Source organism: Argopecten irradians, chromosome 10 (genome assembly GCF_041381155.1).
Source record: "Argopecten irradians isolate NY chromosome 10, Ai_NY, whole genome shotgun sequence".
Lineage (NCBI taxonomy): Eukaryota > Metazoa > Mollusca > Bivalvia > Pectinida > Pectinidae > Argopecten > Argopecten irradians.
Genome location: NC_091143.1, coordinates 31,645,886 through 31,777,331, shown reverse-complemented (window position 1 = coordinate 31,777,331; position 131,446 = coordinate 31,645,886). Strand labels below are relative to the sequence as shown.

The following is a 131,446-nucleotide window of genomic DNA, read 5'->3' as shown; positions in this document are numbered from 1 at the left end:
TTATAGAAAACTTTTGTACAAATTTCTTTGAAAATACAGAGATTTCTGCAAATTTGTTGTGTTTTCCGCAAAAATGACTATCGTAAGCATACAAACAAAAATATCACAATTTTAAGTTTACAATAACACCTTTACATTTTTGGCATACAAATGTTCCTCAAATCATTCACAAAGCATAGCAAATAAAAGCGGCGACAGGGTTTATCGTTGTTGTATTACACCCGGTTGACAAACAATTCTGTGATTCTTGCAAGAAGGCTTTTCCAATGTGTTAGACCATTGGAATTAAGAGAACTTTTGAACTTGCTTGTTTTTTTCAGTTATTCATAAGTTTATAAATCAAAACACACTCATTGTATTCCACCCTATGGGTAAATTGCAACCATTTCAATTTGACAAATAGCTGTTGGTAATTTGCAACACTAAAATCTACATCTAAAATAGTTCTGGAATCGTTATTTGACGTATATTACTGTGAACAGTGTTCCCAAATGTTTGAACAATTATCAATAATCTGACCGGGTGGGGTGTGTGGCCTGGTGTCTTCGGCAGCATGCGTCAGGGATATAGCACTATAAAAAGGCCACGAGTTCCACTATACAAGTACCGCAGTCTCTAAGAACACGCACCTTGCACTTCACACGCGCAAGACACCACATACATGGGAGGCCATTTCTACATGACCCAGGCTGTTAACGGGGCGATAATTAATCAAACAAACAAACGAAGTTTGTCTAACTTGATATAATCGGTTTGAATTTATCTCAGCTATTTCTGTACATCATGAACTCCTGGAGGCATCCCATGCTTGCTTTTTCGGCCCTCAAGGACAGAGTTGCAACCTTTGCCTATGTTGTCACGGAATTAGAAAAAGACTCGGTGCCATGCCAAAATACTTCCATTTCCTGTGGAAGGAGAAAACAATATTGGAGTTCACAAACCTTAATCTCATGATAATGCATGTCATGAAAAAGACACAAAACACGAATATACAACAGTCTCTCAAAACACGAACCATGCCCTCCATACACGCAATACACAACATACATGGGAGGCTGTCCTTACATGACCCTGACGTAAATCAATCAAACAAACAAACGTTCTCTGTGCAAGTATTGCTTTGGCATTATAACGTCAGACACAACTATGGAACACAAAAGCGCTATCAAGTATGTGAATACGATATCCTTAGCAAACAAGGTTTGGATTGGTTGCTGAGAGCAGAAATCGTAAAATCGTTTGCCTGTGGAGGACGTATTTTCACGGTGACAATGACGGATATAAATCATCTCATCATATGTCCCAAACAATATGTTGCCCTTTTTATACTGCTATATCACTGAGGCATGCCACTGAAGACACCAAGCAACACACCCCACCCGGTCACATTATACTGACAATGGGCGAGCCAGTTGTCCCAAATCCCTGTTTGCTTAGCGCTAAGCAGGAGCAGAAACTAACACTTTTATAGACTTTGGTGTGTCTCGGCCAGGGGACAGAACCCAGAGCCTTCCTCAAAGGAACGAACGCTCAAATCATGGCCAAAAGTGAGGCGGTGCCAAGGGAGGCATTAGGAAACATAAAGTCAGTAAGGAAGAAGAGAAGAGATAAGATCCTAAATATAGTCACCATTTACGATCATGCAATAGTGGCAGCAGGTACAGTTCTAACGCCCTACCTGCAGGGCCACCTTGTTGTGCTATTATTGGCGAGATGACTACATACACAAAAATAATTCTGACAGCTTTTTCAAACTATTTTGTTCCCTGAACTTCACATTCAAGATCCTGATGGCAGCAATTTGATTAGCCATTTCCAAAGGTCACCTTGACATGACCCCTAATGAGATGTTGTCAGATGCTCTATTGAACGGAGTGGTTATAAGGATATTAATCTGATTAAAATACAGATCCGTATTATCACTACGTTTGATATGAGGAGTGGTTTTAAGAATCTGTATTTTATTCAGATTGTAAGGATATTTATTTTAATCACTTTGGGTTTCTTTGGTAAACCAGCTGTCTACATCAAACGATGTTAATTCATCCCCACATGTATATGTGTTTGCGCACTAGGAAAACTAACCATTCTCTATATAGCACAGATTACATCATCGATGTTCACGCGTGTTTTATGTGTTTTTACTGGCTGATCATTTGAATTTCACACGAAAAAGACACATTGTTTTACCGGATTTCAATCTGATTAAAATACAGATCCTTATTATCACTACGTTTGATAAGAGGATCTGACAACATCTCATAAGGGGTCATGTCAAGATGACCTTTGGGAATGGCTAATCAAATTGGCACTGCCAGAATCTGAACAGGGGACGAAATAGTTTGAAAAAGCTGTCCGAAATATTTTCGTGTATGTGGTCATCTCGCCCAAAGTGCACAACAAAGCTAAATGTTTATGGATATTGGGACGAAATGGCGTTACAATTGACGTAGCAATGTGTAGAAAATGTTTTTGATAAAAAATATACGTGGTAAAAGGTCATCCGAACATGTACCCTTATGGGATGTTGTCTGATCCTCTATTGAACGGAGTTGTTTTAAGGATCTGTATTTTAAAGATGATCCGCCGCTGTCAAAAGGTATTTTTTCAGTATCAAAAACGGAAGCAGAGGATTTAGTATTTTCTTCAGTTACACAAGTTAATTACTTTACACCATAACCACCACTGAAAAGTTTGAGCTTCTAATTTTACTTCAAGTTACAAATATAAAAAAAAATAATTAATTGCATCCCGAAAAAAAATTCTTGGCACTCTATCCTATATGGAATGAAGTACTGATTGTGCATGCACCAAAGGCAAAATAAACTATCTTGTACCTTTTTTTTTGTGTTAATTAGATATATATACACGATTAAACACCAATTATTGTTCAAGTGATGAATTTAATTTGTGCTCTGTCGGCGGTGCCTCATCTTTGATCAGATTGACCGGATTTAAAAATCATACACATTTTATGATTTTATGCAAATGACGGTTGTAGATTATATTTTCTCCCAAAATACACACTTCACAACTCATACATCGGAGGCCGTCCTTACATGGCCCAAACTGTTGACAGGATATCAATAAATCAAACAAATATCATGCAAATATGATGTGGTAAAAACAATTGTTCATTGTGCATGCTATTGACACCGGTAAATATAGAGGCATGTATGGTTCTTTGGTGACAGAAATATAATACTGAACCCTTTAGACATTCAACTGAAACGTACATTTTCTTTGCAAATTGTGCCAAGATTTACAAGCAACACAACAATTTACGACTCATCAGTAATACATAAGGTTAGGCTGATGCATACACACGTTTAAACAACTTTGTTATGTTCAGTATAATGTTGGCCTACGACCGTTACGAAAAACATTAAAACTAAAATGTATATCAAAATTATCTGGTTTTTGTCCTATATACCGATTATATCATATTAGCAGCGGAGGCACATTTTCTTGCACCTGGTTAACAAGCGGAATATTTTGATGCATGGCAATAATGATTAATACACGATTACAGATGTTGTTACATTTAAAAGACACCTTCAAGTTTTATCCCCATCATTAAGAGAGATCAAGTACAAGCAATAAAGATAAGATGTACAGTGAAATTTCAGATTGTAAAACCGAGCGAATCGGGAACAATAATTAAGAGTCAATAACATATAAAAAGGCATCGCATAATGCGCACAATATATCCTCATACAGATTAAGATAGAATATTTCTGTCATTGGGAGGTAGACATACCACACATGTCAGTTTAGTCTTGAAGATAGGTTTTAACCTTAGCCATAGACAATATTCACACGTCGTATTAATAGCGTAAATAATAATCAAACCTACAGCTTTTGTTTTGATAATACAAGCAAGCCTGCCGTAGCAGCGTAAACATTTCTGCTCATGATCTTTACGAAACAAACACATTAAACCTAGGGATAAGATATATCAAAATATATATTGATAATATATCGTAATCATCTATTTTAGTTTCACCATAACCGATCATATATGTCGACAAAAGTCTTGACATTTTTAAAGATTTGAGGCCACAAAGGTTGATATATCCACAAGACAGTTCATTTTATCTACAATAATTAGGTAGTCTCCAGCGATCTTATTCTGCTTTCTTATCACACACACACTTTAACCCTCACGCACATCACACATACATACTCATTTTTGTTCACTTTTATTTATCCTACCCACTTGTAATATACACTCACAAACATAAACACTCACCATCAATTATATACACACTTACAAAATATACTAATATACATACATGTACAGAAGGGGAGAAAGATGAGCATACTGCGAGATATATCGCTGGAGGTTGCAGTTATGCATATTTTTTATTTGTTAAGATTTTAATAGTCTAATATATATATTATTACAACTTATTTCAAATCAAGTTGTTACGTATTGAGGGAGTGTTATATATCGAGAAGTTGTTCCTTGAGTTCCTTATTTTTGAAAGTCACTTCAAACTATGGCCCTGCAGGTAGGGCGTTAGAATCGTACCTGCTGCCCCTATTGCATGATCGTAAAAGGCGACTAAATTTAGGATCTTATCTTTTCTCTTCTTCCTAACTGACTTTATCTTTCCTAATGCCTCCCTTGGCACCGCCTCACTTTTGGCCTTGAGTTGAGCGTTCGCCCCTGTGAGGAAGGCTCTGGGTTCTGTCCCCTGGCCGAGACACACCAAAGTCTATAAAAGTGGTAGTTTCTGCTCCTGCTTAGCGTTCAGCATACAGGGATTGAGACGACTGGTTCGCCCGTTGTCAGTATAATGTGACCGGGTGGGGCGTGTTGCTTGGTGTCTTCGACGGCATGCTTCAGTGATATAGCACTATAAAAAGGGCAACAGTTCCACTATACAAGAAGACACAACACGAACATACCGCAGTCTCCCAGTACACTCACCTCGCACAACATACACGCAACACACCGTAACATGGGAGGCCGTCCTTACATGACCATAGCTGTTAATAGGACGTTAATAAATCAAACAAACAAACAAACTTCAAACTAAATAATGTTATTCTTTTACTTGGTGTTTCATATCTTTAAGTTACATGTATGTTTTTGTTTGCACTTTCTTTAAGTCATCATATTTCTTGCTATCGAAGTCATCTACAGCATTCACTATTTCGTAACTTTTGTTAATGCTGATGATGATTTCCTTGACTGGTTTTACAATGTTATCCAATTTATCAATTTTTTTTTAAACTAAACATCCCTTATCTCTGTAAGTTCTCTATGTTCATGTTGTGTCTTCTTGTATAGTGGAACTGTTGCCCTTTTTATAGTGGAATACAGGACAGACCACACTCCACAACTATGGCAGATTGACCTAGATCTCCTGTACGCGTTTACCGTTACGGCTACAATTAATATCCAGCAGACGCGTTACGATGAAGTAGTGTGAACATTTTACCGAAAACAGTCATTTTGTTGAAGTTGTGACGACACGAGGTTGTGTTGTTGTGTTGACATTAAATACAACCAAAGTACTAGAGCGTTCGCTCTAAGCACGAATCCGAATCCGTATCTGTATCGGGTAGAGAGAAACGATTAACTTCATTTTTTTACAATAATAATTCTATTTACATTCCCTCGTGGTTTTACAAGTTATGAATACTGATTTACAATTTACATGTTACATAATAAAAACGTTTCTCTCCTGCCAAATATTTACCTTGATATCGTACAGCTACATATAATGTATATTATATTTAGCAGCACACATAGCCGTTCGCGTTAGTACACGGATCGGTGAACACATCCACCCACCCGATGGTTGGTTAAAGTAACAAAAACTGATAAATGCTGTCCGCTAGCTACATGCTTTTTTGAACTGTTGTAATTGTCTCATTTACTATAACATTTGTACATTACGTTAAATGGACGTACATCGGGATGATAGGTATTTCTCTTCAATAACCAGGATTTATCAACTAAAACCCACATTATCGACGATAAACTCAGTTTATTGATCAATATTGCCAGCGTTTCTTTGATTAACTACTTTATCGTTCGATAAACCAACTTTATCGTTTAATAATTGACGATAATCCAGGTTTGTCGATCGATTATACAAGTTCCGTTCGATAAACCTACATCGTCGTCGATAATACCGGTTTATCGACGATAAATTATGTTTGTCGAATGAAACTTACAATATCGATCGATAAACACGGTTTATCATCGATGATAAAGTAGGTTTATCGTTCGATATCGATTGGTTAACCTAGTTTATCGACGATAAATCTGGATTATCGACTTTTGATACACAATGTTTTCCATATACATATAGAAGAACCTTAAATCATTAACAAGAATCCGCAAAAGTCTATTTCAAATATGTTTACAAAAATGCAATTTGATATTATAATTATAAACTCGAATATCCCGAAAATACACGATTCTTATACATGCATTGAAAATGTCATATACAGGCGTCCGTACATTTTTATGTGCCTGTTTACCAGGGAACTGATACGAATAAATGAAAAAAAGGTAATATGAAAAAAAAAGAAAAACAATTAATGCAGAATCATTATCCAGCGATTCCGAATAAAATTTAAATTTCGAACAAACAATTGCCTTTTTTAATTTTATTTGATTATCATTAATATTCCAGTTATTCTTTAGTGTAGTAATCAATGACATGTAGGGTATTTGAAATTTTACATTAAGTATACGACAGGTTTATTCCTTATTCATACTTTTTTAGTTTCTGATTAATTTAGATTAACACGATGATTTTAAAATGTTAGATGTAAAATAAATATTATCTTTGGAGACTGGAGTTCTTCATTTTCAACAAGTGTCAGCTGCCTGTCGGGAATTTTAGCACATGAGATGAGACCGTAATGCACACAAAGGTAGTGGCATGTATCCGGTTTATATGACATTATCGCGTCTTTATGTAATTTAAACATACTGTTTGCAAGTCGTATGAATGACTGATCCCTCTCCGATACGGATACAGATCCGCACACGGATTCGGACTCGTGCTTAATGCGAACACTCTATTATATCCGTAGGTATGAGATAATTTTTACTTGTATATCAGCTTTATGACTGTCTCCATCAGCAGACCAATGGCGTAGGATGCCAGCAGCCTCCCTTTCTCATATACGAATGACTATACACCAGCCGCAGAGATCCAATCACATCTTCTTGCGCAGTCTGGACAATTGCTTGATTAAGACGCATTCTAAATTAGTCAACAGAAAACGTTGAATCAAAACATGGCTAACATTTCTATCTCTTTATGCACAAATCTGACTGAAGCACGCCAAAACGATGGGTTGTTTGATTTCTGTATCATTATGTTATCAGAAGTTTTTCTGTTGGGCCCAGAAGTTTTAAACTTCATATTGAGAAGTGTTATACATTTGGCAGACGTCTGTGAAATTGTGAACACGGATCAAGGTGGTATCAATTATTGGAATTGTGTTCAAGAATATGGAAAGGCCTATGGATACTGTGTGACGGTATCTAATAACTCGAATCTACAAACTTCTGGGGGTGTTTCCAAATGGTGAATCGTTTTGAAAATGCAAACTCTGGTGTAACCATAACAAAATGGCAGTTTTTTTTTTAACTTTTTTGTAATGAAAGTGGACTTTTCAGATTCTCTGAAGAATACTTTTACACTCAAAACTACGTTTTCAGTATGAAAGGACGTTTTCTAACTAATCATCTAAATGACCTTTACTATCGGTACATTCTACCTACTATTGGCACATTGACTTTCATAACAAATTGTATGATTTTGTTTATTCTTTCGATCCATATGCCCACAAATAGTAACATTATTTTACTGCGAACAAAGGCGATATTCGACGCACTTGTAGTTGTTTTTCAAACGCCACTTTTACTATACTTTGTTACATTCCAGAAAAACACTGATTTTATACCTTATCACATGTGTCTTTTACTTATATTTTCAATTGATGTTCTACCAAGTACATTTCACGGCATTTCAGTTCTAATTTCGTTAGGAATAGCTTTCCAGAAGTATTTTATCATCACGTTCCCTTTGAAGGTAGACGAGTGGTTGAAACCCTAATACACCATTTTGTTCAGTGTTTTTTGTTTCTTCATTCCTGTTTCAGTTAATTCACTCGCTGTCTGGCTCCTTTTTAATCCAAAATTTGTGGAAGTCCAGTCTAAAATACGAGTATTATATTACACCAATGATCACGGTTAAACCCCATGAAAATGAAATTCTTATGATGGTACCTCGCTTGCAATTTTGGAAAACAATCCTTCTTCAGTGTTTACCTTGTTTTTCCTTATTCTTTTTTAATTAATTGGTATTCGTAAAAGCTTTATCTAAATGCAAACATCTCGATCAAAAGCACTGGCCCAAGTTGTGCAAATGTCCATGGCTAATGTGTGTATCTATGTAACCGCTGAATTACCCAATACAATTGCCATACTTTATTATTCCGTTTCTGAAATTGGGCTCTCGAAAAATTTATTAGAACAACGTGATATGGATTTGATAGGTGTAGTGCTAAATTGTCTTACTTGGCTTTCATCTTGCTTTGCTTTCATTAGTATGTGTCATATTTTGTAAAAAAAAATAGACTTGCATGCTTAGAATTAATACGATGTTCAAACTGTAGGTAGCCAATATTATGAAAAGGTTTTTGATTTGTTGTAACAATATCCATATTGTAAATACATGTTGTGATCATATAGAGGTAATGCTTCATTTACCTAATGACATACCTGCAAAATAAATTTTAGAATTATGCCGAATTTTTTAAAACTCACAAACAAAGGAGAGCATTTAATAGGTTATTCACCACAAAAAGGTATCCACATTTGAGGAATAACAATACTAACAATGCCTTAGAAATGTGTGAAATGATGTTGGAATGTAATTCGTCTCATTGCATCAACGATATCCTCATTATATTAGCATATTTGGTTTATATGACTTCTAGTAATTATCTGAATATTATTTCTTTTTATTTTTGTAATAATTGGTAATTGGTAAAATGCAGTAATTAACTTAAAATATGTTCATATGTATAAAGAAATAGTTAACTTATTGAATATGTAATTTGTTTATTTTTTCAGTACAACTTTTATAACTAAAGAACGCCTTTTGAACTCTAACTGACCTATACATCTGGATTTAGCGACGGACATTTATGTAACAATTTGACGTAAGTACTTCTACTACTAATTGGTAATGACCAACTTCAACAAATTGAAGATAATGTCACGAGAGAGATAGATATGGGATTTGAATTGATTCCGGTAAAGTCAGTAGATAATGATATGTTTATTTTAATATTGGGTATATACTGACAGGAGAGCAGACTTGAATTGTTCAGGAGTGGAGCAGGACGATATGATATGTGCTGGGATCTTATTCCATTCAGATATTGTTTTCTGACCTGGGTTTTACAGTGTGCAAGTTGGAATGATCGTTGGTGAGCTTGCCTGGATTGCCTGTTTGCTGGAATGAGTCTATTTTGTTTACAGATGGCGATTTGATTATTAGCTATTTTGTACATCATGATGAGCCTGGACTCTCTGCGTCTTTCAGCAAGAGGACGCCATTTAAGATCTTTCAGCATATCAGTTACGCTAGATGTTCTATGTATGTAGATGTTCTTGTTTAATACATAACGTGCAGCCCTATGTTGTACTATTTCAATTTTTTCTGTGTTTTCCTGGGTGTAAGGGTCCCATACTATACAGGCATATTCTAGGGATGGACGGACTAGTGATTTGAATGCCTGGGACTTAACTGATGCTGAACCTATTTCGATGTTTCTTCGTAAGAAGCCCAGTGTGGAATTGGCTTTTGTAGTGATGTTTTTAGCCCACCGTCATCAGATGGTGGGCTATTCAAATCGCCTTTCGTCCGTGGTCCGTGGTCCGTCCGTCCTTCCGTCCGTCCGTCCGTCCGTCCGTTAACAATTCTTGTTACCGCTATTTCTCTAAAAGTACTGAAGGGATCTTTCTCAAATTTCATATGTAGGTTCCCCTAGGACCCTAGTTGTGCATATTGCATTTTGGGACTGATCGGTCAACAAGATGGCCGACCAGCCGCCATCTTGGATTTTGATAGTTAAAGTTTGTTACGGCTAATTCTCAGAAAGTACTGAAGGGATCTTTCTCAAATTTCATATGTAGGTTCCCCTAGGACGCTAGTAGTGCATATTGCATTTTGGGACTGATCGGTCAACAAGATGGCCGCCAGGTAGCCATCTTGGATTTTGATAGTTAAAGTTTGTTACCGCTATTTCTCAGAAAGCACTGAAGGGATCTTTCTCAAATTCCATATGTAGGTTCCCCTAGGACCCTAGTACTGCATATTGCATTTTGGGACTGATCGGTCAACAAGATGGCCGCCAGGCAGCCATCTTGGATTTTGATAGTTAAAGTTTGTTACCGCTATTTCTCATAAAGTATTGAAGGAATCTTTCTCAAATTTCATATGTAGGTTCCCGTTCGTCCGTGGTCCGTCGTCCGTCCGTCCTTCCGTCCGTCCGTCCTTCCGTCCGTCCGTCCGTCCGTCCGTCCGTCCGTCCGTTAACAATTCTTGTTACGGCTAATTCTCAGAAAGTACTGAAGGGATCTTTCTCAAATTTCATATGTAGGTTCCCCTAGGACCCTAGTAGTGCATATTGCATTTTGGGACTGATCGGTCAACAAGATAGCCAACCAGCCGCCATCTTGGATTTTGATAGTTAAAGTTTGTTACCGCTATTTCTCAGAAAGCACTGAAGGGATCTTTCTCAAATTTCATATGTAGGTTCCCCTAGGACCCTAGTTGTGTATATTGTATTTTGGGACTGATCGGTCAACAAGATGGCCGCCAGGCAGCCATCTTGGATTTTGATAGTTAAAGTTTGTTACCGCTATTTCTCATAAAGTACTGAAGGGATCTTTCTCAAATTTCATATGTAGGTTCCCGTAGGACCCTAGTTGTGCATATTGCATTTTGGGACTGATCGGTCAACAAAATGGCCGACCAGCCGCCATCTTGGATTTTGATAGTTAAAGTTTGTTACCGCTAATTCTCAGAAAGTAATGAAGGGATCTTTCTCAAATTTCATATGTAGATTCCCCTAGGACCCCAGTTGTGCATATTGCATATTTGGACTGATCGGTCAACAAGATGGCCGACCAACAGCCATCTTGGATTTTGATAGTTAAAGTTTGTTACCGCTATTTCTCAGAAAGTATTGAAGGGATTGTTCTCAAATTTCATATGTAGGTTCCTAGTTCTGCATATTACATTTTGGGACTGATTGGTCAACAAGATGGCCGATCAACAGCCATCTTGGATTTTGATAGTTAAAGTTTGTTACCGCTATTTCTCAGAAAGTATTGAAGGGATTGTTCTCAAATTTCATATGTAGGTTCCCCTAGGACCCTAGTAGTGCATATTGCATTTTGGGATTGATCAGTCAACAAGATGGCCGCCAGGTAGCCATCTTGGATTTTGATAGTTAAAGTTTGTTACCGCTATTTCTCAGAAAGCACTGAAGGGATCTTTCTCAAATTTCATATGTAGGTTCCCCTAGGACCCTAGTAGTGCATATTGCATTTTGGGACTGATCGGTCAACAAAATGGCCGACCGGTAGCCATCTTGGATTTTGATAGTTAAAGTTTGTTACCGCTATTTCTCAGAAAGTATTGAAGGGATTGTTCTCAAATATCATATGTAGGTTCCTCTAGGACCCTAGTTCTGCCTATTGCATTTTTCGACCACCATCTTGGATTTTGATAGTTTAAAGTTAGAAAAGCAGAAAAAAGAAGTGTAAGTTTGAAAAGCAGAGAAAAGATCCCTCTTTCATTTGTCAGACATAGATCAATTTTTGGTGGGCGCCAAGATCCCTCTGGGATCTCTTGTTTATGTGTGAGTCCCATTTAAAGTTTGATTGTATTGTTATGCCCAGGTACTTGGCTTGATCTACGTGTTCTAATGTGTGTCCATGGAGAATGTAATTATGTTTGATTGGAGATTTCCCTCTGTGTACAGACAAAACGTTGCACTTGCTAGGATGGAAGGACATCTTCCGATGGAAGGACATCTTCCCAAAGCGAGAATTTGTCCAAGTCTTGCTGTAAAGTTTCAGCATCACTGTCAGACTTGACAACTAAGTAGGCAATAGTATCGTCTGCAAACAGACGGATGGTGGAGTTTAGGCCGACAGGGATGTCGTTTATGTAGTAAAGAAATAAACTAGGTCCGAGGACCGATCCCTGGGGCACACCGGAGTGGACTTTGACATAATCAGACACCTCCCCCTCAACCATAACCAGCTGCTTTCTACCAAGAATGAATTCTCTATCCAGGTGACAACGTTTCCTCTTATCCCATAGTGATTTAATTAATGGATGAGGAGGGAGTGAGTGACCTTGTCAAAAGCCTTGGCGAAGTCCATAATGAGGATATCAGTCTGATTTCCCTCATCACGGTTTCTTGATATATCATCGATAAATTCTATCAACTGACTTTCGCATGAACGAGATTTGCGAAAGCCATGTTGAAGCGGGTAAAGGATATTATTTGTGTCAGCATGTGTCATGATGTTAGAGACTACAATGTGTTCCATTATTTTACTACAGATGCAGGTACGTGATATGGGCCGATAATTTTCAGGGTTGGATTTCTGTCCTTTTTTGTAGATTGGTGATATGTTAGCCAGTTTCCAATCATTGGGGACTAGGCCTGTTTTAATGGATTTGTTGAAAATCAAGGATAGTATTTGGGCTACTTCATCTGCAAGTTCTTTCAATACCCTAGGTCTTAGGTCATCGGGCCCTGCAGCTTTCTGGGGGTCTAGTCCTTTTAGTAGTTTTAAAATGCCATTTTCATGTATGACTATATCAGGCATAGGTGGAAAAGGGTGGTCAAGAGGCATAGCACATCTAGTATTAAACTGTTGGGCTGTGAATGTTTCAGGTGTTGTAAATACGGATTGGAACTGTGTGTTAAGTACTAATTAGTCTGTCCCTACAGCTTTGCATTATATTAAAGAATATTGACCGTGTATATTATGTCAATGATGTTGAAGATATATATGAATAACATTCTGCAGAGCTATGTTGTCATCCAATATCTGTGATATCATCGCATGCGTTCAAAGGTTCACGGATATATTTGTCTATGAATACCTTAATGTGATATTTTTTTAAATATCTAAAAGGTACAACTGATCTTTTACACCATATCATGTTGAAATGTAGATATCTGATATTATTATCGAAGTTTATTGTGAGTTAGCATAAGATTGGTGACAGAACTAGAATGAATACTGTATTATGTACGTTTTTATATATGATTATATAATACTGAGTATTATAATGATTGACACTTCCTTAATCTCATAACTAACCTTTAATTCAAATGTATTTTATAGGGACCACATCAAAGGTCACCGGAACGTGACCTCATATGAGATGCTGTCAGATCTTGTTAAGAATTGGAGTGATAATATGGATATTAATCAGATTAATCAGATTGTTAAAACAGAGGTTACACAAACTAGTTGGATTATGTTGGATATGGAATGTATTCCATACTATTATTTTTAAAGGTTCGAAATGACATGGTCTTTAAAAGATAAATTACGAGTGTGAAATTCATTCCAAATATTACACCAACGAGTTGTGTGACCTGCTCCTTCCACAATTAAATCATCTGCAAAAATGAACGATACTTTCCGCAAATAATCACCAAACCCTTGTAACCAAGTCTGGCCTAGGTGCGTTAATTCTACCGAATTCACCCCAGGGTCGTCGTACGGTAAGATATACCACTAAACAAAAGCCAATTTTGAATATTGAGCCGCCAGTTTATGGTACGAATTGGAGAACATGAAACATTTGACGCCGTCACACATCCGGATTCAAGAGCAGTTTGTTCTTCAGGCAGCGATCGGAGTACAGCAACATAACGTCATTCGACTATTGATGACTTTCACAATTTATGCCGTGACAATGAACAAAAAAGTAGTTCTGGACAAAGTTTGAAATCTCAAAAGAATGACAGGTGTTATTCCACTTATGTAAAATTAAATTTATTTATCCGTCTCTCAGCATTTTATACAAAAGCATGACAGTGGAATTTACACGATGTGTTGTGGTATAATTACATATAAAGCATTTGGACAATTTCGTCTTATTTCTATTTAAATCCATTTGTACTAAATGTCTCATTAAATCTTCACAAGTGTATGATTTTTTTGTGTGTTGCAAATAGTAGTTGTAGATTTTAATACGAAATGATTGTCTGTTTTGATATATATGCTAACCATTGACGTCAGATCAAGATGGATGTTTATTTTAAAAAAAAGTTTTATGGCGTTAATTCACTCTTTATAATGAAACAGACACTTTGACGGTGATGAGTTGACGTCATAATAGTCACGCTCTGGAGTTATTCCGATATCAATCAAGTCGGCTTGATAAATTCAGTCTCAGTAAAACTAGAAAGTTAATTTAAAAATGTAAATAATCCGCATAATCTCCGCATATTCTTTTATCATATAAACGCCTTCAAGAAGTCACATTTTATATTGCAAATGTCAAGAATTTAATTATATAACAAGGACATAGTCATTCAGATCCCCCACCAATGAAGATATCAAAGCTGAAGTAAGTTTGATTGTGGAGACTTATGTGTATGAAAAAAAACCAGGAAAAAGTTGAGCTACAGAAAGATGGAGTATAATTCAAGTAGAGCGGGGCTGCAATTGTTGAATCAGGTATACAGCCTTGACATTTATTTTAGACTATATACACAGAGATGGGTGGAGTTTTGCAAAGTAACATTTACCATTTACCATGATATTTTCACCAATGTTTCCATGGTAACGGAAAAAGTGCAAAAAAGAATGTGTCTATGAAGTTTCATGGAAATATCTCTGCTGGTTTTAGAGTTGTGCTCCGGAAACGATTCTTACACAAAAATCTGCCATTTTCAGCAATGTTTCCATGGTTACAGAAAAAAGTACAAAAAGTGAAAACGTAAAAATAGCAAAAGGCACTACTAGACCATAAGACCAATGTGTCTATGAAGTTTCATGGAAATATCTCCGCTGGTTTTAGAGTTGTGCTCCGAAAACGATTCTTACCAAAAATCTGCATTTCAGCAATGTTTCCATGGTTACAGAAAAAAGTACAAACAGTGAAACCTTAAAATAGCAAAAGGCACTACTAGACTATGTGTCTATGAAGTTTCGTGGAAATATCTCTTCTGTTTAGAGTTATGCTCCGGAAAACTGGTACAAAAATATGATATTTTCAGCAAACCATGGTTACAGAAAAAATGCAAAAAATGTAAACCTAAAAATAGCAAAAGGCACTACTAGACCATAAGACCAATGTGTATATGAAGTTTCGTGGAAATATCTCTACTGGTTTTAGAATTATGCTCCGGAAACCATTCGTACGGATGGACGGACAGACGAAGTTGGGCGGGGGATAAAACTTATCTATTGATTTTATTTGCTTTTTTTTCTTTATATGCATATTCCATGGTTGGGGACATTTTCACGGGGTTTTTATATATGTATAATTGTCATTCAAGCTTGTGTTTTATCACAAATAATTAAAAAAATCTTAACAAAAATGAGTACAAAAATATTTTATTGTTATTCTAAAATGTAAAAGAAACGCACTGTTTCTTCAACGTATATTTACAGTATATAGAAATAAAGATTTCTCCCAAATCAACTTTCAATCTCTGTCATACAAAGCAAAGTTTCTGGTAACACGACGTAACGATTGTTGTGCCAAAGTATCGAAAACAAATCAACATTAAAGATATGTACCGCCATTCTGGAGGCAGAGTTGGTGACAAACACATAGAAAAAACAATTTACAAAATTGTGGATTGAGTGATATACTCTATATGTCTTAATTATTATGCCATGACATATTTAAGATAAATAAAACCTAGTACAACTGGTTAAAGACAAAGAAATTAATGTATATGTAAAGTGGTATCATTTTAGTCAGGCGCCAAAACTACGCTGCGAGTCCAATGTTTTTTGCAAATATATTCCTGCAATATGGAACAAATTATCTAGAAACTATCAACTGTTATGTTATTTCCGATATAACCTGATCGCCTGCAAGTGACCTAATTTAAACCTGCTGCAGATATCTTCTAAAATCTTTTGTTTTTGTCATATCAAAATTCAACATTTCTACGTCTCATATTGTTCGCATATGAATCTTGCAATGTTTTATAATTCCTAATGCAATTACATTATGTTTTAATTCATTCCTGCATTAATTTTAAACCCGTCTATTCCATCTTTGCAGAATGGTATCGATTGTGTCGTCATGTGTTTGCGAATATAACGTCATATGAATATAACGTCATATTTAAAAGAGAAATGACGTTAATTTCGCTAAAAAGATATAAATAATGACAGAAGAATCGATACCATCCCATCGATGACTCTTAATACGCAAAAAAATGAATAAATAGGATTAACATTCATGCAGACGGAATAGCAAACCAAATATCTTTCTGGCATTCCATGATTCAGTTATTTACTCTGGATAATTGATTTGTCTAAAATTATCTTCGTGACCAGGTATTGAGATCATAGGCTTTAGTGTTTATTTATCAAACAACCATAAGAGTAAATCGGTAATAAACTAAAAAGGAATTAGGGATTAATTCAATGTCATGAAAAAACACATGAAAAGTAATCATCACGCGAAATAAAGTAAAAGCTATCATCAAAAATAGGAAAGAAACTAAAAACAGATGTTGCTTACATTATCTTCTCTACCAAGTTTACATCACTATCTAGAAACGTTTTGCATTACAATTGAAGGTAACGTAACGCTCTCACTAACGTACCATTGAGTCACATACCCTGAACAAATAAACTTATTGATACAATTTCACTCGACACATGTAATATTCAATGCATTTTCTTATATCAAACATGTAGCATAGCAAAAGCTGATTCTGATATTGGCATTTGTGAATAACAACAGTACTCCCATAGTCAAGATCTACTATAACTCGCCTATTCGCTTTTAAATAGACTGATCGTAACCCTTGGCTATCATATAAGAACCATATTCCGACATAATTCCTAAACGGATTATAAGTATACATTTGTTTATGTTAATGTAAATATAAGCTTTCATCGAAGACTCAAACTAATGTGAATTTGCGTATTACATAGTTACCTCGCTTGCAAGTAGATTTTGATTGTGACATCATATGTTTGCGGGTGTTACGTCATACTTTTCACTCACAAAATAATGGCGTCGTAATTGAAACCTTACGACATGGGAGGTAACTCTAATATGTAACGACAGAATGAGCAACAAACCAAAATCGCTTTGTAAATCATATAATGTAAACCAGTTTATTATCGTGGATACTTCTTTAAGACGTTTGAATTTTTGCGATTTAGGAATACTGCAAATTTTATTAAAACTATGCCTGCTGTTAACTTTCGCGAGTTTCTATTGCCACTATATTCGGGGAAACTTACAAACATGCGAAAACATTGTGGTTTACATGTTTTGTTAACATAAGATATAGTTTCACAATCATTCCATTCATCGATAAAAAGTACCCACTAAAAAGTATATTATACCTGTAATAATTGTATGTTGACAACGGCATTTTTATTCGCTTACACATGTAAAACAGTAATAATACCTGACTTACTTGCGTAGGTAAATTATAAAGCATTTTCACAAGAAATTAAAGATTAATTTTCTAATATATTTTGTAGTCTTTAACAAAATACCATGAGTTTACAAAGTGACGTTATCTGATGGACTAATTTACCTATGCAGATCGATTACCCTACATCCATACTCGCGCAAATATCATATGACAATCCACACAAACACATCTCTTGATACCCTCGTAAGTCGTATCCGTCATTCACACCAGAAGGTTAGCTACACCGTGCCTTGTTTCAGATTTTTACCAGTTGTATTAGATTGGTACTGAACCATAGCGCGTCTCTACGACGGTGGCACCCGCCTCAGTTACCTCACTTACGAAGCGGGGTGCAGCCTTGAGAAGAGTAGTGAAAGAAGAGAAGGGAGGTGTTTATTCTTACAACTGATTTGTCTCTTAACATCTGGTATGAACCCGATACCGTACGCACGGAGCATGTGAATCATGTAAATAGAAACCCAGATGAAAAGTGGTATTTCAGTAAGAAAAAAGCGAAGTGATGCGCATTTGCTTTTGACAATTTCTTTGACGATATCTATATAACATACACATAATAAAATTTCATTATCAGTTATCGAGAATATAATATATCAAATATATTCTCTAGGTTTTGAAATAAAAATCACGTGTCTCCTCTTTCACGCTTTATCCGTAGTGGACCATTCGCTATCAATGTTTGGTTGACGGTGATGAATGCATCCATCCAATAATTATTGATTAATATACAACGATAAATAACGATAATATAGAATGATATATTTGCATGCAACTCAAATTAGTTTACCAGGTAAATAGTTAGATATATTATTATCATTTTCACAACAAATGTATTTTCTTTTCTGATTATTGATTTCATACTATTTAATAGTTTGCTGATAGCTGATTAATATTAGGACATGTGGTATCACAATGTTTAAATTCCGCAAACCTGATATTTTATATTTGAGTGGATAGCAATTTGATACATTTCATGTTATTTACATCGATATAAAACGATTTAGTTATTTCATTTCAAATAAGAACCTTTTAAAAGAATGACTTTTAAAAATAAAAATAAAAAATAAAAAAAAAATCAACATATTCATTTCCATTCAATAATGTTAAAATGTACAAATGTACATAAATATGGGTATTCAATATCTATAGGATTATGATAGAAGATGGCACGTTAGATTAACAATTTTGAACAAAGCAAAAATATACCTCTTCGACAGACTGAAAGCATATTGAGCGACCGCTGTCGAAGTATATTCTATTTCTAAACATTATTCATTCTTATATCTGATTGACATAACAATCAAATAGAAAGAAAAAAAGTGAAATACAATATAATATGAATAAGTCGGCCACTATCATTTGCATTTTTAAAATACATACATTTTGCAAAAAACAGCTCAGAAATATTTGGTTCCCAATAAAATAACAAATTAAAAATCATGCACTCCGTTCAGAATATTTGGGATATATGGCGCGGTTTAAAGAATAGAAACAAGATTGTGTTGTATAATGTACATAGCCAAGAAATACTTCTTAGCGGACATAGAAATCCGTTCGAGGTTTCCTATCCCTTTTCTCGCTAGACAAATAGAATCTGAAAAGATAATTGTCTTCCGTTATCCCAACTGTTGATCCTACTGTCCGTAGGGTGACTCAAGTTTGGCACATATGACACCATGCTATTCGCACGAAAAGGGTTTCGAAATATAATGTCATTTATAAGAGGTAAAGCCTCATCTTTATACAGATCATAAGCAAAGTCGATACGTGTTTGAACGTTAAACGTATCCCGGACCAGATACAGAACTCCACAAGCGATGATACCATTTCCGTAAACTCCAGGACGAATATTGATTGTCCATGTCCTAATTTCCTCCATCGTGTTTGGATTTAACTTGACAACATAGATGTTCTTTTCGTCAGCAGTTTTACGATATATTACCCAAAGTCCATTCTCGTCATACTCGATATCAAAGTAAGAACTTCCGTTTTTGTACAGGTATTTGCTGTCATTGTATGAAGCGCCATCTATTTCCAATGCGCTAGATACAATCGCATCCTTTAGGTCGTATTTCACTACGATACTCTTACCAGCCCATTGGTAGTAAAATGATCCATTTCTGACAACGTGATCGTATCCATAGTAATGGAAATAGGAAAGATCATATGTGTTGCTTACTCGATCCAGCTTAAATGTACCTCCAGATCGGTACTCGTACAGTATTTTAGCATACTCGTTATTCGTCACCCAACGTTTAGACGAACCATCCGGGTCAGTCATCCAGGCCCCGGATGCAGGTCCCATACGACGCAGGAGTAGGGGGATCCCGACCATCTTTATTCTGCATTCTAGAAAGATAAATACGAAAAGTAAAATTATTTGAATAAATGATTTAAAAACAAGTTAGTGATATATTATTGCAAGTCTAATGAAGAAAAATGAATATGTTTGATCCAGGTACCATTTTCTTTTGTTAACACGCAATTTATGATATTGAAAATAATTGTCAAAATTACAGACATCGTTTTTATCAATTATATTTTACTCAATAATACAACGTTATCGACATGGTAATGAAAGGTACTAAATTGTAGATAACCTATACACGGAATACCTAATATGTGTTGAAATATTAATATTAAAACAAACAAAAAACACTGCATGTTATGGAACTTGTAACTTGTCAAATATTCAGTTTTTTTCAATAAGCAAGAATACAAATGTAGTTTACATGGTGTTAGTTTCTAATTTATAACTAATTTATCGGTTAACGTTTTTGGAGTTGATCTTTATTTCATTCTGGAAATATTTACACAAAATTGTTTCTTATTTGCTAATAGTGTTTGCATTAGTTGACAATAGCATCTGTATCGTGATGTGAATGGATGAATTAAATAATAAAAAGCTATGTAGCTAAAAATATTTTCGTATTAAAACATATCGTTTTGATTGCTCATCCTATGCCAGTTATACCGTTTAAAAAAATCATAATATATTTTAAAGGACATCCTGAAAACGAAAGGTATGTATGCATACATTCGTTAAACATGCAATTAGTATAAGATATAACAGCGGTAGATGCGAGCAGCTAATGTCTTTACATAGACAACTTAAACAAGGTGCTTATTAGTTAACTAATTAACCAATGTTTCCTGTAAAAGAATAGAATCAATGTTTGGAACAATGAAAAAATGAAAAATGAAGCAAATCGAAAGAGACTATTTCGTCTATAGTAGTAATATACTTCATTGTTTTCGTCTTAAAGACGTGCCACCGTTAACCTCCAGAAAACAATAGCGTGAAATAGCCCTCTTATGATACCAATAATACCTGCGTTGTTACTGGGATACTGAAAATTAGAACTGACGTTATGGCGAAACAGAAAGGTTGTTAAATGATTATATGCGCACGAAACTCAAGGACACCGCGACGGTAGTTAACCAAGAAACTAAGTCAATGTAATAAAATGCAGATTGTTTCGATTTTCGCTGAGATGACTCTCTGTGCCTGTTCATGACAAGCATATTTTGGAGGCGGATGACTACTAAACATGGATCATACTCCAGTTACATGATTGATCTGGTTCAACTAACAAAACAGAAAATTGATTTTTCATTTGCTTCTTGATTAAACTAAACAGATTGCATGCTTAGATAGCCATGAATAGATTTCAATTACTCTTCCGATTGAGATGTTCTCCATGCATACATAACTTCAATGACGAATACAACTTCCTTATAAATACATGGACAACACTTGGTAGAGTAAAATTGCTAAGAAAGCTAATGAGCAAAATTAAAACAAAAACCATGTTATTTTAAGAGAAATGAAGTAAAACTTCAAATACATTTCGTAGTTTTCTTACATGCACAAGCTACTTTTTTATGTTGACAACATTGTATATATTACAAGAGAAATAATAAGTTGACAATGCTGTACTGCAGACCAACGTATGTGTCTATTGCAATATGCACGTATAGGTTGTAGTTATACAAGTTCTAAAGTGTAACTGTGCCTGAAACACTTTAACTAAATTCCAATTGAAAAAGTTAAATGTTCTCTATGATTTATTTTAATAATTCTATTCGATAACAAGTTGGTTTACAGTACAAACTGTTCTATTGTATGTGACGAATTAAGCGCTGTAGAGTTATTTTCCCAAAAGCATGCAACTACATAATAAATAAAAAGTCTACACAGTCAAGTGCAAATACATTACATGCATACAGGTAAATAAGCTATGTAATAATATTATGATTACAGTAAAACATGGTTATAACAAACTTCTGAGGGCCGACGAAATCATTTTGTTATAAAAATATCTTATAGGATTTTTCACAGGGTAATGAAAATTACTACGTTTTAATCATGAATTCGTTTTAAACGTGCTCGTTATAAGTGTTTTGCTGTATTTACCTATACACACAACAAAAAGAACAAAAGCTCGATAAACGTATTAACAAAACGAATGTGCCCGAACTTGGAAAATGGACAAAAAGAAAACAGATATATTGATTCACGACATAGATACTTGTTAAGATACTTTAACATACAATGGCTGACTAGCTGGCTGACTGTAAATATCACCCAGGACAGGAAGGTAACTCCCTGTGATGACGTCATATGGAAGGCAGACGAGTGGGCACCGGTTTGACTCCATGGGGAGCCTGAAATGGTTAGGACGCAATGGAACGGTTAATGTGTTAGCATTCATATGTTTTATACGTAGATGTAGTTATTTTATATATCTCTAGACGTAATGATAACGTAGCATTCTTAAAACGCCAAAACATAAATCATGTAATGTTAATAATTGTGTACAAAGACGTTTCAAGCTGGTTCAAAATCTAGAGATGTGCATTTTTATCTATTTATCGATGACAACGCACTCTATAAAACAAAACCAATTCAGCGCAGTTCAGAAGTCTAGCAGATAATGTTTCGAAATTGCGTAATATTATATTTAAGGCATATATCGTATAGCGATATATGTAATTGTCAATTTCAAAAAAGGTATTCGTCTGGTGTTTCTGTTTTGGCAAGTAAGAATGCTTCGTTATATACTCTACAGATGATCTGGCATTGATAATTCTGTTCCACATGCATTTGGAGGGGACTACAATGCATGTTTATTATACAACCTCGCCGTCTTGGCGCCAGGGTGGGCGGTGCCGTTGTTGTCGTTGTAGGGGGCGTGGTCGTTGTGGGCGTGGTCACGGTACTGGTTGTTATTGTTGTTAATTCTACCATATGTAATAAGATAACAATAATGGAGGCATTACATCACTACCACAGACCGACATGCCGCCATATCATCACAATTCGTGACAATGGTCATGACGTTAAATATATATACGAAAACTGAGGAACAAATCTGATAATGTTAAGAATTTGATGAAGATTAGTTTTCACGTCAATTGTTTTATATCAATTTATATGTCTGTTACAAAAGCAACATACGACTATGGAAATAATGGGCGTTTCCTATTGCATCGATGAAAAATCTTGTCGAAGCTAAGGTTGACGTTTTCGTGCATTATTTTTCTTATATATAAAGCAATGTGTGGAATTCCAAAGTTATTGTGTCTAGAAAGATCCCTTGTGAACCAGAAACTGTTATATAACAATTTCTTTTGTTTTTGTCTAATAATTTTACATACGCCTCAAGTCTATTAAAAATTTCTGCGGCAATATTGGAACGTAAAAACACATACAGCAGCGAAGTGATAATTTGGGACTCGATATATTATTCCAATTAGTGAAAAGAAAAGCTATAAGGAATAACTTATTTACCATATTTATTTCTTAACTTTAATTTTTTTCAAATTTATTTGCAAAAATACCCTAAATTCTCGATAATAAGCCTGAATCGAAAATAAGCCGGTCTTGAAAGTAAGCCTTGCATTACAGACAAATGTATCTTGAAAATATGCCGGCGTTAAAAATAATAAGTCACACTTGAAATTAAGCCATATAATTCCTTTCCTAACATTCTGTGTTGTTGTTGTTTCATCATGTACAAACATGTATATGTACGAATAAAATCCTGATTCCTAATCAAAGTAGTATTACATCCACCTATAAAGAGTCATGTTCTGGTTACCTTTCGACTTGGTCAATCAAATTGCTGCTTCCAGAATCTTGGAATTGAATTTCAGAGGACGATGTAGTTTGCAAGGGCTGTCAGAATTATTTTCGTTTATGTAGTCATCTCGCACAAATAATACAACAATGCTAAATGTATATGCATATTAGGACGAAATGACGTTTTCAAACGAATGTTGCTAGGTGTAGAAAATGCATTTTATCTGAAGTACATGTAGTATAAAATTCACCAGCACATGACCCCTCAAGGGATGATGTCAGATCCGCTATAGAATGGAATAATAGTGAAGATCTGTACTTTAATCAAATTGATTTTGCTATCAACACACTATTAGTAATTTCACATTAACCTATAACTATAAAGACCCATATTGAATTAGGAAGCGTCAAACTGATCACAATCAAACACATGACAATTTATTACCTCTATATGGGCAGAGAGAAGGCTCGTAAATCTTCCGAAAGTCTACATATTTGTTGAATTAAGTGATATTTATATATACACACTAATTACGATTACTCATAAATAGATTGGTATATATATATATCACCAGAATTCAGTTTCTCATACTAAATCTACGGCAAACAACCGATGGCATAACAAAATGGCACCTCCGCTTAAACATAAGCAATAAAAGAAGCATTTCATATCATCAATCTTTAAATGGAGATCGACAAAAATGAGTATTTTTCCCTGTGATGAAGCATTTCAATACTTGGTCCTGTTTTACCAGGAAAATCGTAATGCAATGATGGACATGCTATTGTACATGTATCACACCTCGATATGTATATGGTAGAAGCGTTGAAAACGCGACATCTGTACAGAGTTCATCAGCACTCTGTGCGCCCCGGATAACAAAAAGCGTGACAAGAGTGCTCTATTATGCTTCAGAAATAGATGACTTCCTACCATAATTCGTTATATTTAAGACGACGCTAATTTGGCAACATAAAGTGATTAAGAGATCTGGCGTTAAAGTCTGTCTTTACAAAAAGAATAGCAGTCATTAATAACAGTAGTATATGTGATGAGTTCCAGTAGATTCGTGTTTGAAAAACGAAACAGTGATTAGCTGAAATATATGTACTTTTATCGTGTTGATTTCGCGCATTAGTTACCCCACATGTAGAAGGTGTACTTTGTAGACAATCCTTATTGCATGTAGTTAAATGACGTTCTTAAAGTTAACTCAAGATCAAAGAGGTTTCTCATCTCGTGATAATTTTTAGAATTATTTATCCCTCATTTTGAATATGCCATTTATAGAAAATCCTATTAAATTCTTTTTATAACGATATCATCAGATCAAAGAATTTTCATTTTTCATTTCTTTGAATCACCCCTGGCCCAGATGTCTTGAAATAAATGTAATAAGTAAACTATAAGTTACAATAAGAAGAAAAACTGCATTTTTGTTTCGAGAAATCGGAGCCAGGTGTTTTGCATTCAAATAATACAGGAATAACATTATGTACATGGAAATTGCTGAATGGGCCAAGTTAACCTTGTTAACCTATAATATGAAATATGTTGTTTTATTTGCAGTATGTTGTTATTTGTTTAGTTTGATGTTATATGCCAATGCAAAAAAAATTCTTTTTCATTACTACTACTGACGTTGTGAATGTGTATAGTGCATGAAATCTCTAAGGTTCTTGATATATTGAAATAAAACATCGCCTCCTCAACTTTACCTTTAGTTGATGACGGAGTTCTCTCTGAAAAGAAAGAAAAATGAATAGTATTACTGTATGATAGTATTGATAGAAGGTTAGTTCCTCAGTAATTCGATGATAAAAACTCACAGATTCTGTTCAATACATATTACAGATTATACATGGTAATAGCTTAACGTTGAGTTGAATTTTACATCAGTATACACAGACCTAAGTGGGAAAGAATCTGAAAAATACCCTGGCCATGTGATCTTTGACAGAAAAGTGGAAGTACATTTTCATCACATGTAAGCTTTAAAAGGGCTATTTGAAATTATTTAACAAAATGCTCCACACTAATATATCATTTTCGGAAATATTTTACCAAAAACCACCATATACAATGTCAAGCACGTGATACATGGCTTCAAGCTTAGACACAAACATCACATCTCAGTTAATTGACTTTGAACGAAACATTGCTTACCTCCCCTATAAGTCACAGAGGGCACTGAGGTAGCCATCCGCCAGTTGTCCATGGCTACGGAAGAGAATACTGCAAAAAGTTTGAGATGTGAAAAACTAGTGTTGCTCTTTATGCATAGGCTATACTTTAGAACATATTATAAGTAAAGTATGTAATTTAACAAGAGGAACATTTGAATATATATAAAAAAACGCAAAAGGGCCTTGGTCCATCTATAGGCATTTATATCAATAGATTGAAAGATGACCCTTATTAAATTAAGTTATTTTACGGACACCATCTAATAACAGTGATTTTAATATGTATAATTTTAAAATATTGAAAAGTTAAGAATGAAGAGGCATACCGATTCAAATCTTTTTAATTGAATTATTCCTTAATATACAATCAGCCATCCCATATAACGATTTTTTCTTCTTCTAAAATTAGCATTATTGGATGTCAGAAATTTAATTCCGCCGTTGCATTTTGTATGCGTTATTTATTTTTCATTGTAAATATTTATCATTACATTATTAGTTTGCGCACACAAAAAATCCCCGAAAAAATATGAAGTTACGTTACATTATATGACGTCTCGGCTAGTACCTTCAGTCAAAGGTAGATAACTATGTAATATGCACAGAAGTGATCGTAGTATGTTAAAAAGCAAAACCACTTACCATCTCCTTTGTCTCCTTTGTCACCTCTGCTTCCCTTAGGACCCGGGATACCTTGAAACCCTGGAAACCCCCTCTCCCCATAACCTAAAACACGACGTAACAAAAATATGTGAGAGGTATCGCTTCGTTTATCAGCGGAATATCGATTATAATTTCTTATAATCTATATTAAAGATGAAAAATCCAAACGATTGTGTGATCTAGTTAACAGACCAACTTATGGCTTGTAATTGACAACCTGAAGATAAAAAGTAACTTTAAACTTTGCATGGGGACGCGAAATATTGTCATAGCAAAACAATAATAGCTGGTTTCTTGTCAAATTAAAGTTGGGATTTACATTATAATCAATATTCCAATATGTATTTTTTATGTTGTTGAAGATGAGAAAAACACTTAATGTGATTCATTAAAATAACTAAAGTACAAAAGTTTCTAATTCGCTAAAAGGTCAGTTTCGCAAAAGTTGATTTGTGATCAGTTTGACGCTTTCATTGCATCCTTCAGCAGCAATAGGACCAAATGTATCGCAAGAATATGCAAATAAACGTGCTTAAAAAGTCAAGCAAGTGCTAGCGCCTTTATGATAGAAGCTTGTTTAAAGTTGAAATGTTTATTTCCTATACAATGTCCGCTTCGTCAAGGCGTTGAGTTTAATAAAGCTACAATCGTGACATGAGTGACAGACTGAAAATTTGATAGAACCGACAACTTGACTAATTAAGATAATGCAATAAATGTCACCAAGACTGACGGCAGGAAGAGACAAGATTCTACGTATCAGTGGTATTTTAAGACGTTATCGATGTTCAATTACAATCTACATACAAAGTATCTAAACATACAGGTCATAATGATGTAAATTATGTAGATGTATTAGTAGGGACTACATTACTCCACGGGTAGTATATATTTTTCTTGTGGACGACATATTACTTATTACAATGGTTTGTTTATTTTATTTTTTAAAAATGTTCAAAACGTTATTAAATATAATACAAATATAAATATAAATACAAATGTATCAGATATGAAGTACAGTAGAATACGTATCGTTAAGTATATGTAAAAGACACACAGGTACTACAATATATGGAGTCACAGTTGTAGTTACAGCTTGATAAAAATAACGTAAACACCTTTAAGGAATCTTCTAGGCCCGCACGATCATGTAGGTGCCAACAATGCAGGTAACGAGCAATGAACGCAACAAGAAAGGACAGATGATATAAAAGTACTCGGTACTGATGTAACTGAGTACGATTACACGTATACAAGTGTCAGACGACAAGCTTTACAATACCCTGGGGACATACAGCAGTGTCACCAAACCCAGCTTATTCGTTACTACAAACCAAATTTTTTTTGCGTGCGATATACTTTTGCGAGCGAAATAAATTCACGGAAATGTATCTCCGCTATTGATATCTACATCATGTATATTGAAACGAAAATTAATTCAAATTTTAAACCTATGATTGTTAGTTTTCGCGTGCTTGGTTTGAATCGCGAACTTCAGTATCAGCGTAAGAAAGCTGGTTTACACTATAAATCTTATTGCTTTCTGGCTTCTGTGCACTTGATTCGATCTGCGTTGGTCGCTTGGAGTAGGTCAGAAACGATTATGTGGCAGTCAACGTCCCTACGCATGTTCTTATAGAAACCATTGAAAAGCAAAGCCAACTTTAGTCGCAGTTCAATTTATTGCATTATATAATTGTTGTGTATGATAAAGGAAGGATTGCTTCTTGTATCCTGATGATGAAATTAACATATTCTGGTTCCATGTAATTACCAACAGAACATAACCCTCCAAATATGTATGTATGACAATTCAATTTCAGTCGTAAGCTTTCAGAGAAGATATACAAATGTATTTTGTATCTTCGGGGTCACATTATAATTTGATATGAGTATGAATATTTTTGATATGCATTTTTGTCAAAACTGTACGTACTTAAACAAAACAAAGTAAAGATAAATTCATAGGGATCATCGATGTTTAGTTTGTAAAGCATTCATAAAAACAAATTGGGACTTTAAAGTATTTCTTAGGAAATAAGTTGTACATGTATATGCAACTTATATTTCAAGATGTGTAACTAGCCATTGTAAAATCTTATGAACAACAAAACGCCAAGGTAAATTTCGATATATCAAAGTTTTCAAAATATGTTTACTTCAATATGTAATAAAGTTTATCAGCAATACCAACACATTACATTGTATTAAACAGTGTCTTCTAGTTGTGAAGGTTAATGGGGTTCCACTGGATGTAAAAGAATTACAAAAGCAAACATACAATACAATCTTATTCAAATGATAGAGGATCTGACAACATCCCGTTAAAGGTCACGTTCTGATTACCTTTATACTCCCTGCACTTCAGTTCAACTGCATTTTCGACATTTGGCTAAATCAATTGATCTTTGTTGTGATTTATGGTCGTAATGACTAAAAATTATTCTGACAGTTTGCAAACACCTTCGCCCCGTCAAGAATATGGAGGCGGTAATTTGATTGGATAATCGAAAATGTCGTCAGAAAATGATTCCTACAAGCGATGTTTTTAGATCCTCTATGGAAATGAGTGAAAGCAATGAACTGTGTTGTAATCCGATTGGCATACAGTATAGACACAAAACCTTAAAATAATCATTTGTTTTGTCATTTAAGGTATCTTTTGACTGTATATAATTTTATACAGATTTTGAATTTTCATCAAAATTTGTTTAATGCAAGTTCAACGATAACGTATTTCCGATAGATTTCGCGGGATGGTATTTTCGCACAGCCAAATAACTGTTGGGACTGTTTCAGTCCCTCTTCTAATATTGATGATAACTACACATAATATAGAGCTGAAAACACAGTGTAGAACTGGTTTATTTGTAAAAGAGAATGTTCCGATAACTAAATTTTAACATAATAATAGCAGTAAATAATATGTACTTTTACGCCAAATCGCAGATTTTAATTCGGGAAGAAACATGTTTGTTCCCGAATTCTATCACAATAAACACAGCAGTATAACTAACTATATGGTGTAACCATTATATGTGCCTCAGTATAGTCTAGTTTTTACGCCCGCTATTTAGAGGAATGTTAAAGCCAAACAACATACCTTTTTCTCCCTTTTCTCCATTGTTACCTGAGAAGAAGGTAAAACAATTAATCCACACAAAGGAAGATGACAAGTTTAGGTGTACATAATATGATTTTCACTTGTTTAAAATTTGTCCAATACGATTGTGAATGAGAGAGAATGAGTAGTCCATAACAATACGATTACAAAATTCATAATGATATACGAGTTAAGCTTTGTGATTGATCATCAACAGTTATGAGTATAATCAACTGTCTGAGAAATGATACTCTTTCTAGACTTTTTGTATATTATAATTCCTGCAAAAAGTATCACTATCTTACATATCGCTGTAATATTATCGTATTGTCACTAAGTACAAACACCTTCTAACTTCGTAAGTATCCGTAACAGATTTTTGCCGAGAGTACAAATTCACCAACCTTTGTCCCCCTTGTAACCAGTGAAGCCAATGAGTCCCCTCACACCTTTGTCGCCTTTGTCTCCCTTTGGACCTGGAATAGGTAATAGTTGTCATCATTACAATTGTCATTAAGTTTAAGTAAGGATAAAATCAAATAATTTGATAAGGTAATAGATTAATATTAAGTATTTTATTTTGTATTTTTTTCTGGATCCTTTCTTTATAATATAGTGTTCTTTATTTCAAAAAAAATATAGTTTAAACTAAATATATTTTTGACGAGAGTGGAATATTTTTGTGTTATTCATAATATTTCCATTTCCATAACATATAGTCAAAACTCTTTGAATCGAACTCCGATAAATCCAAATTCTTGCTGTATCGAACTTTTTGCTTGGACCCGAATTTCGTCACTATATAACATTACTAACAAACCCATGTATGAATCGAAGTTTTATATATCGAAGTTTCATGGGCCATTTGCTATAGAATCATTGGTAACTGACACTCGATGATTCGAATCAAAAATGTACGCCCTTCGCTGGACAATATGGATTATTACAGCTATAGAGTATATATATAGAGTGTAATTAAACTGACCATTATTATTCAATCTACTATCGATAATTTCTTTGCCATTTTAAATTCATTGAAGGACTTTTAATGTGAAAGCAATACGCCGTTGTTTCAGCCAATCCAAAGTAACAATAGAAACGATAACGCTTCTCTCCTTTGTGATTGAATTATAATTAATTAATTTTGTATTATTATCAATTAATTTTGTATTATTATCAATTAATTTTGTATTATTATCAATTAATTTTGTATTATTATCAATCAATTTTGTATTATTATCAATTAATTTTGTATTATTATTTGTATTATGAAATGATAAACTGTACACGTGGATATTTCCGCACGTACTTAATTTTGTGATTTGCATGCATTTAATTTTTGAGATGTTGTTATTTCCGCGATAGATACAATTTAAGACTTTCAACAACAAAGTTCATATCCGCACATAATATAACACACGGGGAAATGTTCACTTAATTAGCGTAAATTTTTCCCTCGTGTAAATTTCCGCCATTACAGTATGTGCACATTTCAGATAATACATATATCTTTCTAGCAATTAAAAAAAGAATCCTGGGATATAAGTATAAATCAGTTTCGGTCCATTCTGATAGTAAAATAATTGTTTGTATTATTATAATTATTGTTCTGTTTCTATTATCAGTGATATGAACAATGCTAACTCTACAGAAAGATATATACAAAATTTTCCATCTTATGAAGATGTATCTTTGATTTATATACGGTTACATTACATTGATCAATGACTTTATTTTATTATAAGTGGTGGTAAAATAGAATAAAAACATATAAGATAGGAGAAAGACAAATATTTCATAAAAATCTGATCCCAAAGCAAATGTTTCAATACATCATACAAATCACATTTAAAAAAAAATAATTTGAAATTTTAGAATGTATGTCTAAGTTGTAATCATCTATTGTTAGCATTTTATATGTAGAGGTGGACAGATTATTTCGTTGTGTTGAATGATGTTTGCTTCAGTGAAACGGAATAATCAAGACAATTTTCCTGTAAACAATGAAATTCAAACAATATCAGCATCTTGCAAGTCATACATTTTCCTTTGTGTATGATAATAATTTATATGTTTTATTTCAATAGTCACACGTACATGTTTTCGAAATTTATTCCCCAATATATCAGATACAAACATTACACCTCGACATGTGCTAAGGCGTGTTCTTATTATTCTTTGTTTACATACATAAACAGTTGTTCCCGCTGCTTTGGATACCCCTATCTCCTCTTTCTCCTTTCTGTCCATTCTTTCCTGGTAATCCAGGGCTTCCATGTCTCCCTTGTGGTCCAGCTTTGCCATTTACTCCCCTTGCTCCCTTTCGTCCCCTTCGCCCCTCCTCGCCTTTGCTACCTGTGAATCCTTGGAAGGTTTTTAGATGTAAAATAATTGTATATGTCTGTACCATTTGAACATGAAAATTGTTGTAATAATATGTTAAGGATGAAAAAATTATTGCAATTGCATATGTTTTTTTTTTTAAATATCAAATATTAATTGATGACTCAGATTAAAACTGAACCAGTTCACCTTGGAGCAGGGATGATTCTGAAATGTCATATAGACAAAATTAAGTGATTTTTAGCATTTATGATACCATTGTGAAAGAAGATTTTTTTATGTCTGTTGAAATTGGATAATCTTGTTGGTTCTATATCATTTCAAATTATTTTTCATACCTCTTGGCCCCGGAGGTCCCATCGGACCTAAATGACCTTTAGGACCTAATTCTCCCTTTTCTCCTTTCATTCCAGCATCACCTGAAAGTCAACAAAAGAAACATAATATGATTTATATCAAAAACCATCGAAATTTTCCAAAACTGGACATTTTCAAAATAGGATTAATAATTTGTAAAAAACCCGTACAACGAATGGAAATCTCATTAACTTTTGGTAATTTTGATTAAGCATGTTGCCTTGATAGCAAAATCAGCTTTAAATGCGTCAAACAAAATCCGTCGCCCACAGAGGTTGGAAGAAATCATAACGAAATTAATAGAAGCTATTACAAATAGCTTGATGATATTTCATTTTTATCGCATTATTGACACTTTATTTTCACCCCGCCTGAAAACAATGCATGCAAATTCTATTTAGAATACTGCTTAAATGACAGAAGTCGTGCTAAAACATTAGATTTTTAATCACAAATCCAGTCATATAAATTTAACAACAGCAACACAAGCAACAATAATCGTGCAATACTATCGTATATCCGGTTAACGTTATTTACGCGGGTAAGCGTTTTCATGATTTAAACTGAAAACGAAAAAAAAAAATACGGTTAAATTTTTTCCCGATCTGACCCCGATTTCTTGAGAGAAAAAAAGATCAAAAGTTTTCTCATAAGTTTTACATAAACAGAACACTTTGAGGTTTGACTGAAGTCTACAATTTTGTATCGAGAAGCCTGCCTTTCAAGGTCTAAATGACTAATTTTTCAATATTCCGTGGATGAGATATTTGAGATAATAGCGAAGTCCCGTGAAGTCTCAGCATTACTGTATCATTTACGAGAAAATAACCAGTAAACAGCTTGGTATCTTCTTTGTGAGTAGTAATTCTCATAAGAGATGTCTTTATAATTGGTATATCAGAAAATAATTTTTAATTGATATATCAGAAAAAGATTTTGCTTGAATGTTTTGTTTTGAACATCGCCGAATACTTTCAATATAAGAAGTCTTGATTTGGATGATAACAGCTACAACAACGATAAGCAAACAAACAAGGACAAAAACAACAACATGAAACCAGTGACAGTAGTAATCGGTAATTGTTTTATAGCATTGAATATATATAATACCTCGACCGAAACAACAAAACCATACGACGTCAAAAATACATAAACACAAATCAAACCTTATACCTTAAACGCATATATATACTTTTATATTATTTAATATTTGTAATTTTTGTCTTCATAACACAACACTATCAAATATGAATATAAATAGCGCATAATTCATGAATTTGATTTTTGGTGATTGCGATATAGCCATGATTGTTATACAGTAGCTCGAAATTCTATACAATGTGATCTCACTGAAGCGAACATATAATGTAATGACTTGTATAAAGATATTTTCACATTTATATTATGTGTCATGAAATATTTAAAAAAAGAAAGAAAAAAGCAACAATCACCTTAAACATTTAAACATACACAAACCAATCATACAAAATCATACAAAGATATAAACATGTACACAACATCGACTATTACCCCTGTCACCCTTAAGCCCAGGAAAACCAAGAAGACCCCTTTCCCCTTCATCCCCTTCGTTTCCCTTCTCTCCTCGAGGTCCTGTAAAAGCATAGATTAATTGTCGATGTTATATCTTCTTATCTACTTATCATTAACTTTACATTTTAAAGCACACGGTAAAATACATGTATATCTATATTTTTTGTGTCAAGTGCAAAACATTTTATTTCCTAGACATGATATACCATATGACTTTATTGACTTTAAATGTGTAATAAGCATTCGGAATTAAGAAAAGAAAATTAAACACTATCCAACTATTGATAGGCAATAATGTAATACAGTGTCTTATTTGCGTCAATTACGATCTCTTTGAAGTATACGACTGGAAACGTTAATCGCTCCTGACGTAATATATATCAATATTAGTTTTGGGAGGATATGGCACTGTCACTGTAAATTTTGTCAATAATGCATCTCTAAATTAAACGGAGCCTTGCGTTCTCCGCTAGTGACACATCCGATAGATAAATCACAAGATTGATGCTATATGTTAGGTTCAATGAAAGAATGGAAATAACAGTCGACTCAGAATACCTTAATCATAATAAATATATCAAATTGACATTGCAATTGCATTTGCAATTTAATAAACGTTTCAAATAGATATGATCATTTCGTTTCTAGAGCAGCACGTTGCACGTGAAGGAAGCGTAAGGAGTGGTTCTCGCATAACACAAGTTATGTATGTTATTTTCAATTTAACATACTTTTTTTTATAAAAATGGAAGTACGAAGGTGATATACTAACACCTTAACCACTGTCTATCTCATGAATTTCAAACCGTAAAAGATATATTGGATATATATGGATATATATGGTGTCACCTCAAGCTATCTATACATGTACAGGTACTAAAAAAAGACATGATAAACTTCTAAATTAGTACTTCGTGTAACGGTCTAACCAAAAGGATAATGATATACTAGCCTTCAATTCATTCCTAGTAGCTATTAATTATTGTAAATAATCTCATTTGTATACACATGCATATTTGATAATATAATACATACAGAATGTACGTGTATATACAGTTTGTTGATAACTCAATTGGAAAGGACGTTTATAGGCATAGCATGATGTCCAATTTGAGTTATATAATATCAAAAACAATCGTGTTGAAATTAAAATCGACTAACCTTCTCTGCCTGGTGGTCCAGGTTTACCAGGCGGCCCTCTGTGACCGGAAATACCCATTTCTCCTCTTGGCCCCATAGGCCCCATAGGTCCCATATGCCCTAAGTCCCCTTAAATAAAACCAACCGGCACATTAATCAGCGTTTGCTGCATTTCAAGGACAAACTTTTTTCCCATATCTCAGTTTGATTAAATACTGCGTCTGTATCCAATGAGTTGGATCTGAATTCAATATTGTAGAACCCACTGTGCAATTTTGTATGTTTTAATCAAAAGATACAAAAGTGTCAGTAAAACATCAAATTTAATGTCTTTTTGTTTTTATATGTGTCTCTGTGACATTATTTTTATTTTTCTGTTACAGGTATCGTATCGTGGGTCTTGAATTTTCGTAGCACATATGAAGGTTTCCATCACAATTTACGCTGCATGTATTAATAAAAGGCTTTTCAAAAGAGCTGAGAGTATAGTTAATGCCAAACGCTTCGTACATATTAAGTTAGATATTCCTATTTTATCAAATGATGTACGAAATGAAAGACTTGTTATCTGATATTTTATTTTAACTATTTTACCTTAATTGACAAAAACATAGACCCTTTGGACTTTCAAGATGGGTTTTAATTATATACTGTTAAGCCAGTCTTTATGCGTGTCCAAATGTTCGCTAATTATATCGAGCATTTTTTGCATTTTCGCAATCTGGCTTTTATGGTCTATATGACGAGACATTTTTCAATATTTCACGCATCTATTTTGATCATCATAGCTCTTATCCCCGCAAAAATAGCCAGCTATACGTTTTTCTATACTTAGTGGCAATTTTTGGCAAGCACTGAAATGACTCTTTGAGCACTAGATAAAGAAACGATTCTCAAAAATTGCATCTGCCTCGGCAGTTTTTTTATAAACAGCTACACATATCATTAAGGTGTATTTTTTCTAAGCTTTGGTAAGAAGTGTTTGGTTTCCATTAGGAGTCACCTGGGGATATATTAGAAGTGACGGGCGCATGGAGGATACTGTTTCTCTATAACATCGCACCTCTCTACGATTGCTGTGCAACGGAGTACATAAACAAGAAAATTGCAGATTTATGTACCGGCCGTCGTACTTTATTTGTCAATCATAGCTTGGCGGATGTAAAATACACCAAATGCACGGCATAATAATATTATGTACCCGCACATGGCACGAAGACAATCCAGGAAATCGTGACAGATGCGTGTTACTCCGCACGAGACTCTCCCCTGCAGTCTATATTACAGTCACTTCATCAGCTTGATATACAATTTACCCACATTTCACAAGTAAACATTTGCAAAACAAAAAGAAAAACAAAGACATTTCAGATTCAAATCATGAATATTTTGAATTCTGAAATGTTCTGGATGCAGCTGATGGAAACTCATGATAGTACATATCAATATCTTAATAAGTCGGTTATATATAAACCGCTTGTATTGCTGTCTTTGTGCTTGACGTGACTGTAGTATGGGGTATGTTATTAGATAATGGAGCTCGGTTTACGTTGTCAAACACAACGATCTCTTCCATATATGAACGACAGTGATCTGAGCATGGATATCAATTTTCTTGAGAACCTACTGGAATTTACATCACAATAAATTGTAATGGTAACAATCATTTCGGAGTCATTACAAAAAGTAAAATCGAACTAAACGTCAAGGTTATACGCATTGCACGATTATTATTTTTTTAGGATTTGGCACACGTTTGAACAATCGCACGCTAAAACATGTGAATGTAGTGTCTGGCCTCAGATGGAGGAAACCGAGTAATACTATGGTTTATTCCACATAAATATTAGAAAGTGTCCATTTGCCGACGATGTCATGGAAATATTTTTACTCAATAATCTTCCGACTTGTCCATAAAAACGACTACGACCAAATGATTTCGTATTCTGACAACAGTAACATAGGTTTGTCTGGCTTCAATTGCTATTGAATTTTACAGTTTGTATAAGCAATGAAGCATGTACCTTAACGTATTTGTGAAAGAACGGTGACACCATTCTCTCTCCATCTTTATCAGGTCATCTTCATGTTTTATTGAAATATGCTCTATCATCCAGCACCCAGTTCCAAAATACTGCTGTGTTACATATGCGGTAAAATGCGGTGATTCTCTCTCTCTCTTTTTATTTCATATTCAATAATTTCTAGAAATTATCAAAATCAACAAACTTTTTGTTCCTCTTTATTTTTCGTTCCATACTATTATATTCTTAGTTTTCGTCAATATGAATTTCGGATTTAGTTGCACACTGCTACTGAAATTTACGGATTGTATAATTAGAACGGAAATATAAAAGGTAAAATGACTGAGATAAAAGTGTTAGGTCGTATCGCCAGCACAGCTAATTGACGAATGTTTTACGGATTAAGAACACAGGCGGATAACAAGTGCACACAATTAAGTCACGTCTGTGATTTGACACGGATTAGTTCACATTGTACACGGCACAGTCCTTAGTTACACCGAATCGTCACGTTAACCTGGTGCAATCTATTACAACACGTACAGGTCGTGTAAGATTGATACTCTGGTGATTACATTCCCTGACTAACAACATTCATCTTACAATAATCTGTGTATGTACCATTGACATAAATATCTGTCAAAGTAAACAGTGTACAACTAATTACGAAACACCACTTTATATCAATCCTGGTTCTCCTTTTAGTTAAATCTGATCTGCTTACAGTGATATTAATTAACATGCAACGTTCTTAACGTCTTAAATAATAGAGTACAGACATGCTACAAAACAGAAAAGCCGTAGCTTTAATTAGTCACTGATTTGGTTTGATTTTAACAAATCAATTACGTCTTCTTAGAATAACTTCGTTAATATGTTTCCCAATTGCCACTTGTTCAAGGTAACAGCCATCATGCGTTCCAAATGCGCACTCCTCTCACAAACTACTTAACACTACTTAATCTTAATAACTGCGTTGCCTGTAACGCAACTTTATGGATCGATGCAAAATTTCCCTTTCCGATCATGGTAATTGTTTCCAACATTTGGACAAAAATCTTTTAAATGTATGACTATTCTTGCCTGATAATATGATAACACTGTGTGTGGTATTTGCACTATTCAGTAATAATGTTATTATATATCATTGAATTCGGGTAAACTTTCTACCGGGTTTTTTTTCATATCCCTTGTTTGCAAGGAAAAAACCTCTATCTTACGTAAATGGTTTTAAAAGATCATAAGCGTTAGATAATTACTTGATGTCATTAATACTTGCGGCTTAATCGCGCTGTATATTGTCGATGACGTTTTCGCAAAATGACGGGTTATTAATAATGGCGAGATAAAAATGCTGAAATTCCTTAATTGCTTTTAATCATAGGAACAATAATCACACATGGATGTGTTTTTAGCCTCGTTGAAGATTTCTGTTGTCAACACTCGATAAGCCTCGTCCTAAATAGTCAAAGTCTTATGATCGGGTTAAGATATTGCTGTCTACTTGACCTAGCCATGTGATATCAAGCCTTGCGTTAATTTTCCTGACATTAACAAAACTACTTCATTCATAACAAGATAAAAAATAGATAAAGTACCATGGTATTTAATGGGTTTATTCCGGAGAGTCTATATCAAGAAGACTGTGTTGAAATGATGTTAAACAGTTCTTCAGATAAAATCCCTAGTGAGGTTTTGTACATGCAATTGGACGCTGATCTCTTCAGTGATTACTTAACCGACTCTATGTAATGTGAATTCTGCCGGGAAATTTGATATTTGAAAACAAACAATGGCTTGTTGTATCGTTGTAGACAGAACATTTACAACCTATCAGCAAGTCCTGACAACACATATCTCTTGAGACAACATTGTATATCAATTAGGTGAACTAGTACAAGATCGATTCCTAGTTGTTAGTCAATGTTGGAATGAAGTGACAACTGAGTATTCTGACTTATTTAATTATTTTAAGGCTACTACACATTTTATTCTCCTTTCAGACTTTTAATTCTGTATTTGCATATTACAAAGTTATCTGCCCTTGCGGGTAGATATTGATTGTGACGTCATGTGTTTGTGAGCGTTTAAGTCATACTGTCCTGAGAAAACGACAAGAAACGAGAAAAATCGTACTCACAAAATAATGACGTTACAATCGATTCCTACTTGCAAGGGAGCTAAATATGTAATATGCAAAGCCGGAATTTCGTCGACACAATCTTTTTTTACTTTTAAAGAAAACGTTCTACTTAATGTATTTTCAAAGCCATAGGAGTACAGTGTTTGATTTAAGACATTAGTGAAACAAGCTCCGTAGTCTTTTTTCAAGATTACATTATTGGAGAAGATTTGCTAGTGAAGTATCATGAAAGAAAATTGAAAAATAAAATTCGTGGAATATACTATAATAGTAAATTGTTACATTTCTCAACATTTTGTGTCTATCTAGTGGATATTTAATGGAAATTCACCTGATCAATCATTGTTGACTAAGTCACTTTATGAGATGTGTATTTTATGCACCAAAATCGAATCCCGTCTGGTCTTGCAGGGCCGAACAAAAACAAAAGGAAACGGTGGAGGAGGTGGCGTGGACGTCTATGTCTGGGTCGATTATAAAAGAGCAGATTAGTCGTTTAGTAGAACCTGTTTAGATATCAGACGATCCTTGGTTCGAATCCTAGTCTGATGGTTGTATGTTCTCCTCATCTGTTGCATTTACAGTACCCTACTTAAGTCTACAAGAGTCAATTTAACATTTTTTTTCTTCGTATTTTAAAGTAATTTTGTGTTTACTTTTAAAAACTGGTCCTTCCAGGCTTTAGAAATACGTAATGAACTTGTGATAGAACACGCCGAAGTCTCTTAACGAGATGTACGGAAAGAAAAAGGAAAAATCAATTGAATGTGCCAACATTTTTGTGTTGTTCAAGAAAGAACCATCTTTTTTCCTTTATAGATTTTATGTTTACAAGCATAAGTAATGCATTTTACGTGTATCTTGTTTTGTATAATAAAAACGCAAACAAATGTATTTCCAAATAGTGTCACACAAATTAGAAAAAAATAACCTTACAGTGAAAATTAAATTACGAGTTAAACGCACTAAAATACACACTACAGTCAAGAATTCCTTTAATAATATATCCGGATTGAGTCGGTCCGTTCACGACTCCAACATCTGCCTAATTAAACAATACTTCCGACATCACCATAGTGAGGCTTATCAATACAGCACTAAATTGTCTACTGTGCTGTCTACTAAACCCCGAATAAATATTTCAGTGAGCTTTTCTTTTATTACGTGCTGACGATCGTTATAGTACAGAGATCTACAGAAACTAAGACATTTAGGGGTCTAAGAAGGGTATTAGTTGCATTGCCCTACATGATGAGGATAGTGTCAGGCACTTTAAACATCTTTTTATTCAAAACAATTTCAGAAGTCAGAACTCAAACGTCACTGAAGAAATATAATTTATAACATTAGGCGATAGTTGTGTTTTTTCTGTTTTGGGTCCGCGTGCTGGTAGGTTTTAGGTCTCTTGAGTGAAAAAAAACAAACACAAAACATTTTTTTCCGAACTGGCAGGCAATAAAAGAGGTGTATAACAGGGTAAGTTATGTTTCCTACAATTTCCATAGATATAAAATCTATAAAAAGAAAACTTTTTTCTAAACTTGATCAGTTGAAATGAAATAACTTATTTTTGTAGAAAAATGCACAAAATCAGTATCAATTTGAACCTCCAAAAAACTTCACTTTCTGGTTTCCTTGGCAAAACATTGTGTTTATTTTTGTGTGATTGTTTTTTTCCCTGCTGGCTGGTAGGTTTAACAAAATCGAAATAACGCAATACAGAAATAAACACATTGGCCTCAGTTCGCTGAACAAAACAAGTCACATTAACCGGTGTATAACATGATGATCTGTTGAGGCGTAAAATTCCAATGAATCAGCGAGAATCTGATTCGTATTTGTAGGTTGTGCGCACAAACTTGCGAACGCAACAGTCAACCCCCATTCCTTTCCCAACTGGATCAGTCACAATGTGATATATAACATTAAGTTAATTAAGTTCGAGTTAAATGTACTTATATATGATTTGATTTGAAAGAGAATTTTGAGGTAGAAATACAGTTAACATGCGATAATTCGGACGTTCATAGTCAAGAAAACTCACAATCCATACAGAAATATCAGGGAACATATTTGAATATTGTAAACGGAATCAAGCAGTCCGGAAAACTAACTGTTTAGGCTGTGGACAGGAGTGTCCGGATTTTCAAGGGTTCACTGTAGTCAACGCGTGAAAACTTTGAACAGAGAGCGTATCAAAGTAAACTACTTTCCTCTAGAATATTATTGTCACACCTTAAAATAATATCACACAAAATAGATTATTTAAAAGCCGTTACCTTTCAATCCCGGTATTCCATTTCTACCCGGAATTCCGTTAGTACCCGGACGTCCGTCTTCGCCTCTGTCTCCCTTAGGACCTGTCGATCCCAGCAGTCCTGGTGACCCTGAAATACATTTAACATGCAAAGTATTTCACATGATATTATGTTTTTTAATGTGGTAATCAGTTTTATATCAAATAACCTATAGAGTAGCTCAGTTTGATTGCTAGAATGTCAGTGGCCGCTGTGTGTCAAGAATATTGGCGTTTTAAGAGACAAGACATTCATGGACCTATAAATGATATGTCAAAGTGTCAAAAGGTGCTAGACACCATTGGGACACATTTCTGACTCGTTATAGTATCACAAGGCAAGTCACAGTTTGAAATATGAAGTCTCACAGTCACAAGTGAAAGTACATAAATAACGAAACGGAATAAGAATATACCCCATGACCTCATTGCCTCAAGAAAAGATAACTCCAATTACAAATCTAATTACAAGTTGTATCATCAGTGGTCCCTTTGACAAACGAATGATTTGTAGTTGGTAAAGGAAGAAATCTACTTGAACATGTTACACTAATGTTTTTTTTTTATTTGAGATAGGTATGCATGCCGTAATATACATTCGCAAAATACTCCCCTATCCTCTATCCACTCATAAACAGTGGATCGATCACATTACGATGGAATACCAATACCATTCTGGTCAATCTGGATCAAATGTATTTGACTGCATTAAAAATATGCTTTCCTTGGCAAAATATATTTCTTTTCGGTTCGTAACGTGCATCTTGGAGACTTAAGTCCCTTAGATTTAACGAGTACAACATTGATGAAAAAGAATCTTGGACTCTGGAATAAATGTCCTGGGAATGAAAATCTCAATTACAGTGAACGTTAATCCTTTGAAAAAATGTGAAATGGAAGAATTGAAATGAGAGCGTCTATTCCTAACTTTTATGATGATGCGGGAAAAGAAGAAAAAAAATAGTAGAAGTGGAAATAAAAGTGAAGCTGAGATGCTACACGAATGATGTGATTGTTCCTCAGGGATCGCCTAGCAGCGAACAGTAGCTGGCTGTGAGTTGGTGTGACATAAAAACGTACTGAAATGTTCGTGAAATGTTGCAATGACAGCCAGGTTACCAACTCTTAAAGACACGAGTTTACGGTTGAGCGTTTTTTATTGCTTGTTAATGCGTCACTTAACTGTGTTTGTATTTTAATGAATTACTTGGTTTTGCTCATTTTATTGTTCCACTATCGAGAGACTGTATACAATGTGCAGGTTGAATATTCACATTTTAAACGTAAAGCGGAACTACTGTAAATGTGGATATTTTTATTGGTGCATAAATTCGCGATCTTTGTGCATAAGACTTTAATGGTGTTGTTATTTCCGCGATAGATATATACCTGACAACCCTCCCGGATTCTCCAGAAGTCTCCCGGAATTTCAAAACACCCCACGGAATATCACGCACTTTCTAAATTCCCCGGAATCTCCCGTTTTTCCCCCATAAAATTAAAAAAATCCAATATCCCGTTAAATAATTCCTCTTTCAGAGCCCTAGGTAATGCTATCTAAGATAATATTACATACTTCTAACAACAAAGTTTATACATGTACAAACTATTTACCCCGAACAATCGACCTTTGCGTAATTGGTGAAAAATTCCGTATACGCGATGTATTAAAACTCTTACCTGTCTTTGAATATGTTGTATTGAAATCTCAATTTTTAAGCATAAATTGAGCTTTATAAGTGACTTTTTTCAGATTTCGCATCGTTCACTCCTAGAAATCAACATACATGTACTTCAATTATATGTATAGCTGGTACAATAACTAGTCGACGCTTTACACAAATGCTTCTATATTGTATCGACTACAGAAATGTACAATCCTGATTGAATAGGTTCCTACGTATCTAAATACATCATGCATTTTATATGATGGTTGGTCACTGGCTAGAACAGGACTAGATAAAAAAGACATATGTACACTATATATTTTCAACTTTAACGTTTATGTAGACAATCAGTTCAATGAATTAAGGCGTAAAGAGTAAAGTCAACTAAATATTTCTATTGAAACTGGACTTAGTCAATCCAAACCAAAACGTTTTTATCGCTATTAGCAAAATCCTTTCTCTGTACCACCAAACTATCCACATAGAGACTAGAACAACGCTCTCCTACCACGACCGAATTATCGATACATCTAATATCAATTAAACCAGACAGATCTGCCGGCGGCCAAGTAACGATTTGCTCGCCTGGACAGTAATTAGCAATCAATGAAGCACTGCTTGTACACATGACGTGTAGGTAGGTGGTGCCTTAACAGTACATAGTGGAACTACTTTAGAAACAAAAATACGGTAGACAATGTGATTAATCCTGGTCGGTGTATACCAGTATAGATACAAAACAGCGGGGTAGCGTCAGGATAGCATGTAATAATGTAATATCCAATACCAAAGCGACTTTAGAGCATGTATGCCTATGTCTATATCTTGATAAATGCGGTACAGACAAGGTGTTTTTTATGTAACTCTACTTTTTTTCCAATTAAAGTACATTTTAATGACCACGAGGAGCAAACAATAACTTGTCGAAACGGGATCATTAATGATAAGTCATAAAAACATCCATACTACCTATATTATATAAGCAAGATGTGTTTTGATATGTAATATCAAGTAAAATGTAATGAGAAAGCAGTTTAAATTAGATAATGGCACAGTCCAATTCATATTTGAGTTTGACGTTTTGAATTTTCAACTTGATTATTTAAATATACCTAACACTACTTAATTGATCTTAGTGGCGATATCGAATTTACATAGGAAATGATTATCCTACCAACATGCTATTACCAGCTAAGGCTATGTACAATAGCAAACAGTCATACATATTGATGACGCGATAAGTCAGAACCTCTTACAAGTTTCATAGTGTTGTCTCAATGAAGCAGACTGCTACAAACAAGCAGCCACCACAGACTCTGTCAAATTATTTTGGCAATGGACAAAGGAAGTTATTCCGCTTCCTGCATTATCAGTGTTAATTAGAATGCCTGATAATTTAAAAGACTGGTGCAGGAAACATAATTTAGATTTAAAGTCACATTGGAATCCAATACATGAAAATATGTTAAAGTAGACATACGGAAGGGGAAAGCCACTAAGGAATAATACAGAAAATATGACCTTCCATAGGGCAATAGCAACACCTCTCCTGCCCTGCATGCAGGAGTAATGATTGCAGGAAGGTTTTGATGTTATTGTGCCGTATTATCAGCTACTTTTGCGGGATTGATAGTTTCTTTGGACAGTGGTATGATCACGAAATTTTGATGCGAACAAAATTAATAAACAGTTTAATTATATATACTCTTATAGCCAAAATAGCGAAATTTAAAAACCGCTAAAAATGTTCGCTTTTAAGCCAAATTATGAAAATATTGATCCGCGACGAAAACCGGCAATACGGTTCTTTGTTTGACATGAACCTTCTTCATCAAAGGAATGCACACTGTACATGCTGATAAGATGTAAAACAGCATAAACGCAAAACATTACCAATTAAGTAATAGCCTGTGTTCAATGATAGCACGGGTTCAAAAACTTGTATTGTCGACAGATTTCCTTCTTGATATCCTATCTGAATCGAAGCCATTACATTTAAGATTTACGAATGAATAGTTATGAATTTTAGGCAATTTGATACAATACAAACAAGGCAACGCAATAACGTTTGTTATTATACCGTTGTTATCACACATGGGGATATTGTTATAATGCTACATTGACGTTTCGAGCGAACTATCGGTGTTAATGAAAGGATGCAGTTATATGCATTCCACAATTCATGATTCTTTCATAACCGATAAACGTAGTTCTCTTTTGTTCTGAAGTTAATACAGCGTTAAGATAGCAAATTATTTTTTCGCGGTAGGTGTTTCATAAATCAAGCACCATTTAAACCACGACAGCTTGTTTGTTTGTGTTAATCTTTACCTTGTTTGCTTTCCTTTTATCGAAAATAACTTTAATGGGTAGCATTATAGGGCTATCAAAACATGTCGACCTTCATCGCTGAACATTTGATGTACATGTAAATAACGTTGCGAAAGTCTAAGATTCGCCTGCCCTGTTCCATTGATGATGGTAAGGATATGACAAAACGGATTAGAATCATCGCAAAGTTTGACTTCAAGTCGGATAAGTATTTTATGTTATTTTGAATATTTATTTTACTTTGCTTTACGAATTAATAACAGCTAGGGTCATTTAAGGACGTTTAGTAGTTTGGACTGAGGCTGATAGCCGTTGATAACAATCGACCAATTGTTCAATACAAACAAACAATTATTCTTTAGCTACCTTTTTGTGCCCCATTGTGTCACTTGAAAGAATTGTCTCAGCTTCTTATGCGCGAAGTATACTACCTTGTTTGTATTATAGCACGGACAAAAGCATAAATTTAGTCGCCTTTTGCCAACGCCTAACCTGTAGGGCATGGCCATTACAGAAGTCCCGAAACCGCCAAACAGTTATGATTATAACCCACTATTTTGTTACTATAGCAACAAATCGAAATTACTACCAATGTCCTCGACATTTCTCAAAACATCTACATATCAGGTTTCGTTTAAATAGGACAACGGTCCAATCATAATTCAGAGAATTGCGTCAATATTGATTGACGGATCGAAAAATTAATCAAGGAAATATGTTGGACAAAATTATGTGAAAAGGAAAAGAAAATAAAAAAAACGAATAAAAGCAATAAGCAATAACTCCAACTTCGCTCGAGGGACTTTATTATGAAATTGAAAAAAAATTTAAATGAATACAGTGGCAGTACTTACCTCGATGACCTTTCTCTCCAGGTGGCCCCGGCTCCCCTGTTAAACATGGATACTTATAATTAATACTATTATTTAACATTGCTTTAAACGTGTATCATGGAGAAAATATGAAAAAAAAAATATTGGGAATCTGAACCACTTTGTAGAGATGTGATATTGAAAATAAAATGTTTGCCCTTTTATATCATAAACATACTTCCAAAGACGATTGTTTTGAGTGGTGTAGTGGTTACGTTTCTCGACTTTCACCTAGCCGGCCGGGGATCGATACCCAGCACGGACATGAAAAGATCAGGGGTCAGCTACCCGATCACGTAGGGTTTCTCCGGACACTCCGATTTTTCTGCCCCTCCCCCCATTCTACGATCCCTCGCGAGCTTTCATCTTGGCCATCGAAAGTGATTTGCATAAGTTGTATAACTTGTGTCTCAATCTATCGATGTAAACTAAATACAGTTGATATCTAGTCTTCCAAAGACGCATTACCTGGTCATATAAACGTCAACAGACAAAGTACGAATCAATCATGATGTCCTATTCTACAAATTAGTTTCATATAGTTTCAATTTTCTTTAATATTTCATATCATTGAAATGAGATTTTGTAAGGCAGTTATATCAGTAAATGTGGTTCAGTTTAATATAGAATTCATCACTGTAAAAGTTGATATCGTTATGGGGTGCATTTCTAACTATCTATTGATTGACGAAAACTTATGGGAATAGGAATTCATCTCTATAAAAATATTCTAGTTAATTAAAAGAAACTTGAGATTTTATTTGGGATATTAGTTAATTAGATTTAATTAATTAATAAAAAAGTTTAATTAGATTGAGAGCTTTAAAGCTATTATTTGAGAAACCTCTTTTTTGCGAAGTGGAATTAGATAATTAACAGCAATCTTCTAGGGAAATGTTATGAGTTGATTTTGATAGTTTATGAACACTTTAAAAAAATGGAAACAGTTCCAAGTTCATGTATTGTTTAAACTGAATCATTTAAAAGGTTGGTTTTGTCAAAGGAATATCAACTTTATGTATCAATGATTGCATGTTAGAAACCAACTGATGCAAAATGCGATACACTTGATATTTTACATACATGTAATGACTTATTAAAGCCGAATAATTTCTTATTTAACTTTCTATGTTTTATATCACAAAAACCAAATTAACTACCGTGTTTTTTTTATCTGATATTGATTGTGTAATTGTCTTGTAAAAGCATATAGATAGATCATAACAGCAAACAGAAAATATTTCAGCAGTATAGACTGATTTGTTGAAAAAAAGTATGAAATAAACGTATCAAGAACTTTTATATTAAGACATTACTTGATAAAAGGGCCTAGACAATGTATTTTGTGTTTACTGTAAATATTGCTTCCTTGTCCTTTAAATAACTTTCCTATCAAAATAAAACGTTACCGTTAATCTAGTTGATGTTACCCAGTGCTAAACCATATCATGTATAATTTCAATAACACTTTTATTTTCAAAATAGTAATAAAAAAGATAAAAATAAAATAACAAGAGGCCCATGGGCCTTAGCGGTCACCTGAGTTCGGATACTGAATGAAACAAAGACACAAAAACACTATATATTGGCCCATCAGGCCCTTGAAACCAGTCAGTAATTTTATAACTGACTTTTCAATCTATGAAGAGTATCTGGTTCCATCAAATCTGTGAATTCAGAAGATTTTTTTTTCCTTATTTTAGTCATTTTGACCCCTTTTGGCCCCGCCCATCTACCCCTGGAGGTTGGCCAGGACCAATATGGATATGATGCTAAAATGCTATCACAGGGTAATAATTTTAACAAAGTTTGACTCATTTCCTATTACACATGACCAAATAATGCTCAAAAATGTGTTTTCCCTATATAAACTATAGTAAACTTGACCCCCCCCCCTCCCCAGGGGGAAACGTGAGACGTGAGACCCCAGGGTCATATAATTCACAATCAATCTATGAAGAGTATTTGATTCTGCCATTTCTGGAATTTCAGAAGAAGATTTTTGAAATTTTAGCCTATTTGACCCCTTTTGGCCCCACCCCTCAGGCCCCTGGGGGTCAGTCGTGGAAAAATTGTTAATAGGATTCAATGGCCATCTCATACTGATAATTCTGACAACATTTGACTTATTTCCCATTACAAATGACCAAATTATGCTCAAAAATGTCTTTTCCATATAAAAACTATAGCAAACTTGACTCCCTCCCTAGGGGGGAACGTGAGACACCCGGGTTATTTAATTCACAATTTTTGTGAAGGACCTCAAGACCTTTTAATTTATGAAGAGTATTTGATTCTACCATTTCTGGAATATCTGAAGAAGATTTTTGATGATTTTGTCTATTTGATCCCTTTTGGCCCCACCCCTCAGGCCCCTGGGGGTCAGTCGTGGAAAAATGATTAATATGATTCAATGGCTTTCTCATACTGATAATTATGACACCAGTTGACTTATTTCCTATGACAAATGACCAAATATTGCTCAAAAATGTCTTTTCCCTATATATACTATAGTAAATTTGACTCTCTTTTGGTCCCACCCTTCAGGGACCTGGGGGGCTGGGACCATATAATTCACAATTTTGTTTGACCTTATGGAAGGTTTCTGCAAAATGTCAACAAATTTGGTTCAGTAGTTTTGGAGAAGAAGTCGAAAAAGTAAATTGTTTATCGCCATACGACGCACGACGCACGACGACGGACAAAAGGCGATTAGAATAGGTCACTTGAGACTTCGTCTCAGGTGACCTAAAAAGGAGTTCGCATTTGTAATACTTACCTTTATTTCTGACGTTGCAATGATCATACAATGCCGTGCAGTATTCGACGAATTCGGAACTCTGCAAAACAAAATTAAAACGAGGATAATGTCAGTTAAAATAAATCCATTGACATATCCAATAAAGAACAATGTATTACTAAATACTAAAGTATTAGACTAAATGCATTATCATACTAAGGTTTCACGTCTATACATTTTGGCGCTTGAGACTCTGTCCAAATAAATCCCTCTTTTGAAAATATTGAAGATGTAGGTAAAATTAAATCAATATCAGTTTTGAATACGTAACCTTTATTGAATTGACTTGGGGGCATAGCAACATAGGGTCAAATGTCAATATCCTTTTGATGACCAATTAAAATTTCAAGTTTAATTATAATAAGTCATCGTAATCAATTTCGTCATTTTATAAAAGGAAGAAATCAATCAAATGCTGAAAAGTGGGGGAATAAATTCTGGAAAATTGCGTAGGCGATAAACTAACCCTTGGTTCCGACATTAGAAATTCGTGGTTCTTAAGCATCAGGGGCCAGGTTTATGTCAAATGCATTTAGATGTGATTATAAATGATTTGTGACAATAAACGGAAATCATTCCAATCCAGGAAATGCTGGTTTATGACTCTACGGCATATAATAACTACAACTTTAATGAGAAATCAACGGGACAGCATTTTCTTGAAGACCGCATTTTCATAAAATGGTGCATGGGAATCTTAACTATGATTACTGAAAATTCCATTGCCGTTTTAAAAAAATGAAGCAGACGAAGTAAAAAGGCAATATTTGAATTTATCAATGAGACATGGTTTCTACTAGGAAGATAACTTCAAACCGATTCTGTTTGTTATTCATGTCTTGTCGTGACTTGCATCTGATATTAACTTAGACATTTAAATGTCATTACTCCGTGAAGCCCATTTAAAATCATGTTTTAAAATCCCATTCAAACTTTAAAGGACAGAGAAGTAAACCAATCTACAAAAGACTATGATTCGAATCTGACACCATCAGACACCTAGATGAATTTGTTGGTCATAAATAACATCCCGCTGTATCGCCCCTCATTATTTTTCCCAGCCTCTGTGAGACACATTTGTTCACAAATGAATGTGGCTCATCCTCCATGCGATGTGTACCCAATGAAACTAACAATGAGTAAATAAAGTTGTGCAACGGGACAAATAAATAGAGATGTCCGCACATTCCTTGCAGCACCACTGTCAGGAGAGTGATTCTTCAACGCTGTCATTCATACGTCAACCTCAATTGATTCAGTTGTTGATGAAGAATGAAATTCAAAATACTTGATGACTATTTATTCTAGGAAATTAGGAAAAATTCATTTGTGTTGCTCGGGATGATCAACAAAATTATTCATAGCTCCACTTATCACTAAGGTAAACTATTATGAAGTATATTTTAGAGAAGCTAACGTCAATATTTTCAAAGTTTATCCATATAAATCAAGATTATGCTCAACCCGTTTTTTTCGCACTGGCTATATATCAAAGTGATTCATTTCTTTACTAGTATTTGCGGTGATATGTCTAGAGTTAAAATGAAGATGTATGCGCCTGGCGAGTAATACATAAATCATTGAAAAATATTGCTGTGACTACTGCTTTTTAGTGCTGTACTCTTGTAATATCTTTATGCTGTATTGACCGTTATTTCTGTGAAAATGTTATTTTCGCGGGACGATACTACGATCGCAAAATTTGCTCCTAAAAATGTTGAGAAATAATTGTGTCATTTATACCCTGAAAGTCAGATCACGGAAATTAGAATTTAAATGAAACGTATACTTCTCCTTGTTACTGTATACAGTAACATAATTACAACGTTCACGGAACGAAACAAAATAATAGCGCAATGTTACACAATTGGTATGCCTGTAAGGACAGTGAACTTTAACGGATGGTGAACTCTTACTATTGTTAGAGTTTTCCTTATGTATCAGGAGAATCGTTAAGTAGTGTTGGATGTGTTCCGATAGAATAAATCTTTGTTTTTTTTTTAGTTATACGATTGATGTAACAGCCGATAAATTGATGAAATCTCGGAACAGCGGTCTTCGATGTGGCAGAAAATGTTGTCCAGATCTGAGAGTAAACAAAATATACCTAGTTCCACAATAATTCTTATATCATCTTTATTTCATTTTTACAATATTTCTTAAACACTTTATTTTCTAAGATATCAATTTAAGATTCACTTTACATTCAAACTCATGTCCGGGTGTGTACGCTCTTGCATGGCAACCAATGCGTTTACGCAAGTGTAGAATCTTTCCTGGCTTCTAAGGTTTTATAGTAAAGAAAACGAAAATATATGGTACAGCTATGAAACGACGTATTATTTCCAAGTCACATTTCCCTCAGAACATTATTTTCTAAATTACGCAATTTACGCATTAATCTTATAGCATTTTTGAAATGTGAAAATACATTCCATTTGCATAGTCATTACATGTGTATCATATGCGACAGAGTCTTTTTTGTCATTCTTAGACTCGTCAGTTATTTTTAGGGGCGCAGGTTTCATCACTGCAGAACAATATTCCCATTTTCCAACATACATGTATATATCATGGTGGTTTAACAGAGTATATTTATTGATTTAATAGTGGTGTAGTAAAATATTAATGATATGTGTTGCCCTCTCTCGCCTTAAATCCTTTTAGAATATTTGATGAAAGAATCCATTTGATTACCTAGACAATTATTATGATTTAATATTGTAAGATGAAATAGTGCCAGCTCAGGCCTCGGGTCTCGTCTGGTTTAGATGTCCTCATTATAAGATTAATCTCGAATACACATGCTTTTCAATTATATTTCAATGCCAAAGACGGAATGATATCGATTGTGGAACAAATATGTCACATTCACTACAACCGATCCATTCAAAATCGTTCGCGGCATCACACCGGATGTTCCCTGACTAGTTCATATAGAGACAAATCATATCGGCTAACCGTAAAGCAAAGAAAAGATATGTAAAATTAACTTAACAATCTTAGAATTGTCCTTATATTTCCCATTCACTGATGCTGCATTTAACATCAATCATACAGCCCCTTCAACAATAAACTTAAGGTGAACCTATTCGCGTTACGAGTGACTTTTATATGCATAATATTAATCGGGACGGTTACAGTAGTTCATCGAAATAGCTATGCCAAAATGCATTTCAATTGACTTAGATGCCAGAATCTCAAAAGCCTATTTTTTCTTGAATGAAATGTCGTAAGAATACCAAAGAAGCTAAACACTTTATGTATGTTCCTATACTAGATAACAACGGCCCACGCTATTCCTGTTAAATCTATATTTGGATTTAGTTTTCAAAGTATAAATGAAAAAATAAGAAGTCATACTTAATCGAAATAGAAATTGATTGAACAATATCAAACTGAAGAAACAATGTTGGAACCATTTTTATTCGGTATGATTACGTCATATCTCTATCCGCAATAATGCTTAATTTTGGCTATCAGTTTGTGTAACGGTCTATGTCACGTGATCAAACTCCGTGCTGTAATCCGTTAGATCTGGCGGAAGTGATAGACATATCAACATCCGCCGCAAGTAGGTCTGGATTTGACGCTACAGATAAGGTAGGGCGCAGAAATGGCAAGGTCATAGGATGTCTAGATACACCTTCACGGTAACTGGTTATTAGATCGTAAATCTGCAGATAGAAAACGAAGGTCGATTGGGAACCTTGTGGTAGGAAAAATCTATTCGTTTCGTTTTTACCCTAAATCTAATGAATACTTTATATCTGAAGCTTTATATTAGATATGATTTGAAAGTAGAAATCGATACCTGTGTGACGATTGGTTAAAAGAGAGTTCAATATGATTTTTCACATTATAAAGATATTGGAAATCTTCAATACGTTTTTTAGCTTTTAACAGAAATATCATCCAATCGAAATTACAACTTTCTAACTTGATTATGTCGTAATTCCATTGTTTTTTACTCTTCATCGCGTATTTTTGTCGATATGTTTGCGTCATTCAACACAATATTAATAACTTTGTCCATACCTGTTTCCAAGTTATTCAATGCCATATCGGACAATTATTGCCATTGCCTTGCTTTCAATAGAGATAATTAAAAGATCTCACTCACTCGGGAAGACAATTAAAACACCGTGTAGCAAATGTACTGTTGAAGATGGTTATAAATAACACAAACCTGTGATCACGCCAGTTAATCTAGATAGGCCTAACGTTTCATTACAAAATGCATTATAAAATACCCCACGGCAAAACAAACAAACCGAACAGGCCGTTTTAGCACTATAGGATATTGGCCATATCCATGACTTGTTTCATGGGGATTTTTTCTTGGAAGGATAAAATGAAATGTGAATTGAAATACCAGTCAACAAGAAGTAACTTTACTACTGGTTTAATGGAAACAAAGCCTGCAGCCAAAAACTATCGATTTTGTCGGAGGAAAAATCTCATTTTGTAACCAAGGAAGAAATAAAGTGAGATTTCAAATCCTTTCTATCAGGAGTAGATTTCATCAGTAAAGTACAACCTTACTTACATTCTAAACGTAGGTATGCTGCTTCCAAACATTGCTCAAAAGCAGGAACGAAACAGTGCTTACGTAACGTAACCCAGATTGTTTATTTCTATCTTAAAGCATATTTTTGTCATATTGCAATATAATTCCAGTTATGCATTAATCACAAAAAGCTATCTGAGCAATTTTCAATTTCGTGTTTCAATTTTTGTATTTTTCAAGATTGTCTCCATTGAAAAACATTATATGCAAATGCGTTAATAACACTTTGGAAATATGGGGAAAATAGATTTTTTGAGGAAAACGCATTAAAACAATAACTTTATTGTTTTTCAAATTTAAGAATATATGAAAGATAAACTATTTCAGCTCGAGCAGCTACTCGTAAATTTTTTACTAATAAAGATACAGTTACTCTTGAAAATCAATTATATTGCATATGTTATAAAAAAACGATACAACATTATAACTGTTTTGACGGTCATAAGCTGGAAGCAGGACGCTACAGGCGAATTGAAGGTAATCATGACAACTCATAATGGCTATTAATAAATGTTTCGCCGGATTTATATCCATTCCTGTTATGAATTAATGTCCCTTCAGGGGCATGCAAATGTTCTATTACGAACGTAAGCCTTCACTTAATACGCTAATGATAAGCGATGGAGCGTTTTGTGTTGGACACGTTTCTGTGAACAATCCTTGCAATAGGTATTATATAGATATTTAACATCCTTAGTAGAAACGTGATTATAATTTTCAGGCGCGGGCCGAGGGACATTAAATATTGGTGGCATTAGCCGTATAACGACAAGACAAGGCCATAAGACCAGTAGCGCCCCCTGGAGGATAAGAATAGAAGATGCAATAGAGAGATGTCCAGTAGCGTTATAAAATTTCGCTGATGTCTTAAGCTGTCAGATGTATCGATAATTGGCAAAACTTCACGTTACTGGTCAGCATGGACGAAGACAGTGAATTATTATAATGCTACAAAACATATGGATTCTGAAGTTGTCATGACAACCGACGTTACAAGCGTTTAATAAATCCAGAGCTGGCCACGATTTATTTAGTTATCGGGCGAACCTCCAGGAAAAACGATGATAGCTGTCTCCCCGGATAGCTACGATAGGTATTCAATAGCGTGCAGGTTCAATTTCCAGTAAAATAGATGAATGTCCCCCGACAATATACAGAAGATATTCCGCTTGGAATTCATCATGTATGTGCCATATTACATACGGTTTACAGCGGACGTAGAATGGGAATTCCAGCCGCTATAACTCATATATAAAAAGGAGGAAAGAAAACTTTAAGACATAGTCTAGGTTAAATCTATAATTTCTTTTATCAGATTTTATTATTGAAATATAGGCGAATTCATAGATTCACAACAAACATCTCGAATATTGAAACGTCAAAACCTTGCTTTAATATTTAAAAACTAAAAATATCGGAAATAAACCGGAAAAGTGTTATTTAATAGTTTCGACTTTTACATATGCGTAATAGAATACAAGCACGGTAAGAAACCTTATTTAATGTGAACCTAATATGAACACTGAGCTTCAGTGGTTTATTTGTTCTTTGTATGTCTATATAGAAACAAGAGGCCCAGTGGGCCTGTATAGCTCACCTGGTTTGTAATGTCACGTAATGTTCTGAATACAAGTTCATTATTTCTTTTCTGAAGAAATTTGTTTATTTACCTCTAATTCCCCTATTTGGCCCCACTCTTTCTGCTCCAGGGGGTCAAAATTTATACGAATTCTGTTAACCTCAAGGATGTTTCTGGCCAAATTTGGTTGCAATCCATGCAGAATTCTAGGACAAGTAGCGATTTATAGGATTTACCTCTATTACCCCTATTGAGCCCCGCCCCTCCTGCCCCAGGGGGGCCAGGGTCACCATTTATGCAAAATCTGATCCCCTTCCCCTAAGGAAGTTTCTGGCCAAATTTGGTTGCATTCCATGCAAACTCTAGGACAAGTATCAATTTATAGGATTACCTCTATTACCCTATTGGGCCGCCCCTTGGGCCCCGCCCTCCTGCCCCAGGGGGTCAGGGTCACCATTTATGCAAAATCTGATCCCCATTCCCCTAAGGAAGTTTCTGGCCAAATTTGGTTGCAATCCATGCAGAACTCTAGGACAAGTAGCGATTTATAGGATTTACCTCTATTACCCCTATTGGGCCCCGCCCCTCCTGCCCCAGGGGGGGTCAGGGTCACCATTTATGCAAAATCTGATCCCCTTCCCCTAAGGAAGTTTCTGGCCAAATTTGGTTGCAATCCATGCAGAACTCTAGGACAAGTAGCGATTTATAGGATTTACCTCTATTACCCCTATTGGGCCCCGCCCCTCCTGCCCCAGGGGGGTCAGGGTCACCATTTATGCAAAATCTGATCCCCTTCCCCTAAGGAAGTTTCTGGCCAAATTTGGTTGCAATCCATGCAGAACTCTAGGACAAGTAGCGATTTATAGGATTTACTTATATTTCCCCTATTGGGCCTCGCCCCTCCTGCCCCCGGGGGGTCAGAGCCAAAATAAATGCAATTGACCCTTCCCCTAAGGAAGTTTCTGGCCAAATTTGGTTGCAATCATGCAGACTCTAGGACAAGTAGCGATTTATAGATTTACCTCTATTACCCTATTGGGCCCCGCCCCTCCTGCCCCAGGGGTCAGGGTCACCATTTATGCAAAATCTGATCCCCTTCCCCTAAGGAAGTTTCTGGCCAAATTTGGTTGCAATCCATGCAGAACTCTAGGACAAGTAGCGATTTATAGGATTTACCTCTATTACCCTATTGGGCCCCCCCTCCTGCCCCTGGGGGTCAGGGTCACCATTTATGCAAAATCTGATCCCCTTCCCTAAGGAAGTTCTGACCAAATTTTGTTAAAATCGGACGACGGACGGACGGACGACGGAACCCGCGCCATGGCAAAAGCTCACCGGCCCTTCGGGCCAGGAGAGCTAAAAAGGGAAAGAAGCCTCAAGTCTACCTCACTATATTCAATGTATCAGGACGTTGTTTTAATAATAAAATCTGGTAAAAACATAGAAAGCGTGAAGAACAAACGTTCAATGTTGAAACGGACAGTGCTGCCAACGTAATTACGTTACTTACACATTTTATTTTAGTGTAATGATCTATTATTTTGAATCATTTTTAAAAATCTTTTGGAAAGCATGATATCTGATTTCTATTTGATTGCCTCGGTGTGTTGGTATTGCTTGAAGATGTAATAAAAGAAAACACAAAGTAATTCTTTGGTTGTATTTTAGTTTATTTTTTCATTATACTATGGCTAGAAAAATACTTGCAGTTTTAAAGTACTAAGTTAGCGATGCAAAAATACGAAAGCTATAAATATGTAACAAAGATTCCAGATGCAATGGCAAAGTAATTATCATATGTCAAAATAGATAATTCGGACAAGTTATTCATGAAAACAAAGGTATATCGTAAATCACTACCCTGCAAAATCAGTACAAAATCACCTAGCTCGTATATAATCGTAAATCTAAAAATATTTTTTTTTTGTTTAAGCCAATCATAAGTAACGTTATAAGAATGAGTTAGTTTTGAATAGCTAAAAATAAGTCTTTAGTAATTTCATTATCTTTTAGTTATAGCTAAAAGACTTATCATTTAATAAGATATTATAGTTCTTCATATATATCAGTATAAATTTTAGATACATTTTTCAAAATGTACGTAATATTGAAAATTTAATTAAACTAATGTTATTAATAACATATTTTGCTTTAGTTTATAATATATCAGATAAACAATGTTTGGATCAGTTGGTCGTTTTATTCGTTCAATTTATATAATGTATCGTGAATCTGTTAGAACTTCAACCAACACTATGTGTCTTCAACTTCAAATTCTCCTCTCCTGATAGTTCGTCCAACTGAGTCGAGAATCTAACTGTAAAACCATTTGTGAATTAGAGATGAAATATCCTCAGAAACGAAGATGTCTATCTTAAAAAAAAAATGCTGTAATGATACCTTTGTTAAAGTTATAGATATGACCTCTTATTTTATTTTTTTTTAAAAGATAGAAGTAGAACAAAGTTTATCATATTTTGATATGATTGATTGTCAATGAACGGTGTTCGTGAGAATCATTAACCGCAATCGTACAAGGCACCATGGGAATACTTCATACAATTCCGGATTGAGCCTATGTCGCTATCAAATCAAAAATGAAGGGTTTCTTGTTACAAGTCAATTTCGATTCTTTGACTCAATTATATCCAATGCAGATGATTAAACTTTGTCCTTCTGGTATTTTTTTATGATATATTACCTCCTCTGAAAATTACAATTGTTGGGCATTATTGGATTTCGGTGATTTTCGCCAGGTATTTCTAAGTTTCTAATTATATTGCCATATATGTTAAAGGAACAGTAAAACAATTAATTATTTGGGTATAAGTAGTAATTGAAGGTTGTTATTTATAAAAAAAATATCAACATTGCAACATACAAAGGCAAAAACATGTCACTAATACATTATATAAAGATGGAATAAAATGTTGATATTATTCAAAATTTGGACCAATACATTACTCTATTATATGTGTTTTCAAAGGATATCGAGAAAATCTACGAGAATGCTTTTCAGTCAGATCCTGCTTTCTTTGGATATCTGTCAGTGAAATATGTACAGTAGTGTAGTTTTTGGTAACGTGATTTGTATTACGTCATCAGTCTCAAATGGAGTCTAGGTTTTAGAAAGAATATACCCATGCCGAAGATTTATTCTATGTTTTCTAATAAGTATCCTTAAAAAACCTGTTTTGTTAAATAACGTCCTTGTAACACCTTATGTCATCTCTTTTGTATGTGACGCTGCCTTTGGTAATTGAATGTGTTTGGAGTGAGAGACTGTGGTATATTGGTTTAGATTTTTAAGTTATTAAGATTTACATGTATTTGGTATTTTGATAGTACTAACTCACTGAAGAATAAAGGCAAAATTTCCCAATAGCACATCCCGCCCGCTCAAACTATACTAACTCCGTACAAAGCTTCGTCTGTTCCATTTAATTCTGAACATTTAAACGGGAGGTTTAAAGTGAATAGTCGGGCAAAGAAAACCAGTCTACATGCGTTCATTGGCCTTCCAAAAGTTCTCACATATTAATATGACGGCCAAGTTCTGCTTACGTTTCCCAGTTCTGACCATTAAAGTAAAGGAAAGTTGAAAGCATTGAAAGCGAGGCTGCGTGTAAATGTAACCATGGACATAGTCAGCCGGGAGGACGTTTTAGGATTCCTATACTTTAAATTAATTTCTTCGTACGCACACAGATTTTGGCGAGAGATTTAATTTTTCCATTTCATAAGAAACTATACTGGATACATTCACACCATTTTTAGCGACTTTGGCCATCCTAGCTCGACTGTTCACTTTAACTTAAATTTTGATAGATTTGATTCGGCCAACGGACAAAACCCAGAGCCTTGGTAAAGTCAACGAAATATGTAACCTCGTAAAGTACTCGGTGCACGGAGGTAATGGCGATGGGATCGTGTGACATACGAATACCCTCGATTCCTTCTGGTAATTGTAACTGTCAGTGTTATACTCTGTTTCATGGACCGGTCTGATATATCAACATGGCCATTTGTGAATGTCAGTCACTTCATTAAATCATTTTTTTAATAGGTTGATCTTTTTATGTAGTTTACATAGCGATACGAAAGTTGAATAATTCTTAAATACTTAACGGAAAAATAATATTTGCAATTAAGTTGTTTTCATCTAAAGGGATTTCAAAATAAACCATACGGTAAGGATTGTACAGCATTCACAATCCCAGTATTCATACCGTTATAAAAATGGAAGAGTTTAAAGTGACTAGGAGTGCCCAATATCACACTACATCTACATGGCAGACTCGGGAAGCATTGAGGAGAAATATCGGCGGGTATTATATACTAAGAGCGAATAAACCCAAATGCAATAGCAAAATTTAATCGGCGTTATCATGTTCAAAACGATATCGTTCGATTTAATATTCCTAAAAGTTGCATTGCAGGTTTAAAAAATAACAAAGAGAAGAAAAAAAACACACATGACACATGCAGATGTATTTGGTTTTATACAGCGGTTAGAGATGGTATCGACATTGAAGGGCCAGTCTACGGCTAATTCTATTACCGGCTCAAAAATGCGTTAACCTGCCTTGATGGAGAGAGACAAAGGAATATCCGAAAATGGCTGCAGTGGCCTTGGGTCTGTCGTCGGTCTGGTAAACTCGGACCGTCGGTGATAAGAATAACAGAACTGGTACATGTGCCGTCATCATATTTTGTCTTTCTATCGCCGCCATTATAATGATAACTCGGCTTGCCTAATCTGCAATTAACTCGCTCCTGTCATTATCTCCTATATAGCCGTTCAGCATGACTTTTCATCGCCCCTTGTGCACGATTTACACTGGTGTTGTCAAGAGCTCGACCTTGAGCTTATCGTACTGAAATCTCCAGATATGCTTTACAATGTCTCGCACAAGTAAATACTTTCAACACATAGCACGCGGCCTTGGGTATGATCATATGTCACCGGCAATCAAACCATCTTCAATGTGTATCGTAACTACAACATATCGACAATATGATATCGATTCAGCATATTCAACATTTCACTTTTTGTTGTTTTCAACAGATTACGCATCCACAATGTTTTCGACATTTTGGCACAAAACAAACCATTCTAGTTCCAACATCTATTTCAAGTTATTTTGTTTTTTCAAGCTGTTTAACCGATAATTTGAATCCCATTTAGGCAGTTGCCAGGTACAAACTTTTTACAATTTTTTTCTCCTCCGAGTAATCCAGCTTTCCTCCTCTGACAATTCCGATATGTCTTTAAATGACTATCTGTTAAGAGGACGTTAAAGCCAACACAAAAGTTTCTGAAAAAAACCTGGCCAATCACAGGCCTATACAGAGACATATTCCTTCGAAGACTAGAGACAGCGACGCCCATTTTCAAAACCAAACAGTCAAACCCAATGTGTCTTATTCAAGTCTTTTGATGTACATCAAAGGACCAAACGACTTTCTCATCTATGATCGCACACATATATTTCAGTTTAGCTATCAACTAATTACGTTGTAGATAAACGACAGTGATAGTAACCCCTGGAACAATGAGTGAAGGCGAGGGTACTTCAATCATCTATTCAAAATTACTTGACAATGGTTTGCAGAATAAAAAAACATTAGAAAGGAGAAAATATTTAATTGTAATACATCTCATTCACTTTTTATCTAAAAAGTGATAATAAATGTTACTATCCTGGGAATATCAAAAACCTTCCTTTCAAATTTAAATTATTCGATTGACGTTTCATATTTCACAACAGTCTTGAAATAGTATTATCATATTCCATCATTTTGATCAAATAGTTTGGATGTAAACGATGGCGTTTCACTTAAGTCTGACGAAGCCAATTCTTTCCTTGCCGACATAGTAGCAGTTGAAGTCGGGACTGATATCAGCCAAAAGGTAAATAAATCACATACAACACCTCCTTTTATTCATGGCCGTAGAAATGATCGGAAGCCTGGATAGTGATTGTTGAAGAGTTATTTCCCTTTGCATTCCGTTTACATTACAGTTCAAGTAAATGTACTATAAATGTATTATGTTTGAAGAAGATGGACTATTAGAAATAGAACTCAGAAAAAAACCTAAGGAGCTGATCTTGAAATGTTGCTTTTAAATTTCAATGGTTTTTTAAATGAGAAATTAAACTTTAGCAGAGGTATTTTGTTATTTATGCCGTTGTATGTGCTCTAACGTTGGAGATAACATACACACAGCGTGTTAAAAGCTTAAACTACCAGTCATGTCCCACTAAAATGACAACTTAATAGAAAGGATAAAAGGTTTAAGATCACAATAACGTACAAAGATCGATTTCCCAAACAGAATATCAATTTTAAGTTGTTTACTTCCCACTTTACTAGAATTGAATTTTTCTAAAATTTGTATGGATCTGTATTTTGATGGTTTGTGATTATATAAATCAACACTAAGGTATTGTGGAATGTATTTTTGCTTCGTCATACTTCCGTCCGATAATCAGACGTGCTGAAATCCTTCGAGTAATTAGACTCTGGCGTCGATATGCTCTGGAACTTTGTTGAGATAAGGAGAAAAATAAAGTATTTTCCGCTCGAATCAGCTTCCGTGTCGAGATAAAATTTACAATTTAATGCAATCTCATTAGAATTCACGCTCCCATTCTTGTTTTTGACGATATTGTCCCAAGGTCACATTGTCAGTGATAACAAGTCATTTTGCAACCCGTAGTTATATTTCGTAAGAAGCAATTTCATGCAGGAGAAGCAAAACTACTCTATAGTAACGTTTATCAGGTGACTTCTGCCAATTTGCAAAAGAATATCGCGATCGATAATGTTCAACATTAATCTTGCGTGTAGCAAGTTGTTGAAGTCTGTTGAATTTTTACCGTGAAAATCGTTGCATTAAAAGAGAATGATATCTTTATTTCAGGTAATCAATATATTCCTAATTTATCTAGACCTTATCATAACGTATTGCGATGTATCTCGCTATCTGTGTGCTATTGCAGGTACATGTTGAACTTGCACCTGCTGCAGGTGATACATTATCTAAGAGATGTCATAGAACATATGACATCACCTCTTTACGAACTTCTTCTCGCCTTGCATTAATCTATTAGGCTGTCAATCCTCCTTAATTTTGACATTGTTGAGGTTCCTACTATCTAGGCAGTATACCACCATTAAAGAAAGGTCAAATAAACGATATGTTCATCAACAATACTAAATCAATTATCTTTCTAAGCATTACGCACAAATATATGTATTTATGAATTAATAGTGTTTTGTATACTAAAATATACCCATAATGGACAAAATTGTTCATTGAAAATTCAACCAAACTCACAATTGTATATCTTAGGCTAGTCAAGCTTGTATGTCTCCTGAAATATTTGCTTTCTTTTTAAGACATCGATCTGCCTTCTATCCCGTAGAAGTTTTGTACCTTTACTTCCGTTTCAGCTAGTTCGCAGAGATAAGCTGCACTTGCTTAAACGGAAACGGAAGCCGTAACAATAGTGATGCTATATATTAGCACGGGACTAGGAGTACGGGATTACATAAAATGTATTCTCATTCTATATAGCCATACTAGTGCATCCATGACATCAAATGCGAAGTCGCTTGGATCTGTTTGTTTAATATCTCCTTCGTTAGCATTCTCAGCCGTGTTTCTCAGGTGTTAGGTTTCTGTCAGGGCAATAAAATAGTTCTGCCTACCAGTCATTTTTTTACCTTTTTTATTAGGCAAAGAGTCTGTAAATGAAAAATCATACCTTTCTTTAAAGTTGCCGGGAAAAAACCTCATAATTTTATCACATAATCCTCCTGATATCCTACATAATATTCATCAGCTTTGCCGGCTAGGGAATTCAATGTGATGTAATAGCAAAATAATGAAGTGACGTCACCTAATAATAAGGTGACGTCAGTGCTTGAAGACGGCGGGTCAAAATTGCTGACTGGATTTTTGCAGCACATTTTGACGATGAAATATTCCAAAATGTGCTGCAAAAATCCGGTCAGCACATTTTGACGATGAAATATACCAAAATGTAGCTTATTGTAATGTGACACTTTATTTTAAATACGGACTACCACCTTGGGTCCAAAAGAACATTGTATTATAGGACAAAGAAATGTACGAAGCAATTATTCTTATTTTGGTAGAGGCGACTTCAGAAAAAAACGTCACATTTTGTTAAATTTTGCACATAGAAATGATAGTTCCCCATTGTAAAGTATACCAGAGAAACATGGTATGAAAGTCATAGACGCCTCCGTCTATTTCTATAAGTTTCAGTAATCTGATATTTTGCTCAAGTTCGATTTTTCATCTTTGATACACCTTTATCTGGCCACATAAAAAGCGGATCAATGACAAAACAAGAAATCATTTCGAGGTTGCAGTTTTGAGACGAAAACAGACTACCTATTTATTTTTTTAAATACATGTATAGGTTTGTGCCATTTTGTAATTTCCTTGGGCGGATTTTATTGGTGTTTCAAACACAGTTAAAGGTTCTCACTATATTCTGAAAAAAACACACTTTTTACAATTTAAAAAAACATTGCCATAAGATTTAAGTACATCATGTCTGATGTATGTATACCATGACAGGATTTTGTACTTTTTTTCATCATTTAGCATTCTCAAAATATTAACAACTAGTCAATAAATGATATCCACATCTGTCGTGTTGGGACTTGGAAACCTACATCAACACTTTAAACTACAACAGAAGAGACTTTCTACAATTTATGTTCATGCTGAAATCGCGTGAAATACAACAGTTGAGCAGGTGTGTTGACAGCAAAGGCGGCAGGGAATGTGACGGGTTATGTACCAGAAGTACATTTACTAACACTTTCTAGTCGTATTTTTTGTAAATTTTTGTTTATGATTCATTTCAATGGCCAAACAAACACATAATATCGATAGAATGTAAAGTGTTGGTTGTAAATAAAAATATACCGTGCAGCAGTTCCGTAATTTTTCTTCTACATTAATGGCGATAAGCATTTTCTCAACAATGTCCAATAGACACAACACACGGAAGGCGCGAGGATGAATGGCTTCTGCGTCGAGAACTCAGGGAATTGTTTCCGATTATCCTCTCACTAAACAGCTTCCACATCCTTATGTTTGGTAGGTAAAGATACGACAGGCCGTTTCTGGGTTTTTTTCAGAAGTCGAACATCCTCTCTTCAGCAAAGGTTTTGTAAGAGCAGATGTTATTATAACGCGACAGAGAAAGCAGCGATAAAATTCAGACAAGAAAATTAAAGTGAATTTAAAACAATCAGTGTACACACTGGAAGAGGTGCGTTGAAACAAATGGACACAATAATTTTTAGACAGAAGGGGTAAATGTATACCTTTCCCCCGCACTCATAGGATAGAACGGATCTACAGTTGGTATTTGTATGTTTATGATACAAGCCTGTGGTAGCAAACAACCGTCTTTAAATACTCAAAAGTACATATTTCTACGACTTTAACACAAATGAGGACAAAAATATAATAAATATCAAGTGCATATATAATTGATTGATTTCATATTCAGGATAGGAATTTTAGTAACCATGTCACTGTTAAGCGATGGCGGGAGTATGTTCAATGTAATATATATCTTGTATCCTTCTCGCATTTTCTCCTACAAAAAAGTAATCACAATTAATCACCAACATATAACCACAAAAACAACTCTCGTTTCGGGGTCGCGAGTTCGAATCAAGTGGGGCAGTTGTCATAAAATATACGGTAAAGCGTTGAAACTTATCCGGCTTTCCTTCACCTATGAACCTGGCACGCCCTCAAATGCCCTTTTAAATATGACTTTAAAACAATCACACGAAACCAATCGTTATGATACAGGGTGTTCTGTAACAAACACTTCCTTACCTAGTACCACATGGTATGACAGAAGTTGTGCCAAACGAAAGTTTTGTTCACACTGTTGCACTGAGTAAGAATGATAACGTACATGAAATCACTTGGGTATTGTATTGTTTGACACTAACCAAAATAATAGCGTTAAAATATAGGCCAACGCACTATTTGTCAACATTTCGTTTTATATTTTGTTTTTTAAAACTCTTTTGACTTCATTTTTTAATTAAGTTAAGTGAATGGAAGTAAAAACAGAGTGAGTGTAGTGTGTTAATCTCAAAACAACATGCTTTAAATCAAATTAACAAAGAGAAATATAACCTTGGCCTATTAATTCTTTTCCTTTTGTGGACCATAAATATAAAGGTTAACAGCCAAGAAATATGGTTATATATTGTTAAGGACGCAAACGCGTTTTAAATAATCTCATTTTAAAATAGATAAAATAAACGACTCGGCAGGGCAGTGCATCATGCGTTGATTGTTCAATATGTATGTTTGGTCTCCTTATTTATCCATTGAGTGTGGCTAGAAATACAGGCGAACAAAAGGGAACAAATCACAAACTAAATTCCACTTCATTTTACTAGGAATATGTTGTGCATTATGTTTTGGGTTGTGATAAAATGGATGTTATATACATGTGTATTGTATGTTATATTTTGAAGCATTAGAAACATATAATAGCTAACAACAAAAAAATACATGAACAACAGTAAGAACCTTGAAAATACTCCAAGTGGCTTCTAACTCAAAACCAAAAGTGAAAGTGCCAAAAGTATACTTATGAGACAATACCTCAACCATCATGGTCACCTTACTTAGCGTTATACGTTCTTGACCTTGTATTGAAATAAGGAATACATAGAAAATCCTTCATCAAAAAAGAAGATAATTACATGGTAACCGTCTAGCTAAACTAATTCAATTGATCCAATTAGGTAGTGGCAGCCTTCATTTTCTCGACAGTTTGCTGTGGAATGTTATGAATTGTATCTTAACTACACAAAGGTGAGGCAAGGACAGACACTACATACAAATCCTTTTTCTTAACATGCATACGTCGTTTTAGGTCAGAAAATACAGTAATTAAAACAATGAAAGCATCAACCATAGCCTTCAATGATATTGAGTGAGTATAGAGGAAGGCCGCCTTGGACTTCCGCTAATTACCAATTGTAATCTGGGCTTCGTGGGTAGAGACGAGGACAATGGTTATAGCTTGTTCATAAGTGTGATAAGAAACTAATGCAAAACTTTCAATTACATCATTAACATTCAATAAACGCCAATAGTAAATATCCAGTTAAGTAAAAGAAAAGTTACAAACACGTTTGTCTTATTTTTTTTCGGAAGAATGTTTTTAATTTTAAATGTCAAGATATTTCTCGTTGCGCAATAATTAAAATAAATCGCTGAACTAGTGAGACTGAAATGATAAGGAATTATATCAATGGTAGAATATAGGACATGCTCCCTTTACTTGCCGGCAGTGGTCAGTTCAAATAAGGAACAAACTACATTTCCCCTTCTTTAAACCGCCCCAATTTTGCATACTTACAACTTTAGGAAAGGAATCGAATTTATTTTTAGACATATTATACCCGTTTGACATAATGCTAGAATCTATGACTGTGATTGCGGATGTGCGCATGTTGTAGGAGTTAAAATCAACCAGGTGAGTTGAATTGGCATGTAAGGAGGCAGTCCTTAATTTCGCTGACTGTGAAACAAGAAGCTAATTCGTCCCTTAACGACAAGAGACATAGCTTATGGAGCCATACTCCTTGTTATAGACTGAACACTTCGATATAATAGTAATTTGTAGGCATTGCCATGGTAATCGCCTGTAATGTAAAAGTGATATGTCTGTCTGCTATAAGGCAAATCAAGCTATACCTTCCAGGTCATTGGTGAACTGCGCTCTGCAGGCGTCCTCGCGGTCTCAAAAACCTTAACGAAAGTTGTTGGTAATTACTTATATATACAAGGCAACATTTGATTTTTTTTCTATAAGTCGGCAATTCTCTTATGTGCAATTAGTTTCGAATTTAAAAACCGTTCATTTCATCTAACCTGATTACATTGGCTTAGAATGTTTAAGAACAAAGTTGTTGGAGAAATAATTAACATTTTGAGTACTCGTACCGGTGTCAAATGTCTTCATGTTTTGTTTTGTGTTTGATGAAAAGCAAATACAGCGAGTGTCGTTTGTGCAGCATTGCGAGTGTCTTTTATGCAGCATTGCTAGTGTTTTTTGAGCAGCATTGCGAGTGTCTTTTGTGCAGCATTGCGAGTGTCTTTTGTGCAGCAGTGCTAGTGTCTTTTTAGCAGCATTGCTAGTGTCTTTTAAGTAACATTGCGAGTGCCTTTTGTGCAGCATTGCGAGTGCCTTTTGTTTTTACATCATTTTCACCTTTTAACAAACACTTGTACTGTGTCGACAGTGCCTTCTCTATTGAACATGTGCGTCTGGTGTGCAGCTCGTGTGCACGTGCGTCTTCTCTATCACGAGAACTTATTTGCAGCACGTGCATCTTTACACCCTAAAAGCCTTTCCTAGAATAGAAGGAGTATCGACCACAGGTACTGTACATGTCCAATCTGACAACACTCCTCTTACACGCTTTCAGACTGATTGGTATGGACGGGAGCAGAAATCAATAACGGCACACAATCGGCGGCCTACCTTCGCAGTTACCTCCCTTTAATTATGTTTTTCTTTTTTTTGTCAGTGTCTTGCAATAATCGTTTTCACGACGATCTACAAACATTATACCAATCATATAACTACAATGTACACATATTACGTAGCTTTACAGAATTAAAATCTAGAAAGTACAATATGCTGAAATAAGTTTCTGGTATTGTTTAACTTGGAAATACTGCAGGATACATTTGTACTTAAACGGTAGTTCGCAAAAGCCATGTATATTGGGAATCGCTAACACTTTTATATGATACAGACAGCGCTTAATGTTTTATTTCCAACAATATATATTTTTTTAAAGTTGTAGATGGTAACATACACCAAAATCCTTTTGCGTAAATTCGAAAAGAACTAAAATAGTCCAAATAAAAACGATTAAAGTACGAGTGCTGTGCCCCTGGGTGGGAAGTAATGATCGCTATCAACTAGCAACGCGGGAGAAATAATTGCCACGTAGTCGATTAAAATGTACTTTTACATCTTTCTCGGCATTGAATTGCTAAGATTTGAGTCCGTTGAACGAATACAGCGTGCGTTTCACTTAGATTACGCTCATCTGGGACGTCCCAAAAATGTTTTCATCTCATGTAACGTTAGTAACGCGAATGTCTATGCTCTATCTGACGTCAGTAAACTTCTCAAACGCGTCAAATTAGTTTCTGTTTGAAGCTGTGTACCCTTTAAACACTTTAAGTAATAGGTACATATTGAACTGTGGTATATCTATTATGTCACAGATTAAATCTGTGTTGCACAGGAATAATTTATACGTAGGTAGATGATTCCTGAACATAGACATGCAGCAGGCGTTTTGTTGAAAAAACTTCATCCAAGACTAAAAGCAGAATTGCAGTTTTTCGTCAGTTAAAACAGATTTTATTTCAACCAATGTAAAAAGCTTCAAGTTTCGGCGGGAAAATATAAACGTAATAAATACACAGTAAGATTGTTGATAAAAAAGGTAGTGTATTTTGGTAATCAGCGTGTTTAGATCATTGTACCAGAACAACTGTTATAATGTGAAACCAAAAGTATATTCCAAATAAAAACACATCATACACGTAAAGAAGTCAGCTGATAAAGACTAATATTGTTATAGTCGACATTTTCTATTAAAATCATTATGTTTTTGGAATATTACATTTTCTTTACAGATATTAAATTTAACGTATTCGTTGATCAATGATAATAATTACATTCGTGTTGTTGCAATAACTCCTGGTTTCTCCACTCTTGCAGAGTAATAGTTCCCTTGCAGGGAAAGCTTTCCGAGGAGTATGGAACATGCTGGCGATAAATAAGAATCTGCTCTATATCGGGCTTCTTAATCGCCCCATTTTGAAAAATATTTTCACTTCTGTATAACATGAAATTTTCGTCGTGCAGACTTATTGTTTGTTTTCGTTGTTGTAATGAAAAAAATGTTGTTTTTTTTCAATACACAAGCATGTTTACAAATGTTGCAGGTTTTTTTAACACAAGAACACTATTTAGCCTTGCATTATTCGTTAATCCTTATAGAACGTCACAATCAGAAACAAGCTACAAACACTAACCACATATAGATCTCCTCGTGAAGGGAAAGCTGCAGACAAATACTTACGTTATACGGTATTACAAATTGCATGGCATACATGAAGTAGTGTACAATTTGTTTCAGCAATGGACCTTTCGTTTAGTCCCATTTCACGTAACCGTCAGAAATTTTTCATTATTTACAAGAAGTATGAAAACCAATCCTGTTGTATGCTATGCTGTACGACTATACTAATTCAAGATTGATAATAACGACAAGGAATTGTTGATAAAAAAAATAAAACACAATGAGCCGAATTTTTAAAGGAAACGAAACTAACCGATATTTTATCATCGTTGTCAAGGACACCACGTGGCTTCGTTATGAACTTCCACGAGACCAGGTCGTGAACTCTCCGACTGCCATTCGTCAACAATATTAAGCGTAACGCCAATAACAGTTATACTTGACAGAATGTTTACATAACAACAGCTTTATTAGTGCGAAATGTTTATAAATATTCTTGACATAACATAAATATAACTATATCTTAAAAAAGTTAAATATCTCGTAAGCTTTTATTGCAGTTAATTAGGTTTATTGAGGCTTTAACTGACCTGTTTGTTATGTTTTCAACCTTTGTACCATGTGACGAAAGGTTGTGTAATACAGATAATTGAGTGATGTACCGTGAATAAACATCGTCATATCCTTTAAATATTGCGACCATTTTAATGGCCTCTTGTGTGTTGTCCGGTTTGTATCCTCATCCGACCATAACGTGCACGTGCTAATCAGTCTGATCACGCGCATCATTATGATTTTATCCTTATCGCCTCCGCCCTCACGGAACAATAAAGTATGAATGGTAGCGGACTGATAAACCACCATTACAATTCTAAATAAAACTTTACTCTAGAGGGCGGGCAACGTTTCCACAAAACCACGACATTCGCAGTTTAATATACGAGCGCCATCTCGTGGGCATAATATCAAGGAATTTTGTAATACAGCGCCATAACGAGATTTTTTCTGATGACATGTCAGCGAGTCGTGATCGAGTGTTACTTCCCTTTACAGTTGTGTAGGGACTTGATACACCGCCGGATCCATCGGCCATGATTTTACAAGCAGCTATATTTTTGGGTTGCTTCTCATTTATAAAAATATTAAAAACTTAATTTATTTTTGTCATAATATTAATTACAACATGTAAATCAATTTATCCTGCTGACAATCTCCACAAGTTCAATTAGACCCAGCACGTGCAATTGATTTGTTTTAAGTTCAGAACATCAATTTTGGGATTTGTGTTTCATAGCCAATTGCTCCCTTGTCCGTCCTTATCGATACATTGAGCTTAGTTCGTTCGAAATATTGGCGAAAGGTCATGTTACACGGGTGCTATCATGTTGTCAATGTCGATTTAAAAAGTGTGCCTATAAATATCTAGGTATGAAATTATGCCGTCTGATAATGCCGTTTTGAAGTTATTTTTTCAAAGACTAATCAATTAAAATAACCATATATGAGGTGTGTTTTGAAAGTTGTAAAAGTCACGTTAACTTAGTGGTTTGGGTTTCTATATTTTAAAATAATTTAATAGACCTCTACTTTATTTACTCTATATAAAAGTTACTTCGTTAAATTGGCTAGCTCTCTACTTTTTTTTCCAAAATCTTCGCTCATCTGTTTGTTAGTCGTTCGACCTAACACACCCCTGGAAGCTAGCACACACCAGGACTCGGCTATTTCCGTTTAACCAATCTAATTCGAGATGGGTGGGACAACATCAGTTGCTAAGCGACGAAACAATTGGGCGGAACTACGTTGACGTAATCAAACGACGTTAGTATATAACGGAGATTGTGGTCGAATACATCGTCATGTTTATCTTGTAAGTGAGAGGTTTGTGAAAAATGTAATGGGGTCAGAAGACAGTACCTTTTAAGAGCACATGTACGCACAGTTGTTATGTACATTTTTAGGCGATTAACGTCTCGGAATTTATGTAAATTTAGAATTATGCCTAGTGGTATAAAATGTTGAAATATTGAAAAAACATAGCAGAATCAAATTATAACTTGCGTTTTGAATAGAAGCCGCATACAAAATATAAAACTGTCAAATAAGAAACATTTGAGTTTATCCAACCGTGTGTTCATATATGATTAATTCTCAGAGATCAGGACTACAAATTTAAACTTTGTCATTGAATGACTCCGCCAGCATGCTTCCCTTACAAGAACTTACAAGAATACGTCGTGCATTTTTTTTTTAATTCTTGTATTGTCTATTCATGTTCTATGGGTCATTGAAGAACGGCCTCCCTGGTTTGGAATGTGTTTATTTGAATGTCTTAATGTATAAAATTATTAAAGGACTTTCCAGAAATGACCAAAACTCTCATAATGACCAAATCTGGATCAGCGGTAAAACTAATATATGCAACATACAAACTGCATGTATAATGTTATAAGTAAATGTGTATTATAGTAAGAGTACAAGTAAACATTAGGGAATCACCCGTGTGAAGTGTAAAAAACACAACATCTACAGTCGTACGAACCAGGAAGAAAATAAACGTTTTTTATTCGGTGTCACGGGAAATGTGTGAGTCGGTTTCAGTAGAATTCTACTTATTTCCCATGACACCGGCTAGATATGCTTAAGCTTTTACAAGTGGAATCCCCAAATAACATTAATATTATTAGTATTCTCCCCTATATCTAATTATATAACCGGCTCGGTATACAGATACTCTATTTATGACAGACTGACCGACAGAACGTGCAGATCGCTTCACACTTAGGTCTCAATCGATAAGGTGCGGATTCCTTAGAATGCAGACCCGTGTTTTGCATATCCTTTCTGTGTTTACCAGCTGATTATATAAAGGTCAGCTAATACCAGATGAAGCTAAATCGCGATCAAGATAATTGAGAATTCGATATGCTTTTAGTTTACGTATGTGACAACCGAGTCCTGGGTTAATCTAGTCACCGTTTCTCAATTATGTCCGTGCACTTATCCGAATATTACATATGGCGGCCGTTTGCGGTCGGCATTGTCAGTCATCCCCAGGGACATCTATTATCCACACGTGCTCTAAGTATGTCCAGTCTCATCTGCCTCGCGCCATTTGATAGATCCATATCATCATATCTAATAGGACAGTAATTCTAATATAGGTAAAATCCAATTAACCACGGCACCATCCGTGCTTGCTTTTCAGCGTCCGTGTCGGTTTATACAAATGTGAACAACAGAACAAATAATTGTAGAATATGTTTTTAATCCAATGTAGTAAATTTATGTGAGGAATTTAAAATTGGCTTTCCTAATTTGAATTTTGCTATTTGATGAAGTTTGAAGACATCTTGTTTTGTCGATTACCAAGGACAAGGCATTGACGAGAACAAAACATGTTCTTCTTGTATGTACAACGGAGAATGTAAGTAATGAATTGCTTAAAGGAAATAGTATCAAAGATAGTCATAGAATGATTGAAATGAAACTATTTGTGCATTTTATATGAATTAAAACTGTTCGTTTGTAAATTATATGATGACCGGAGGTACATTTTACTCAGAATGTCGCTATTGTTTATATTATATGATATCTCTAATTTATTTTCTAATAAATGTTTAAATATGGTATTAAGTAGGCAATAAACTAGGTCATAATAAAGTTTCAACAACCTCACAACATTGAAAACAAAACTACATATGTATATACCTCGGTTACGCCTCCTGAATACTACAAATGTATATACATGTACAGTATTTATCCATTGTGTTGTTATGTCTTTCGTAAGTTTTCCATTTAGGCGGAATCGTTCCAATGTCTTCATGAATACTGTTTAGATTATATCTCAAGACTAGAGTATAACTATATACAGACTTGTCTACGTTTGGATCTTCAATAGTGTTATAGAAATATCGCTACTAATTATCCCGAGCTTAATCTAAGTGTATGTCACATACTGGATGTTTTCTGTTTGTCTTATCTATTGTACATATCTTTGAGATACATATTAGGATATCAAATTTGATCAAAAATACATAAGATTGTGATCAGGGATCATTATTGTTAATTGTGCTTACAGACTATTGAGTACCAGAGATAGTCTAGACGGCTAAATCAAGTACAATTCAAATTGTCAATCATCATATTGTACACAAATAATATGACCCTGACCTATTAGACCCTGACCCATCAAGTGTATACGCTAAGTATCTTTGTATTGTTAGTTGAATTAGTCCGTTAGTTCACGTTCCATTCATATTCTAATAGGTAGAGTCAGTCCGATCGTTCAAGGGAAGGCGACCTTGGCCATTGTGTAAATTGACCATAAATGGGATTGGTGTCGTAAAGTCACGGCGTTTGTGCGACATTCCACACAGATATCGATCATGTGATGAACATACCGCCGTGCTATCCAATAGTTCTGCTTCGTCAGTTGTGAATTATACTGGTTACCGGAAATACCGGATTGAACTCAAACCGGAAGTTCAGTAGGGGCTCGGAAATGTCCCGGAATATTCTACACAAACTCCAAACAAGATGAAATGGTCCAATTTCATAGATTAAGTCTAGAACTCTCTATAGGATTCCGAAGCAGTAATTGGCCAATTACTGCCACACTAAATTGGTGATTTCTCACTCTAAATGAGAATAAACAGTTCAGTATTCGTAGATAACACCAAAACATAATTACAAATGGCTTACATTGTTTGAAGTGTTGGAGTCAGCGTAGAGTACAGAGTACTAGGTTTGACCGTTGAAGGATTATATATGTATATATATACCCTACATAGACCAACCACCAAATTGTGGACTACATGTAGGTATGGTGGTATAGGTAGACATATACAGGTCATAAGGTGTTTTAGTAATGAATGATTAACATATAATAACAAAGCAAGTGCTTATATAACTATACTACAATGTTTTATTTGTTTCTAAATGAGATATTCCAACCTACCCATGCAGACCTAACTGCCAAAATTTGAACCAGCTTTTCTGGTATGGGTAGACTAATGCAAGTGATTAGCATATCAGCACAAAGCTTATACACCTCATAAATACACTAATACTTTATTTTGTTCACACTGAGATGCTCCAACCTACCAAAGTGGTTTGTTTCGTGACATGTAAGTATTTTGTAACGAAAGATGTCACCCTACACCTATGAAAAACTAAATAAGTATATATTTGTTATTATAAATGGATAAACCTTAGGTAATCTTGGTTAATACATAATTGAAAATAACAAAACGGAAACAAAACACTTAGCATTAAGCCCATGTTGGCCTGAATAACTAATGTGTACAATTAAGAGATAAATATATACGTGAATACTCGAAAGGTTGTTGGTTAAAAGACGGATGATCCTAAGCACCAGAAAAAGGATTTTTTAGAGTTTTTAATAACGAGTAAGGCGATGAAGATAAAGTTTCAAACGTCGAAATATGAAATAAAACAGTCGAAAACAAGTATAATTTAAGATTTTGAACTGATTTTCAATATATGACAAAGGGAACGACAATATACATAGGGAAGCATCATACCTATCAACAAAGACATCGTGCAATGAATGAAGTTTAAACAACATACCACATACATGTATTGTTTACCTGCATATATAACTCAGAGGAAAACAAGAAGTCACAGTTGAAAGATATTTGTCGATTCTGTTACCTTGACAGTTGTAATGACGACATGTTATACCATTCCTTCCCGCTTTATTGTCGCGACGTGACATTAAGTAGATCTTATCTTAAATGCCAACAAGTATTCACAGATGATTTAAGACAGTGTAATCCCTGTAATATAACATCCCCGGAGACCATTTCAATCGCTTCCAAAATTAATTATTTAACTCATAAATCGTACAAATTGTCACTCTAATCGAAGGCACTTGATGCACAGAGTAGAACTTTATTGGTTTCAAATGGAGATAGGTTCTATAACCACGGTTATACGACTGATACCTAACAAGGTTTGAAGGGACCGATGTCGTATTGTGCAATTTTACAAGGGAGTGGAATGTTATCGGCAGTTGTTACTAATGATACATACACGTTATAAATGTTAACAAAAAATATTGGCATATGGCAAGACCCTTGGTATATAAAGGTTTGGAGAGGTTGTTGAGCCAGGTGTATGTTTATGCGGGCTTGTAGAACACTACTTAATGCTTACATTGCAGAAGACTGGCACCTTTTCATGATGGTATATTAATCGTAACTTGTATGGAGTGTTTCAAAGTTTATCTAACTGTGGCGAGAATCCTTGACTTTTTGTCGTTGTCAAAATTTGATAGAAACATAATGAATGATTAACAGATAGACATTTTATTGTAAAGCATAATTGAAATAAAGTGAAAGGGAAATGAAATGCCGTCAGACAAACCTATGAAAATAAAATAAAGCCATTTTTTTCAAGGTTGTTATAACATAGAGTAAAGTTGAACAATTAATAAAGAAATCCAAACCATGGGGAAATAACAGTGTTTTTTGTAAAAACCGACTGAAGTAAACGTAAAACGAACGAACAGTTTTAATTCATATAAAATGCACAAATAGTTTCATTTCAAAATTCAATGACTATATTTGCTACTGTTTCTTTTAAGCAAAACCAATAAAAAAGTTCATGGACTTTTAGATAGTTTCCGTGATGTTTAATGTTTCATTCTTTTATTTCAGTTGGGCTATTCAGTTTAATGTCCATTTAAGAAATAGCGGCATTTATGAACGGAATCTTCTGTATCCAATGCGTTCTTTGCAAGGATATGTATGTGTTTTGGGAGGCTGTGGTATATTCAGACTGTGTTTCCTTGTAATAGTGGAACATTTTTTATAGTTACATCACCGAAGCATGCTGCCAGACGCAAGGAAAAAACATTCCTGGTCACAGTGTATTGTTAAACCAGACGTCATCCTCTGTTTATGCTAAGGACTAAGCAAGAACAGAAGCACCACTTTTATTTATACTCTATGGTGCGTCAAGGCCAGGGGGCAAACCCCAAAAAAGGGGGCGACGATCAACTATAGGCCAAACGTGAGGCGGTATCACGGGGCAGGTTAGGGCGGGGAAAGTTAGTTATTAAGATCTCAAACTTAGTCGCATTTTACGAATAATGCCCAACCTATAGTGCATCTTGCTTTGGTTCTCGTTCCAGCAAACCGAATAATTATTCGAGTGACTTCGAAATGATGTCTAAACGTTTCGTAAATGAGACATTACTTTAAATGTAAAATATCTTCGTTTACTTACTTCTTATGATATGAAGAAGTGAATATGGGAATACCAAATTGCACTTACCATCGCCTTAACAACATAAATGAGAAGCCAGAGACTTACTAAATGAAAGACGGATGTACTTTTCGTAATAGACATCAACGGTTTACTCCACCGAGTATTAGCGATTTACCGAAGTTCTCTCGCTACAACAAAGGTGTTTGTCTCTGCGCCGTTTTTGTGGGGAAAAAAAGAAAAAAAATACAATTTCGTTTGGATTGCACAAAAGGAATCAACAACAAACTTATACTGCCAGTTCGGCACTCATCGGCGGCGATCAAAAAAAGCAGTATCCACTGATAATAAATCCAACTAAATACTAATGGGAGGATAAAGGTCAGATGTCGGGTGTACAGACTGAATGGGACACCCGGGAGAAATTAACCTCGGGGTCGTCAAGTAAAAATGTCGCGCTATAGACACGGAAGTACAGCATGACGTCATAAAAAAGAGAAGGTACCTGGGTGCTGTATTTGGTCCAGTCCTTCTAGTAGTGTACAATTAGGATATTCTAATAAAAAGAAAAATACGATGACACCAAAAGGAAAATACGGAAAAGAATCAAACCCCACCTTTAGAGATAATTGTTCAGTAAACACTAGCAATATAAACGTTCGTTTCATACCACGTACGGCGTTTATTGAAGCGAACAGACAGACAGGGCAAAGGGGCGAAATGCATTGTATGTACGCTACCGTATATAGACCGAGCTTTTAAAGGTTTAGTGTACTTTCTGATGTCTATATAACCAAGACCAACGTTAAAATTTTATCAAAACATGGATTTTCTTTCAACATAAAACTTTGTTATGGCGTGCCTGACAAGATGAACGCCTCTTCAGTAGGGCTAAGTGTGATAGGCAGTGAAGGTACTGCATTACTGATTCATCACGTCACGCGAAGGTGTAGCTACTCGGCAGGTGTTTACTCCCCTTTATATACTGATATATTGAACAGATCTGGATATCCATTTACTATATCGTGTGTTTCAGCTTTATAAAACCTTTAACTTCTTTTATAGAGTGAGAATAGTTCATCATAAATCAAATGATATACAAGATAATCAATTGCAATACCTATAAAGATAATTTGAACGAAATGTGGGTCAATGCTCGTACAATTCATCTGGAAAGTGCAATCAAAGTGTGTCAAGATTACCTGACAAAAAGGCATACTCCATACTGGTCTTGAATTCATGTTGCCAAGACTCGTCTCGTACTTACATCCAAGCATAATATCTAAAAGTTTTATATTTTTTTTTGCAAACTATATGAAAGAACTATGTATGGTTTTGACCCCAAATTTATCGATTGATGTTTATCTGCAACGGAAGTTGTTTCCTAGTTCTGCAGCTTTAGGTATTATTGTAACAATCTAAAGCCTTTCATAATTTAACTTTTTTTCTGAGAATATGTAGGCACTTCTAATGATAATCTTTTAGGAGAAATTATGGTACAAAAATGGTCAAAATAGACAACCTGTAGACATTTTCATAATCTATGCACGTTTATAATGGTTACCATAGCAACTACAGCTTTTTGTATCAAGGATTAAACACGGATGTTGGAGAAATAAAAGGTTACAAACGAGGCACAATCATTTAAAAAACGTTTATATTTAAATATTCGAGGATACAACTTCAATTTTAAAACAATTATATATAGTTGAAAACTCATCTTTGTTTGGCTAGGATGAATAGGTGAAATATTCTGGGAGTTGTTTTGTAATATCTGCCATATATACACATTATACACTATGAACGTATTATTCACTGACCAAATCCGGATATTTCTAGTTCCCTTCAATATGGGTACAGTATCCTCTTTCATGTGAACGTCTCGTAAAACCTTGATTGACCTAGTTTTACAAGCGTCTATCTGATCCTGGTGAACGCGTTATTGATCATCACGGACTAACTGTCGGTGTTGTTTTCTTAAATAAGTCGGATTTTTGTTATAAATTATTGATAACAAATTGTTTTAGACGATTCCAGTGTAAAGATTTGTGTGATGGGTGACGGAATTAAGGGACCGCTTCTAGTATGCACGAGGAGTTGAGAACAGAATGTCCTTGGATGGAATAGACGTGTGCCGGCGCGCGATGATGCGTGTCCAATATAGCGTGCGTCGCCGTCATACAGTCACGTCACTTTTCCCGCGGGACTGCAATACCAAACCGACAGAGCGGCCGGATTTTAGTACCCAGACAGTGTAACAATACAGTCTGAAATGAGTGTTTGTGTTGTCACATAATGTAAGCCCAAATGAGTTCCGAACCTATGAATTAACAAAACAGGCTGTCGTGTTAAACGGCAACTTAACAAGAACGCTTTAGCGAGTTTGATGAAAACCTACACGGGACCGTCACAATAACGATATAGCAACATGGGTCAAGTTGGGGTGTGTGCCGGTCAAGGGTTGGACGGTTTCAAAATCTACTAGAAATTAGTTCAATGAATCACCCGTCAAAATATACCTTGTAATTTTTGTAAATATTTCTTTCTAATTGGGTGGGGGAAGTGTTAAATGGATGTAGACGTATTTCGATTACGTTGATGTGATTAGTATTTAGGTAGTTTCAAATCAGTGAAAACATTATAATATAGTCAAGCAAATTGTTCAAATAACAGCCATTATGGGCAAAATCTATTAAATAGGAAATTAAGCAATGATAATTTTATTTCTACAAAAGCCGCAATTCCAGGAACGTTTACCAGAAAGTATTGACACAATCTGATTAAAATACAGATCCTTATTATCATTACGTTGGATAAGAGGATCTGAGAACATCCCATTAGGGGTCACGTCAAGATGACCTTTTGAAATGGCCAATCAAATTGGCACTGCCAGAATCTTGACTGGGGACGAAATAGTTTGAAAAAGCTGTCCAAATTATTTTCGTACATGTAGCCATTTCGCCCGAAGTGCATAACAAAGCTAATTGTATAGTTATACTTGGGCGAAAAAACATTTTCAATTGATGTTGTAAGTGTGTCAAATGTTGTGTAGAAACTGCATTTGCTCTGAAGTACACGTGGTATAAAGGTCATCTGGACGTGACTCCTTATGGGATATTGTCAGATCCTTTATTGAACGGAGTCGTTATAATGATCTGTGTTTTAATCAGATTGGTATTGACAAGGCAACATTTATTTATCAGACCACCAAATATCGTTAAAAATTGCATATTTCCAAGAAAATTAATTTTGAAGTAAAGGCCCTACATGTAGAACATATTTTCAATCACCTTCCGGTCCTTTTAGACTCGAATAAGAAAGCAGTTTGAATGGCTGCTTGGATTACCAGGAACAGCCTGGATTGTATGTATCAGACATCACACGGTATTTCTACTAGCCTGTACCTACTTTACCTGGGAGCATTTGCTATGACTATCACACCAGCATTAATTAACTGCTCTTTAAAGTTAAATGATTTCAACACATATGATGCAGAACTTTGATATTCCGCGTGCATGCATGTAAGGCGATGAAGCAAATGACACGCGTACTTATGTATGGAGTACACTAAAAACCTATTAGAACTAGGATCTGATAGAACGCAATGGCCGTATTAAATGCTTGGATGGGTTTAAAAGCATTAATCTCCATATAACAAGAAACACACTGAGTAGGAAACTGATTGATGTGTTCACAGAAATGCACATTCCCGCCTGTTCCTGTCCGAACAATGGCGAACTATGAAAGCAGTCGTCTGTCATTTGAATGCGCCTATATTAAGACACTCTTTCATATTTTTAACAGAACATTTTATCTTTGATTTTTGCGTTTGATTAATCGGGGAGCAAAAGAATAAACAAATATCATTTACAATGTATCCCGTAGTTATAGGCACAGTGGTTGTTAAGTATTGTAATACCTGGTTGTATAGTCTTTTACTAAATGAGAGTAAGTATTAATGTGGATATCTTTCAAATGTTTTGCGGTATACAATATAGAATCTAACATGGGTCTGTGAAGTGGACAGGGATATCTCAACCCCAGTGAAAGATTTTTGCTGGTCAACCCGAGGGTTGACGGCCAAAATTTTTCATGAGGGTTGAGATATCCCTTTCCACATCACAGACCTATGTTTGACTCTTTTTTCCCATGCTTAGTAGAAAAACGCCGCGATATTGATGACGTCACGTTATTGTCTAGCGCCTGTGAGCTGTCTTACACCCCCTGTGTAAGATAAAAATATTTTTCCCTAGCAACCACGGGATATCCCTGTGAAGTATGGGAGAATTCAGTATCTACACACGTCCTGTTAGGGTTCTCTCTAACAATGTTATTGAGTTCAGTCCTCCCAAATCATTTCATGTCATACACAAATATGATATCGAAAGGGGTTTGATAAATTGGCTTTTATTGTATTGTCAATATTTGAATCGACAATTGATATGACAGATTTTGCAATACACTCACTGTTTGTTTGCTATTTTGATACTTGAATATTTTGAACATTGAATGATACAAAGCTAAGATCGACACTGTCATGCGATTTATATCATCTCTGCAAATCATTGTATTGGGACATATATTTGCTGGAATTTACCAATATCGATTGACGAGCACTGTAATTGATGTAAATGTCTATTAGAAATGCATGTATTTTTTGGCTAAAAAAATGTAAATTGTATCCGGATGTTACTTTGGGATTATCAACGATAAGATAACATACGAATTAACGCGAATTTCGTATTATATATACATCCAAGATTAAGGTTTTGGTCAAGTTCTGACTTATATTTAATATAATATATATCTTAGTTAGCGCTGTTTTGCATATTTTAACGAACACTACATATATAGCGCTGATTGATTTCCAGACTTATACACTGTACTTCAGACATACGCAGACATATTTCATTGAGAGATACTGTGTTTGCGAGTTACCTCAAGTAGTGTTGATAGTGTCCGTCGCTCCTCAGGCGTCCTGCCGTCAGGGGCTTGACGTCGCTTGCGTCTTAAAGGTGTCCCATTGTCACTAGACTGTTGTAACAATTGGAAGTCTTTATCAAAATCGCTCTCTACTCCATCCCAGTATGACTGAATGGCATCTTTGACGATCTGAACATTTGATTCCCTCTGAATTAGAAACATTCCCACTGATACAAGAAGAGTCAAAACTCCCAGTAAGGAATATAATACTTTGATATGATAATACAACCTTCCGTAGTCACCGTTTCCGTCCGCCATTTTCAGATTTTAATCAACTTTCCACGATGGTAGACTAAAGTTAAGAGCAACACTACTAAGTACATAGTCGACAGGGCTGTTGTCATGAACGTGCCATTATCAGACATCTGGGGGTAGTGTTGATTAAGAATTGATACTAAGCGTCACCAAAAATAAAGCGACATCTTGGCTAGAATATTGTCATCTTAACAGGATAGAAATATAATGTACTTTTGTAATCTTCGATGTTAAAGAGATTTCTTTTCGATGATATTTCTTGACACAACTCTTAAATATCTTTTCCATCATGGTTTTATTACCATATCGTGAGCTGGATTATTTTATGTAGATATATGTCCTTCTACTTACGATAAGGAAGATAACAATACTTGGAGAAATAACATTTTCCCTGTCTCAGCCTTAGTCGTTACCCCGACCTTAATAAACACCTAATTAGCCATTATCAACTCAAATATGATAAGTAACGCAAATTATCTCCCTTATCTGAACGTGAAATTGGCTGTACGTGCGGCATTTTCTGATACATAAATCTTATGACATCCTAATATAACTTGCCATCAAGTTGAAAGCTAAGTACCAGCTTCATTAGCGCATTTGTGAATTGAACACGTGTTTCCGTGATTTGAAAAACTAAATGCAAGATACGGAAAAGCTGAAAATGGATTTACTGATATTATGCAATCTATATTGCACCAAAACGCGTTGTTGGTTGGATAGGAATGTGTGTTTTATGTAGAAAATAAAATACTTTTTATTTATGTGGATTATTCAATTTTAGAATCTACAGGAATTGTCCATCTCAGAACATTTACTGAGATAGCGACAACTGTTCGCCAGGCCTATCAGGACCATTTATTCATTTTGTAACACGCACCCAAAGTAACATTTTTTGTAATTAATGACTCATAAGTAATATTTGAGGTGTAACTTTATTTCAGAATATTTTTCACAGTATCCATTTATCAAACACCATTACTGAAAACATAACTATTTTAGCACTAATTAATTTTAGCGATTTTTGCCCCAGGCATTTTGTGGGAAAATATAAAATTGATAATTGTATGTGCGTGACGTAAATATAACAAATTTTACGAACTCGCGAATTCATGTCTCCATAACCAGTTAAAATAGTTTTGCGTTAACATAAAAATGCGCCAACAAACGTTTTATAGTACACGTGGTTTATCAGACTTTTGGAAGACAGTGGTTCACTACATTTGTCATTTTGTATGTCGTAAGTATATATCAATTTCTACACATGTGCAATACACTGTTCTTACATATACGAAACGAATGTTGCGCTAAAAATCATATACGCCAAAATAAGCATGTTTGCAGTACTTCTAGCATCGTATTTTAATGTGCAGATAGAATAAATGAAATTCAATCAATTAAAGGCCTATTATTTCAGTGACTAACACATAATCAACTATGTGTACAAGAACAAGACCTGAAACATCATATGTGTATTCTGACGACTTGTTCGCCCGTTGTCAGTATAATGTGACCGGTGGGGTGTGTTTCTTGGTGTCTTCGGCGTCATGTTTCAGTGATATAGCACTATGAAAGGGCAACAGTGCCACAATGCAAGAACTTACACCCCGCATACATGGGAGGCCGTCCGTACAAATCACTGGCTGTTAAGAGGAAGTAAATTATTTAAACAAACAAAAATTACATTTCACTTCATGATATCATTATGTTGTAGTTTAACTTAACCACATACTCGATTTTCAATATACTTAAACTATGTAGAAAATTTATTCAACTTAAGGGAAAACACGGACGTTATGGTGACCTTGTATATATCAACATTTTGCGTTTTACTCTTACATTCCACCCGATAAAATATTTCATTTGTAAATATAATATCTCCATGGTGAAGAGGGCATTAGACGAACTTTTCTATGCATCTACGTCAAAACGAGAAATATTATAGTTGAATATCTAAAATGTCAACGCATTAGTGCTGTCATAGCTTTTCAGTACGGTAACCAGTTAATATTGATTTTTGACTTATAATCAAAACTATGTAATTCATATGATTTTCATCAAATGAATCTAATATATGTTTTTAAGGAATATGCAATTATATATGTGACTCTACAAACCAATTGCTTGTTACATTGTCAATATATCAACTACCCAGTAGAAGAATTACAAGTAACATATTTCTGTATTTCTGATTTGCTTTCTATTAATACACACACGCTTAAACATGCAATTAATAATGATTGTGTTAGTATATGTTTGATTTCTGAAAGCTACGAAAAAATACAACAAACTTTTTTTTTTCACTGAAAACGAAACGAAGGAATTGAAACACTTTATAATTTAACCGAGGTAGCTGTAAACACGATGTTAAGATAATAAACTAAACTTAACAAAATTGAAATGTGCAATACTATCCACTGTTACAAACATACTGCAGTATCCAAAAATATACCCTCATTCAAAACACAACATATTGCATACATTGGAGGTCGTATATAATCAGTCGTTAATCAACGGACACACCCATCACCGAATAAGAGGGGGTTGTATCAAATTCTCAACAGCAAATATATTACTCTTTTTAAGAGTTTCGTGTGCAGACCACCATACCTCTCTCTAATACACGTCAGGCATTAAATCATGTTAATCTCTTCCAATCGTAAAATATTGGCAAAAACCTGCATGCAAATGACCTTCAATTTTTCCAATATTGTCGATAAATGCCAAGAAATAGCATTTCATTACATTTCACTGAGTTGCGATAACTTTGTATCAACATGTATTCTATTCACTAAAACGTACGATTGGTTGAAATATTAATGAAAAATAACCTTGACCTAAATTTCTTCTGAACATCCTTTCATTTATGGCGTATAACGGTTATGCTTTTAACAAGGATTTTCCAATGGACGGGAAAAAAGATGATACTTAAGAAAAAAAATCTAGGAAAAATGTGGTAAGCAAATTATTTTTGCACGTTTAGTTGCGAGTGTCAAATGTGGGTCCTTGTTAAAGCTCTGAAAACTATCACTACACGTAATGGACACGTGTCAGTTCATAAAAGCATTCCACATTTTATAAATGTCAAATTAAATTGTGGATTTATATTCAAAAACTAAGCTACAATGTATAAAATAAAATTTATGTATTATCGATTATATGTCTTGCAACGGGGACGATTTGCAGAGTCCTTAATATATCAAGTCAAGGGTTTTAATTACGACCTCATAAATACCTAGATAAAATGCGTCGTCATGATTATTTGTTCATTAGATCGGAATCGGGTCAATGGAATTCTGGATATTTTAAGTGATTAATTTGATACAGGTACGTACCTATAAATTTACAGTGATGTTACTTGCAAAGGTAAAACTTTTATAAATTGGCATAATTAGCCCAAACGCGACACAATTTAATTTTTGTAGTATATAACGTTTCTGTTCCAAAATGTCACCTACATACCCTTTGTCAAGGAAACATTGGTTTGGTTTTATTAATGTCCTATTAATAACCAGGGTCATGTAAGTACAGCCTCCCATGTGTGTGGTGTGCAGCGTGTATAGGGTGTGTGTGGTGTGCAGCGTGTATGTTGTGTGAGGTGCGTGTTTTGGGAGACTGCGGTATATTCATGTAGTGCCTTCTTGTGGGTGTATCTCTGAACGCCAACATTTTGGATTCACCTGTAGGGTAGTTTGTTGTGACAGTGGTTATAGTCTTTTTCCTAAAAGCAGACCCATTGCCAAGAGGTAAATTTACCTGTAAAAGTTACCTGTGTTGATACTTATCTAAATGTATATTGATTAATTTCTATTTCAATAAGTGTTCATATTTAATATCGGATACATATATACATAATATATGTTTCTGTTAATATCTATGAAAATATAACTATAGAATCTATGAATGAAATTAAATTAAATTCACAATGATTTTATTTCAAGAATTTTAAAGATTTCCTTGATATATCTAAAATCTCTGGTATCAATCTCATTAGATTTTCAATAGATTGATACTAAAATCAAGCAAAATTCTTTGAAACTTATTTCACATCAAAGTAACTTTCCCATTCAGTAATATCAAAGAAAAAAATCCAAAAAGGAATTATCCTATTTCAACTTAATGTAACACCAATTCGATTAAAAGTTTGAAATATTATAAGCCTTATGCCAGTTGGAACGTGATACATTTTAACAAGGTCTTCCATATATGTCTGTTAGAAATAACATACAAATTTATTTCCTATGATTGATTTCCGGTCAAACATTGTTACTAGATACAAATTGGCGTATGTACTATAATCTTTAAACAGAAAAAATAGAAACTGTTAATTTGGTATCCTGAGCACTAAAAGTTTGCAACATTTTGAGAACTAAAAGACCTACAACATATGGACTTGAAATATTTTTGCCAGTATTGCAACATTAACATCTATAATGTGTATTAAAATGAATATGGTTAAGACCCTAAGTAACAGTCTTCAATCTCATTTCATTTAGTATTTTTACATTAATAAGTGACTTCTAAAAATATTTTGTATTTAAAATATATATAGAGCATTAAAAGCCAATGATATATTATTACCAATGTTTATAAAACATATGTGTGTTTGTGATGGCTTCAATAGATTACCAACTTAAACTATAATCAACAGGTCAAAATGTCCGACAATATTAATTTAAACTTTTATGATATTGTTTTTCTCCACTCATTTTCTAGCCAAATACTTGAAGGTGTACGTCTATACGATAAAAGAAATAATGCGAAACTATGCACGGTCACAAAAAAATGAAAGTTGGCTAAGAATGTAGCCCTGGAGAACTCCTATGTCAATACAGAATACTGTTACATTAGAATATACACTGATCAAGAAACCTATTTTTCTGATAAAATTGAGATATGATATGTAAAAATATATTTCACCTGGAACTCAAAATGCATTGTTCTTAATAATCCACACGTAGTTCCATACTAATTCTTAGCATTTGCAATATTTATGATTTTATGTATATTAAAGCACTGATTATCTTTAATTAATAATTTACATTGTATATCATACGGAATATATTGAAGGAATTATTTTCCAAAACCCACCTATGATACTGATTGAAATACAGGTAAATCTCAGGTGACTTTACAGGTGAAAATAAAGACAGCTTATATGAAACAGTATATAATTGCCTTCCTATTGTTTCCTAAAACAACACCTACCTATTGTTGATAAATATGTTGGCGTTCAGAGAACACCCCCTTCTTGTATAGTGGAACTGTTGCTCTTTTTATAGTGCTATATCACTGAAGCATGCCGCCGAAGACATCAAGCAACACACCACAAGCAAACACTCTGCAGCTTACTTTTCAAGTAACCATTTTGTTTTCCTTTACAAAGGCTACGTATCCAACAGTTTTGAATAGACCATTTTTATTTTACACCTACCTGTCTTACTTGTCATTTAAATACAGTTTGTGATGTTACGTAAAAAAATTAGGACTTCCAATGCTCTAAATTGGAAGTTGTTAAATGTGCATGGTATAAATATTACGTAAAAAATACATTGAACAAAACAGGCATTTTTTTAAATCTAGAAGATATATATTAGTATAATTACATCAATGCGAACTTACTAGAAAGAAATTAATTAAATTGTAATATTAAATAAAAATTGTAAAGATGCAATAAAGTTACAATAAAAAAACACACCTTAATATAAATACGATGATACCTGATCCAGAATTGTTGTAGGTCACCTGACCATAGGTCATTGTGACCTATATTATATTGCGATAGTCTTTAGTCCGTCGTCACACGTCGTGCGTTAACATTTCCTTGTGAACGCGATAACTTGAGTAAATATAAACGAAGCTGAATAAAACTTTATATGTAGACTAACATTGGAAAGATCGCGGACGACTTGGAAAATCAGCTTGATTCGAATGTAATTTACGGATTTATTGCCCTTTGCACTGATAATTATTAATTGATCTTTTAACGCGATAACTTGAGTAAATATAAATCGAGCTTAACAGAACTTTGGATGTAGACTAACATTGGAAAGATCTCTGACGAGTGTGAAAATCAGTTTGATTCTACTCTAAATTAATTTCACAATTATTGCCCTTTGCAATAATAATTATTGAACCTTGTGAACAGGATAATGTGATTTAATATGCACCAAGTTTAATGAAACTTTGTAAGTAGACCTATTAGATCTATGTTACTAATTCGTGAACAAAAGATATATGTTGGCTAGTAAATGACATAACTAATTTGCATCGAATAGCAGGTGACCGTTAAGGCCCAAAGGCCTCTTGTTTTGTAGAGTTGGCAACGCGCTACATTGAGGCAACGGTATATAATAAAACGGTTTCCGGTATAACGGGTTGACACTAAACAAATATGCCACAGTCCAGCTTAACCTACCGCACGCATGGAGATCGAAGAAAGGATATGGTGTTGCCATTTAATGCCATATACTAACAATAGCTAACAACCGCAATATCAAACCCAGTATAACAAATGAATGGGAAGTAACGTTAAACAAACAGTACAAAGAATAGGCTATGACGTTTATGACCGTTTCTGTTTTTAAAGAACACTTTTGTTATCAATAACAATATGTCAAGAGTGAAACTACTTAAAATGCGGTAAGTCAATATTTTAATGTGGTAATTATTGCAGGTCGGTTAGTGCATTTGCCATCATTTACCGTGGGGATTCGACATCGTATTCCAGTAATGCTAGTATGCATCATAACAACAGCCAATATCTGTCAATCTATATTTCCATTATATTTTCGTAATGAGCATGTGCTGAAAATCAACAAAACCTAATTGTCGGTGTTAATACGGACAATTATGAAAGGATCTCGGTGTTACCCAAGTGCAGCCATAGAAAATCACCACATTTCATAACGAAGAATTATTTGTTTTCAGCTAATGTGAATCTTTTCAACATTTTAAAATAGGTGCGGTCGAATAGCGCCACCGTTTCCGATTATTGTTTCTAACAATAGGCTTTAAAAGCTGAGAAGGCGTTTCATATGCTGTCAATCATCGATTAGAGGGTGATTGCCACCTTGAGGTACTGTCGTGTAGTTATCATGAGGATACTGCTTTGACACTAATCCGTGTTTATTCAATTGCGAATTATATAATCGGCTGACTTTTCAGGAAATCAAGTTAAAATCTCGTACCTGAAAAGTATTTTTGCCAGCGGAACTAGTTATAATGCGATATGTGATCCTTGCGTTGGAGACGATACGCGAGACTATCTGATTTTTCTATGACGGAAGTAGATGGGGCACTTGGTGCAACCAATTGATTTCGAAAAGAATGTAGCATATCGGATATTATACGAAGTCGCACAGCAGGAACACTGTTCAATCTAATAAAGGGAATCAGATACAACAGATTTATCCGGAAAGCATGTTTTCTCTGATATTTTATCGCTGATATTTGTAAGATTGTGTTTTAATTAGTTAGGCCGTAGGGTCACAACTGTCGGACAGTTAACAAGTTATACTGCTTTGGTATACATTATTTTCTACTAATATGTAGTTTAATAAAAAGCCATTATAGTTTTGGTGTGGAACTCTTGTCTTTTTGTCGATATATCACCGCATCGTGCCGTCAAAGATACCGAACAACAAACCCACACAGTCATATTATACTGACAACCAGACGTCCCGCACTCTAAACAGGAAACTAACAATTTATATGCATGCTTCAGTGATGTAGCAATATAAAATGGGCAACAGTTCCACTATACAAGAAGACACAACATGAATATACCGCAATTTCCCGAAACACGCACCTCGCATAACATACACGCAGCACACCACATACATGGGAGGCCGTCGTTACATGACCATAGCTGTTAATAGGACGTTAATCAATTAAACAAACATACATGCATGATGAATAGAACCCAGAGACGTTTCTCAGGGGACAAGTAAGCATTACCTTAGCAGAGATTCAACTCTCCAGGAGAGACAGTTAAGTAACAACTAAATAGACAATCAACTCTTCATAGGGACAACTAAGTAACAACTAAGTGGACACTTAACTCCTCACACACATATCTTAGCAAAATGTTTTGGTTTAATTCTTAGTTTAACATCCTATCAACAGCCAGGGTAATGTAAGGACGTGCAAGGTTTGTTGTTGTAGGAAAACTGGAGTACCTGGAGAAAAACCACCGACCTGCGGTCAGTACCTGGCAACTACCCATATAGGATTCGGGTACGAATCTTCAAAGGTGGAATGTTTGTGGTAATCGTCGGGACATTTTAACCACTCGGCCACAGTGATCTTAGCAAAAACTATGTAGACAATCAACTCTTTACAAAACTAAGCAACCCTATTTCGCAATATCGGGAAGGAAAGTTTAAAACGCTGGAATGTTTGGTTACTAAATGTCAATTTCAAGGGGAACACTATCAATCATCATTGCTACCAAGACCATTAAAACTAGGGAACCTTGCTAAAAACAACTATAGTATTTCATCCTTAGCAGTATCAAATTAGGAATATCGTCTTCCTTTTTTCCGGGATCGTCTTACAAACATTATCAGGAGGTTTTAATAGGCAAAACTTCCCGTTACATGGTATTGCCTCCTACGAGAATTTGAAACGAGGTTTACAATTAAAGGTAATTTTTAGGAACATCAATATCATGCTAAAAAGTAATTCTTAAAAATGATATGGTTAAGACTGTCTGTGTCTTAGTGGTATTGTTATCCTATAGCCAAGGGATAATGGTACTCAATCGGCAGGTCTAGTTTTAAATATATTTATTAAAGTAAATATCTCGCGTGCCTAACAAAACAACATATGAACGTATCAAATAAGCTTTGGCATTTATCGAGAATCGTACGCAATATACATTCTTACTGGTATGCTTAAAATAACGAAAGTAGTGGAACTCTTGCCATTTTTATAGTGCTATATCACTGAAGCATGCTACCGAAGACACCAATCAACTCTTTGTTTCTCTGTTTGTTTTATTATTTTAACATCCTGTTAACAGCCAGGGTCATGTAAAGACGGACCCCCTTGTATGTAGTGTGTAGCGTGTGTGGAGTGCGAGTTGCGTGTTTTGGGAGACTGGTATGTTCGTGTTGTGTCTTCTTGTATAGTGGAACTGTTGCCCTTTTTATAGTGCTATATCACTGAAGCATACCGCCGAATACACCAAGCAACACAACCCAACCGGTTACATTATACTGACAATGGGCGAACCAGTCGTCTAACTTATGTTATGCTGAGCGCTAAGCAGGAGCAGAAACTGCCACTTTTATAGACTTCGGTGTGTTTCGGCCAGGGGACAGAATCCATAGCCTTCCAAGCAAATTTTTATAGCACTAACAAGCTATACAAATATTATTATCATAGCAAAATACTGTGAACCATCTTATTGTACAATATACAATATTTCGGCTGATGGCTAACTTCAACATATTCAGCAAGACATCTAACTAACAATCGTGCATTCATTGTACGTTTAAAAAATTTATTCGCGGGACATTAAAATTCGCGGTTGAGCTTTTTTCTTTGCATGCCGCAAAAATAAAGTGGTTTACAGTATATGGACGAGGGAGTGGTCACGGAAGACGAATAGGTCCGATTCCCTGTCATTTTATTACTTCATTGGGTAGTCACCACGATCTGGTGAAAGGTCGGTTGGTACTTTTACTCTGGATTGCGTATAATAGGAAATAAAATATAAAAAAATAAGAACCTATTGTGGCTCCAAACTCCGTGTATGAGGGCTACTAATTGAGATGCAGCTCCTTTAAGAAACACAATTATAGCTTTAGATTGTAAAGCGATAGGCGGTGATAGTTCTTGTAGTTTTTCTCAATTGACAATGAGAATATACAAATAAAAAAACTCAAAAGTACAATGGTTATGTATTCTTTTCATGTTTTATATGCTTTGAAGAAACGCAAAGAATTCTTTTACCCGTTTCGCATATCTGCATATGTAAATTCTTCTTCAGGGCTATATTGATGTGATTTGCATTGTAAATATATCTTAACAGTACATATAACATCTCCCTGAAACTTTTAATCAATTACAAGTGAATATTTCCTCGGCATTAAACCTTCTTTTTAGCTTAATTAAAATTTTCAATTAATTTCTAACGACCATTTCCCGTCGGAGATGAATATCCGCATGCATCGGTATATTGTATACACTTGTTTGACATTTGTTGACTTTAACGTGACGTGTTATGCAGCCAGTTTGGTTGAAATTATAATACAAGTTACTGACTTCTCTAACTATCATTTTTTCTCTATGGACCACACTATAAATAGAACATTAAACATACTGTCCGCTATATTCACCCTGATTTACAAGATGTCATTAGGAGCTGACAGTAATAAGACCGCTGTCATTTGTAGGTCTCTCAGGATTGTTCCCGATATTTATCTATAGATTATTTGTGACCAGCCAGAGGACAAACCCACTGCATTGATTACAATAACAACAAAATTCAAGTGTCTTTGTTGTTGCTGGAATTCAGAACAGTTTCAAACCTTATCAGTTATAACGATAATCTATAGAAGTATACCTTTGTAATTTACAAATAATCCTTCGCGTATTTGAAATTTTTAAAATAGAAAGTTATTATAGACTATCAAACAAAGGGACTAGTTGACGTACCACGTGGTGTCTGTGCGGACTAGTATCTCCAGTGGTGATGGAATATAACTCTTTGTAATCTCCCTGCTGAATGACGATAGCGTTGGATATCATCTTTTCTTTTAGCGTTATTCCATCGCTAATAGAAACAATAGTCCCGCACAATAAACATGTCACGTGGTACGTGAATAAGTCCCAATATCAATATTTCACATTCTTTGACAAATATGGTCATATATTTCAGTTGTCTATATCTCATCAGCAAATATAAGCACGGTCAAAATCCTAACATTCACTGACATTCTTTAATGTTATTCTTCAGTCACAGTGACAAATTACGAAAAACAAAACATGATGGATTACAAAATGTGAAATGTGAATGCCCTACAATCAGTGTTTTTATATACTTTACTGATACTCGGCCATACATTACGTGCTGCGGCTTGTATCCGAACAGGGGAATATTGACCATAAATCAGTAAGTATATTGATCGTGAGAAAGATTTACATGAATACGTCTGTAAGATAATTTACATAACGCAACACGATAAGTCACACAATAAAACATAACAAGTGTTGAACCTGTGATGTCCCTACTGATTTACGCGTGCTTAACACGTGATCAGGTCTATAACCCAGACCAAGAAATAATTTATAACGTGGAGAGGCAAAAAAGGATTAGCTTATCACCAAGGAGTAACAAAGTTTATAACAAAAATAATTTGTTTAATGCATTGTTCGATCGATTTAAAGTTCGCGATACTTTTATGCTTGCAATGCATCAAAACTGTGAATGATTTTCCTATAACGGTCTAGGTGCTTGGAAACGTTTATCAATTTCGTCGACACATAGTATAACGCTTTTAAATAATGGGGTCAAAATTTTGTGGTTACCAAAACGGGTCATATTCGCGGATGGTGAATTCCATGGGTCACCGATTTCTACAAGTGTTGAATATAATACATACAACTGACTCTAAGTAATTCAGTTAAATCCCCAATATTTCGCTCGTTCTTGAAATTCGAGCATTTCGATGTAAACGTGAATATAGCGAAAATAAATCACCCACTTCTCTCAAAGATTTAGTAGTTTTAATGATATTTTAAATAATTGTGATTTACGTTGAAACACATAAACGCTGATCTATGTAATACAATGTGGCAATTATTTTCTATAAATATTCAAATTTTGTTCACTAATGATTTTCTATTTTGAATTTCTTTATTTTCACCAACAGAGCTTGGCTATCCTAAAGGCTGAGAAGATCGGGATCCTCGAACGTTTATCTTTTTGACGGACAATTCAGAATGTAGCACAAACAGGAAGAGCATCAACGCCTCATTAACAACAAAATTAGCGGTCTTCCCAAAAGAGAGAAGTAGTTTCCTCTTTTGATGCTTAAATCAAATATGTTTCTGATAGATTGAAGGGAGCGGACACGCCCACATTCCGCCAACGATCCCGCATCTTTTGTGACGGATTCTGTCTGGTTGGTGTGTGGGAGGTTCTCTGTCTTTTCTGCAGAGCCCTACGTTTCCATTAATAGCCAATCAGAGAAGAATGACATGTATGTAAAATGTCATAAATCGCAATTTGAAATTATCTATTTTCGACTTGCTGATATTTATAATTGTAAATTAATAGTATTAAGTCACGGATATCATATATATAAATATAATTCGATCTGAGAAAAGTATTGTAAAATGTTCTTGTTTTCCAATAACTATTCTGGTGGTACGGAATAGTTGGCTCTCGCTCGGAACTTTTTCGGTAAATGCCTCATTATTTATTTCTGTAATATCGATAGCTGTCATAGTCATACATATTAAAAACAATTCATGGTGCGCTCGTTCAGCAAACGAATGAATGTCAAAGATAAATCATAAATCTACACATCCTGTTTGAAGTAAAGTGTGTTCAAGTACTTATGTTGTTATAAAGTACAACTGTACTACTCTCCTTTTATTTCAAAATTTGCCAATAACCGCCATTGACACGTGTACAATTTCTCTTGTCTAATATCTCTTTGTGTACTTTAATAAAGTCTGCGGCTTACACAAGATATAAATTTTATAGACTTTACTAACAGAATGACCTCGGATCTCCTTGACATTATCCCCTTCTACTACCAATCAAGATTTGTCACGTGAACCCATAAAGTGTCACAGCACGTGCTTGGTTTCCAAACTAGGTCAGACTGATTTAAGTATATACTGTTGAGAATGATCGCGACTAATTACATATACTTTAACGGTTTAAAAAAGTAAAAGTACGTGAAATAGCTAAGATCATGCTGAAGAGGATTTCCCACCATGTTTTAACGCCAGTAACACCGGCTTCAGATCATATTAGACGAGTTCGGCTTTTGACACTAATGTAATTGTTGAGGACATCCCCCTCGGAGCCCTCCGTCATTTCATTAGGACGACTGGACGGTCATAAAATCGCGAAACCGAAGCGACAGAATCGAGCGAAAAATTGTTCTCAGGAGAATCCACAGCCTAGAAGTAGCAAATGCTTAGGACAATCCTATACGTTACTTGTACTTTCTTTAAGGAAGGGCAAGCTGGTATGCAAGCTATACAAATGTCTATATTTGTCTTTGTACATAGTATTTAACAGATACACTAGGAATTATTTTCAAAGATTGAAGTATATCAAAGATAAAAAGAAAAAAATGGTTTACTTTAATTTCATAAATTTCCGCACTTTTACATAGTAAAGGGATTGTCAGTTAACATATCCAGGAGAATTTGAAGCTGTCCATTCTCTGTTTTCATACAGTGAGGATATTTTAAATGACATTAGACACAGACCCGACTCCTATGTTGCACAACTGTATGTCTGTTGTTTACCTGTCACAACTGGACATGGTGATAAAGGGCGCCAGAGATAATTTAGGATATAACACCACATATAGCTGGTAAATAAAAAAAACATAGCTACCGTTCTGTAATGTCTGGTTTTTGCGGTGGTATTTTTACACACATTAAGTAACATGGTGTCTTTCTATCAACACATAATAGTTAATAGATTTTCGATGTGTTTTCTTATCCTTATTTTCACCGATCTTAAACTCCTCTATCGTATTGTGTATTCCTGCTTAATGTTCTATTACAATACCATTCCCTTCTATGTAGTGAACACTATCGTTCACCATACTGAATCATGTTTCACTGTGGCTCTCTAACACTCTTACATTAATATTGTTCCTTGTCATCCATATATTCGTTCAACATAAAAAATCACTGACACAAGTAAATATCTATATAAAAACGACGAAATCTTCTTGAGCATGTGTTCCAGTAATTAGTCGATGTTCCATATCCGTTCAATCACGACTATACAATGCTTTGAAATGGTTAGCATCAATCTATTAAGACACAGATAAATCCAGTATAATTATCATGACAACACGACATTAGATTGGGTCCTAAATAACACCTTATCGTCTTTAAAGGCGATATGTGGCCATCAAAGGACCAGTTTTTAAAGATCTGTATGCAATATAAACGTGTATTAGCATAGGTTGTGCGGGCGTTATCTTCTATATACCGTGTTGTGATACATTAAAGATGTAATGTTTACACAATCAGGTACGCGTACCCCTAGACAATGGGTTCGTATTAAAAACTTTAACTGCAATAGGGGTTTCGTGACGAAGTCTGAGAAATATATGATGCTCCGGAGATGACTGTAAAACCAAGAATGTACTTTTAATTTCAAAAGGACACTTAGCTAACACATGACGTCACAGAGTACTTTAGGTCTGTAATGCGCGCGCGCACTGCTATGATTTTCTGGGGAATACGTGGATGGTTGATTGAATGTGTTAAGGAGTTATAATGGCACACGTGGTGCGGTATTTTGAGACGCACTTTTAAGCAAAAGAGTGGAATTCTGGTACAATGTGCCATTGTGCGACTTTCTAAATGAACGCGCAAGCAGATGAAAGGCAAAGATGGTAGAGTTCTGGTATGAGCGACACTACAAGGTAAAAAATCAAAACAAAAATGTAATATTTTATCAAGACGTATTTTTATTATACTTCACGATGTGATATATCTATTTATTACACCTTAAGTGGGATCCTGCATTCCGACTGGTCGAGAGATATTTGGTATTTTACACTATCACACGGCAGTTTGCATTATAACAATGGGAGACAATAGACACGTTCGTAGCAAACCCCTAGCAACGGATGACTTTTGTGTATTTTTGACAGTGCAAAATATGAACCGCCCGAAAAAGATGCGCACTCGTTTCTTTTTCAACGCCATCTTTGTTTTTTGAAGCGACGCTTCGAAATTTGTCTGGAGCTATTTAGTAATAGTTTTGCCAAATTAGTCTATCTATCAATATTTTTTTTCAAATTAAGTACGGAACTTTCCGTTTACAAATATTCGCTTATCGTCCAAGCGCTATATGTTGGTTTTTATTAACCCGTCGGTGATTAGGTGAACGGAAGACATGCGATTACAAGCGTCTTCGTGACGTTGCAAATGTTGTAAACAGACGACGGGACGAAACCAAAATTCATTGAGATTTACAAAAACGTTAAGATTTTAACAAACGCAGGAGACAAGACAACAAGAATATGTCATTGAATGCTTGTTGTAAGTATTATTTTTACAATGCAATGGTTATAGGCGCTACTGAGTACAATATTGATGCTGATATGTTATTTTACTGCCGACGGTGACTTTTCGACTTTTACTAAAATAAATAAAATGTTTCAATAGATTGCAAATACCTGAAAACTAGTTTTATTTCTAGACTTTCGGTATAATAAAATAAATACTACCTGCATTAGAAGGTGGCAGTGCCTAGTGCCACCCCGAGGATATCACTGTCACCCGAGGCGAAAGAAATGTTTTTTTTTTAAATTACATATATCACCAGCAACGTCATCGTCATTTTTACATAAAAAACCCGTTTAGTTTGGCTTATTGGTTTATTATAATAGCAGCTACAGTCATTTGAGGACACCCCACATGTGTGTGGTGTCCTGAATGTCTGATACGCATGTTTTGGGAGTGTGGTATATTCATGTTGTGTCTTCTTGTATAATGGAACATCCGGTTTTATAGTGCTATATCACTGCAGCATGCCACTGAACACACTCTTATACTGACAACGGGTGAACGAGTCGTCTAACTCTCTAAATGCTGACCACTTACGCAGGAGCATAAACTACACTTTCGTAGAATATGGTGTGTCTCGGCCAGGCGATAGAGCTTAGAGCCTTGCTCACAGTTGCGAGTGTTTAATTGAATACCAAAAGGAATACGGTATCAAGGGAGAGACGTGAGGAAAAAATAGTAAACTATGGAGAAATCATATACCTTAAGTGTAGTCGTCTTTTACGATCATGCAATAGGGACAGCAGGCACAATTGTAACACCATACCTGCAGGGCTTACATAAAAAGCCCAATAATGGAAAATCGTTTGTGCTTTAAAGCTAGACAATTTTACTTTCACAACTTTATTCTAATTGGCTGCGACAATGCACTGAATTTATGGGAATGTTTTTGCTTACTATTTCACCACGCTTGATAAGTTTATAGCGTTTGATTTAGATCATCGGTGGAAGTTGTGTTGTTGCTCTATTTGTCTAACATTGGGAGGGATTTCAGGCCTATCGGTTCCGTGTGTGATGTTAAAACAGATTAACTATACACAACTCGATACAGCGATCCTCTAACGGGAATATTGCGGAGTATAAAGCTCTCACCTCGTGACACCTTCACGTTTCCTTTTCATGACTTAAAAAGAAAAGTAATTTCTTGATAATTGAAATAAAATAGAAAAGAATATTTTCTGAACAGCGTTTTCCTGTCTTTTTTGTAAAACTCTCTAGAATGCCTGTACCTATATCGGCACTTTGTGAGAGAAAAGACTATCATTTACAACGCGTTCATTTCACAGAGATCCCTTTTTTGTCAACATGTACAATTGATATAGCTTAGAATGGAGAACCCTGGGGCACATTTCTAGCGCATAGTAGTTTGAGTGAGTAGGCTTTCACATGCTATGATGACACCTTGCTTCGTCAGGGTTTTCATTAGGCGAGTAGCAGCACGATGCAATGAACTAGTGACGTCACTGGATCGTATTAGCACGCACAAGATACAAAGCTATTGATCTCGAGGTTTTGATAAAATGTACCCATGCTTGCTTTAGACCGACGAATGTCGAATCCTGCCTCCTCGGGGCAAGTCATGACAGCTATTCAAGCAGCACACTGGTGTGGAGGGTCCAGCGTCTCTCATAATCATTGTTAGATTAAACAATCGGCGACGCGACAGAGACGACGTGACGTCCATACCTACTGGGCTTGTTACGGATACGAGTGCAGCTAGCTGTTATAAGTACAGGGCAACGCTCTGGGATTGCATGTAATGAATTGTTTTAAAGCAGAGGACCGAAGGATGTTTCTGTGTGGCACATGTAACTGATTGGTGGTCCTTTGTTTGTTTCCTGGTTTTTGCTTCAGGCTTACGACTTTGTATACTATACTTAAAGTAAAAACAAATAGGTAAATCCGACACAACAACAATCGGTATTTGCAAAAATATGTTTTAGAAGTCGCAATTACAATATACGTGCACATAAGTGTACTATTATGGTATGCCATTCTTCGAATAATAATATTATTTTATTCTTATAAATGTACTAGTTTTCTACAAGACATGATAGTATCAAGAATCTGAAGTGATTCCTATATATTTAGCATTAGTGAGTAAAACTTAAAACAAATCTAAAACAGTTTCATATTTCAAGTCAAATTTATATTATAGCACTATCGATAATATGAATGCCCGAGCTTCAGTGGCCTCGTGTTTTCGGGAATATTTGCGACTGAAATGCAAACCCAATACATCACTAGCGTAATGAAATTAAAATCATTTGCTATTAATTACGCTATGAATGTACTTACTTAATTTTCACAACCAATAACTTTTGTGAGTGAAATTATAAAAAAATCATTTTTACCCTGAAAAGGCATATGGCAAACACTGCAAAATACTAAATGAGTTTCTCTTGATCTGGTTTTTGCACTCCCCAAAAGACGTTGATGTTTATATTTTATAATTTGCCTCATTCTAAACATAAATATTTCTGTGATAGTTTAGTATCGTGATTTGTTGGTCGACGCTTAAATTTTGATTAGTGTCCAATTAAAATTTGACTACGACTTCAATACAGAGTAAAATAGGTACAAAGTATTAAAAAAACATATACTTAATTCTATCTTACGAGCTGGTATACCAACATTCATGGTAAAAAAACTTAAGTAGACTGTACTTGATATGCACATGGACACTTTGTAACAAGTGATAATGCTTTGTTAGGTTAGGTTCAACATCCCAATAATAGATAAGTAGCATGTTTCACATGTGAAGGTTTTTTAAGCTGCAGTATATTACGAACTTCAATGTCGCGAGGACGTAGAGCAGGATATGGAAGGGAGATAACTCCAAAATGTTCATGCTCGGTCACCCAGATGGAAAAATTTAATTCTCCAACGGCATTAATCCGAATGGTAAATTATTTAATGAGTGAGTGGGTGGAATTTAAAACTTAAAAACAAGGTGGTTTGTAGTAGAATTACTTTAATGGGGCGCCAGGAAGTTCCATCTCACATTTAACAACCATACAACCCTTACCAAGACCTCCATAATACCGGCCAAAAGGCTAAAAAACTGAAAATTAACTACAAAATGGCGCCACGGATGTCATTAAGTCAAGGTTCCTACTGTTATTGAGATATTTGGCTCCATTTAGTAACGGGAGGCGTTGTCAGGCACATGTATCTTTATAAGACATGTTATGAATTGCATACAAATGATTACACGTATTCAGAATTTTGATATATATAACGCAATTTATAGTAAAAGCTGTGACGTCAAAGTCAAGAAAAGAAATGATAGCTCAAGATGATTAAAATATTTCAAATTGTTTAACTTAACGCCAAAATAATCGTGACCCTGAATCACGATATAGTTATTAATGTACAATATCGAATGTTTTAGCAATATCTTTTTAATTTGTCTCGGATTACATGATAATGAATACGACATTTATGATCTTTTGTCGTCTCCAGGCAGCGATATCTATCCTTAGAGATCATATATGTTTAAAAATTCACAAATAAAAGAGAATTGGTGAAGTCATAAAAAGCTGAATTAATCTAAAACAGATTCGGATTTAAAGATGAATCCACATCGATTGGGCCCCAGTGCAATTTAAATGTCAACATTCTATTGACATGGTTGGTATTAGATGTAGCGGATCCGGGTCGACAACAGACGAAGACGAGGCCCTGTCGGGTTGCTTGTGTCATCTGCCTAGCTCGGGGTCACTTTCCTCATTGCTAGATTTGATACACTAAATAATATTGAAGGGAATTTCCCCCGTGGAATCGGATTTCTCAAGAGGTGTTTTTCACGATCATTATTTGGTTGGTAATTAATGTGGCGGTAGGCACGGTAGAATCGTGGTTCGGTCTCCTAACGGACTTTGTCACCTCTTGTTTATTAGGCCATACTACCGATGTTATTCTGTATTGGACGTGTTAAAACGCTGGTGATGCCTCGTGGTTATTGATTAGATTAAGGAAAGGATTTGTCATCAGTCTTTTTTACCGAAACCTTCATCACAAACATAATACAAGTACACTTCTTTTTAAATCTCGACTTTTTTTACATAAGTTACTGACTTTTCAATTAGTTTAATAATTAAAATTATATGAATTTTTATGGTTCATTGTGTAAATATGTTTAAATTCAATAAGTGTGATTTTTAAAACCAGCAATATTAATTTATCCAATAAAGATAGATTTGATTGAATGAACACAAATTTAACGTGATCATTTTAAATAGAAAACACTTTAGTAGTAATTTTCAGAATTCGTGAACGAAACGACTTGTTCGTATAAAATAGTGCAGTCTGACAACAACACATACACTTAACATACACATTCGTATCGCATATTTTGAGACATCGTATTTTAATAGCCGTAGCGGTTTATAGAATGCTCGGAAGCCATTACAAAGAGACAAAACACAAACATACCACAGTCTCAAAAATTAAACAGATATTTACAAAATTAATCGCATACAGTGGATACCATAATTAAATGAACCAAGAAACCAACTAAGCAACCAACCAATCAACCAACCAACAACCAACCGACCAACCAACCAACCACAACCAACCAACCACAACCAACCAACCAACCAACCAGCCAACAAACCAACAAAAACCGAACCAAACTTGTCTTGACAAAATAAGTATATTTGTCATACCTACATTTGTAACGTTGTGCAATAGACTTTATGATAAAAATATGAAATATCTATTATGACTAAGTTCTCTTTATGCACCCGCATACTTATGTTGAAATTGGTCAGCTGGGACCCGAATAAAGTGGTCTTACTAAGCAAGTGGTCGTTTTACAGAGGTGGTCGCTAAGACATGTAAGACTGTATAAGATTTCTTCATAAAGAACATGGCAGGTCTTTTTGAGTTAACGCTTGTCGGCCATGGTTTAACAGCTGCGTGGCGCAAACCCAATTGTTCGGACCAGTAAATAATGTCCGTCAACAGTTATACTAAAATATAAGAATAGGAGTTGACAGGCCTTGACCGTTAGTATTCCCAGCACATTTCTCATAGACGCTTATTCGCTTAGTTCTTGAGAAAATTGCTTTGTAACTGAATTAACAAGTTAGCAATCTCGTGAGAAGTTCGACAGCTCACAAGTCTACATAGACAAGCTCGTACCCCTGTTTTCCCAGCATCGCATCGACTATCGTGAGATGTCGGTTGTTATATTAAATAACAAAGGGGTTGAAGGATGCTCTTGTCTATCCAAACACCAATCGCCATAAAGGTTCTTCATAACGGCCTCATTGACGGTAATGTTATTTTAGATAAAATGTTTTATATAACGAAAGCCTTTCAACGGGTCAGCTATTGGCGTCTCGGAAGCACCTAGCGGGTACAACGCCAGGCGTTTACAACCTTAATAACTGGACAATTACGGGGAGTGGAAGGAAGCCTACAATATATTGACATGATATGGCTACAAACGAGCCGAATGAAAGATGCATTTGATTATTTATTATCTGTCGGCAATTTAATAATGAGAGAGCATTTTCATTATCACGCTAAAATACTAGGTTGCTAGGTGACAGTAACTATTCTTGTGTCTCTCTTCAATCTTGTTTAAAATTGCCAATTATCGACCTCGTGACATGACCAGGATTGACATTTGTAAAAAAAAAGTAATTGTGTTCCAGATTTTGATTTGTGTCCTATCGTAAAGTTTTTCCCCAAAGTGTACAAAAAGCCATCAAACATGCCATTTAATTATTTTATAGCGAATGCAAAACATTTTTGAACATCAAAGGAGAATTTAACTAAAGATGACATTGACCAAAGCAAGTGTGATTTTCAAGTAATATTGTTTTATGGTCCATGATTTAGCCTTTAAAATATCAGATCCTCCAAACATAATAACAAAAAAAACGCAGTGTGATATGTTGCGTCACCGATCACGCTGAATCCACCAGCAGACAACGCTTTGCATCGTAAATAGTGTATAAACAGCGATTTGTGACGTTTGATTTGTTTGTCATTTGTATTCGTGAGTCTGGTTGGTTGGATAGTTGTGTTTAACACTCTTTTAACAACCAACCCCTTATAAATGATGTGTGAGGCTGCGATATTTGTTGTGTCTTTTTGCGATAGTGAAAAAATCAGGTAAAACAAATCCTGTAGATACATGTGTTCTGCTGTTTTAACAAAACGTGGCTTTCCGTGGGTTCACTGCTTATTTCGAATTCAGATATACAATTTTAATATTTTTTATATACTTTTATACTGGAGTATTGTTATGGACTATTCATAAATTCGTGAGTCGTATGAAGGAAACATGAATCTCTAATCAAATGCTGTCGGTTCAGTATTTGTTTGTTTGATTAATTAACGTCCTATTAACAACTATGGTCATGTAAGGACGGCCTCCCATGTATGCGGTGTGTTGCGTGTATGTTGTGCGAGGTGCGTGTTTTGGGAGACTGCGGTATATTCGTGTTGTGTCTTCTTGTATAGTGGAACTGTTGCCCTTTTTATAGTGCTATATCACTGAAGCATGTCGCCGAAGACACCAGGCAACACACCCCACCCGGTCACATTATACTGACGGTTCAGTAGGAAACATTGACAAAGACATAATATATGACGCTATGACATAGTATCAGTATGTATACTACATTCATATGTGAAATGTTTAAAGATGCTCCACTGCCGACAGAGCATAAATGATATTCATCATTCGAACAATAATTTGTGTTTAATCGTGTATGTATATGCCTAATTAACACAAAAGATAATATAAAATAATTTATTTCGCCTTTGGTGCAAGCGCAATCAGTAATTCATTTCATATAGAATATAATGCCACGGATTTTTTTCAGGATGTAATTAATTATTTTTCATATTTTGAACTTGAAGTAAAATTATAAGCTCAAACTTTTCAATGGTGGTAATGGTGTAAAGTAGTAACTTTCGTAAGAGAAGAAAAATACTAAATCGTCTGCTCCTGTTTTTGATAGTGAAAAAATACCATTTGTCATCGGTGGAGCATCTTTAAATATATTATGATTTTATTTATATTTAAGTGAGTAGCTTTGTAACTACAGTTGTAGTTAATTCTTTTTATAAATTTGAAATCACCACTTTCTACAAATACCAGCGACAAACTTGAGTCCACAATTTTGGTTCATTAGTTAAGTGTGCTTGATTGTATCAATGCGTTGTGTGAGGTGTGTGCTTGTATGTGTTTTGGGAGACTACTGTATGATGTGTCGCCCTGTGATAGTCGAAATATTGACCTCACTTTTAAAACACTTAACTATTAATGATTTATTGTTGCTTATATCTGACACAATCTTTAGGAAATCTTTTGAAGCTTACACATCATTAATCAATAAGTACTTAATCGAACTCATTTAGTTGCTTAACATCATATATACACTTACAAAAATTATAGTTTTGTTACATATTGATAACGCTTGGGTACAGGAAATAAGGTAATGCTGTGATTAAAAAATATGAAAACGAGGTGTTATTGCATGTATTTAAAATTATTATTAAGAACGCAATGCATTTTTATTCAATATTTTTTCAATATTTTATGCAATAATTTTTATTCAACGCTGATGATTTCTATTCTCATACTTGCTATTACTACCTGTTTGATCTTTGTTATACGTCAGCGCACATTAGTGATTTTCCAAATGCAAATGTAGCAAACATTTCATGCCTTCTGCCCAATTGTTTCCTTTTCTCGTGTCCACAATTTAACGCTCAAACTCTCCGCCTTCATCCGCAAAGCGTAAACGATGCATCGTGTTAGAAGCGCTAATTAGGCCTAATTAATGAAACCTAACTTCCACAACCTTGTGTGTAATTAACCGGACTATCTAAACGTGTTGTCACTGAGGGCCACGCTAGGCCGAGCCTCAGTCACGCATTAAGGGTATCTGTGTTTACACAAATCAGTGTGCAATGTACACACGAGACTGTCGCTGATTGGCCAGGTTTGTTGCTTCATTGATGATAGACTGTTGTACGAATGAACCCGTTCCACAGCCGCGTCATGTTTAGACATCTTATTAAGGAAAGTTTCATCTATCTTTACGATAAATCAATAGACATTTTCTCACGAAAATCAACGTTGCTATGTCCAATCATTGCCGCATATTAATATTGCATAGCCTGGTTAAAGAACACGTCGACTATATTGTTATTCATTAAGGTTAACGTGATGGAATTGATATTTATAAGACTTTGTGTAATTCTGACTATATTACACATGAAAACATATAAAAGGATTAGAGAACAGGCTATGCCTAAGCCTATATACATCTTCCCCGTAAATGCAGCCATCGGCCGGTGCGCATGTACAATGTTTACGCATCGTATCCAAATTAAGCTAAGCGACGGTAACATTTGTCTTACATTAACTACACTATTCAATAGCATTATAACCGAATTTTTAACATATCACACATTTGATCATAATTCATGTTTTCACGTTACAATGAGTAAAATATATGTTGAATTTTATATTAAAGGTTCATAGATATTCTTTTATAGTGTGTTTTGTGAAACAACGGATCGTTACTTATATATTGAAAAGCTTTTCATTTCATCACTGGCGAATCATTTTAAGCTAATGTGCCATATTTATGATATCACAAGTATTATCAACTGAATTAACGGATTGTTATTCTAAAATGATTATCAATTCATTGTGCACTTGCCTACTTTTAATGAATTGAAATATTTGTTTAAGCTGTGTTATGTTTCTATAGCCTCGCTGCTGAAATTCTTAACGTTTATTTCATGAAAATTTATTTTATTCTCTCCTAAAACGTAACCTCTCAAATTTAACACTACTCGAACTTTAACTACTCTTTACCACATTTCAACTCAAGTATTATTTCACACAAAAAAGATCTTTTTAATATTTTAATATTTCAAAACAAACGATTTATCTACGTTTCCAAAAGGTTAGGGTTACACATGTCCATTTGACACTGTGTCGTGAACAAGTATATATTGTATTAACACCTTAGCCTCTCATCTCTCTGTCAATAATCGCGTCGCTTCTTCCGAAAGATTCACTTGTGATGGCCATTACCATTCAATTGCATTTACCGAAACCATGTCTAAGAATATAACATCCTCGTTTCGCGTCTCCATAACGGCCGCTTCAAGAAGAAATACGGCCTCATGATAGTATATGGCCTCTTCTTCAGATCAATGTTTGCAATCTTCCGCTAGCGATGAACATGTACTTGGGGTGAAGAGGGTTAGACCTGGCGCAAATGCCCACTAATTCTAGGATTGTTCTATAGAGAATAAAGCACGGCCATTCTAAGCTCTTCATCAGACGGTTTGAATCGCCGCCGTCCCGTTCTAATCTTATTATTACACGGTCTGTGTACGGAAAGACAATATCACAGTGTCCCAATCGTACGCTATCTCCGGTGTCGCAAGAGCAGAGATTGTTTCATATCAATATATGTCATTTTCATCGCCAGACTTGTGATTTTGGACTGCTAGTGTATTGAATGTAGGTCAAGGTAATTATAGATTGTCTGTCGGATGCATCGTGTAACTAAACAACAGTCTTAACTCTCTCGGGTCATACAATGTCGGAAAAAACTTATTTATATCAATTATCTATCAAGTCTGTGAAGCAACTACACAGATAATGGGGGTACTTGATTTATATGCCTCTACGTTCTGTATTCGGAATTCCTCATTAAATATTTACTTTCATTTTTCAATTTCAGAATAAACTAACTTACATGAATTCCAAACCTACCAACTTATACAAAAATACATCATATCTTGAAAACAATGAGTTTTAATCTATAATCATTTTAACCTAGTATGTACATATATTTTACATGTGCTCTTTTTATTAAGAACAAACATTAAAAAACCTATTATTAAATTTAAAAAAAACAAACAAACAAAAACACATTCCTCTAGTGTTCACAAACTATGGGTTTGAAGATAAAATATAATGGTATGGTCATCTAAAATGAATTTAACCTAGTATGTACATATATTGAACATGTGCTCTTTTTATTAAGAACATACATTAAACACATATTATTAAATTAAGAAAAAATAAACAAACAAAAACACATTCCTCTAGTGTTCACAAACTATGGGTTTGAAGATAAAATATAATGGTATGTTTTCTATGAATATGTTTGTAATTGGTTTTTTTCGATTGATGGCACCATTAATCTAAGTGTATACATATACTGTAGTCATTTGCAAATATTGCATCCGCAAACGTAAATCCGTCGTGGGTGCAATGCCAAATTCAATAGAACATACATAAATCATATCAATATTGTTTCATTGCAATAAAATGTGTGCATCTGGTTCGCCGAACAGAATGGATCCTTTTTTTCGTAACAAGTCAACACATTATATGAAATCTTTCATTCAACCAGACTGTCGGATTTTTCTAATTTCGATTCTAAACGATTTAGTGATTTATTGAATCACCAAGGTTCTCAAGGCCTTCCTTATAAGAACTATTGCCTAATCTAGCTATAATTTAGAAACCTGTTAAAGAAAGTTTCTAGAAATTCTCTTGCTTTACTCTAACCACATCAGTCATGAGCAGGCGAATACAGCACGGTCTTTCTGTGATGTCTGCCGTTTGATAACCTTTCCGTGATCCACAGTAGAATTCACAGCTTCACCACAGGAATGTGTCAGACAGCCATGGTCGGTAGCATTGCTATTTCATCCAGGTCGGCATCTGAACGAGACCGCGCTGATTACTAGAACGGCCGCATGGCTCCCAAACCCAACATTATGTTATTATTACATATATGAAATCCCTAGAGCTATGACCTAATTACAAATATGCCAATAAATAGATGAAGATTAGTCAAATGTCCGCCATAGTTAACATTTCCATGAATCAACTGAAAGCATTTGGTGTATATCCCAAAATTTTCTTTAAATTGTATGCGAATTATTTATTTATTGTGTGACACCAATGCTATTGTATAGCTCCGCAGCGGGCAGACTATAGGTTCCAACCCTTCTAGACATCCTTTATTTTGATGATGATCCATCGTTTTCTTTTCGTTGTTTTAGACCATATTTATCGGATTCGCATGGCAATTCAAAGGAGTACTATGCTAGGGAATAGATATGAACGGTGTTTTTTGTGCAATTTGTAGTATAATAAGCTGGCTTGGTCTATATCTAATTCACCAAAGATAAGTAATATATTACCAATATCGGAAGCATCTATAAATAAAAAAATATGATGAAGCTTCTGATTCATCAAAATGTATCATTTGATTGGCAGTAAAGGAATGTGGCACTTAGGGGTGGTGAGTCTGCAATATAGTATGTTGTCTCAATGAGAATTTGCTAGATTTGGCGATTCTAAAGATGATAAGAATTTACTTCTAAAGATAGCTCTGAGTAATCAGCTTGTAAATTTTACAGATTACCGTATGACATAGGTATTGATATATCAACAAATGAATACTGGATGTCATAATTTTGAAATAGCCGGTATAATGTTTATCGTAAGATTCTCTCAGGGAATCAGTTGCAATCAAATGAAAAATTATCTCGAGTACCGATGAAATAGCAATAGAGAATATTGACACGATATCATGTTGATGAAAATTGTCATATAACCTGTAGATAAGGCTATAGGAGTAGAGCTCTCCAATAACCTGGGCAAAAGTAAATACAAATGTCATGACAAATCTACCATAGATTATCGGTAGGCATATAGAGTAAAAACACTCAAAAAGAGAAAGCACAATTTACATCTTAATCACTTGAAATAATCATTTCTTTTAGAAATAAAATAGAAAAAAATCTTGTTGTTTTAAAGTATTATATGCAAACGACATTCAAACAATGGCATATGCATATATGATAAAATAAGGCATCTGTTCTCAATAGTTACAAGATATTTCGTTACTCTGAAGAGGCCGGAGTACATACTGTCATCGATCAAGAGATGACGTTGCTCGTCGTTGCTTAACGATGCACAGAAACGACAGCGGATCGTCTTAATGGATAGATAAAGAGGTACAACAGAGCGGAATTTGGAATATTCTCAACTTTGTTTAAAGAAACAAATACAATTATAAGTGATGGTTTTTCTCACAGGAACGGCAATAATTTTGTTTTGAATGTCACTTGTGTTTTTTGAAGACGATATTAGCTGCTTCAATGACGAAGAATCTATCATCCTTCATTGCAGTTCCTTTAAGACACTTAATGAAGGAGAGCGTATTATAGAAAGTTTTTTAAATTAGAAAATGGAAAATGGTGACCCTATTTTTCGTAAAACGGCACAGACATACCATAAATGACAATCGACTTGGACCAGCAGATACGAGGCTTTCGTCCATCCTTTTTTAACCAGGTAATTTGTCTGGGATAAATAGTTCCATTATTGATCGCCAAAACCTTCATTTGATTGCACTTGATTGTCTGGTTTCCTGGTTTGATATTCTCAGTTCCATGTGGAGAAGATATGAATTGGGATGCTCCCGATATTGTTTACTCTGACGTGATGGAGACGTCTTCCCATATTAGTTTGTAGATTGGTATTCAAGGCTATGTTGAGTTATTAGAAATTAGATATCGATATTTTAAAACAAAACTTTCTAAAATAGAGGGAAATGACAAAAGACAAATCCTCGATGATATTTATTCGGATTTTAGTACTAAAAATATGTTTGTTTGCTGGACAGAGTATATGCAAATGGAAAAAAGATATTTTAGAAATATCACGGGTTACAGCAAAACCGCGCATTTCGTTATAAAACTCCCACTAACAATGTTATTATTAAAAAAACAAAATCCAAAACCTCGTATCTGTGTTTACATGTACCATGGAATCGGATTAGTTTTGAAATGTAAATTCCGGTGATGAAAACATGACAAAAATATATTCTCCCGAAGTATGCATGGTATTTTGTTGACACGCCATGTGTCACTCTAATTGCATTTTTTGTCTAAAAATCACTCGTGTTTTTATATCAGATATATTGATACTCCTAGAGGGACGTTCTAAGTCATTGTCTTTAGTTGGATATTTTAAAACATTTTGTTTGATTTCCCCTGTTATGAGATTTGTCTCTGGAGATCCTACTGTCGACTGTAACCGACAACCTGACGCAGGCCAGGTTTTCTGATTTGTAACTGATGTAAGGTTTAATGAAACACAATGCGCTGGATACCTGTATAGTCAGCAGAGCTGATTGAGGTGTGACTGTCGTTTGAGGTGTGACTGTCGTTTGATTTAGAAATCAATCGATGTCGCTGTCAGAGAGGAAATTGTGTTGTGTGAAGCTTTCGAAGCCTAGCTGAATTATGAATTCATCAGGATCTCACTGTAATTACATAATAAACCAATTTCCAGATGAATTTTATTTTTTTTACATAGCCAATAAAATTTCCGTTGTCAAGCGCGTGCTATTTGCAGTCTTCAGTTCTCTTAAAGTACATGCGTATTTCAGGTGTCACGGAGGACATGTGTTTTATTTTTAAAAATCCTTTGCTCTGATTATATTTGTGTTATGTCTCTTGGACATAACAATTGTAAGGATATGACAGTATCAAGATGTTGACTGGGATTGAGGGCAACAGATGATTTGTTGAACCCAAAGACAAACTGTTGTCCGAGGGACGAAGGCCGAAGCCAACAATTTGTTTGAGAGTCCAACAAATCATCTGTCACCCGAAAACCCAGTCGATAGCTGTTTTGTTATATCCATTGACGTCACGAATTGTAAGTGTGACGTTACGCCGGCCCAAAAGCACATTGTAACAGTTCTTTGGACCGCTCGACAGAACAATTCATTTATATAGAAACTATTTTATAGGGGTATAACAAACATTATTATAACACACTATGGAAATGCCTTCAGTTTTACAGCAAAATATTTCAGGAGTTGATATAACGACAGTGGCAATGCATGATCAGAGACGTCAGGGAAAATATGAAAAAGGGCAGAAAATTGGAAATGAGATAATGTAAAACATCTAGTATCCTTAAACAGTATAAAAAAAATCTACAAATTTATTATTTTAATAATGGTTTATGCTAGACTAACCAGTTTAAACATTTATTTTATTAGGGGAATTTTATTTTAATCTGTTCTTCAAATTTCGCTACCTTTTTACATTATATCGTGGTAATTTAAGATATATATGTTATTGTTACCATGTTTGAGATCCATGTCAATACTAGACCATTTTATTGAAATCGACAACTCATTTTGTTTTCTGCTAACGTTATCTACATCCGGCCATATGCAAGTATTAATTTAAATTTAGAGTAGTTATAGTTGTACCGCATCACAAACGCCCCCATTTAATTTGTTCCAGCCACATTGTCACTTTCACGAAAACTGTCTGGTTTATCACAACCTACAAATTGAGATAGAACGGTGAATGTTAACTGAAAGTGACAAGTATTTAGTTTGTCCATTTCGAAGTAATCGACAAACAGTTTATTTTAAACCTTGGAGAACACTTCAAATACAATGGTTGGTAAGTATATGATTAAATCGATCTAGCAAAGTTCATATGGAGCAATAAGGACGCCCTTGTTGTCTTTCCGACCTTAAATTGCTGTTTGAACGTTACTTTCTAAATTAAAAATTTCAATTACCAATTCGATAGTTTGATATTTGAAGCAATTTTCATGCAATCGTTTTCATCTAAAGGACCCCGTTTATTGAAATTGTTTGAAACAAAACGATCACTTTAGAAAATTGATGATTTTATTTGTAGATAGCTATCAGCATCGAACATTAAATTCTTGTCTTCATCAGAAATAAAACGACATATTTTTCTGGCAGATATTGTCGCCCATGTTGATTAAGTTCAAATAGATATATTTAGCGTCTAAAGATACTGTGGGAGTTAAAACGTTTTCCTCCAGCAAATTTCATCCATTTATCATCTTTTACGTTCTCGTCAATTTAATTAGCTCCGAAATCTATAAAACAAAATCATGGAAGATTCATCACATGAACGATGCTTTTCGCGTGATCACGTGACCACACCACACAGTCCAGGTTGGAGGGTATTCGACTGCATTAGTCAGCTAAACATGGTCTCTGTATCATCAAACTAGTTTCAGCCTAGGGGTAGTTTTGCCGACAGCAAACAGAACGGTTGTACCTCCAATATAGAAATGCTTCTATACTCGAAAGCATTTACCGTCTATACTTAGAAAAAATATATATTGAAAGCTCTCTATGTGGCTACTCTCAATTTCACCACTAAAACCTTGGGCTACTGCGTATCGCCACTCATCACAGCTTGTATAAGGTCATTTCCTATCCGCACTAAAACCCAGAAAACCTAGTAATTTCCGTCCAATATACGGCAGTAAGAATGAGACTGGGATAAGTCGTTAGTGAACCGTTACGTGGGTAACGAAATATCTATACGTGTTCAATACGTTATAGATCTTAGGTCGTGGTAGGAATCCTGTGGTAAAGTATACTTCGGAAAATGAACCGACAGAGCTATAGATGACATTTTTGTATATCTTTTCAGAAGTTTCCATATTCATTGTCGGCGTCCGATTGTACATAACTCTGTTAGCAAAGGACTTCGTATTAATATATCTCCTGTCAAGTGTATGTTATAAGGCTTTAGAGGAATGACTTATAATGGAATTATATTGTTTAATCCCAATACGAGTACTATGATCAACCACTGTTTATTACAATAACTTAAACAATACTCTATAAGAAACTTACGGTCATCAGTATTATTTGTATTTGTTGTTAGCGAGGGAAGACTCCAATGTCAGCAATGTCTCCGGCATCGTTTTGATTGATGGGTTTGTTCATTCACGCCCTTTCAACATTAAGGACCATCAAAGGACTAGCTTCCCGGTATGTAATGTGTAAATGTGAATGTCTATATTCTGGAAGCCTGCGATATATTCGTGTATCTTTGCGAGAGTGGAAACTATTCCCATTTCATAATAATATCTCACTGCCGCATAGCAGACAAAAGACAAGCCGGTCGTCCAAATATTGTTACGCCTGGTGCTAAGCAGGTGCATATTATAGATTATAGTTGGTCTCAGCCAGGGTAAAGATCCCGATGCATTCCGCAGAGGGGTGACTACTCAACCTGAACCCAAAAGTCAGAGGGAGTCGAATGGAAGGGAGAAGAAGGCATGGTGACATTTTGAAACGAAAGAACCGAAGTCATTACATCTAAAAGCAAGCAATAAAGATAATATCTAACCAGTAACAGTACATTATGATGTTCAAATATGCGAAGGCAATCAAAAACAAATTTGGAGCAACATCATGAATAGTTGCGCCATTTCTATCAAAATATTCAAAAGAATGTTAACACTATTCTTCTGTGAACGATAGAGATAATCTTGACTGACTAAAATACGAAGTAAACCGATGGCCTAGGCATTCATTCATGAAATGTGTATTTTTAGGATTGTGTGGTCTATATATGAAGTTTACATGAAAATATATTCTTCAAACAACGCCCGCACCACAGGAATGATGGTAGATATGTACACAAGTATAGACCTATTATTTTGAATGATCCCGTCTTCAGGTTCAAATCATTCTCATTCTGCCTGCATACAGCTACCAGCATACCACAGCACTATATGTTATCAAGATTAATATTGCATGAAGTGCGATAACTCTCTTTTCACCACGGGTATTTAATTGTATTTGTTCTAATGGACGATAAAACTTAATAAATTAATATCAAGGCACTGACCTCAGCCGTCTGGCCTGGACAAGCAGGCAAGACTTGTGGCAATGCACGTTCAGGAAACACGTGTACCACCAACCTTCACGCGAAATTAATTTTGTATGGCCGGTCGATAAAACAAATCAATTTGACCCAAGACATTGAAGTAGGAGGGTTAAGACAAATTATGTGTTCCAAAAACATTCTTGGAGAACCTTGAAACTGTTGCTATATATATATGAGATAGACGATGCCCACTTCCGAAGTCATCACACACACGGGCGTTCTCCATGGCTTACACACGAGTGATACTCTACTTCATTAGATGATATTAAGGACTGCATTGGTGAAGTTATAAGTGTAATTTTGGTGACGAAGTGTAAAGGGATGGCTGTAGAATAAAACTTATGTTGCCTGTCATTTTCAATATCATTGTAATTTGAGCTCAGTGAAGCACGAGGGCTAGTTACAATGAAATGCTTAATTCGGTTTATATTTGGCGCAAATGTGATCGTGAAATGGTGTTTCTATCTCACTCTCTGTCAGGTTTATCGGGTACCCTGGCTTATAAAAGAGCCGCATGTAGCCTCGAATGGTCTTATGATTGGGGATCCGTTTCGGCCCTGCTGATGTGGACCTCGTACGTTACAAGCTACATGATTAATTAGGACAATGGGACCAAAATGCGATATTTATAAGTATTTAATAAATAATAATTTTTATTATGACTGCTTCTAAACAATGTCATTGGTAAATAATCTTGGTCAGAACAGAGTGCAAACTATCGTATAAAAATAGTTAGTACATGTATGAAATGCATCTCGTCATTTTCAATCGTATATGATAGAAGATCCATTCGTGTATTGTAAGAGGTACCCCAGCACGTTTTTTTCTATCAGATAAGGTCGACTAGAAAACCTGAAATAGTATTTGTAACGCCAAATACCTGACGATAAACTGCAGCCTTTTTTTCATCCTGTTGCGTTATCTATCAATGTTAGTATGTATCACACGCCAATTCTTGATCAACAACGCATATTGTTTCAACCTTTTATAATGACCGTTTCATATCAGACATGCATTTTCTTTAAGTTTGCTGTTATTTTAAGCATGTGATTTGCTTCTGTGGGTAAAGAAGCTGTAAATAAAATAAATGTGTAATCGTAGATTATATTCCTCTAATACTCACAGAAAAAATAGTTCACACTAAGATCGATCTTGTTGATGCTAATATTAAATTATGAAATCAATACTTTCCCAAGGGAAATTTATAGACCAAGAATTCGTGATTTTTGCCCCTGAATTAATATATAAATTCTCTGGCAGATGGATAAATAGATAGATGCGGTTAAATAATAAACTTTGTTAATCATGTCAAAGACAAATGAAAATTAGAAAACAAATCAGAATGTACAGACAGCAGAAAGACATTAATTTAATATGGTTTATCGAATGGATGTATCGACGTGCTTTATTAAAACGTTTGGTGTTAGGGATATTTTTGATAATTATTACAGGTTTCTGGGAAATACATCATTACAAAATGAGTTCATCAGCCGAAAGTTTACTCCCGTCTGCAAAACGAAAATAAGACAAACCAATCTTGATCATGCGCATTGCTCAACTCATCAAGTGTTTCCACTTATATACCACAGTTTCGTCCTTCTGGAATGGAGGTAAAATATACACGATGCTGTTAGGCGCTATCACCCATTATTATTGGCAGACAAATTGGTAGTGTGCGATGGGAGGCGACAGAAAATGGAAATGGGGACCTCGTTATATCGGGGACTGACAGAACATAGAATCTTTCACTTATAACGAGGGATAGAAGTATAACTGAATTGGCTTTCATACTAGCCCTGAAGACTCTCTCTTTCGATTCTTTAACTGAGACCAAACTATTTCCTGGTAAATACAAAAATATGGAATGCCAATATTATCAAAAAAGGCAACAAAAAACTTAATTGCGACATTCTTATCACTAATCTGGGATACAAAATTTCCGGCATGACCAAATTTACAGTAATTCAAGAAGTAAAGTTGTGCTAAAAGGAGGAGTGTCAATTTGGGCCCTCTGGTGGCCATGACCATTACAGATACCTGAGGGTTAGGAAATCATGATGACATGATTATTTGTTTGTTTGTTTGATTTATTAACGTCCTATTAACAGCTATGGTCATGTAAGGACGGCCTCCCATGTATGCGGTGTGTTGCGTGTATGTTGTGCGAGGTGAGTGTACTGGGAGACTGCGGTATGTTCGTGTTGTGTCTTCTTGTATAGTGGAACTGTTGCCCTTTTTATAGTGCTATATCACTGAAGCATGCCGTCGAAGACACCAAGCAACACACCCCACCCGGTCACATTATACTGACAACGGGCGAACCAGTCGTCCCAATCCCTGTATGCTGAACGCTAAGCAGGAGCAGAAACTACCACTTTTATAGACTTTGGTGTGTCTCGGCCAGGGGACAGAACCCAGAGCCTTCCTCACAGGGGCGAACGCTCAACTCAAGGCCAAAAGTGAGGCGGTGCCAAGGGAGGCATTAGGAAAGATAAAGTCAGTTAGGAAGAAGAGAAAAGATAAGATCCTAAATTTAGTCGCCTTTTACGATCATGCAATAGGGGCAGCAGGTACGATTCTAACGCCCTACCTGCAGGGCCATGACATGATTAAGGTCAGGTCGGGGTCCATTGTGAGTTATGGTTGTTAAAAATAGTAAACAAATTGGAAAATATAACTTAGTCATTGTGATCTTTTTTGAACATTTTCCAATTTGCTTTATTTTCAACATATCGATGCTTGAAATTCGTGAACAGTCATACACATTATTATTTGATTCTTCATAACTTGACACAAACAGAAAATTAAGCCTCCTGTATTTAACCCCCAATACTCACAAGGGACTCCGACCTGGCCTTAATCACATCACCTATCATATTGTCCTAACCCCCGAGTATCTATGAAAATGATACATATCGGTCATGGCTGACAGTGGGCCCAAATTGGCACTCCTCCTTTTCAGTTATTAACTTATAATATTACTTACGATGGTCATTGAAATACGTGTATTGAACTATATTTTTAAATGTTTAGAAGAATGTCTGGTTATAAATTGTACCTTATGTTTCTGCAAATCTACTACATACGGGTAAAGATTTGAATTACCAAGAAATCCGATTGTCTCCATTCTCTTTACACCACTTTTGCGAAAAGACTTTGATATAATCAGATAAAAAGGATAATTCGACAAAATCTGATAAAGCGGCATATTGAGAAGGCTGATCGGTCCCCAAAGCGTTTATTGTTAAATCATTTTTGCAAATTATAGAAAAATAAGATGGCTCGACCGTGAGTTCATGAATAATTGTTTAAGCGTATACACGAATGCATGATTGTCTATAACAGCATTTGATCGAGATTTATGACCGAATGTGGTATACTTGATCTGAAAATAAAGCCTTACACAATGTTATACCAGGAAAATTCATATGATTTAAAAAAAATCCTTACATAATGTCTTAAAAACAAAAAGTAATACTTCTTTATGGAGTGGCGTAATGATGGTCTAGGACTGAAACACGATTGATATAGTCCATTATAAATCTGGGCTTGGTTTACTAGGTAGGGTCATTCAAGGACGGCCTCTATTTAGTGCAATGTCCTGCCCATGTGTGAACGTCCGAATGTTTTTGGGAGGCTGTGGTATATTCGTGCTGTGTCTCCTTTGAATACTGGAAGTATTGCCCCTTTTAAAGTGATATCTCACTGAAGAATGCCGTATACACCAAACAAGCTCACCCAACACTGATAACGGCCAAACCAGTCATCACGCTCCTTTTATCCTGATCGCCAAACTGGATCAGGGTAAACCAGTCGTCCCATTACTTTTATGCGGAGCAGCAAGTTGGAGCAGGGTAAACCAGTCGTCCCACTCCCTTTATGATGAGTGCCTAGCTGAATCATGGTAAACCAGGCGTCCCACTACCTTAATGCCTACCCAAGCTGTAGTAGGGTAAAGCAGTCAGTCAACTCCCTACATGCTGGGCGCGAAGCCGGAGCAAGGCAAACCAGTCGTTCTACTCCCTTTATGCTAAGCGCCAAGCTGGATTAAGGTAAACCAGTCGTCCAACTCCCTCCATGCCGAATGCCAAGTTGGAGCAGAAAAAACGACCTTGGTAATTGATGATGCGATCTCAGTTCTACTTCAAACCCTGGCCTCGATGCCCCGTGGAAAAATGTTTCAATCATTTTTTATTTACTTAGTCTGATGCTTGAGATTCTCGATTTATAGAAATCAATAAGTTATACATACACGCCTAATTCTTAAATACAGACGTTTTCACGGCACCAGTCATGAACTATGTACGAGGCAGAAACCGCTTTTAAAGCGTCTTTTCTTTGCTGATGTAGCAATCCGTTTTATTACCGATTATCAATTTACAATACATACATTTGGAATATCAATAACACTCAGAATGACTTGTTGATATTGAATATTTAATTACTGCGATCGCCAATTTATCGCCTGTGTAGATCTGCTGCTTCAGCAAAATGGACCATTTAGTATAGTGTTACTTCCCCTGTCGACCGTGTCGATCATATCGGCCGCTAGGGACCGCTCTATCTGGCCGTGATGTAGATAAACGTATGCGTAACGGATACTGATATACTGAGATCTATGTAGTGCGTCTTAATGTTTCTCCTACCCCGATATAAGTAGTAAGGTATTCTTTATATGAAAATGATTATTCATTATGAAGACTGCTTTTTTTAAAATGTGTTTGAAAGAAGATAAAAATCGATATATAAATTTGATAATTGCAGAAATTTATTTCCTAAGTGGTATTCATTAATACTGTACTACTGTATCAAATTAAGCTGATTTATTTTCCATTTTTTATTTATATTGTTGTATCACTAAGTCAAACAAAAAAAATACACTTAATATGATTTTTCATTATTGCTCATGTGTAATCTTAACTATTGCATTAGATTACTATATTAAAGAAACCTCTATACACTTCTTATAAAAGGTTTTCAGTTTTGAGTTGCAAAAACATATTGTTCGTGTTTCGTTCTTCTTCTTTTTAATATTACGGTTCATTTCATCTACATGATGCTGATGCGTCACGCCTGATACATTTTTGTATAACAGATCTGCATGATTTGACATCATTGATACATATCTCTGCTTTCCAATAAATGTGGCAATTACTTGTAGAATTGCATAATTCATTTAATGATGTATGAGTAAAGTTTTAGTCATCCAGTACTTTAATTGGAATCCGAGATTCTCACTTATCTTATATCTCATCGTATTTCATATCGATACATACAAAATGTATTTGATAAAGCTGTGTTGTTAAAACAAACTCATGTTTTCATCGCTGAATAATTCAAAACCTAGTTTATTGTTGTTGCGGAAAAATGAGGAATATTTATAAATTGTTGTTTAATTTATTTTCATATTGACAGGAATTCACATTAAACAGACAACCTAACTAAGTTCTCACCGCCTTGGGAGCATTTTCAATTTACTCATATTAAAAATTGTCGATATCAAATATCATGCTTTAATATAACTATGTAACCCCTGCCCTTATCAAACTCCCTTAACATATTGTATACTGTTTGAACGCTTAAGTAGACTAATTCAAGATGACGACGGCGCGACATTTTTACACTAGGCATTAAAGTGGCCGAGATGTCGATGGAATAGTACCGATGCTTAATAGGCGGTACAACATGGGGCAAGTCGTGAGAGCAGCGATAATGGCGAGACATCGCCATGGTCTGTATGTGGCGGAAAACATTGGTGATTTGGGACCGGAACCCTAACGAACACCAAACTAAGCGTGTGATCTCCCAATCCCGATAACGGCCACCTTACGGTAATCACATTCCGTCATTTACCGTCGGATCAATAGGATGCCACATTTCAATAACCCATGTATGATAACTTCAATTATGTGTTCCGGCTCTGGTCTAACGTCTGCACAGGAATAACGGCTTAACAATTAAGGTTATAAAAACCGATAAAAATTCACGCGATTCATTTTATGGAGAAAGCAACTACATTACTTTAAAAAAATACTGCTAACGTTTTGATTGAAAGTCATTTTGATAGTCGGATGACTTTTGACTAAAGCCGGTAAAAACGGTTATATTTTAAAATTCATTTATGATGGTATTGATTCCACATCAAATGTTGCTCTTCGAAGTCACATAAAAGAAAATATAGCGATAGACCTTTCCGAAAAGTATGATGTTGTCTGGTTAGGCCATCAAGAATGTAATGAAAAACAAGTAAACATATATAAAATGATACTAAAAGTTCTTATTATGTTATATTTCGCATTGCAACACCGATCTGGTGTCACTCAGTACTTTATCCGAACCAGGAAGCAAGTTTCACGTCAAAAACTCTATCGTGATTTCATCATGCATGAAAGATTCTTACATAATGATTTTAGTCAATTTTTGATCAATAATAAAAATAACCACCACTTTACTCTAAACTAGTTACGAACACAGATATGACTTTGCTTTAATTTTCTATGGATTACGACAATAATGCTAATCTTTTAACTGAAATTATACCTCGATTTTTTTCTCTCAAGTAAATGCAATTAATATCGGAATAGGAAGCGGAAGATTTTTCAGGGTTTCTTAAATCTTTTAGGTGTATGTAAATAAGTCTATTCATCGATAATGAATGGAAAATTGGAATAGTTTTTAAACATTTGTTGCAAGGACGCCCCGAAGCCTAGACGGCGGCGTCTAAACTCTACACTACAGTAATGTCCGTGTGAGATGGACGCGCTGGTGTCATGGCGGTCACGAACAACATCCACGATGGTGAAGTGTAACTGGTGTCTGTCACTTTTACCCAGCACCAGCCTAGTGTTAACCACGCCACTCCCCGGTCCTCTCAATAATTCAACACAACCGTGGTTCTCACGAAAGTAAACCTTAAAATAAACTCTGAGTATTGGTGCCGCTCCGAACCAATAATTCGTCCTGCACTCAGTAACTGGGATCATCAATTATACAATATTCTGGTCCATTCTTTATTTTTCTATGTAATAAGAATGTTGTATCTTCCAATTTGGAGCAATGATTGCTTTGGGTAGATAAGACCTTTTTACGACTCGCAATTCAAAACAAAACCTTGATTACGTTCTCGTTAAGATCTTGAGACAGGCATTGTTCTATTGTTCTCACATTTAGCCGGCGTTCGTGCTGAGAAACAATTCCAGAACCGCGCTACCATCCCGCCATCACAGGACGTACAGCGAAAGCATTTATAATGAATTGATCAAGGAAATCGACATCAGATTTGTTTTAACATAGCTCATTACTTCTATCTCTATAGACACAGGATGTGTACCTTTGTCATTGCAAGTTTATTTCATTAGATCTGATATAAGTAAATCAGGTAGGTACACGCGGAAAAGCATGTTCACGCGACCAACTGTTGATATATCAGGAGATAAGTCATTAATAACATGAAGTCATCCAAACACGGGCGTCTTATATATTGTATATATATGTAAACGTCTAGTCATAAGGATATATTCAGTACATTGAAAACGTGTGAATATGCAATAAAGTGTACTTACTTGGCACCCCATAAACATACTACAATACTTCGTGTATTTGATGAAATATTTAGGAGGAAAGCGCTGGATTATTTTTTTTTTATTTTTGCGCTAGTATTATTATTTGGAATTTGATATTATTCAAGATACAATCCCCCCTCTTTGCTATTGTATTCCTTCAATGTCTCAAATGAGGCATCTCGTTGTGATATTCCCTTTTATATCTCCTTTTAATAGCTTCACTGTAGTAATGTAGTGATATCTTACTGAAACATACTGCCGAAAACACTATACAACGCGTGCAAGTATTGTATCATAACATCAGGCCAGGGTGTGTTTTACTGTCAGTTCCTATCAATAAATGTAACGAAGGGTTCTTCCCAGGAAAGGCTTTATTCTACACTGGAAAAAAAACAGTTATAAATAAGTCGGTCACGGGAGGGAACCAAACCACATTTTTCTTGATATAGCTATCATGAAAACAGGGCAAATAGTGATACAGTCCATAATGCTTCGTCAAACTGTACAAAACCAGTTTCGAATTTTAATACAAATATCTAAACCTATATGGTTATCTGAAGAGTTCTGAGAGGTTCGTGTAAAGTCTGATGTTATTGTTTCAACAGTGCCGTGGGATAGCCGTGCATGATGTAGGTAAACCAACAGTCGTTAGAGATACATGACATAGGTTAGTAATTATAACCTTTAACTCATTATCATACACTGTAACTCAATTTATTTTAACAGCTACTTTCATGCGTAAGGTATTTTTACGACGCCATCTGGTCCTCTTTGGTTCATCTTAGCTGTATTTCAAATATTTCGCACAAATTAATAAACAAGATTTTTATCGTCTTCGAAATGTTATCGCACGCGCGCGCATATATATAATACATACATATATAGTGTTTCAGTACTTTAGTGGTGGTAGAACTATATTCGGTTCAAGTAAAAAAAAGAAGAATTACATAAGGCAAAAATAGACTTTATACATTATTAGACATTATTTTATCAATACCGATTGGAATGAAACAGTTCACAAACAGTTGCTTTTTCTCACGAACAATATTAAAAACATAATTCTTTTGTATATATTCATAAAATATCTCCTCACATTAAATCATCTACTTGTAAAGCTCCCACAGAGATGACCGGCTATAGACATAGAAGCCTTGACGTTTTATCCAATTTAAATCTGCAATGCTGCAACATGCGTGTTGGGCCAGTGTATACGTATCGATTGAAATAGAAGACTGTCCGCTTCATTCTTTGATAAATACTGACGGTCGCAAACACAAAAAAGGAACACGGTCAAGGACTTGACATCAGGACCATTAAGTTTGCCGTCAGATAGTCCGTAATTCACCGGCTGTGGATTAGGCACGTGATGCAAATTAAATATTGAAATGTTTCGGCATTTATTGAAAGCATTAACATGGCACAGTGAAAGTGTTTTGTGATCTGAATATGTGAAACTTTACATTTTCCACACCAGAAAACAAACGGCATATATGCAACGATTGAACTGGTTAATTCAATGTCTTTATTCAACAGAAGGTGAGATGAAAACGGAATAGATATAGCTTTAATAACCATCATATTTTATGCGCAAAATTGTTTTGTATAATTGCTAGTAACGTCAATTTTTCATTTATCAATTAAAATAGAAAATGAAACCTGTCTAAAGAACCACCTCTATATAAAGACCATCTGCTTTCTTGTCATCACTTTCTTAAAGTGCCAGATGGCCATTTATTAATACTTTGACCTGTGTATAAAGACCACCCGGTTATATGGTGGTCTTTTTCCACGTATCTTTGGTTGTCGTTATAGAAAGGTGTGACTGTAACCATGGACATCTAAAGGTATGAATGACATTCTAGGGGAATCGTAATTATTATTTTAAAAAATCTTTAGATCGCATTCATTTGAGACCCTGTCTGAAATCGACCAAAACAGCTGCTATTAATGATTTCATGTCGCACAATTATCATCTATAGTGCTGTATCATCGAAACATGCTACTGAAGAAACCAAGCAACACACACCACCCGGTCACATAATACTGACAACGGGTGAACCAGTCGTCCTACTCCCTGTATGCTGAATGACAATTAGTGACAACAAGCAAGGTGAATAGGGTGGACCGGTTGTTGGTACATGTAAGTTGGTTGGTTGATTATACTTTTTGTCGTTACTTCAAGGGTGATTTTCGCTACGTACCACCTGTTTCGTCTTTTACGTGTTCCTTATATGTATTCCAATGAGATAAGATTACTTTCATTTTCCGTAAATGCTTAATTATTTTTCAGCATTGATGGCGTTGTATTTATAGTTATTTATTTAGTTGAAACTGCGTATTTGAAAAAGTCGAAGTTTTCTATGCAAGGTATTGCCGACTTATCTTTCCAGATGAACATAAGCAGTTTAAATTCAATTTTATTGTGAGAAGCTGCTACCCGCAGTGTGGATGATAGAGAAAGAATATATCAATTTCCTAATTATGTTGCTCGTCGCATGATCGATTTATATAGAGGTAGGTCACTAACTTATAGGGAGTATTTCGTCAAGGTTTCGGTCTGACTTTCAAAACTGTTTAGACCAGCATAAAATTACTGCCTATTCAGTTACTAATTAATCACGTTTAATATTTCATTGAAAGGCATTCACGTACCTGTAACTAAATTGTAAAATATACATACCTACATGTTATCGGGTAATGAACTAATAAATATGTCATTCACAGCCGTTTTACTTGGAAATATATCAAATAATTCAATTTTGCTTGTTACGAGCATTTTCATTGGCTTAAAAATTTACTTTATCAGCTCATAAAGGAAACAATTGCGTCGGCGTTTGTAACGTTTTTTTCTGTTTGGCTGAAATGACGGCGTAATAATTTCATAGACAAAAGAGTCCAAAAATAAATTTTGAATATTGAAGAGATTATCTTTAGTGAATTGAACTATTAGGTTTAATTTGAATAGATTTTTTATATCTCCATGACATAAACAATCTATTCAAGTTAATCCTTAAATATAGCTGGCGTTATTCTTCATATGCAGACATAGGCCGATAGAGGTAACGCAATACCATACACATGTCGAATAGTTGATTTAAGTAAAATGAGTGTACGAAAAATCCCCTAGTATTATAAACAGGGTTGTTACTTTATTGGAGGGCGCATCTCTAAGTCCGCAGTGTCAGTGTAATTCGAGTAATGTAAATATTAGAATAGTTAGGGTATTAATTATACCATCAACCGATACCGATAGGATCGAGCACTGTGTTAAATCATATCTCCCAAATTGCTTTTCTTTTGTAGTACCTACAGTTTTTAACTTTTGCACATACAGTACCTTACGAGCTCTAGAATAAAATCCCTCATTCTTTGTTTCGTTTAATGTTTTTAATGTATCCGCATGGTGATTTGAAGACTATTTATATTAATTCAATATGTTTACATAAATGATATCTTCTAGTATGCCCATTCAGAGTCCAGAGAATGTTATATGGGTATTAGCAAATATAGTGATTGACTTTATGACGACTTCCCTTCTTTAACATTTCGCATGGTTTAGCTCCTGAGCTGTAGTGAAGAAAAAAAATCAACGAACGAAATTTGTTCAATGCGTTTTATAAAGTAAACAAGAAGTAAGGTACCGGATGTTTTGAAAGACGGAGATGATGAACAATGTATTCATCATTAGATTTGTTTTCTGTACGTCAACAGTACCATGCACAATACATGTCAATTATAGTGAATGCAAAAAGTACTATCTTAATGAAAAGTAATTCGGTAATATCGAAAAAATAATACAAATAATGATACACATTACAAGTCGGGCCTGATACGTAGGTATACATCTACTGGTGATTGTTACATAGAAAACAGTAACCATTGTTTAGGTAAATATATCGTTGTTTGACAAGTCATTGTAATTCCACGTGGATCTACTGTTCAGTCTATATTCAGCCTCAAATTTTAACACTGCGATATCTCGTCACTTATGAATAATAAATTCATTGATATAAAGGGGATGACGACTCAACTCTATGTAGGTATAGTGCTATTCTCATAGTCATTGTTATCTACAATAGCATGTCCCTACACCCGTGGGCCCTGCAAATACGGCATAATTATTGTATCCGCTGATCCTCCGTTTTAGAAAATAGCATACCAACAAGGTAAATGTATTGCTTAATGACTTAAAACTGTTTCACAGGTTATAGTTACACAAACTAATTTCCTGTTCCGCTAATCATAAAAACTTTAGATTGAACTACTTATGGCGATTATCTGATTTATAGAAAAGGATTTCATCAACTCGCTAGATCCAAGTCTTGTAATTGGCGTTTATCCTCCAAAAACAAGACATTTACATGTACGATACAACAAAATTTCTTTTTTTTTCGAAACAAAGATTATATTCACAATACAATCACTTAATCCTTGTCTTGAAAATGGTGTTTATCGTCTAAAGATGAGAAAAGAACTAACACAACAACAAAACATCTTCTTTTGCTCGAAACAAAGATTGTATTCACAGTGTATAGGACACAGGTGTGTTGCTAGAGATTCAAATTGATTGTCGCCATATAGGAAGTAGTCAAATTAAAGAAGTGCCGTTGTTTTGCGTGACAGCGTGAGGAGGTAGAGTTAATCTCCTTTGTGATTTAGTTTAACCGTCAACAGGCAGAGTCTCGTACCAAGGGACAACTTCCAGCCCCCGGTCTTTGATCATCTAGCCAATCAGTGACTGTGCAGCACATGAGTAGAGTCATTCAGATTTCAGCGTTCTAATAAAAATAACCTGCACGCCCTTTTTACAGGCGCAATGGGGAGTTTCTTCAGAGTTTACTACTCAAAGTGAAAAAGAAATCAATCTCTTCAGTCATTCGGTTGGATCAAACACAAATAAAATGATTTCGTACGCTTGAAAGACGAATCTCTAACAGAACTGTGAAACATGCTTAAATCAGCTTTAATTATTCATTACCCTGCATATTTGAAAACTCATTATGTATGGATAGAACTTATTGATAAGTCTGTGTGTAAATGTAAATGTGTATAAAGGCAATCAGATGTGTATTTGATGTTTGAAATAACAGCTTTCCGCCATTAATAGGGGCATTGCCGTCTTAAACGATGCCGTGCACAAAGAGCAGCAATATTTCATCGACAAAGAAATTAATGTGCTTTTAGATTGGTTGTAATTTAATTGAACGTATACATTAATCCAACTTAAAACAAGAGGCCCAGAGGGCCTGTATCGCTCACCTGGTTTTTTGTTAGTAATTATCACAAGACTCTGACAATTAGAAAAATAAGCAAAATTGACTCTCAAAGTTTAATTTTGAATCACAACCATACAATGATGCTATTGATACCATACAAATATGCTATCCAATACATAGGTTCAGAGACAAAGTAATTTATATGAAAATAGTAGCCTAATTGACCTTTTGACCTCGCATCTATTGCCGTCTAAGGCCCCGGGGGTCAGCCCTATCATTTGTACAATTTCAAATCCCAACCCTATAAGGATGCTACCATTGCACTATAAGTGCTCTTCCATTCTTAGTTTGCAGAGAAGAAGTCGTTTATATGGAAATTGCTAAATTGACCCCTTTTGACCCCACCCTTCAGGCCCCCGGGGGGTCAGCCCCATCATTTGCAAAATTTTGAATCCAAACCCTATAAGGATGTAACCATTGCATTATGAGCGTAATCCCATGTTAAGTTGCAGAGAAAAAGTCATATATATATGGAAATTGACCACTTTTGACCCCGCCCCTCAGGCCCCCGGGGGGTCAGCCCTACCATTTGCACAATATTGAATCCCCACACTATAAGGATACTACCATTGTATTATGGGTGATATACCGTGCTTAGTTTCAGAGAAGAAGTCGTTTATATGGAAATAGCCAAATTGGCCACTTTCGACCCCGCCCCTCAGGCCCCCTGGGGGTCAGCCCCATCATTTGCACAATTTTGAATCCCAACCCTATAAAGATGCCACCATTGCATTATGGGTGCTATACCATGCTTAGTTTCAGAGAAGAAGTCGTTTATATGGAAATAGCCAAATTGGCCCCTTTTGACCCCGCCCCTCAGGCCCCCCGGGGGTCAGCCCCATCATTTGTACAATTTTGAATCCCCAACCTATAAAGATACTACCATTGCATTATGAGTGCTATCTCATGCTTAGTTTCAGAGAAGAAGTCGTTTATATGGAAATAGCCAAATTGACCCCATTTGACCCCGCCCCTCAGGCCCCCGGGGGGTCAGCCCCATCATTTGTACAATTTTGAATCCCCACCCTATAAGGATGCTACCATTGCATTATGGGTGCTATCCCATGCTTGGTTTCAGAGAAGAAGTCGTTTATATGGAAATAGCCAAATTGGCCCCTTTTGACCCCGCCCCTCAGGCCCCCGGGGGGTCAGCCACATCATTTGTACAATTTTTAATCCCCAACCTATAACGATACTACCATTGCATTATGAGTGCTATCTCATGCTTAGTTTCAGAGAAGAAGTCGTTTATATGGAAATAGCCAAAATTGACCCCATTTGACCCCGCCCCTCAGGCCCCCGGGGGGTCAGCCCCATCATTTGTACAATTTTGAATCCCCACCCTATAAGGATGCTACCATTGCATTATGGATGCTATCCCATGCTTGGTTTCAGAGAAGAAGTCGTTTATATGGAAATAGCCAAATTGACCCCTTTTGGCCCCGCCCCTCAGGCCCCTGGGGGGTCAGCCCCATCATTTGTACAATTATGAATCCCCACCCTATAAGAATGCTACCATTGCATTATGGGTGCTATCCCATGCTTGGTTTCAGAGAAGAAGTCGTTTATATGGAAATAGCCAAATTGACCCCTTTTGGCCCCGCCCCTCAGGCCCCTGGGGGGTCAGCCCCATCATTTGTACAATTTTCAGTTAGTAGCCCATAAGGATGCTACCAGTCAAATTTTGTTGAAATCCGACCAGCGGTTATGGAGAAGAAGTCGATTGTTGACGGACGGACGGACGACGGACGACGGACGACGGACGACGGATGACGGACACCGGACGCCACGGTATGGCATAAGCTCACCTTGGTCCTTCGGACCAGGTGAGCTAAAAATGTTGCTTGTTAACACATTTGATGTAAATAAGCACGTTACGTAAATGTTAGAAGCAAACAATTCCATATCAAGGTAACGTAAACGATACAGAAGTTATGATTAACGAATGCAGATATTTCATTTCATGGTTCCCTCTGTGAGGAAAGCTCTTGGTTCTGTCATCTGACCGAAACACACCATAGTCTATGAAATTGGTAGTCTGATCTTGCTTAGAACTCAACATACTGGGAGTAGGACGACTGATTCGCCCTTTGTCCTTATAATGTGACCGTGTGGTGTATGTTGCTTGGTGTCTTCGGTTGCATGCTTCAGTGATATAGCACTATAAAAAAGACAGGAGTCCCACTATACAAGAGGACACAACACGAATATACCACAGTATTCCAAACACACTTAGCATATTATATACAAGCTACACACTGCATACATGGGAGGCCGTCCTTACATGACCCTTGCTGTTAAAAAGACATTAATTACTCAAACAAACAAATAAAAAAATGTTATTTTTCATTTCAGTTATAAAGTGAACCCGTAATAATCCGGATGCCAATAGTCCGGAAAACTACGGACAGAATTATCAGAGAACGGACATGATTATTGACTAAGTAAATGGAATCCGGCAGTACGGAAAATTCGCAATCCGGACGGTTAAGTCTAAGGTGCTTGGATTACTCTACTACAGTCATAAATCATTTAGACGCATTCGGTTTTAATTAAGAAAACGTGGTATCAGCAAGCAATGTATTTTTATCCAACTATATATATAAATATATATGTTCTTTTTAGTGAATTGGTTTCACAATTTTACTAGCTATGTGCCTTAATGCACTGATAAAGGAAATCATAAATATAATTGTTGAACTTAATTAAACTTTCAGAATGGTTCCAACGTATGTGTGACGAATGGTAATTAGCATGTTTAATTATATAACGAATTTGTATAATGAATCGGCCCGTGTTAAGTATGGCACTAAATAGTTTGTTACAAAATAGCAAGTTTGCCAATTCCAGTTTCCTATTTTGATATGTCGTTTAGACGCATGCAGAATCTGAATGTAAGTATTGTCTTACCCTATACCAATCATTACACAATGGTCCAATGAGATAATATAAATATGAAGTTCCACTATTGCAAACAGTACCATTATGATGCCTTTATTATCGATTAAGCCGTATAGATTTCGCATTTTGGGCACTTCATTTTCATTTTGTTTTTGTACAATCAAATTTCGTTATTTTCATGAGCAAAGATCTTTTTAAAATTTTGTTTTTGGTTTTCCTTTAGATTTCAAAGTATATTCCAGTTCTAACACTGTTAATATTAATACACAGAGCTACTACAATCCTTAACAGTCCCCGTTTTCACATTCCTCGTATCGTTCTCTCGATTCCAAACCTTACAATCAGGCTTAATGCTCGGCCACTTTTCAGTGTTTTGGTTATTTTTATATCGCGTGTTGTGCTACTATTTCCTGCTTTCTGCTATCAGTGCGACACCGTTCATGCTATATGCTTCATTTCAGCGAGGAGATTTATATCAAGCTTCCATGTTAGCAGGGACGTAATGTCCTTTGTAAAATACAAAATGGCAGCACACGTAAAAGCGCAGGTACCTAAAACCGATAATACAAACTATGAGGTGGTATGCATTCAAACACTGCTGTGTATTTTGTTTCCATTTTCATGATAACTATTAACCAATAAAGGAAAACGAGATGAATTGTGAACAATCATGTATACTGTCGAATACAGAATTATCTTAATTTTCAAAAAGTATATTGCTTGGTTGTCATGACATCAAAACATTACCATGAACGCAAATTGGTTTTCCAAAACTGTTTTGAAGTAAACGTTGCTCTTTGTCATAATGTACGTTTAAATTGGGTCTATATTACATTGTCAAGGTGGCAACTATACCGAAGTCAAGGTAACAAAGATCCCTCGAGTTTGAAACAACAACACGGCACGTACCCCACGTATTTTGTTTACTACGAAGTTTAATAGCCCGTGTATGATAACTCAAGGTTATACAATTTGTCAGACAATATTCTACTATCTCAAAATATTGTCACTACACCTCCAATGACTCGTCAGTGGGATAAAACTATTTCATGTACAATGTACCGATTGATATATCGTGCACACTCGCTTTACACCCAATATAAACTTCTCTGGTGATCAGATATGTTTTTGACTCCTTTCCTTTTACCTTCAAGTTACATAAAAAGCTTATTTTTGGTTGAATAATACAACACAATTAATTAGAAAAGAATATCATTTCTTTCTCCTTGATAATTGTAAGAATTTGCTAAAGATGAACAAGATTATGTAAACAACGTACAATGTATGTTACTCAAAAACCTTGTTTATCCTTTTATTTGCCAGATAATTACGATATACTTACAGTTATCGCGCCATTTTGATTTTAGCACAAAACCGATCTTGGTCAGATTAGCAGAATGATAATTTGGAGCAATCTACACAATGGGTATATTAACTATATACAGAAAACAAACTTATTTTAGAGCACAATTTTAAGTGCGACAGCGCTAAAATAAGACTACCACCAAAACATGTGTGTTAATTGAAATTGATTCAAGTATAAAGTATTATTTCTTTTACGCCCACGTGCTTTTGTTATGTTGTTTTTCATCCGC

The 131,446-nt window shown here is 35.2% G+C and overlaps 1 protein-coding gene across 1 annotated transcript; it reads right to left on the bottom strand.

Annotated features, from left to right (window-relative positions):
- Window positions 1-15,636: 15,636 nt before the first annotated feature.
- On the bottom strand, window positions 15,637-82,135 carry LOC138333658 (uncharacterized). The gene is made up of 15 exons (XM_069282163.1): window positions 81,758-82,135; window positions 49,272-49,332; window positions 46,475-46,510; window positions 41,606-41,713; window positions 35,181-35,288; window positions 33,999-34,079; window positions 32,450-32,530; window positions 31,959-32,132; window positions 30,173-30,244; window positions 29,769-29,795; window positions 26,645-26,728; window positions 25,983-26,051; window positions 25,535-25,558; window positions 22,873-22,974; window positions 15,637-20,079 (listed from the first exon to the last, which is right to left on the bottom strand). Exons 1-15 carry the CDS (start codon window positions 82,058-82,060, stop codon window positions 19,310-19,312), a joined length of 2,100 nt encoding a protein of 699 aa, XP_069138264.1. The 5' UTR covers window positions 82,061-82,135; the 3' UTR covers window positions 15,637-19,309.
- Window positions 82,136-131,446: the final 49,311 nt, after the last annotated feature.

Coding starts and splice junctions, on each gene's coding strand:
- LOC138333658 (XM_069282163.1), bottom strand. CDS start 82,060: ATGGCGGACGGAAACGGTGACTACGGAAGGTTGTATTATCATATCAAA. Junction 34,080..35,180: donor TGGACCACCAGGCAGAGAAG/GTTAGTCGATTT, acceptor ATGCTTTTACAG/GACCTCGAGGAGAGAAGGGA. Junction 30,245..31,958: donor CAGCGGGAACAACTGTTTAT/GTATGTAAACAA, acceptor TACCTATTCCAG/GTCCAAAGGGAGACAAAGGC.